Source organism: Carya illinoinensis, chromosome 5, assembly GCF_018687715.1.
Source record: "Carya illinoinensis cultivar Pawnee chromosome 5, C.illinoinensisPawnee_v1, whole genome shotgun sequence".
NCBI classification, from domain to species: domain Eukaryota; kingdom Viridiplantae; phylum Streptophyta; class Magnoliopsida; order Fagales; family Juglandaceae; genus Carya; species Carya illinoinensis.
This window is the reverse complement of record NC_056756.1, coordinates 4166197-4306655: the sequence shown is the minus strand read 5'-3', so window position 1 is coordinate 4306655 and position 140459 is coordinate 4166197. Positions and strand designations below refer to the sequence as shown.

Genomic DNA, 140459 nt, shown 5'->3' with positions numbered 1-140459 from the left:
TAATGCAATAGGATATTAAGCTTATGCTTACGAGTTTTTTTAAAGGAATTAAATTAAAGAGTTTATGAAAAAGATCAGTTAATATATATATATATATATACTAGGAAATACAACGTCTTTTGGACGTTTGCTTAGTGGAGATTATAAATTTGGGTGTTAATTAAAGAAAATAATGAAAATAAAGAATTATATAACCTTTGACATTATGTTGATAAAATAAATATTAATAAAAAGAAATCTAAGAATTTTTGTTAGACCAAAAAACCATAAGTGTTAAATGCTGTGGAGATATGCTATAGAAGTTTAAAGCATTCTGGTTAGACAACCTTCTATATCATTTTGTAGAGTATGACAAGTATTACTACAATATTGGTATATAAATTTTTATAGATATCCATTTGAGTTTTTTTTTTTTAACACGTAAAAAAAATTTTAAAAAACTCAACACTGGAAATATATATAATGGCACAAATTATAATATATTTTGACACTTTTAACTATATCCAATAATCAAAAATACACTTATGATACTATAGTAAATAATAACACTAACTATGTAGTTAGACTAAAACCTATATGATTAATGGATTCGTGAAAACTTGTGAAAACTAAGTTTTCACGAGATTTCTAAATCTAATAGAAATTTCACAATTGAATTTCTAGCGGGCTGTTACAATCTTCCCTCTTAAAAAAAAGATTTCGTCCTCGAAATCGAAGTAAGTAAGAAATAACAAGTTAATGAATAGGTGTTGCTTACCAATCTGTTGTCTATTCCGTATATATCTAATTTTGAGATTATGTCATTTTTTTAACTCTCTTACTTTAACCATCAATTATATTATACTTCTTTCCACAAGGTTGGTCAAGTTGTATCGACATACTCTCTAAACCTAAACTTCAAGTAAATAATCTTCCGAAACTCTTTCTTAGAAAAATATAGGCAGTATTCTTTAAGCGTTCTTGTAAATACCATAGTTAGTAGAGAATTCATCAAAATTAAGCTGTTAACCTCTCTCTCTCTCTCTCTCTCTCTCTCTCTCTCTCTCTCTCTCTCTCTCTCTCTCTCTCTTTTTAACAAAAGCGGTGGCCTCTGTTTTAGACCAGACAACTTTGATCCGTAGGATTTTTACAGGTCTTTTGTAGCTGTCAGACGCCGTATAGCTATAACACTACATTGCTCTTCTGTAGTTGTCAGGCGCCACAGCTATGATACTATATCGCTCTTGTCTCTTGTAGAGAAATGCTTCACGAGAGATGATTCATCATAATTTTCTTTATAAAAGAGTTATTCAGTTCATCTTCTTTCGCATCTCATTTTCTTCACTTTTCTGAAATCAGTTTGCATTCTTACTCTGCAATCTCTTTTTGCTTTCTCATTTTGCAATGGCTCAGCAATCTTCTCATTACCAATATATGAGGTATTCTGCACCTCGTTCACCAGTTGTTTCTGCTTCTTCCGTAGGTGCTATAATGCAATCTAATAATGATCTGACTAATAAGTCAGATAATGAAATTATCTACGAGCTTGTGAGTCGCGGCACCCGATACTCATCAACCATTGTAGCATTTTCTCAGCGACTACAATCCAGGACTGGTGGGGTTGACAAACTCCACGAAAATATTTCTATCCTTCAGCGGCTTCTTCTGGAGTCCAACATAAAGATAGAAGCACTAAAGCGAGATAATAGAGATTTAAAATTTTTGCTTAAATCTTTTTTTCGAGTGGCTACTCTTTTAGATAGGAAAGATATGCAGATTTTTGAAGAGCAAGAGCGTTTAAAGATTGAGGCAAAAAGTCTCAAATTTCTGTAATTTTGCTTTGAGATAATAAAATAATATTTAACAAATATTCATATTTGTGTTTTTATCTTCTGGTAGATGTTTTATGTGCTCCATTTTATTTCTTTCAGAGATTTTCATATATATGATATGATCCAATGACTCATATAAATATGTATTTAATCATACATATCCAAACTCTCGGTAATTTTTAAGTTAATAAAAACCTCAAGGAGTTTTACTGGTCTAGGACTAACTTACTTCTTTATAATCGCAACAATCAGTCATCTTCCTAGGTGGTAAGCAACATCTCTTCCTTAACTTGTTATTTCTTACTTACTTCGATTTCGATGGATTTTATAGTGGGCTTTCCAAAGACTTCAGCTGGAAATAATACTATCTGGGTAATAGTTGATTGTCTGACAAGAAGTGGTCACTTCATACCCATCAAGAATACAGATTTTCTAAAAAGATTGACGAGAATTTATATAGCAGAGATTTTCAAATTGCATGAAGTGCCTAAGACGATCATGTTAGATAGAGACTCTCGTTTTAAGAGTCATATCCACAATTTTTGAATCCAGGTGAACATGCGAACCAATGAACAATCTCCTAAAAAAGATTTAAACAAGGCAAAAGACAACGCAACAAATCACCATTTGAAAAGTTAAAATAAATCTCAAAATGGGAAAGAAAGAAATGTGACATATCAGAAAGAAATCTCAAAATAAATCTTAAATATTTGCAAAAACAAAGTTAGACCATTGGAAAAGTAAAATACAGGTTAGAAAATAACCACACAAAGTACATTGTGAGTAAACAATTCTAAACTTCTAAATATTTAGAACAATATAATACCAAAACCAGACGTAACTACCATATTGAAATTAATAACCCAACAATAAAATCCAACAATTTCATGGGTCATTACATGTCCAATTCCACAAATTTCTTTACATACAAGTTAGTATCCTATTTATGTATATAATTATAACAGAGTTCAAAAGTAAACAAGCAAACTTAAAGTTTATATACAAGATAATGTCTCATTTAAGTATATAATTATACATATATGAACTATACATACATGCCAATGTTCTATTTAAAGGTATAATAATAAAAGTGATAAGTTTAACAAAAAGATATTTAGAGTATATATAGCGTAGCTTAATTTATAGATTCGACAGAGAGAACATTGAGCTTGTTCTGTCGTAATTGTCCATATTGATTCATCTCTGCGCGCAAGTGTATAATCCATTCTTTTTCTAAAATTGCACTTGCAATGTTTGCTAAATATGTTAGGTGTTCCTGTAATAATGAAAAAATATAGAACATAATGTAATATGTTTTTTTTGAATAAATTTATAAAGAGATTTATTACCTCGCCTGTGTGCTCTAATAGATGAACTGCTGTAAAATTCAGAATTTCTTCTGCCACCAATCCAAAGGCAACAACTGCTATGCATCCTGTGTCATCTTCTATTTCCAAATATACTCGAGAACTATAATTAATGAGAATATCATTATTGCATAATTTTTATAATTATTATTTTATATTTATTATGTAAAAAATGATAATTTAAAGTATTGAAATAAATTTTTTACCGTGGCTGTCCGATGCTCATATTTTTGCAATTGTATTACGAGAACTTTTCATTATAATCATATCCAGTCGCTTTATTGCAGTTGACACAGGAGATATAGTAGAACGGCTGATGCAAGTCGAGTAATAAAAATTTTGCTTTAACTATAAATGTTGATTTCTGCATTAAAAATAAAAAAATAAATTTCTAATATGAATGTAGCAATAAAGTGAATTTAAATAGAAAGAAATAATTTAGTTTTAAAAAAAAAAGTTATACCGTCATTACTTCTGTAGAATCTAAAATTTCAGCAATTTCAGAAATTTTTGTTATTGTCTGCATGGCATTACTTGAACTCGATCCTATTGATGTATTGAAACCCTTGGCAATGATTTCTTCTAATAATGCATCATTTTGGGTTGTCCTAAAAAATTATATTAATAATTAAAGCAATGTATGTAGTAAAAAAAAGTTACATTAATAATTAAAACGATGGTTGTAATAAAAAAATAATAATATATGTTAAAATTATACGATATTATTTTATAATGAATGAAACAATAAATAATTTAGATTTTATAAAATTAATTATTGAAATAATTTTTTAAAAAAGATAATTTACCATGTACGTAACGAAACCGAAGCTGCTAAAAGATGATCGATGGTAAACACGCTTGTCACTTGTGATGATAAAGATAGACCTGTATTATAAATATGTGTTAGCAAATATATAAATACATGATAAATAATTAACAAAAGTATTATTTTGAATGAAAAGTACCATTATAAGAACCAACTTTAATTCGCATTTCAAGAATTATTGGTTTTGTTGCAATGATGTTTGAAATTTGTTGACATTCGTCATGAACAAATTGAACCCACATTGTTAAAGTTAAAGGCTTCAGGCTATACCAATTAGAAATAGAATTAAGTTTGTAATAATAAAAATATTATAATGCATTAAATAAAAAACGCTATAAATGTAATTAGAGATGTATTTAAACCTCTCATCAATAAGTTGTATATCTTGAACTGTTGTCTTTCCATTAACAGCGTTGACTTCTCTGGATGACATCATTTGGATTGCAATAGCTAGAATCTCTGTTTCACCAAAATATTTTTTATTAGTTCATTGTGAAACAAAAGTATATAAATATATCTAATAATTATTTATATAGTTATTACCTATTTCAGAATCTGTATCCTTATAAGCATCAAGCTCATTAAAATGGATGATATTGTACTCTGGAGCCTTTAGCACTGGTTCGTCATCTTCAACATTTTCAATAATTGTCCTCGAATTGATGATCCATTGATATTCATGCGATTCGATTTTGTGTCTTAGATCTATTGCTTTGACATATGCATTGCCTATATAATAAGATTGAAAAACCTGCAATGTATTATCGCGCAGATTGATATCTTTACCAAATATGACTGCTTGTAAACGATTTCCCTATAAAAAAAATTGAAGAATTAATCAATTGGATTTAAAGAAATAAATATTTATATATCAATAGTAAATACAATATAATAAATACAATAAGAAAATATGTTTATAGATTGAAATGTATAAAATATAATAAATACAAAATGATTCATACATGAGGATCTATCAATGTGATGTTCTGATATTTTGTTATTGAGTTTCGTGCAATCCTTTTTGGAGATTTTTCTGCAACGAGCATTTTTACTTTCCAGTTTTTGGTAACTGGAATAATGTCTTTGATTGATGCATAAACGGTTCGCATATTTGCTGTTTTTACAAATTAGAAGATAGAGAAGTATTACTATATATATATTATAAACAGTATAATATAATTAAAAAAACAATAGAATGTATAAATGATAACAATATTTGAAAAACATTAACTGAGCAGACTAAAGAATATATTAAATATGACTATTTATATAGCATTATAATGAGTTTGTTATTTTCAAAAAATCTTTATACACAATATTTTTTGTACAATTTTTTTCATAGTTATCAATTGTAGTTGGTCTTATAAGAATTTTTACTGAATTGGCAGTTTTGGCTCTTGATAATGCTATATATAATTGTACATGAGAAAATATTGGTTCGGGTAAAGAGATAGGACATTCTGAGATTGTCTTTGCCTTCGCATTTCATTATACCGAAAATTTTTCAACTCAGCATATCTCTCTCTTTTTTTTCGATAGATTTCTTCTATTTTTTTGGTTTGATTGGATACTATACAATTTTTTCTTCGTGGATTGTTTTCACTCTCTTCTGGATTTATTCATAAAAGAATTTAGATAAAATAAAAAAAAATGGTGTTAATAATGTTTAACTATATTTTTGCATTTAATAATATTGTCTTACCAATCGGCATAAAGTTATGAAAAATTGTAAATTCTGTGTCGATTTTGGTGCGTAACTAAAAAAAATTGAACATAAAAAAATGAAAAAAATAAATATTAACATAACAATGATATAATATCATCAATTTATCCTAATTATAAGCGCACTTATATAAACATAAAAAAATTGAATAATATTTTTTCAAATGAGATAGAAAAGAACGTATCAGGAAGTGGAGCACAAACAGAGGAATAAAGTGGACACAACAAATTGATACCAACCAGATTGATGAAGAGCCAAACAAAAGCAAAAGCAACAAATCTGACAAAAAAAACATACATAAAGAAAAATTATTCTCATGATAAACAAAAAAGATGATATAAATAATTTCACTATTTACTAAAAAAAAAAACTTACAAGCAAAGAATTAATGTATTGAATGGAATTTATTATCAAACATATTTTTAACAAAATATATAAAACAAAAAAAATAAAAACGAATAAAAGGCTATAAAAAAACCACAAATAAATGGAAATGCTATTTTGTTTTATTTTTTTATTATAATGTTTGTGTTAATAAGTTAATGTTTATCAAATTTTTAAAAGTTTTCAAACAAATTTTGAAAATAACAAGACTAAATACTATATTTATGTATAAAAACTGAATAACCATAACTTTGAAGTAATTAATAAGCAAAATGATGTTTTACTATTAATTCCTAACAAACAGTTAATTATAAGAATTCATCAACTTTCTTATCATTATTGTTAGTTGATATAAATCTCTTGTTAATCCGTCTGGATCATTACTTTGTTACTTGATTTAAAAAAATGTTTATCATTTTTTGTTTACAGATAATTTATAAAAAGTTTCTATTTTATTTATACAAAAAAATAATATTTATAGTCGTGAATGTATAAATACTTTGCTACTTCTTAAAAACCTTAAAATTTTGTAAGTTATATTTTTCACCACAATTTTAAAATTGCACTAAGTTTATCATTTTTTTAGTTTATTTTTCTCTTGTATCATTACCATTCAAAGTACATCAAATTAATAAAAAAATTTATTATACTTATTTGAAATTATTAAAAACTATTTTTATTATAAAAAATGAAAAAAGTAAATATTAACATAACAATGATATCATATCATCAATTTATCCTAATTATAAGCGCACTTATATAAACATAAAAAAATTGAATAATATTTTTTCAAATGAGATAGAAAAGAACGTATCAGGAAGTGGAGCACAAACAGAAGAATAAACTGGACACAGCAAATTGATACCAACCAGATTGATGAAGAGCCAAACAAAAGCAAAAGCAACAAATCTGACAAAAAAAACAAACATAAAAAAAAAAAAAAAATTATTCTCATGATAAACAAAAAAGATGATATAAATAATTTCACTATTTACTAAAAAAAAAAACTTACAAGCAAAGAATTAATGTATTGAATGGAATTTATTATCAAACATATTTTTAATAAAATATATAAAACAAAAAAAATAAAAACAAATAAAAGGCTATAAAAAAACTCAATAACCATAACTTTGAAGTGATTAGTAAGCAAAATGATGTTTTACTATTAATTCCTAACAAACAGTTAATTATAAGAATTCATCAACTTTCTTATCATGATTGTTAGTTGATATAAATCTCTTGTTAATCCGCCTAAATCATTACTTTGTTACTTGATTTAAAAAAATGTTTAGCATTTTTCGTTTACAGATAATTTATAAAAAGTTTCTATTTTATTTATTCAAAAAAAAAATATTTATAGTCGTGAATGTATAAATACTTTACTACTTCTTAAAAAAAAGTACAAGCTTTATATAAAAAATTAATTTCTTTAATAATAAATCTCATTTTCTTTTTAAAACGACTAATACTTATATATTTTATAACTATATTGTAACACTAATTTTTTTAATATATAATACTCAATCGATCTCAGTGTATGGATCGAAAATTCTGGGTCCATGAACCACGGCACCATCATATTAATTTGGTACCAATAATTAAATAAAATATCAAACCCCAAGGCATATTGCCATATTTTTTGCAACATAATTGATCTTCCAATATTACCTACTTTAAACCCAAATCCTTATTGTATTTAATAGCATATAAAAATACATTTATAAATTAATGTAATTTAATATTATATATTTTATAATTATTTTTATTATAAATTAGATTTAATCTATGGTATAAAATGATATTAATCTATAAATTTATTTTTATAAAATTTGTTTATGATTATACACTTCTCATTGTAAAAATGGAATTGACAAGTGAAGTAATCTTATAAATGTAGTCTCAAATTAGTTTACTATCATTAACAAATTATTTATTTATTTTTTTTATTATTATTAAATTTTTTTATTACTATTTATAAATTATTTGAAATTACATCAGCATTGAAACCTAACTTAAGCTGCTGAGAGATGCTGTGCACTTTAATTGTTATATTTTTAAAAGAACACAGGTAATTGGAAATGTGTTTACGATCAACAAAGAATCATGAGATCAAGAAGGGCATGTAATATGAGAGTTTTATCGATATTTTTTATTGTTTATTTTCACTTTTGGCTCATAACGTTATAATTGGTAGAACTGTACATGATTAGAGCAGAGTCGCGATCAAGTCGACATCTAACCTAACATCGGTGGAGCCCCATACAGAAATAATTCATCTGAACTTGGTACAAAAATCAATGTTTGTGTATTTCCGTAGGACAAGACCTTCATAAAATTATTAAAAGAATTTTAAGCGGTGGACTTCAGACGGCAAAATAGTATTTCTCTTATTAAAAATCATCAGCCCACAGAGAAAAAAAAACATTATTTAAAATTTTGAAATTTTTTATCCATTATTTAAATATAAAAATTAATATAAATTTATAAATAAAAATTATATTAAAAATATTTTAAATTTATTCTATTTTCTTACTATTCGAAAAATTCTAAAATACTCCAAAATATCCATCATAATTAAATTGCAATCACTAATAAAGAATGAAAAGAACTAATTTGGTAATCTAATATAATTAATGGCATATAATTAAACATATATATAAGCCCAATTATTTATTAAGTTCAACCTTACATTATATATATATGTCATCTCCAAACATACCGATTTATATATATGCTGTATATATTTTTAGAAACCTGCCAATCGTTAAGTAATTAACTTATAATATTTATATATCCCTTAAGATACAATACATGATCAATTATTAGTTGATATAATTCGAGATGAAAAATTAAAAAAAAAAAGCATTTGTCAATTTCTTAGTTTCGTTTGGAAAAGTGGTCATGGATGGATAACTTTTTGACCATTGATACATGGACATGACTCGCTTCCAATACAAGTTAGGTGGGTTTGATCATGACTACCTTGTGGAATTGGTTTTCATTGGTGTTGTGACGTTAATGCTGTGGGGTCTATGAGAAAAAAATACATTATCATGTGTTTATAGACTTACATTATCATGTTTTATCACATAATTTATTTAGGTATATGAATTACACATGAAATTATAATAATAATTTAAAATATTAAAAGAGTATTGTTACAAACTACCACCACTATCTGTTGTGGGGGGAGAAAAAGGGTGTGGGAAAACAAAAAGGGATGGGGCTTGGGGATTATATTAATATTTAAGCGTAACGATTTGAAAATGCATTATTAGTATAATGGTTTAGTTGTTTCACTTTGACGTAAGGGCGATTTAGGTGGTTTGAATTTTAGAGCCTTGGAATCAATGGCTTTTAATATTCAAATATTATTCCAGAAGGAGGCCAGGCCAGCAACCTTTGGTGGTACTGGCCTGTGGTGATGGACAATTGACAAAGATGTGTCAAAAAAGCCTACATATATAATATGCTGCTTGATGAAAATTATTCTAATGATAAACAAAAAAGATGATATAAATAATTTCACTATTTATAATTAAGAACCAATTTATATATATGGTGTATATATTTTTAGAAGCTTGTCAATCGTTAAGTAATTAACTTATAATATTTATATATCCCTTAAAATACAATACATGATCAATTATTAGTTTATATGATTCGAGATGAAAAATTAAAAAAAAAAAAGCATTTTTCAATTTCTTAGTTTCGTTTGGAAAAGTAGTCATGGATTGATAACTTTTTGACAATTGGTACATGGAGATGATTGGCTTCCAATACAACTTAGGTGGGTTTGATCATGACTACTTTGTGGAATTGCTTTTCATTGATGTTGTGACGTTAATGCACGCAAAATAACACTACAATTATATATAGTTTGTGACACACGTCAAGTCGTCTTCTTTATTCTATATTAATCAACCATTATGCGTGCCTAATATATATTTTAATTTACTTCAGCAAAAGGACTTTCGAGAATGATAAATATGAGTACTCCTTTATGAAAAGTTGGATGATTGTTTTAGCATGGGAAGCAAAGCAAACTTTCTTCGCTTTCTCAACTCAGACTCTCATCCCTCTCTTCCCATTGTCGCCCCATAGCACCTGCCACAACCCTTCTCAATTTTTCTTCTTCCCTTCTTCTCTTTTAGTCACCGTGGGTTCTTTCTCACCATGGCCACACCCACAACAGAATCACCGTCGGTTTAGTCACCATGGGTTGCATCGTGATTGAGCCACCTAGGGCTATTGACCCCCACATGCAGCGAGGACGCCGACGCTAAACAATGTAAGCGTCTAGTTGGGATGCATCGCAGTTGGGGTTTCTGTTGTTTGTTGGGTATGTGTTTGTTTTCTCTGTTGTTTACCCCTAGGTCCTGTTTCTTTTGTTGGGTTGTGACCCTATGGCCCCCTTGCCGCCACCATGTCAAGGTCACACGGCATCACCGTATGGTTGGTTGCATCGTGGTTAGACAGCACGACAATCAGTTTTGAATTCTTTCCCAGCAGGAGTGAGAATTGGTGGGTGAGAGTCGTTGGAGTTGGTAGATTCAGTATCTATTTATTTATTTATTTATTATAGACAGGAGTGGGTGAGATGATGATAGTATATATTATATAATATTTTATCTAAAATATTAACGTAGTGGGTGTGCACGGCAATTAATTTTGGATTCTTTCTCGACAGGAGTGAGAGTTGGTGGGTGAGAGTCGCTGGAGTTGTTGGATTCAGTATCTATTTATTTATTTATTTATTATAGACAGGAGTGGGTGAGATGATGATAATATATATTATATAACATTTTATCTAAAATAATAACGGAGTGGGTGAGATGATAAAATATATTATAGAATATTTTATCTAAAATAGTAACGGAGTGGGTGAGATGATGATAATATATATTATATAATATTTTATCTAAAATAGTAATGTAGTGGGTGTGCACGTGCATGACTGAAAGCTGCGTCGATGTCATATCTGAGGGACAAATGAGAGGAAAGAGATGTAAAGAGAGAGACCATCCGTGCGAGGGTAGAGAAAGGGACTACATGCCTCAGGCTTGGGGAGGAGGAAGCACTTGGTGGTGAAAGAGACCAGATAAGACCAGATGGGCGTAGGATTATTTTTGAAATTTTATTTTTGAAGGAGTTTTTTTCTTCTTTTTTTTGTTGAAAGTGAGTTTTTTTTTTTGACTTTCTCGGTTGCATTTGTTGTTTGGGTGGGTTTATTTCACTATCTCGTGTGTATTAAGGAACTCTGTTTGGGTGTTTTTTTTGTTCATGATGGCATATTATTGGGTTTCTCGGTTGGATCTGTTCTTTGGTGGAGGAACTTTTTTTTCTTATGGTTATTTTTCAGTTTTTCGGTTGGATCTGTTATTTATTGGCTCTCAAGGTGAGGAACAACTGTGCTTTCTGTTTTCACTCTTAATTGTGTTTTTTTTTTTTTTTGTGTTCTCAGAACATACAAAGAAATAAGAAGAAATCACGACATATGCATATGCAAATCATCTAATTACACATTGTAACAACATTCATACAATACAATTCATCCTTGCAATACTGAGAGAAACAACAAGAACATACCTACAATTGCTGAGATTCACGATTAACTTCGTCCAAGATATTTTTTTTAAAAGGTTAGAATACGGAGAATAGATAACTGAAGATACCGAATAAAAGAAATATTGACATTTAAATTTCAATCCAATTGCATTTTATCAGACAAAGTGATAAGCTTTAACTGTAAAAAGACATTAAAATCAAGTCGGCGAATCAAAACGACACCAAAGACAACAAACTGGACAATAAAATTAAGGGGCAAAACTGGAAATAAAACAGGAAAAGCTAAATCAGTTGGTGGGAATGGAAAAGGACCAAAAGAACTATCGGTAGAATAAAAGTAGAATGCAAATAACCGTAATTGTCAAATAAAACTAAGGACAAAATTAAAAATAAAAATGTTAGATGAAAATACTGTTCTTAAATGATTCGCACTTTATATATTAGTATAGATATATGTTACTTATCTTCTCTAGCTGTAGCAGTACTACTCTTGCGGCAATGACGTAAGTTGTAACACAGCTAATTGGTTGAGTTGCAATATCTTTCAGTTTTTAACTTAGAGATCAACCTTTTTGGTTTCTCAACGTCTGGACTATATATAGATGAATAAAGCTAGTCTGCCGCTTCCATATGCCCGCTTTGGATGACCGCTCGACGTGGCAAAGTACTGTAGTGCTGACTAGGCTTCTGAAACAGGAAAAAGAAAAACTCACTTCCCGCCTGCCAATTACGCACAGTGTCTTTCTCCTTCATCCTTCCCGTGGGTTGCCTTCTCCAAGGTCTTTCCTTTCTGGTGGATGTTTAGCAAATCTGAAACCCATTCACCGTCCGTCCCCCAACATCACAGCGCCGACCACCACCAAACTCGGCCCATCTCCGGCGAGTGAAGGCCCCACACAGAAGCTATTCAAACCGAGAACTACGAATCGGAAACAGGGGACATCCGAAACCCATCCACCTGCTGCGTGGGTCACGGTGCCGATCAGCATACAACGCCGGCGAGAGGTGGGTCGAGACAGAAACTCCGATCACCGACTCCTCCGATTCGTATTCCACCCCCTCCCATCTATTTCTGAATCGGCAGAAATCGGCCCCCCCTGACACGGCCATTCAGGCCACGGCAGCTGAAGGTAAAGGGTATATGTGCATTCCGGCACACTTGTTTTTGCAGAAAATTTCTTGTAAATGTGAATGAATACATGTAAGGGAATCCACATAAATATGGGCGTGATTTATTCTCTGTGAAGTTGTTTGTATATAAACTCTGTTTGTGGGCTATATATTCTGTAAGTAGCCGGTTTTGTTTAACGTGTGTATACACCTTACATTGCAAGATTCTTGTATTATGTAAATATTGTAGAAAAATAAGTATTCTGAAGCTCACAATGGAAATATGATACACCTATATTGATCTGTTTTGTAACCATTTATACAGAGCTTTACAAACCTATCTCAGGGATTTGTACATCTAAGGAGATATTGTGTACATCGGTTACAGATTTGAATCACTAAAAATAAAACAACTACATCAATTAGAGGCCATGATACTCGGCTTGATGAGTGCTACAAATCACTTCCAGATTTGTTTCTAAATTTGAAATTTATTCTTATCTTGTGTGACTCTCCTTAATAAACATGTGTTTTAATGCAAAATATAATTCGAGAGATTTCCATGAATACATTGGTGTATCAGTGAAAACTTAACGTAAGTAAAGGTGCCACCTTTTAATTGAAGTTATGTACAACTATATTGCTATATTTCAGCTTAGTTAAAAATATTTGCTGAAAGATGTTTTAACTGTTAAAATACATTAAAACCATGGAACTTATTTCTCATAAAGATGATTTACGTTATAGGAGAAAAAAAAATCCTGCTTGAGTTATACCTTTTAAAAAAATTGCTTTAAAAAAAATAAGAAGCTTGATTTATATTGCTTAGAGAGAAGAAATTTTTTGGGCATATATATTTAAAATAATTTTTCAGCATGGGCATCATCGGCATGCTATTTTGTAGGGATCTTTTCTTTGTTGTATGGTATTTATAATTTCACATGTCAATAAAATGAGGGCATATAAAATGATATGCTAATTCAATAGCCTTCGCGATACTAATTGTAGGTTCTCCAAGGCTGAGTTCATATGGCTTCCAATGTACACTTGACGGATGATGAGTATGATGAAGTTTTTGTTGATGATGGGCCTGATAATTATGATGGTACCGAAGAACCTAATGAAGATGATGGTGTCGAGGAACCAATAGTTGGAAGGACTTTTTCTAGTGAGGAAGAAGTCCGGTCTTATTATATGAGATATGCTAAACAGAAAGGGTTCGGGGTCCGTAGAAGGAATTCTAGACAGAGCGAAGATGGGCGGGTTAGATGGTTCACATTGGTATGTGCGCGGCAAGGCACAGCAAAGAGTCAGGCTTCCAATATACTCAAGCCAAGACAAACAGAGAGGGTAGGGTGTAAAGCAAGAATTAATGCAGTTTTGAATGAAGATGGCGGATATACCTTGTCTAGTGTAATATTGGATCACACACATTATGTCAGTCCAGGGAAAGCAAGACACTTTAGATGCTTCAAGAAGGTAGATGCTCGTGTGGCTAAGAGGCTGGAAATAAATGATGAAGCTGGAATACGTACGTCAAAAACTTTCCAGAGTGTAATTGTTGAAGCAGGGGGGTATGAGAATGTGCCATTTGGGCAAAAGGAATGTCAAAACTATATTGAGAAAGCACGACAACTTCGTCTCGGAGTTGGAGGCGTTGAAGCTCTAACTAACTACTTCCAGGAAATGCAGAAAATTAATGCTGAATTTTTTTATGCGATTGATGTCGGCCCTGACATGAGGTTAAAGAATGTGTTTTGGGCAGACGCCCGAAGTAGAGCTGCGTATCAATCATTCGGGGATGTAATCACTTTTGATACCACATACTTGACCAATGCTTATAAAATGCCATTTGCGCCATTTGTGGGCGTGAACCATCATGGTCAGTCAATCCTATTCGGGTGTGGATTGATTTCCAATGAGGATGCGAATACTTTTGAGTGGTTGTTTGAGTCATGGTTGAAGTGTATGAATGACCAACCACCAAATGCAATAATTACAGACCAAGATAAGGCAATGAAAGTTGTAATTGCCAGGGTGTTTCCAACAACTAGGCATCGCTTCTGTTTGTGGCATATCATGAAGAAGCTTCCAGAAAAATTTGGGTCACATTCTCGATATGACGAGATCAAAGATAGTCTACACAAATGTGTGTATGACTCATTAAGTGAGAATGAGTTTGAAGAACGATGGGGCGCTTTGCTTGAAACAAATGATTTTCGCGAGAATGCTTGGTTGGGATTGCTTTATGCTGATAGGCATTATTGGGTGCCGGCGTACGTAAAAAATACATTTTGGGCCGGAATGTCAACCACACAACGTAGTGAGGGCATGAATGCATTTTTTGATGACTACGTTCACTCCCGGACCACATTGAAACAATTTGTGGATCAGTACGATTCAGCCCTTAGAAGGAAGGCAGAGAATGAAGCAATTGCTGACTTTAATTCATTTAACACTGAGATTCCTTGCATATCTCACTATCCTATCGAGAAGCAATTTCAAAAAATATATACAATTGCCAAGTTCAAGGAAGTCCAAGAAGAATTTCGAGGGTTTTTGTATTTGACTACCTCGTATTTTGGTGGTGATGGGGCAAACTTTACGTACGTAGTCGGGGATGAGATTAAGGTGAGTGATGGATTCATTAAACGCGTAAACTATTTTGTTAGCGTATGTGAAGAATCTTCTCTTGATATTACATGCAGTTGCAAATTATTTGAGTTTAGGGGAATATTATGTCGACATGCTCTTCGAATCCTGGCACAGTTAGACAAGAGTGAAGTTCCACCAAAATACATTTTGGATCGGTGGAGGAAGGATATAAAGAGACAATATGTCAATGTAAGAAGTAGTTATGAGGCGACGAGCAATCCTGAGAAACAAAGGTTCAATCGGATCCAGAATTGCTTCTATCAACTATGTTCAAATGCCGCAAAGACCGAGAGAAGCTGTGTGAAATTGATCAGCCAACTAGAACAATTGAAATCGGAGTACCCCGATGACGATTCATATGGTGCTTGTTCCACAGCTGGTCTTGTTACTCCCATTGATGGCACAACCAGCAAAGTTCTTAGTCCATTAGTTGTTCGGAGTAAAGAGAGACCCACAACTAAGAGAAGAACACACCCCGTTGATAAGGCTCTCAAGAAACCGAGTACTAGAAGGAGATTGTCCACAACTGAGGTCCAAAATCCTTTGATTATTTTGATAAGTGTTCATTTATTTTGTTTATGTATAGAAAGCCCAAAATAATGTTTGCTGATTTTTTCCAGCAATCCTCGCTACATGATCAAGAAAGCCAAGTTTGGACACATGGGCCGGATTTTTTTTGTACTCCCTTGTCTGCTCGTCCACCTCCAGTGCAAGCGCAACCTGTGCAGATGAATGACTCGGATCAGGATGATTTACGACAGCCTAGATGGTGGCAGCCATGATGGTGTTGTATTTATAGTGGTGATGTCCAGGGTAGGGTGTCTTTTGATTATTATTTTTTGTTTTGGACAGAGGGCTGATGGTGCTTGTTGCTGTATTTATAGTAAAAAGGATGGGTGTCTTTTGTGCTTTTTGTATTTTGCACAGTGGGAAGATGGTGCTTGTTGTAAATGGTATGTGCTTTTTTGTAAAGGAGGGGCTTTTTTGTAAGTAGGAGGGGCTGTTGCTGTACTTACTAGTAGTTTTTGTTCCAGAAATATGTTTAGGAAATATGTATAAGTTCTCGAAAATACAATGGCCTCAACTGCCATTTTGTCTGAAAGAAAAAAGTTCAATATGAAAACTCATTTTTTCTTCACAAGCTGAGTACCTATGAGTTGTAGAATTCAAATCACTAATGGTGTATTTGTGGTTATTTCCAGCATATACTATTTTTTTCCATTGCTTGGTCCTGAGAAATAAAATGGGTGAGTTATATTGCTGCAAATTTGGGCATGGTGTTGTTTACATTTTGCTAACCGAGTACTACTTCCAGGATATTGTATTTATACGATCAGGAAATTCCATGACATTTATTTTGGGCATATCCAACAAGTACTCCAGGATTATGATGTTATTTATTTGATTTCCAAAGCAACCTTTTGCTTGGTTGAACTTGCAGTAGCTGTTTATAACAGGGTTTAATAACTAAAAATACAAACTTGAATTCACAGGTGAGTCTTGAATCAGGACTAATAACAAACCACTTAATAATACAAACTTCATTTTCATTAATATCAACAAATACATATCGTTTTCACAAAATACAAACACTTTCCACAATGATACAAAGATCCAGCACTCGGATCCAAAATTTCCAGCAACAAGCTGACAGCCCACCTTCCACAAAATACAAAGATCTTCTACATACTAATAGACTTTTGTAGTTGCTTACTTCTACAACTATATTAACATTTCCCTTTGAACCAACCACAACTAGATATAAGCAACCCAACAAAGAAAAACCACGACAATGAAATTAGTGTCACGTAGGTAGCCTTCTCCATTTGCCTCTTGCGCTTCTCGGACTCTATTTGTAGTCGATGATTCAAGCTTTGGATATCCATTGATGCTTGGATCTTTTCAACTTCAAGTTTTAATTTATCAATTGAGTGTTGTAATCGTTTGATAGTTTTTTGGCAATATGATGGTATTTCAGGGTCATACCAGCAGAAGTATCCACAAGACTTCCCAGACTGCAAAAAATCAATTACCACTTAAATTTAGACAAACAACACTATCAACAATAATGATATGTGAGGGCAAGAAGAGTAAATCTCACCATATAGTTTTGGCATCCAAAAAATCGCCGCCCCTCATTTTCATCCGTATGCGCAGTTCTTTGACAAGCTTTAATTCCACAGTAACAAATTGGGTACTCAACTATTGACTTTCCTGAGCTTGAGCAATTTTCACCACGTGACTCAGGCATTGCTGTCCATATACAAAGAGAACAATAAAAGTAGTTGTCGTAGCACATACACAGAAAAATTATTAACATTGTTCCCTTCCACAATATACTCCACTCATTCTTATAGTAAAACCAGGTATCTAACTATTCTTGTTATTTTTTTGAAGTTATGGGAACCTAAGGTGTGCAAATTGGACTTCCCTAAACTATGTTTCATAAAAACCACATGACACTTATCCATATAAATCTTACAAACATATCAGAATTTTTCTTACCAAACGTTTTAGAGTAAATAACTATAAAATGAAGGCCATTTGAACTCCAAAAAAAACTTATTGAACAATATACGCATGGTCCATGACATTTCCGAAACAGAATTGTATTCACAATATGTAGAGGCCATTTGACCTCCAAAACAGATTTGTATTCACAATATTTAAAGGCCATTTGAACTCCAAACCACAAAAGTCTACACAATATTTAGAGGCCATTTCAACTCCACACATATTTAAATATTAGAGTTAATTCAGTAAACTGATCATGCCATGCCAAAGATTAGAACTAAAAATGCCAAATCAAATCTGTTTTCAGCAAGCACAGAAACCGTAATCTTCCTTCAAGTTGTCTAGACTAACAAAAAATTAACCAGCCGAACCCCCTATTGAAGCACGTTGACAGCTTTGTTTTTTGGGGAAAAAAATTCTGCACCAAGTCCCTCTCGCCTTATTCATTCAAGCTAACAACATTTTCATAACCAAGTACATAGAAATCTCACACACACAAAATACTACAATTAGGAAAACTAACAGTCAATCAAACTCATTCTAGACTAAAAAAAAATTAACAAACCGAAACCCTAAGAAGCAACTCGATAGCTTGTGTTTTGGGGAAAAAATTTCTGCACTGAACATCTATCACACTACCTGTGATGAGAATACATTTATCATCAATGGGGAGTACTAGAAGGAGGTTACCAGAAATAGAAATGAAGAGGGAACCGGCAAGGTATTTATTCCAGGAGGAGGAAAGATGGTCTGCCGCAGTCGGGGACGATGATGGGTCGAACCGGATGCGACGGGATCTGATGCAAAATCGATGCAGTAATCTCGCAGAACCAGTGTTCGTCGACGGGATGGCACGGTGACGGCGCAGGGCCGGCGCAGGGACGGCTGGGAGGAAACGGCGACGGTAGGGCTGCAGCGGCTGCTGCTGGGTCTGGGTGGGTCTGGGTTTGAGTTCTGCTTTCAACTTTCACGATTCCCTTCTTTCTGACCGTTTTCTTTTCTTTTTTATTTTTATTTTTTTTATTTTTATTTTTTTTTATATTAAATGCCACGTGGCGTGCCACGTCAGGCGGTCAAAACCTGCGGTAACACCGGAGCGGCACAGTAGCGCGACCCTAGATAGAACGTAGTTATTAGAAAATTACTAAATTACAGGTTTGGGAGAGACTGCGATGGGCTAGGGTTAGGGATGGTTTCAGTCTTCAGATAGGGAGGACTTGGAAAACACGGGGAGGTGATGCATTAAAAAACGAAACGCACCATCAGTCCTGATCAAAACTTCTTCCCACTCCAGATGTCTCAAAAGTCTCTCTTCAATTAAATGTTCCGTTTTATTTTTCACCTCAGCATTCGGTTCGCAATCGGTCCGTAATTTCGCCTGACTCGAGTTTTTCTTTTAAAAAATTCTGTACATTAATGTACCTGCATGCATGAACGCATGATCTTGGTTCCAAGATCCAAACAATTAATTGTTGAAGTGCTACGTTTAAAATGTATGGCCAAAATTTATCAGCTAGGGGTTCTCCCTACATAAACGTCTACCTGCATTCCTTCTAGGGCCTGTTGAATAATTTTTATGGATTCTGTCATTTCATCAATTCGGACTAAATAACGAGCTAATGAATCCCTTTCTTTTTGCCATTGGACTTCCCAATCCAATTCGACGTAACACTCATAATGATCAAGATCCCATTATATTCCGGAAGCTTGCAACATTGGTCCCGATAAATCCTAATTTATTACTTTGTCTATCTTCCGTTGGATTGCATTACGAATTCCCTAAAATTACTTGAACAAGAATTCTGGAAAAATCTTGATGCATTTTCTCGCACACGATTTAGAAATAATCAATTGAGAAGCAACGGAAACAAAACTATTATTCTGATCATTGAAAAGATAATTACGAATTACCACAAACTGATCATCAAGACTCAATTTCCATAGCCAGCACAAATGCATGCATGCATGCCTTCGAGCTTCGAAACCAAACGGAAACAACAATCGTATTTTCTTTCTACCAATATAGAATTACGAGTACTGTATATTGATGAATAACATATATGGACTCGCTCTCATTGTGGCTTCTCTCTTATATATCTGCCGTCTTGTTTTCAAGTTTCTCGGCTTCCGAATCTGTAGCAGTTTTATCTGCTGTCTTCTCCTCCAATTTATTGGCTTCTTGAGCTTTTGCAGCATCTGAAACTTCAGCTTTCGATGCTTTCTCTGGTGCAGCATTTACCTGATCTTCAGTCTTTGGCTTTTCTGCTTCTTTTGTCTCTTCAGATATAATTTCGGGGGTCTTCTTATCCTCCTTTGCTTCTTTCTTTTCTTCAGCCTGCCGATTTGATAAATTTATTTAGATTATACATAGATGGATAAATTTTACCAACGTTTCATCACAAAAAGAAGAAGAAGGAATTACCTCATTGACCAGGGTGGTGGCACCCTGAGCGGCGTCGTCCACATTGGCAGGCTTCTCATCAACAGCATTATGCTTTTCGTCATTTCCATCGTTCCCCTTCTCTTCTTGTTGAACCTTGACCTCCTCTTGGGTCACCACCAAGTCCTCCTTGACAGGCTCAGGCACAAGATCAGCCTCGGCCTCGGTTTTCGGCGCACTACCACAATTACCCATGTTTAATGCTCGAGAACCAGCAAGAACCTTTCTTTCTTGCTACCTCTCTGTTAGTGAGAGAAAGGTCTCTTGAAGATCAGCAAGATAAGAAAAGAAGAAAACGATGTGAGAAACATGGGGGATGTAGGATGGGTTTTATAAAGGGTGTCTTTGATTTCAGGTGCCAGACTTTCCATGGCCAAGAAAGATTTGAGGAGGCCAACGTACGGTTGCCATTGGTTGAATTTTATGTATATTTAGCAGTTATCGATGAGTTGTATGAATCAAACATAGATTCTTAACAACTCCAGCTGGTTGTTTTATTTGCCAACCAGCTTTGTTTTCTCAAATGAAAACTACCCATATCGTGCATCCAAATATAGAAAAACCTATCTTTTTTTACCGTCTTTGTGGGCAATTAGAATATTCCCCTATAGTGCCTCTACGGATTTGCCTAAATGCTTCATCTGTTTTTTGGCTTGTGAACAAGATTAATTGTCACTTATATCAAGAATTCTTAAATTTCTCATCAAACTGCCCACGTACTAAATACAACTAAGAAATAAAGTCAAAAGAAGAAACACAGTCGGATTCATGCCCGAGTAACCTGCATGCAGAAGGTACTGAAAGATCAGATACTGCTCAACTTAGTAAGTTAGCACTGCCATCAGCTTTCCCTTTCCTTTGGTATTATATCCCCCACCTCCTTGACATATGTGTACCAGTTGCATCACAATATCACCTTCAAGACAAAGTTGTTAAAGGCCCCTCATGTTTGTCTCTAGCACTCCTCTCGCATCTTGATATATAGAATAATCTCAAAAAAAAAGTATGAGAAACAAAGAAAAGAAAAACAAGAGGACAAGGGAAGAAAGGGGATGGAGTATGAGCTCCTCATCAACTTTCAGTCGTGTAACCCCAAAAGTCAAGATTTGCACCTAGACAAACTATATATGTATAAACGGCAATGCTATATACAGTCGTAGAATTGCAAACGCCGCGCAATCACTTTGAAAAAGAGTGGGGTCCACGATTAAAAAGTTGGTCTTTTTTTATGTGGGTCCCATATTAATTCATTTTTTTCAAAGCGACTGCACGCCGCTTGCACAACCACGACTGCAAATATTATTTCTCATATATAAAATCAAAGCCTTGATGTTTATATAAGAGCATAGATCGGGGACATACTGAACTTGAAAACCGATCATAATACTCATCATATGGGGCATATTAACCAGTCATATCTTTCCCATGAAGATTATTCCAATGTAACCATTTCATTTCAAGCAATGTCGCCCAATGCTTGTGATCCTTGACTCATCCACCACTCAACTCCATAACCTTTTTAAACCTTCCATTAAATCGAGAAATGGACCCGGCCAGAATTCCATGTTCTAACCACATTTTCTTGCTAGCAGATAGACTAAGAAATCCCAATACATTATGAACCATTATTACATGGATGATTTATTCGTTTTAATTTTCCACGTAACATTAGCAAAAAAGCTCATCACCCAAAACCACACACAAGCATGCATAGCACGTGCGCACAAAGCTTGTTGAAATGACAAAGGAAAAACATTGCCAAATATAGCACAAATATGCAAAATGGGTTCCAAAACAAAATTGCATTGTTTCTAATGCCCATAGGACAATTTATTCACCATGTTCTTTTTTCCATATCATCATCAAGCATTGTTGTCATGTTAGCTTCTTCGGGGCACACTTTCTCATGACCAACCTGACTTTAGAAAGAATTTGAGAAATTAGATTGCAGGTAAACCAAAGTAATTAAACTGATACAAGGAAAAGAGCGACAACGACCTTTGACATTTATAGATAATAATACTAATAAAACTAAGAGCAAAGATACACCAAGATGATAATAGAACTCTTGCCATAATTTAATAGAACTTGAGGCAATATCATAAACCATAGGTACCAATGCACTTAGTGTAAACTCAGCTCTAATCATCTAAAATTTTCTTGTGCTTAAATTCTAATTCCATGTGCTCATTCTCAAGCTTCATACGTTCATTTTCCAACCGCAGCTTTTCCAGCTCTCTGCCATGTTTCCAGCTCATCCTCTGCCATTCAAAATGCTGCTTCTCCAACTCAAGCATCTGGGCCTTAATTTGTAACTTCTGTTCTTCCAACTGTAGTGAGCGAAATTTCAGCCACTGCTCTCTTAACTCATTTGCCTTGCCACTGCCAGTGCAAACATGGTTCAAATCGGTATAATCTTTTTGGCGATGAGAACCTAATCCTTGGTTATTTTCCAGAAACTTCACGGGATTACAAAAACCCATGTCTTCAGTTCTGTCCCTTCGTTTCAACCTCTTTGCAGAGACCTCTTCAAACCTAACAAATGTTCCCCCATTATCCCTGCATTCTTCATCCTGACCATCAGCTTCTGCATCCCAATCTTCATCATCTTCATCATCTGTTTTTTGCAGCATCAAATCATGAGGCTCACAACCGCCTTTTCTGCTAAGAGCTAACTGCAAAGACTGCTGCACACCCAGATCATGAGGAAGATATAATCGATTCCCATTGTGATAGGAACACATCTCCTCATAAAAAAGATGTCTCGAGCTTAATATCTTTTTCACATCCTCTTTTGCCTTCTCAGGTAAATCCATCACATCCAAAAGCTTTGGGTTCTCAACTACCTTGCAAGAAGTGCCTCTTCCCAGAATGTCATTAAGCCTCTTATACCTCTTATTCAGATCATTAAACTTGTCCTCACATTGTTGAGGAGATATATGATGACCCCTCTCAGCCATGACCTCTGATACACACTTCCATTTCCCTTTCTTCTGTAAAAGTGAAGACTTACTTCTCCCACTGGTGATACAATCAGAGGAAGAATCCTCCCCAATGTAGGATACAATGGTGATCAAAAGTTTCACAATTTCCTCTGTCCATTTCATACGGTGCCATGGGGACCGTTTTTTCTCTTTACCAATACTGTCATGCCAGTCAATGCCTTCTTCCATGCAATTCATCTCGTTGTTGTCATTTGCCAAGTTCTTCCCTCTCACGTCCTTGTTGTGACTGCAAGTACCCGGCCGGTCGTGTTCTTGCAAGTTAAGTAACCGAAGAGGGAAAACATCTTGAGTTTGTGGTCGAACTGAAGATCCTTGATTATATAAATGAGGGTTTTGTTCATGACGAAGCTGCAATGATCCTTGCAAGTTTTGAAAACCATACGGCCTACCCGGCATCATATGAGTGCCTGACAATGGCTTTCCTTCCATTTTTCGTCACACAAGAAGGTTTAAAACCAAACCTATGGAAAAGTTACCATTCAAAGCACAATACTAACAGCGTTTCAACCTTCATAGCACAACTTTGAAGTGCAATTCATAGAGGCCAAACGAATCAAAACCAGTTCTGAACTTTAACCGACACAACAAGGAGCCAACTGCTGCTATGACCAGAAACATACTTAAAGAACTTCATCTATGTGGATTTTATAAATTAAAGCAAACGACACTCTTAGATTGCCGATATAATTAGAGAACCTGGGAAGATTTAACCAGACAAACAACAAACAAAAGGCATGCAAGTAACGAATGCGACTCAGAACCCAATATTTCATCCAAATAAGTCGCACCCAGAAACCACTTTAAGAATTTACTGGGACTTCAAAAACTGAATGATAGACCAACAGAAACAGTTCAATAATAGAAAAAAGGGACTTATCTGGGACAAGAGGAAATACCCATTTCACCATTAGACAATCCCAGTCTCCAACGGAGCTGCAGTGAGTCGGGGGTGATCAATTTGATGCACTAACTAGTAGTTGGGGCAATTCGGAACTCAGAACCGAGGCAACCCGGCCACGGAAACTTCAAGCACCGGGAAAAAGAGGGCCTTTTCGTCCAATTGTCCTGTAGTGGAGCGTTGATGCCGCCTTTCATTCGGTGTGTAGACCTCTATGTGCTCACGTGCAACTGCTTTTTATGATCCGGTAAAGTTCGCGGGGTCCGACAAGTGAGAATGTTGTGTTGAGCCTTAATTTGGAACTCTGAGCTTAATTTGGGACCTCCGGTTTGTGACTCTACACTGTTCTTCTAGAATTATTATGCCATTCTTCGATTTAATTTTAATTATATAAAATCTTGAAATAGGGTGTGACAATTATTTCATTCGTGTTTCAAAATTATATTATATAGAAGCAACGAAAATTGGCAAAATCTCTATTCCCAACGAGATGAAGATAAATTCCAATTCAAAACATACTATATAACGTGTATCATGATATCATCCCATAAGATTATACTTATCTAATATTTTTATCTTGACAATTCAAATTTTTTAAATATATATTATAATGTAATATACTTAATAATTTAAATAATATTACATATAATCGTGAAGTATATAAACGTTGTATAATTATTTTGAAAAAAATAAAATTTAGTGTTAAAAAATTAATTTCCTTTCGTGTATGTTTCAAAATTTTTTTTAAATGATTATACGGCATTTACGCATTCAGCACTGTAACTATTATTTTTCATCAATATATGATTTATCCATCATGCTTGAGATAAATATTTAAATTCTTTATTCATAATTGATTTAAATAGATCTTCTTATTTCAATAAAGCCAAAGTCAGTTAATAAGGAGAATTATAATATATGAAAAATATAATGCATTAATTTTAATAATTTAAGCTATAAAAATACAAAACTCAGGAGAGGTAATTTTCACAAAAATAAACGAAGGGTGGAAAGAGGGGAGTCTAGACGGAACATCGCCTCGAGTCATCTGTGTCATGGAGCAGCGGCGGCGGCAGCAGCTGCAGGAGGAAGCCTCCCAAGAGCTATCATCAGTCAGTGAGAAACCCGCATCGGCAAGAGTAAGAACCGCACCAAAGCGTTTCGTTAAGAGCCAAATCCCGGATAACATACTCAACGACTCAACCCTGAACGCCGCCATCGCTCTTCTTCCTTCCAACTACAACTTCGAAGTCCACAAGTGCGTCTGGCGAGTGCTCTCCGCCAAAGCCAAGCGTGTCGCCCTCCAGCTTCCGGAGGGCCTCCTCATGTACTCCCTCGTCCTCTCCGATATTCTCACCTCATTCGCCTCCGTCTCCCAGTGCTTCGTCCTGGGTGACGTCACCTATGGCGCTTGTTGCGTTGACGACCTCTCGGCCTCGGCCCTCGGCGCCGAACTTCTCATTCACTACGGGCACAGCTGCTTGGTCCCCATCGACTCCACCTCCATCCCCTGCCTCTACGTCTTTGTGGACATCCAAATCGACATCCAGCGCCTTCTCCAAACCCTAACGCTTAATCTCCCCGCCACCGCTACCAAAAGTATTGTCCTTGCCGGAACCATCCAATTCGCTTCGGCGATCCGATCCGTCAAGCCTGAATTAGAAAAGCACGGTTACCAGGTCTCAATCCCGCAGTCGAAGCCGTTATCGGCGGGCGAGGTGCTCGGTTGCACTGCGCCAAAGATTTCGAAGGATGGTGGGGAGGTGGAGGAGGAGAGAGTCATAGTGTTTGTGGCGGATGGTAGGTTTCACTTGGAAGCAATGATGATAGCGAACCCGGGAATAAGGGCGTTTCGGTACGACCCTTATATGGGGAAGCTGTTTCTGGAGGAGTATGATCATAAGGGAATGAAGGAGTCGAGGAAAACTGCAATTTTGAAGGCGAGTACAGAGGCCAAGAGTTGGGGCATCGTGTTGGGGACGTTGGGGAGGCAAGGAAATCCCAGGATTCTTGAGAGGTTGGAGCGGAGAATGGAAGAGAATGGTTTCGATTATACGGTCGTCTTGATGTCAGAGATCAGTCCACAGAGGATGGCATTGTTCGGGGACACCATAGATGCTTGGATTCAGATTGCGTGTCCTAGGTTGTCCATTGATTGGGGTGAGGCGTTCGGGAAGCCGCTCTTGACTCCATTTGAGGCCGAGATTGCGCTCGGCTTTATACCTGGTTGGTGGGAGAAGAGTGTTGCAGTGGGTTCAGGTACGGGATGCTGCGCCAAGAATGAGTCTTGCAATGAATGTGGAAACGGGGACTATCCCATGGATTATTATGCTCAGGATGGTGGGGACTGGAACTCATCTTATGCGAAAAACAAGAAGCCGTCCCGGCCTGTGCGGAGAAATATTGTGTCTTCTACTCATGCTGCTGTTTCTTAACATCGGATCGTTTCAACGGAGGTTTTTTAATTTTTCTTACTCGTAGCTTTAGTCTTGTATTCTCAATCGTTTTCTTTATAACATCTATAGGGATCCCCATTTTGTAATGTTTTGATTCATATGTGTGTTTAAAATGGTTTTGATCGTGTATCTTTTAAGATGAAAAGGACCGTGCTTAAAACTGTGATTGTACTGTTACTTACAAAGCCAAATTGGTGAAGAACCGTTCTTCACTAATGGTTTTGATATTGGCACCGATGATATTCTTCTTCTGAGAGCTGTTTATAATACGTTGAAAACAGCATACAAGTAGTTGCTATTATATGGAATGTGCATATTTTTTTTTTCTCATTAGTATATAGATGCCAAACGTGTGAAAGTATTAATGAAGAGAAACCTGGAGAAGGAAACCTTCGGCCCTTATGCCAGTAGTGGAGTAACTTGTTACTTTCAGGAGAGGTTTTGACATTGAGTTGATATAAGATGAAAGTTGAATAAAATATTGTTAAAATTATATTTTTTTAATATTATTTTTATTTTGGAATTTGAAAATGTTGAATTGTTTATTATATTTTATATGAAAGTTATAATGATTAGATGAGATAAGATGAGTTTTGAATCAAAATTGAGCAAGGCAAGAAAGAACTAGCCCTTTGTTTCTACCCCTCGAATCCCCGACTGGTGCTGTTAGGTGAAATGATTTGCTGTGCCAGGGATAAGCTTCATGCTTAGAGCTTGATCTGTTATGGACTTCTTTGCATTGGGTTCTTTAAATTTTAGTTTGTTAGCTGGGAAAGCTGTTTTGATTAGCGTAATGCCTTCAGGGATATTGCCCCTGTGCAACTTTTATTTTGTTCAATGGCTGCTGTTTAAGTGGAGAGATTGATGTTTCAGTGTGGTTGTTGCCATGTACTTAAAGAGACTATTTTTGCAGACTGGGATCGCGAGAGAAATCTTGAGAAGTTAAATTTGGAAATCTGTGGCTATTATGTTATGATCAACGGCAAGAAAATGTTGCTCCATTGAGTTTGACACTGTTATGATGCAATCATTAAATTATAATCCCACGGTCAGGGATCTCCAAATGAGTGCTCTCCATCCTTACGGATTCAAAATGATCCTCATGCCTCATTGAAATGCCATCCCCAACTCTTAAATGGGTAATGCACCATAAGATGGAAGAGATGTTTGAAATCACACTTTGCTAACAAGGAGAACGAATTCACAGAGATGTTTATATGAGGAATAATTACGGCACTAGGGAGCAAAAAAGTGGTATGAGAAAAAGGTCGAACTTGTTACAAACTTATTGTTTTTCTTAAGTTAGAGATTTGTGTTCAAAACAGTAGCAAATCGTGCAGGCAAGGAACCCTTGTAAGCATCTGATACAGCGACAGCAGCTTCTGCCAGATTGGTCTTCATTTCTGATATATTTGACTCCACATGTTCTTTGTATCTTGAGACTGAGTCAACCAATGTAAAGAGGTCATAGGCACGGATTTGAATTTCTTCTTCACTTTGACTGATTGCTTCCTGCAACCTCAACTTGGACGTCTGCGAAGTAACATGAAGTTAATTAGGACACATCCAGCGTGCAATACTCCCCAAGGCCTAAATCAAACAACTGTCTATAGATACCAAAGGGAGAAAACCATTCACTTCTGAGGTAGCCAAAATAGTAGGTCACAAATTGTCTTTTCCCTCATATTTTTTATTCTGAAATAGTCAAGGCCTTATGGGATGAAATTCTCTCAAGACTTGGTATCGCATGGGTTATGCCAAAGAGGGTAATAGATTTATTGTACTCCTGGCAAGGGATTGGAGGAAATCGACAGATTGCCGCTGTTTGGAAAATGGTGCCGTTATGTCTAATGTGGTGCACTTGGAGCGAAAGAAACAGCCGCTGTTTTGAGGATAAGGAACGCTCCCCGGCTGGTTTTAGGGTTTTTTTCTTTCATAATTTGCTATTATGGGCCTCCTCTATTATACTAAATGGAAGGAGTTTTAGCGACTTGTATGCTACTATCCGTAGCACGTAGTTTGTAATTAGACTTTTTCTTGTATACTTCCTGTGTACTCGGGCTTTGTCTTTTTACGTGGATTAATAAAATATCTTTTATCTATCAAAAAAAATATATTTTTTATTCATCCTCCGCAACGTAAATTCTCTAGCTGTTTGACTAAGGAAGAAACAAGGCAATACCTTCAGAACCTCTGCTACGTCTCTTTCCACAACATCTAAGTCATCTGCCTCCCTTTGAACTTCCTCTATCATCGTCTTCACTTCTGCTGCACACCGGTATGTGTAGTCCTGTATTTCCTTCTTCAGCAAGTTCAGTTGAGCTTCCAACTGCAAGTCAAACTAATTTAACCAGCAAAAGATGAACATCCAACTATAAATCTTCATTATCTAATCGTCTTTCCAATCCCTCTATGAAACTTGAAGTTTTGCTTGGTAAGTGGGATAAAAATTTTGAGTCTAAGATAAAATATTAAAATATTATATTTTAATATTATTATTGTTTTGGGATTTGAAAAAGTTGAATTATTTATTATATTTTATATGGAGATTTGGAAAAGTTGTAATGATGAGATGAGAATTTTGAGTTTGAGATAAAATTTTTTTATTACCAAACCATAACTTACTGGTTTGGATTGAGAGATGATCTCGCCTCATTTCAACTCACCTCATCTCATCTTATTCCATTATTACAACTTTTCCAAATTTCCAAACAAAATATAATAAATAATTTAACAATTTCAAATTCCAAAACAATAATAACAATATTTTATTTAACTTTTATCTTTCATCTAAAACCATTTCATCTCATCTCATCTTCCAATCCAAATCTGGATACCATTGACATGTCAGGCAGTCAAGCCAATTATTTTTTGTTATAGTGCAAAGATCTATAACAATATGAGTAAGTATGGTATCCACACATCAATATCATAGTGCAAAACCTTGGTCTTGAAGCACTTACTTCGTCAATGCGGGATTGAAGTGCCACCACGTGATTTTTTTTCTCCTCAATCTTGGCAGCATTTTCCTTTGACAGTTGCTGAAGTGAAATCAAGTCATCTAATTTTTCCATGGAACTCTTCTGTATGTCATCAGCATAGGAATCAAGTGCAGGCTTAAGTTTTGATTTGTAATCAATACCCATTATTTCAGCAGGTGTAGACCCTTTGGCATTCAATACGTACTGAAAATGGTCACCAAGCTTTAACCTAAAACCACCACAAAAAGAGCAGTTATTTCAGACTTCATAAACACGCTACCATACCTGGTGGTAGTTTGCAAAGGTATCGATAAATATAAAAACAAGAAAGGAAAAAAGAAAAGAAAAGAAACGATCACTACACCATAACACTTTTCAGATGTTTACAGATCCCTACTAGTATGAAATGCACCAGTAAGAATTCACTAGTTTAGCATGATCTGCATCAGTATGAAATGCACAATTAATTCGAGTAATAGTCCATGATTCTACATAAAAGCTAGATCTCAAATAGCACCTCCTTGCCCAAGAACTTCTCATAAAGAAGTTTTTGGTTTTTATAATGTTTTAATAAGGCTACAATTGTATTATTGATTAGTCCTTTTGGAATATAGGTTATGCGGCTGGGCCTTTATTGGGAGCATTACAAATGGCATTAGAGCTTTTCCGACCAGAAATATGGGACTTGAGTCTTGACACCTGCGATGGACTAGCCCAATGAAAATGTCAAGAATATAAAGGGGGGCGATTGTGATACCCCATTCTAATAAGCGATAAAGGTAGGTGGTGTATGAAATACCACATTGTTTATGAATGAGAAGTTCTTGCTCTTTATAATGTTCCAATTAGATCTCAAATTGTATTATTGACTAGTCCTTTTGGAGTATAGGTCATGTGGTTTGGTCCTTCCATTGGAGAGTTACAGCTAGTGTGTTAGAACCTATTGAATATGTGTAAAGCATTGAAAAAAATCTTAAAAAACAATGTGAAACAAAATAAAGTTTTTTTTATTGGCACCAAGTGTCTAGAGACAACACCCCAACTAATTCCAGGGTGCACATGCTCTCAATAAGGAGTTTTCTCCGCAAATGCACGTTGGGTAATTCAAGAAGAAATTCCCTCAATTTGATGGCTTCTAGAAAGTGTTTGCACCCGAAGGTTTGAACCTAGACCTGGATGGAGCACTGACTGCTTGAGCGAACCTCTAGGCTCTTACAAAAGAATTCACCGCTCCCAATGTAAAGAACAATTGAAATATCTATAAAGCTTGGGGATGATTGATCAAGATTGGACAAAAAATAATCACCAACATCGATCTTGACGAACCATGTAAGAAAAATTGCAACATTCGGAAGGAATCCCACATCTCATTCAACTATAAAACCTGACTAAGAGGTCAAAACATCTGAAACGCTACACATGGTTGGATATCAACCATTACATGAACTACACATTGTGGATTGGATTCTGATTAATTTATGTAGGAGGGGGAAAAACAAAAACAAATAGATAGCGTTCTGTTGATTACTCATTACCGACGATGAACGGTAAATCATGTAAATCTCACATGGACGTGCATATGCACATCGAATTTATACCAATAAATGGACAATTAAGTGGGAATTGAATAACCTTCTCATAGCCTGGTTGCATTCCATGGCAAGCGCCTCTAGCTCCTTAAATTTGTGGCCAACCGTCACGTCAAGATCCCAGGACTTCTCGTCCCACGTGTTCCTGGCCAACTCTGCCTCCCCAATATCCCTCTCCATGGCCTGCAACTCCCTCCTCATCCTCTCTACGTCCCTTGAACTCATCGTCTGCGTCTCCGCCCTCCTCTTCAATTCCACATTTTCTGAGAAGGGACCGACCTCAACGCCTCAGCCTTCGCCTCCAGCTCCGCCACATTGACGCCCAAAACCCCAACATTCTCCCTCAAATCCTCCTTCTTCCGCTCCAGTTTCTCCACAAAAACACCGTCCAACGAGTCCACCGCATCGTCATCGCCGCGTATGTAATGCAAGTAACTCTCCAGGACGTACGCCTTCATCTCATCATTGTCGTTGTCGGGCGTCGAAGGCGACGACGACGAGAGATAATCATTGAAGAGAGCAATCTGGACGAGCCAGTGGATCAAGGCGAGAAAAGCGGGCCACTGGTGTGGAGTACCGGGAGATTTGAGGATAGACTTGTTGAATTTGAACGGGTAATTGAGGGACTTGAGCAAAAAGGGAAGATCTTCATCGAGTTTGGAGAAAGGGAAGTCAAGACGAGCGAGGAGGAAATGGAGGGCGGTGGTTATTTCCTTGGCGGACGGCAAGGGGGTTTTGAGGGGAGCGGAGGATTGGGAGGAGAGATAGGAGTTGATGGTGGATACGGCAGATTGTTGAATTGAGCGATCCTTGTAGAGCTCGAAGGTATTAGACGAGGCGGCGCGGCCGATTCCGACGGAGGAAGGGGGCCGGCTGCTGGCGAAGCTGGCATCGGAGTCTCGCCCGAATTGACGTAGGTGCTCCGATTGGGTCTGCGTCGGCGTCGGTTTAAAGGACTCCTTCGGAGGCCGCCGGCGACCGCCTGTACCTCTCATCATGTTTCGATTTGGGGGGTTGGGTTACGGTCTCTCTCGGACCTGCGCGTGTACTTCATTTTGAGTGAGTTTTCCCGCTTTGTGGGATTGGATTAGGGCTTAACCACCAACCAGGACTAAGCTCTGTTCAGAGTTGAGTTTCGGTTTGGGCTGCTATCTTCATTCTTTAGGTATATTGACGAGCCCAGCCCAGTCTTTCAAAAAGGGTTCAGACTCGGATGAGAAGTTTGTTTAATGAATAATGTCTCTTTGTATGAAACAAGTTCAAATCAAATCCCCCTACCTAGTTAACCTTGAAAATATCATCTTGAACAGTCAAGATCACACTTGTTTAATAACCGGTGGAACGGAAGACTACACCTGCCCAAAAGATGAAAATGTTTTCAAAAGAATAAACGATAAATAAATTTTTTTGTCCCAATATCCAGGAATTTTTAAATCATCTCCTGGGAAAAGAGTTTCAACCAGAAAATGATTAGCGAAGTATGTTTCTCAAAATGTTAAAGAAACATTTGTAGGTCAAAGGATTTGAGGAATTAAACTGATACACGAGGAAGAGTAATTGATGGATCATGGACTATGCAGGTTTAAGTAGTACTCTTTTCTTCAGCAGCAGCATAGAGCTCTTTAATGTCCTGGACATCATCATAGCTGCCAAGGAATACAGGGGACCTTTCGTGTATCTTGTTTGGAACCAAGTCAAGTGCCTGCAGTGACAACTTCTTCTGTGAGTTAACCAGCTTTAGCAACAACAGAAAAAGCAGAAGTTGAAATTGGTTACTTGGCATATCCAATGTTACAATTGAGTGAGTCAACTTTCTCCTTCAAAAGCAAAAAATGTATGAGAATGATTCTTCATTGCTTCAGGTTTTAGAAAGATTAGCTTCTGACATTTCAACAGAAAATATAAGAGAATTTTAAGAGGACTGGTTGTAATTCGCTTTTTAGTCTCCTGCTCTCTTAAGATTTACAGATTTTGTTGTTCTAAATGAGTTGTTGGAACTGCTTCAAAATTCATTTAGCGACCCCTTGGCTTTAGTTCAGGTGGTACAAGTACAAACAGGCTGTATTCAAGCTTTATAACTCATAGAAAGATTGTAGAGATATGGAATAACCAAAACAAAAAAATGTGCAGTTCAAAGGTGATCTGTTGGTACTCACCCGTTGCTTGCCAGTAAAAGCTTGACCTCCTGCCTGCTCCATCAAGTATGACATTGGAAAGACTTCATAAAGAACACTGTTTTATAGAACCAAAGCTTGTTATTGGCAAGCTAAGGCATTGACTTGAAGAATACATAAAAAACCAAAACAAAAGATGCAGACTACCACTTGTGGCAACTTGTTATAGTTAAGATAGCATATATCTGCAATGATTTTCTTGTGGGTACTGTAACCAGTAGGCAAAACATACCGTAGTTTTCCATTTGGGCTTTTCTTGTCGGCAGGGTACATAAATATGCCTCCGTAAAGCAATGTCCGGTGAACATCAGCAACCATGCTGCATTTACATAGTAGAACAGTCACTATTTTAGAACACACTAATGGCTCTGTAAAAGAGCAGAGGGAGAAGAAGCTAATTGATTAAGGAGATTTAATGCATATGCCAGTGAAGTAGATCAAAGAAAATTCATTCCTGGCTCCAAAATACCTTCCAATGTATCTAAGAGACTTGGGTGACAAACCATCTTTAGGAAACTTGCAGTTTTCTACATACCTGGGAAATAAGAATGTCAATCAATTTGACATTTAGAAATTATATGACAGGGAAAATGAAAAGCACGTACTTGGCAGTTGCCTCGTCCCAGTTTTTGGCATTTCCTTCATTTACCGAGTAAATCTTTCCTTTCTTGGGAATCTGATTAAAATAATTAACAGAAATTAAAGGCAAATCTCGTTCCTTGTGTTCAAACACCAAATCATGCATAATATATAACCAGAACTATGAAATGGGGTATCATACGGGCTCTGGGAATTGAGAATCGTTTTACTGTCATCTAACTTCTGTTTTCATCGAAGAGAAGAAAAGAAACCTAGTAATAGCTTCTCCTGCTTGGCTACCGAACCAAGTATAATGGAAAGAATGAAAAGAGATGAGAAGCTGAAAATGAAGGATACCTTGATGTCAGGGTGAGTTAATATGAACTCCCCAAGAGATGGATCGAGAGTGAACCCATTGACACCATTTCCGGTGCTAAGCACTAGCTACAGTTCCAAATGCTATGAAGTTATCATCGTGATCGAAGTGACAAGGTAGGAAAAATCTTGACTTTTAAAAACTAATCGCCGAGGGAATCGCTTCATTTGAAAAAATAAAAACAGAGAATAAAGCTACTCCAGCAGTTTTAGCCAAGAATTACAAAAAGGATTCATCTTGACACTAAACGTCTGTGCTATGATGCAGAGTAAGGATTGTTCCTACCGTGCAAGAGCTTCCGTACATGCAATAACCAGCTGCTACCATATGCTTTCCAGGTTGCAGAACATCATCAAGAGTGGGGTTATCCTTGTCTTTCACTAGGTAGATCCCAAAAATCTACAGGAAAGAGAAGGCATACAATTTACTACGCTCGTACCAAATCATCGCTGAAATGTAAAAATCTGTGCAAAAAGAAAAGCCAAAGTAACAAAATGCTAGAGGATAAGAAACCATACTGTTCCTATGGAAACACCACAGTCAATGTTTGAGGATCCATCCAATGGGTCAAAAGCAACAATATATCTGCACGTTCAACAAGAATTTTGAAATGGTTCCTACTATAGTTCTAGTAAAAGGTTGGTTTTTTTTTTTTTTCTGTTTTTTTTGAGGGGGGGGGGGGGGGGGGGGGGGGGGGATTGGAACCATTGAATAAAAGCATTGGACGGTGAACAGTGAAGAACTTTTGCAGAAACCTTCCACGAGTTGATGGCTCGACAAATGTAGCCTCTTCATCCTCTTCAGATACTAGGATGCACTGAAACAATATTGAATACACTATAAAATGGAACAATTCCCAAACAGTAAATTCCTTAAATATGCTTATAAATTGAACTTTGTGATTAAGATGTAGTAAATTTGTGAAAATAATTCATGTGTTTCTTAAATGGTACAGATTGAGCACTGCGTGTTGCATGAATGGTAAAAAATTCCATGCATTATTCAATGCTTTTATCCATGCAAATATCATTTCCCTTTCTGGATATATAATTGGAGCAGATTCTAGTACACTGACAGAAAACTTGGATAGACTTACTGTGCGCCCACTGCTAACTAAAGCCTTGACAAAAACTTCATTTGAAAGCACATCCAGTTTTTTCTGTTCTTCACCCTGAGAATGAAATAGGTAAACATGTTCATAGAAAGGATTTATGCAATCTTAGAGGATGAATGGGGGCACTAAAACCAATTTATATGGGAAAAGGCCACAAAGAACTCACCTGAACATTGGTCTCTCCAGCAAGTCCAATGAGTTTGGCAAGACCTGCCTGCAAAGGGAAAATTTTTCACTGCGCATAACACACCTAGCTAATACGCTATCTGACATTATCATTGTTCTTCCATGCCAAATTCTCAATAAAAATCGCGAACAACAAGTGACTGTCATAATCTCCAATTCATGTAAAAGAAACTCAAAAGGGGAATCAAAGCACCGCTGTCTCAGAAAAGTATTGGGGAAAAAGAGCAGAGGCAAGTCAATATACCAAACCATGCACGAAGATATATGTAAAAGATTGAGCAAAAGAAAAGAAAGAAAGAAACCTTGCTAACTGCGGAGCAGACGAATTTGCAGCCGAGAACAATGTGACTGAGCAAGATGGTGAAATCACCACGCGACTCTGGGTACTTGGACTGCTCGTTCAAAACATGACGCGTGATGGTCATCAAATCAGTTCTATAAGCTTCCGCCGCGTGATCCATTTTGCGCTAACGATCCCAAAAACCTGAACGTGCGACTCTCGTTCTATAAAGATCCGATAGATATACGAGACCGGTTCTAGCAAAATATCAGAAATAGGGAATGGAGATGAATGTGTGTTTGTGTGTGTATCGTATAAAAAACGAAAGGTGAAAGGAATATAATAAATTCCGCACCACTAGGTTGACACTCGCTCGTTAATTATCCCCAAAAAAAGGAAAAAAGAAAGAGAGACAACTCGGAGAGGAATATCAAATATGGTATAATATATAGTGGCAGAGGTGGTGATGGTGAGAGTCAGAGAAGAGGGAAGGAGAGAGGAGAGATGGGTATTATGGATGGGATTGGAAGGATGACACGTGGTGGCCAAGCCATGACGGACGCTTCTTGAGGCAGCGGATGATGAATCAAAGATTCAAGATAATGCCTTTGGGCTCCTTCTTCCCTTCTGTGTCTCTCTCCCGCTGTGTAGCCGTTAAATGTTCCTTGTCGTTTGATACGGAAGTTGGAAGGGACAACGGGTGGGGCAGTTTTCAGGGCATTTATCAAGGGGGACCTTGCTCTTCACATTTACGTACGCCACAATTTCTGTCTTATACTTGTAGTTGCAGTATATAAATTAAAATAGTAATCATTCTGCCAAATTTCTATAAATTATTCCCTACTTGGATAAGAATATTCTTTTCCTTTTTAGGAGAATAATTTCCAGATATAAGAAAATCAAGAGACAACATTGCTCAGCACTGCATCTCCAACAGACAACTTTGAAAATTTCAGGTAAAAAAAAAAAAAAAAGGTCAAAACCAGGACAACATGGCGCTCAAGGATTTTTATCTGCCGAGTTATTAGCTAACGAATCCCCAACGTCCAATTTTGAAAAAATTTCATGGGAAAAAAACAAAACCCTGGATAATATAGCTAGGAGGGTGCTTAAGGATTTTAAACAAGAGAAATGATTTCTACAAGCTCCAAATAAACAAGTCTTATATAAAGTCATTTGTAAAAAAATAAATTCCACTAATAAAGAATATTTTTTTTTTTTACACTTCTTTAGGTGGGACCCACTTTTTTACAAATGGCTTTGTACAAAATATGTCTATTGGACTGGTTTGGATTCAGAGATGAGATGAGATGGTTTTAAATTAAAAATAAAATTTGAATAAAATATTGTTATTATTGTTTTAAAATTTGAAAATTTTGAATTATTTATTATATTTTGTGTAGAAATTTAAAAAAGTTATAATGATAAAATAAAACGAGATGAAACGTTTTCTGAATCTAAACTAGGCCTAAATGTCTTTATCACTATGATCAACTGGAAATTATGTACGTTCTTCATGTCGTTAGTTGAGATTTTAATCTTCTAACTGGAATGATCGTATGGAAGATATGTCAATATCCACTTAAGCGTTAATATGATAATCAATTAATCGGGTGATCACGTATTCAGAATTTATCCTTGTATTCGAAGGAAAAAGGATAATTACAGTATTCATACCCAACTATCCTACTTTCTCCGATGTGTTCGATTATTAATGAAGTCATCTCCGTTCAAAATGTGAAGTAATCAGCAACCTTGGGCCTTAATTTTTCTTTCTTTAATAAGCAATTCTACTCTTCGCTGAGCTTCTTTGTCTAGAGCTAAGTGTGCAGCCCATTTTGATGACCCAACCCGATAAAAATTTTCTTATAATTTTTTGTTGAATTATCAATGAAGCGGTTTTGGGAGCAAGGCTCCTGAGAAAAATATTTGACCAATTTTAACCCTTTATCTGACCTGTCGAACCCGACCCGGTAATTAAAATTTAATATATATTATATTAAACTCTTGTACGACAACACCATATCTTAGATTTTTATAATAATAAAATTCTTTCCAGTTCTGTAAATGTAAGCACGGTGTCAAATTATGTAAATCTTATATTATGTATGATTAATTCTATATTTTATTTTAATTTTTCTCTTATCTTCCCTAACACAATGTATCGTAATCTTCCAGTCTTCTACCTAAATTTCCTCTATCGCCTCATACTGAATATTAAGCACTAGTACATGCCCATAACTTTCGAGCCAGAAGTGATACTGGAAACGTTTAGAGGCCACTAATGGCATCGATGGCGTTCCATGACCCATTCTAGATAGAGGACAACAATTTCCATAATTTTTTGAACGGCAAGCATATAAATTCATGAGAAAATGAGGTTCATCTAATAATACACTAAATTCCTCAGGTTATTACTCAGTTTGATTTTTAAAAATTTGGAGTTCCACAGGAGCTACACTCCCTAGAAATAGCATTGTTCGACTAACAGCTCCAATTCCACCTTGTCTTGCAAAATCCTTAATTGCTGCATACGGCTGCAGCATCAAGTCTATTCCTCATTACTAACATAATCCCATCCGAAACAAATATGCTAGGAAGAATTAATAGAACAAATGCCTCTTAACAAAGAAGCAACTCAACGAAAGAAAGACTACAATTGTTCTCGAGAAATGCCCACTACAAACTGACACAAAAATTTAGTCACTCATACAAAGGTATTAACAGATAAGAATCCCAGCATGGGAGAAAAAAGGCAAAGAAACTTTTTGATGAATAAAAGGCAAAGAAACTTACCCGTCTCTTAACTCAATGCACCTAAGTTCATGCCCAAAAGATGAGAAACGATGTCCCATAGGAAACAAGACAGCTACCAGCTAGGTTCCAGGCCTAGCTAAACTATTGCCAATGTATGTTGGCTTCTAAGACTCACCGAGACAGCATACAACATGTTTATAGCTTACAACCCCAAGCATCCAATACTCTAATCATATCTCTTCTCCATCAGTAAAACCAGAGCTTCAAAAATCAACTAAGCTTAACTCACATGTGATACAAGACTAAAGTGAAGAAGACTTTTGATTCACCACCAATCTCTTCCTCAATAACTCAGAAGCATTTCCGGTGGACAATAGCCGGACCAGATTCATCATATTCACCTTTGGATATCCACATCTGAAACATAGGAAAAGGACAAAAAAAAAAAAAAAATCAACAAAACAACCAAACAAGATCAACAAACACCCACATGCTAGTCCATCCACCAGAAATCGAATGAAATAATCAGGAATTCCCTAAAAGTTATTTTAAAGAGCAAAAATGTGATACATGGGAGTTACCTGTTGGAAGGTACTTAGAGATGCTAGGATTGATCCTCCAATCCAAACACTGTACTTTCTCTCAGGAGGAGCAACCACCTTGATCTTCATGCTGCTGGGAGCAAGAGCCGAAATTTCCTTGCTCATCCGATCAGCAATTCCAGGGAACATGGTCGATCCACCGCTAAGCACAATATTTCCATATAAATCCTTCCTGATATCCACATCACACTTCATAATGGAGTTGAACGTAGTTTCGTGGATTCCAGGAGCTTCCATACCAATGAGAGATGGCTGGAAGAGTACTTCTGGACAACGGAACCTCTCAGCTCCAATCGTGATAACCTGTCCATCAGGTAACTCATAGCTCTTCTCAACTGCAGAGCTGCTCTTTGCAGTCTCCAACTCTTGCTCATAATCCACGGCAACATAAGCAAGCTTCTCCTTTATGTCACGAACAATTTCCCGTTCTGCAGTGGTGGTGAAAGAGTACCCTCTCTCAGTAAGGATTTTCATCAAGGCATCAGTCAGATCACGACCGGCAAGGTCCAACCGAAGTATTGCATGGGGGAGGGCATATCCTTCGTAAATTGGCACCGTGTGGCTCACGCCATCACCAGAATCCAAGACAATACCTATCCAAGCCACAAAGTCAGTGAGTGTACAAGTATGAATAGATCTATTGGAAGAAGGAAAAAAGTCAAACTCTGTAAGAAAGAATTCGAGGCATCTCCCAAAACTGTAATTATAGTCAAATTCACCTCCTAGTTCTACGTGTCTATCTCACCAACAGTTTCTTAAAATTCCATTTCATGTCGCATCATATTTCACTTTCATGGACACAAATTCCACCGGATTGAGCGAACTAAAAAACTGTACAAGCCAATCCGTATGTTTGTCTTGAGAGTAAGTTAAACTGAGCTTTCCAAAGTTCATGATTCCAAAATAGATGTCAGAACCAGAAATCAATGACTACTGATGCTAACCTGTTGTACGCCCACTGGCATAAAGGGACAGAACAGCCTGGATGGCAACATACATAGCAGGCACATTGAAAGTCTCAAACATGATCTGGGTCATCTTCTCCCTGTTGGCCTTAGGGTTGAGTGGTGCCTCTGTAAGAAGTACCGGGTGCTCTTCAGGGGAAACACGAAGTTCATTGTAGAAAGTGTGATGCCAAATCTTCTCCATGTCATCCCAATTGCTGACTATGCCATGCTCTATAGGATACTTCAAGGTGAGGATACCCCTTTTAGACTGGGCTTCATCACCTACATAGGCATCTTTTTGACCCATTCCAACCATGACACCAGTATGGCGAGGTCGCCCAACAATACTTGGGAACACTGCCCTTGGAGCATCATCACCAGCAAACCCAGCCTGCACATATCAGGAGGCATAAGACAGATATTCATGTTGTTAAAGCAGACATATCCAAAATTGTTACACAGCACAATATTCGAGCAAAAGACCCCATTTGATTAAACATGGAGGAAATTATAAATAACCAATTAACTAAATAGGAATAATTCGCTAACCTTGACCATGCCAGTTCCATTGTCACAGACAAGAGGTTGAATATCCTCCTCGGCCATCTTTTATAACCCTGCACAAGGAAAACGGTATAAAGTAGAGCCCACGAAAGTTCTGACTAATACTAATAGCCATACGAATGATACGAGCCTTCGTTTTTTCTTTTTTTTCTTTTTTTTTTTGGGGGGGGGGGGGGGGGGGGGGGGGGTGGTTCTTGCGGCACCATAAAAGCTTCTTCCCTTCAATGAAGTTAATCTTGAAATTTGGAATTTGAAGAAGCTACTATTTAGGGAATAAACATTTCCATCCTCTACATCAGTTTCCTTAAACAATATTAGCAGGTGTAAAAAAAGGGAAAAAAAAAAAATCCGAACTCTCAAAGTCAAAACGTGGCATGTTCAACAGTGTTCCAGAGAGTAGTCCAATAAAAGACACGCTTCATTTCCTGTACCAACTCACAGATGGTACGAGTTCTCAAATATATAAACTTCTATAAATCACTGATTTAGATTTCTTCTAAGTACAGATGGAATTTAATTACAGAAATCTCCAGAAAATCAAATGACGACGTAGATGCTATAAATTTTTCAACTGCACCAGCATATACAAGGATGCCCCAACACCCAAATCCATACATACAGAGAAACCAATACAGACTTCAAGATATCAAAAACTAGAAAATATCCTGGTTGGGAAACAGCAAGAATGCTCTAGATCAGTTAGAAAAGTACTGTGATGAAAAGCAATTTTCGGAGAATCGGATTCCAAATACGCAAAGCTAAAGGTGTCATGGAAATCATATAAAACAAATTAATCAATAACGATGTAGATCCACACCAACCTCGTTTACAGAGAAGCTTTGGCTTTAGGGAAGAGATTCGGAGTGAGAGAGTTTGGAAAATGGCAGGGAAGCTGAGAACTGGAAGCGAAATGGGTGGCAGGTGAGTGAGCTTGGTTTTATAAACCCAAATTCACGACATCGGGTCAGTTTGGTTTCGAGGGGAAAGTTATTCGGGACGGAGAATAAATTGTGAATCTCAAATACTTTTCTGGTTGCCAAACGGAAAAATGTGGCGGTGACGTGTGAGCTTGACTTCTGTTTTTATTTTTTCTTCGCCTCGTCAGATTATGGGACAGGAAAAATAATCTTGTCTGAATTTTCGGTCGTTTATATCTATGAGAGTGTATTTTCCACGTCAGCAGGGCGGCTATTTTTTTTGTGGGTGGGTGGTCGGTTTGGGCATGCTGAGTGCCGACCATGACTTGGAAATTTTGGTAGATTTGAGTTGGCCAAGGGCCACTCCGTTTTAAAGGTTTTCTTTTTAAAATTAGAAGACAAACATATTATGAATTTCATTACATACAATTATTTTAATATATTTTTTATATATTTTATTTATATGATTAATCAAAATATTTATTTTATATTAAAAAATATGACATAATCAATCACATTAATAAAATATATAAAAATATGTAAAAGTAACTATATAAAAATTTTTGATATATTATTATGGTAAAGCTATAAATTGGTCTAGACCCAATAGAACTATTTTTATTTACAAGTTAAAGTTGCATGTTTATTGTAAAATTATATTAGTTATAATAAAGTTTAATATAAAGATTTGTATATAAATACACGGGAAACGTTTTAGCAAAGCTCATAAAAGTAAATTTAAAAATTAATGTGTCTTAATATAATATATTAAAGTGTAAAATTGTTTTTATTGTAAAATAAATTTAACGTATTATATAAATTTATGCGGAACCATAAATTTTTCTAAGTAGGACCAATTTTTCTAACTTATGGCACATGTATGTAAAATAAAACAAAAATGACAAATCTTAATCTTAGTTTCACGAAAAAAACATAAAAACGTAATTACATATAAAAAGTCAAATATCAATAATTTGTTATATACATGCAAAGGTAAAATTCTAAATATACAACTTAATATCTATTTTAGATTTATAAGGACAATGATATTCATCTATTATTACTTTTGTAATAAAATATTTAGAATTTTTTTTCTTAATCAAAATTATCAATTGATTTTTTAGAAGTCTATCTTCCATTATAATATATAAGGTAGTTTATCAATTTTAATATAAAATCTAGATATTAGTTTGGTGTTACATTAAGCATATAATACTATAATTAAGATCTTAAATAAATATTTTATTGTTCGATCAAGTCTACAAGATAAGAACTTCTCAATTATTTTTACTATAAATCATCAAATTTAAATAATTTCTTGAATTTATTTTACTTCGAGATTTATATTAAAAAATATAATATTATGATTACGATAAATTAATCTTAAACATATGATTACGATAAAATGGCATATCAAAAAGACTACGCAACAAGATGAAGCACGAGGCTGTGAATTTTAACCCAATAAATGCGTCATCTCTTCACGTGGACCAAAAAGATAGACGACGTCGTTAATATAATCTAATATGAATGATATTATGATGCGTAGTTGTTATAAAATAATATTATTGTATTAAATAAAAGAGGAATATATTACTATTAAATTATAAGTGCATTTTGAAAAATTCAGAGAGAGACTATGTAACAAAAATGGCACCAAAACTAAGCAAATGTTATAAAACTATCGAAAGGAGAGAGAGAAAGATAGAACTTAGAAAAGTTATGAAACTTATGAATTTCTTAAAGAATTCAACGATATATATAGGCGTACAAATGGAACTATGCAAGTTACTATGCAGTACTATGCTGGCACTGTGCATATTTACTATGCAGTACTATGCTGGCACTATGTGCACTGTGCGATGTCGGCCATTTACTATGCCGGTTACTATGCAGTACTATGCTGGCACTATGTGCACTGTGCGATGTCGGCCATTTACTATGCCGGTTACTATGCAGTACTATGCTGGCACTATGTGCACTGTGCGATGTCGGCCATTTACTATGCCAGTTACTATGCAGTACTATGCTGGCACTATGCACTGTGCATTTGACGGCTAGCTCAAGGTGGTCATACAATTTTACAATGTTATTTTACAACACTCCCCCTTTGGATGACCACATATAATGAATATGCCTCGTTAAAACCTTGCCAAGGAAAAACCCTGTGGGAAAAAACCAATGGCGAAGGAAAAAGAGTACAATATTCATGTGTACCGTAAAATGCTTTAAGATTGCCTCATTAAAACCTTGCGAAGGAAAACCCAGTGGGATAAAACCTTAGCGAAGGAAAAAGAGTACAATCAGCATAAGTCTTCAAGACGTTACTCCCCCTGAAAAGTGCATGATAAAAGGTCTTCAAGTCTCCGCATTCCAATGTTCTGCACAATCTTCTTAAATGTTGCAGTTGGTAATGCTTTTGTGAATAAATCTGTCAGATTATCGCTTGATCGTATCTGCTTGACTTTAATTTCACCTTTTTCTTGAAGTTCATGAGTATAAAAGAATTTAGGTGAAATATGTTTGGTTCTATCACCTTTGATATATCCTCCTCTAATTTGAGCAATACAAGCAGCATTATCTTCGTATAAAGTTGTTGGACTATCATTAATCACTGGAAGACCACACTTTTCTTGAATATGTTGGATCATTGATCTTAGCCAAATGCATTCTCGACTTGTTTCATGAATTGCAATGATCTCTGAGTGATTTGAAGATGTAGCAGATAGTGTTTGTTTGACAGATCTCCATGATATAGCAGAATTTCCATAAGTAAATACATATCCAGTCTGAGATCTACCTCTGTGTGGATCTGAAAGATAACCTGCATCTGCATATCCAACTAATTGTGGACTTGAACCATATTGATAAAATAATCCCATATCAACCGTACCTCGAAAGTATCGAAGGATATGTTTAATGCCATTCCAATGTCTTCGAGTTGGTGCGGAACTATATCTTGCAAGTAAATTAACTGAAAATGTAATATCAGGCCGAGTGCAATTTGCAAGATATATCAGGGCTCTAATTGCACTGAGATAAGGTATTTCAGAACCAAGAATTTCTTCATTGTCTTCACAAGGACGAAATGGATCCTTCTGCACATCAAGTGATCGAACAACCATTGGAGTACTCAGGGGATGAGCTTTGTCCATGTAAAAGTGTTTCAAGACTTTCTCTGTATAATTTGATTGATGAATGAGAATTCCATTTGGCAAATGCTCGAGCTGCAGGCCGAGACAAAATTTCGTTTTGCCAAGATCTTTCATTTCAAATTCATTCTTTAAATATGTAGCAGTTCTTCTGATCTCTTCAGGAGTTCCAACAAGATTTAGATCATCAACATAAACCGCAATAATAACAAATCCGGAGTCTGATTTCTTAATAAAAACACATGGGCATATTGGATTATTCTCAAATCCTTCTTTCAATAGATATTCGCTAAGGCGTTTATACCACATGCGTCCGGATTGTTTTAACCCATATAAAGATCTTTGAAGCTTAATAGAATACATACTTCTGGATGTACTCAGATTAGAAGCTTCAGGCATTTTATATCCTTCAGGGATTTTCGTATATATGTCATGATCTAATGATCCATATAAATATGCGGTGACCACATCCATCAACTGCATATCCAATCTTTTTATAACTGCCAAACTAATCAAATATCTGAATGTGATTGCATCCATAACAGGAGAGTATGTTTCCTCATAATCAATCCCCGGTTTCTGCAGGAAACCTTGTGCAACAAGTCGTGCTTTATATCGCACAATTTCATTACTTTCATTACGTTTACGTATAAATACCCATTTATATCCAACGGGTATTACACCCTTTGGTGTTTGTATAATTGGTCCAAAAACCTCTCGCTTTGCTAGCGAGTTTAATTCAACTTCAATAGCTGATTTCCATTTTGGCCAGTCATCTCTACGTCGACATTCTTCGACAGTTCTTGGCTCAATTTCTTCATTACTTCTGGTAATGTCAAGAGCCATTTTATATGAGAATATGTTGTCGACAACAGTTTTATTTCTATTCAAAATTTCTCCTGTATTCATGAAATGTATCGAGATCTCGTTATTTTCAGGTACCTGTCCCTCTTCAAGGGAAGACATTTCATGAAATACCTCTTCAGGAGGTTCTTTCTCAGGAGATTTACTCTCTTCATGAGCATCAATTACTCTTATGGCCTGTGTTGGTATGGACTCTTTAGGAGTACCAAATTCATTTTGTATTTTCCTCTTTCGAGGAATTTTGTCCTTAGCACCAATAGGCCGTCCACGCTTCAGGCGTATCTTAGACTCGCCTATTGCTATTTTGGCAACTTGTCCTTCAGGGACTGCAATCCTTGCTGGAACATTAACAGCAGAAATATATGATTTTACCACACCTTTAGTGTCAGTAAATGCATCCGGTAATTGGTTTGCAACACTTTGCAAATGAATAATCTTTTGAACCTCTAGATTACATTCTTTTGTACGAGGATCAAATTGGGAAAGAGCTTTATTTTCCCAAGTAATTTCTTGTCGTGCTTCAGGCACCGACTTCTCATTACACAATATTTGTCGTGCTTCAGGCACCGACTTCTCATTACCCATTGTTGGAAAAATGGATTCGTCAAAATGACAATCCTCAAAACGTGCCTTAAACATATCTCCTGTAAGAGGCTCAAGGTATCTGATAATAGATGGAGAATCAAACCCAACATATATCCCAAGTCTACGTTGAGGGCCCATCTTTGTACGTTGTGGAGGTGCAATTGGAACATATACAGTACATCCAAAAGTACGAAGATGAGAAATATTTGGTTGCTGACCAAATGCAAGCTGTAATGGTGAATATTTGTGATATGCTGATGGTCTACCTCGAATTAATGATGCTGCATGAATTATAGCATGTCCCCAAGCAGAAATAGGAAGATTTGATTTCATGAGTAAAGGTCTAGCGATTAGCTGAAGCATTTTAATCAATGATTCAGCTAAACCATTTTGAGTATGTGTGTGGGCAACTGGATGTTCAACATCTATTCCTATTGACATGCAATAATTATCAAAAGCTTGAGATGTAAATTCTCCTGCATTATCCAATCGAATAGTTTTAATTGGATAGTTAGGGAATTGTGCTCGTAGCTTAATTATTTGTGCAAGAAGTTTAGCAAATGCAGCATTTCTAGTGGAAAGTAAACAAACATGTGACCATCGACTTGATGCATCAATTAAAACCATAAAATATCTGAACGGTCCACTTGATGGTTGAATAGGCCCACATATATCTCCATGAATCCTTTGTAAAAACGATGGAGATTCAAAACCAACCTTTGAGATAGATGGTTTGATAATCAATTTACCATGAGAACATGCAGAGCATGGATATTCATTGGGTAAGATAATCTTCTGATTCTTTAAGGGATGCCCATACGAATTATCAATTATTCGTCTCATCATTATTGATCCCGGATGTCCAAGGCGATCATGCCAAGTCATAAATATTTTGGGATCAATGCACTTCTGGTGCATTACAACATGTGATTCAATTGTTCTCATTTTTGTATAATACAATCCAGATGAGAGGGCAGACAGTTTTTCTAATACGAGCTTCTGGCTCGAAATTATTTTAGTAATGAGAAGATGCTCTTTATCGTCTTCATTAATGGTTTCAATATGACAACCATTACGACGTATATCTTTAAAACTTAATAAATTTCTTCTGGATTGTGAAGAAAATAGAGCATCATCAATGCAAAATTTGGTGCCATTAGGCAACACAATATAAGCTCTTCCGGAGCCTTCAATTAGATTCGATGAACCGGAGATGGTATGAACATAGGCTTTACTCAATGTTAGATTTTGAAAATATTTTTTATCCTTAAGAATTGTGTGAGTTGTAGCACTGTCAGCCAGACATACATCTTTATTATTCATCTCGGAGATAGAAAGTTCATCAATAATACTCATGATTCTACAAAATATATAAAACTTTCATTACTAAAAAAAACATTACAGAATAAAAATATTTTACAATAATATAAAGGAAATACATTAATTAAAAAGGAACACTTCCATGATCAACTCTACCACTAGAATCCTCAAAGAAATCAGAAACATCAAGACTTGTAATATCTTCTCCATCTATAGAATTTAAAGCATATGGTAGTTCAGCAAAATTTGTTTCAAATTTCTTTGTTTTTTCTTTTATGGAAGATTGGTATAAGTCAACCAAGTGTTTAGCTGTACGACAGGTACGAGACCAATGTCCAGTCATACCACATCTATGGCATTCATCTTCATATTTCTTTACAAATTTATTTTGAGGACCTTTGCCCTTTTCTGAGTTGAACCACTTCTGGTGGTACGGTGTATATCTATTATTTTCCCTTTTAGTGTGGTCACTTCTAGGACCTCCACTTCTAAAGTTTTTCTTACCACGTCCACGCCCTCTTTTTCTTTGAAAAGATGCACCATTCGCTTCTGGGAATGATGTAAATCTAGTACCATTCACTTCAGCGAATGATATAGAACCAGTAGGACGTGACTGATGATTTCTTAATAAAAGCTCATTATTTTGCTCAGCTAATAGAAGACAAGATATAAGTTCAGAATATTTCTTGAACTTTCGCTCTCGATATTGCTGCTGCAGGAGCACATTTGAGGCATGAAAAGTAGTATATGTCTTCTCTAACAAGTCATCATCAGTGACTTTTTCACCACATAATTTCAATAGCGAGCTAATTTTAAAGAGTGCAGAGTTATACTCACTAACACTCTTGAAGTCTTGCAACCTCAGGTGCATCCAATCATGACGAGCTTTTGGGAGGATTACAGTTTTCTGGTGTTCATATCTCTCCCTTAAATCATTCCACAAAATAAGTGGATTTTTCACCGTTAGATACTCAGTTTTTAATTCTTCATGAAGATGGTGCCGAAGGAAAATCATTGCCTTAGCACGGTCCTGCAGGGACCCTTGATTTCCTTTTTTAATTGTATCTCCTAGGTTCATTGCATCCAGATGGATCTCAGCATCAAGGATCCAAGATAAATAATTTTTTCCAGAAATGTCAAGAGCAACGAATTCCAATTTTGTAAGATTTGACATTTTCTACATATATAAATCAAGAACATAAGTATGTTTAATATTTCATATTCATTTTGAAAACTATAAAAAAATATATTGAAAGACTTACTTGAAGTAGAGGACTATTAGCTTCAAGATCGTCAGAACTCTCGTGCTGATAACGTGTTATAAAATTATCAAAAGGAGAGAGAGAGAGAGAGAGAGAGAGAGAGAGAGAGAGAGAGAGAGAGATATATATATATATATAGAACTCAGAGAAGTTATGAAACTTATGAATTTCTTAAAGAATTCAACGATATATATAGGCGTACAAAGGGAACTATGCAAGTTACTATGCAGTATTATGATAGCACTGTGCATATTTACTATGCAGTACTATGCTGGCACTATGCACTGTGCATTTGACGGCTAGCTCAAGGTGGTCATACAATTTTACAATGTTATTTTACAACAGCAAGCAAATAAGCACAAACCAACCGTGAATACAATAAGAAACATTTATTGGTAGCATTGAAAGTCAGTGCAACGTTATCTATCAAGAACAGAACGACCTACTATATACTTTGAAAGGAGTGAATTAAATAACAAAACAAAACAAATAACATCATAAACAAGATCACCATAATTAGGTAGGCCATTTGAAAGACCATTGCCCTTCTATAAACGACAGTAATCTCAAAACACAAAAGATATCCTCCCACACATCATTGTATCATTTTTATGCGTAGTTTGTTTCTACAGATGATATGAGTTAAGATAAAAGTTAAAAATTGAATAAAATATAATTAAACTAAAATTTTTAAATATTATTTTTGTTTATTTTATTTTATATAAAAAATTAAAAAATTATAATGATTATATGAGATAAGTTGATAAGTGTTGCAAAAATAAATCAGACTGTATCCATACTAGTCCATAAGTGTGTTTAATATGAGTTTATTTTACTATTAATTAATATATAAGATAGACGTGATTGTTCTATCACACCAAAATATACAAAGAAAATTGTTATAATTATAAAGAGAATATAAAAAACAATTCTACAAACTAACATGGTTTTATATAATCTATTAAATTTACTTAATAATAAAAATAATTTTACAGTTTAATCCATTACATGAAACCTTGTTAATATGTGTGATTATTTTTATGCAATTTTTATGTGGCTAAAATATTTTCATATGGGTGCTGCTAGGGTGCCCGCCCAGCTGTGACGGTTAGGTGCACTCCCTAAGTAAAATTTATTTTTCTATTTTTTTTTCTTATTCATATTTTTTTAACATCTTTAAAATTTTTTAAAAAATATAAAAAAATATTTTGAAAAAAATATTAATATATTAATAATTAATTTCTTAATTAGTAAGTTTTTTTTTAAAATTAAATATATAAACGGGATAAAATGAAGTGGCAAAATAGTATTGTTCAAAAAATTATAGAAAGCAAGCCACATGGATGGGCTCTGGCACTCGATTTTAAGGCCGGAATTCAGCACAAAGGCGTAGGCAGTAGGCACGCATCGGGGGCACACAAGCTGGAAGGAAGCCTAAAAGGCTAAAAAAGAGAGAGTAGCCCAACTACGCAGTCTTTAATACTCCCGAGTCCTGACGCCTCCCTCGAACACATCCACAGCACAGACCGAGGTTAGACTTCTCTAGGTAAGGGCCATTGCGCCTTTCTCTATCTCTCTCTGTCTGATATACTTTTATTAGTTAGATCTGTTATTTTATTTTCCAATCTTAATTTTCTGGATTTTCGAGAATCTCCTGCACGTATTCGATCTGCAAACCTAGGTTTTAGTTTTCGTAAGTTCCTTATAAAATGGTTTTGAGAAGAAAAAAAGAAGAAGAATCAGAAAAGATCGCTGTTCAAGAAAGTTCAGAAGTGAATATTTAGAAATGTTTAAGAAAGAATAGAGGTTTGATCCAATCATCCAACGAATTTCCACCAACGATTGACTCTATTGTTTGATTCCTTTCTCATTTTATAAAATGCTTTGGTTTACACTGTTTTGGGAGTTTGTTCGTCATCTGTATTTCGAGGCCTTAGTCTATATGCTGAGAAATTATGTTTCGAAGTTGTTAATATGGACATCAGGTAGTTGAAAATTGTGGCTTGTGTTTTCAACTACTATTTCCTGTACTTGAATGAACTCTATTCAATAGTCTTGTTTTTATGCTTTAAGAAATGCTGACTGTTGCCTTTGTCATTTTTAGTGACCCCAAGTGACCCAGCCGGCTTCTCCTCGCTCTTAGTTGTTTGTATTGCCTTTATATTGCTATGTAAGTACTGTCTTAACACAATCCCTATTGCTATGTAAGTACTGTCTTAACATAATCCCTTCTTCCTCAGGGTTTTTGTTGCATCATATTTTGAACATTTTATCTTCACCCTGCCCATCTTTTGGTCTCATGATTTTTTACTTTCTACCACTCTGGAAGGTACCATTGGATATTTGTTCTATGAACATCACTCATCTACCTTCACCTAGAGCCCCTAAAGAAAATTTAGTTTTTCTTCCTCCATCCCTTTTGTCATATTTATTATTTATGAACGAATACACTCTCATATTGCTTCACACCTTTGAAAAAACATGTTTTCCCTAATGCAAGAAGATTGACTACTATCCTCTTATTTTTTGATAAATTGACTACTATCCTCTTATATATGTCGAACACTAATTTCCCTTGTGGTTCTATCCCTTCACAATCACTATTGATAACAAAATCCACCATAATTGAGACCATGCATTCATTTTATTTAAATTTCCTGTTCATTTGGTTATTACAAAATCTACCGTAGTTGAGACCATGCATTCATTTTATTTAAATTCCCTGTTCTTTTGGTATTAGGCCTCTCTAATTCTGTGATGTTTGGCTTATACTTTGCTTTGTGTACTTTTATGTGTTTTTGTATCCTTAGGGCGGATGATGAACCTGTTGATCCGAAGAAATATCTTGAAGAGTCTTGCAAGCCAAAGTGTGTGAAACCATTACTTGAATATCAGGTATATTGCATTATTGTTCCTTTCAATTTATTTTTGTTCCCACCCATCTCTTCTGGTCGAGAGTGTTTGGATGGATATTGTTTAGGGGAAGGCTGTAAGTGGAGAAGGGTGGTAACGAAAGGTTAGTAATATATTAGAGGTGTGTGGTAAAATTTCCAAAAAATATATTCTTTTGGATAAATAAGGCTTTGTCGGTAGAATATGGATGCACATTTTAAGTCCTCATGCTATTCTAGTAGATCCCTTACCTTATTACTCAAATTTGTTTTTCCTTTTCTGCAGTGCTTTCTATATTACTCATTAGTTCCGAATCCTTTTTCCCATTCCTTTTTCTTTTTGGGTTGGGGGAGGGGTGTACTCGAGGATAAGTTTTTGTACCCAATTTTCTAGTAGTAATTAGGTCTGTATCTTCCAATGAGCTATTGCTTTAACTTAGCTCGTGTGCTTCATATTAATGCAGAATGCAGAATATATGGATATGTTGGTTTTATGGTGAAATCACTTAACCAGACTAGCATGTGTGTCAAAAGACCTACCTCGCTCTCCAAAAAATGCTTTGTATCTTTTAAATGGTGTTTGACGGTTTATCAGTTATACTGCTGGCCCTTTGAAAGACGTATATTTTGGATACTATGGTTGCATGATTCTTAGGCTGATTTTCATGAAATTGCTGGAGCAGTTTTTATCTTTTAGTGACTGATAAAAAAAAAATTTATTTTTATTTTTAAGTGGGGTATTTAGTGGAGCATGTATACTAGGATAGGATATTTTTGTTGCACTGTGTGCCATCTACTTCCATCACTTTATCTATTTGATTTCCAAATTATCTCTCATATGGGGATAGACAAATAATTTCATGGAGATCCAAGCCTTTTCACCAAATATGAACTTTCTATGTTAGACTTGAATCCACCTAATGATTGTGGGAAAACTCTTGAAGGTCATTTTACTTTTATTTAATCTTCTAGGACTTCAATAAATAAAATGGAATGTTGATTGATGTTAAAATTAAAATTGGAATTAATCATAAGGTTTAGAGATGATGGAACCATTGTAGGGATTCTAAAATTTCATAATGACATTGACCCACACACCCGATGCGGTAATTAATAGAAGCTTTCCTAATCTAGGCTATCACATTTAATGTGTTAATTTGGATACAAAATTTGTAAGTTTTCAAAGCAACCTAGCTTAAAATCACAAAAAGCAAAGGGTACAATACAGAATATTCAAATCAAGCAACGGGCATGCTTACAAGATATTAAAAAATGTGTTCGTTGACTCTTCACAGTGGAAAAATATTTTGAGACCTTGAAAATTGTATATTAGACGAACACTTGGGGGTGAAGACAGTAGTATTTCTTTTTGTCATGAGTGGAACTTCTGCTAACAGGGTGCTCTGATGGTGAGTGGAAACTGGATAATATTGGTTTGAATGATGTGATAGGTGAAAGACAAACGGAAAGTATAAAGTAGAAAAGAACTATTTTTTTTTTTTAATCTCAGGAATGAGCAAGCTGGTGTTATTTTCTCCTATTTGGGGCTTGCCTGCTTCCTTTATGTTTTAGATTTACCAACAACTCCCTCATTTGTCAACATGCTTGTATGGTGGGTGTGTATTCACCTAGGTAATATTCATGTGAAAGCATTTATTCAAAAAATATCCGATAGGTTCTCTGAGTGAAAAGCTTCTAAATCACTAGTTGGGAAGGGAAGTGAGTCACAGTTGTAATCAATCTCTTGTTACAGGCATGCGTTAAGAGGATCCAAGGAGATGAAACTGGGCAGAAGCACTGTACTGGACAATATTTTGATTACTGGTCATGTGTTGACAAATGTGTAAGTAGCATTCTCCAATTACAAGGAGACTGAAGTCGTTTACATTGATCTGCATCTTCTAAAAAATTTCCCATTTGCAATGCAGGTGGCGCCAAAGCTTTTCCATAAAGTGAAGTAATCTCTAGATGATTTTGTTTTACTTTAAAAATGCAATAACTGCTGCTGAACATTTATTGTTGTTTGGTGAACCGGGAATGCCTGTTTGGCTTCCTTCCACAGCACTTTGCACATTCATATTTCGAACCATGGGACCTTGAGTTATGGTCAATAAAGATAGAATCCTGGGTGTTAGATCTGGCCAATCAATTTGATGTTTATCCAAAAGCAATGATGTTGTTTGATTTCTGAGTGGGCCGGAATGCTCGAAAATGTGCAATGCGGGAGACTAGATCGAATTACATTACATGGTGAAGTTGCTTGGACAGTGGTATTTTAGAAAGGAAAAAAAAAACCAATTAAGATGGTGATACTCGGTATGTAGTGTGAAGGGCACGTGCCCTCGGGCAGGTTATATATAGCGCCAAGGCTTTACTAATACTAATAGCAGCTCCACATATGTACATGCAGCATGCAACATATATGTGTATATATATTTGTACTAGTAAAGGAGCTAAATGCAATGCAAGTTTGCTTAGTTGGGTCAATTGGTTATTTTAGAAAAAAATTATTATTTTTCATGAAAGGTTGATCCTAATACAAAATTTAATGCACGGGAAAAAAATCCTAAATTTTTTTGGATAACAATAGTTCAAGTGGAGAATAGTATTTCCATGTCTGCACCGATCAGAAAAGGAAAACATGATTAGTAGTACACCCTGTAAGAATGATATGCTAAATACACTTTGTAAGAATGTTGGCAAAGATCATGTAGAGAATATAATTTTCCTTGAGCTTAAAGCCCTCACTGTGTAAGAATGATATGCTAAATAGTACACACATACCAAGTTCATTAATCCCAAAAGGGGGGGGGGGGGGGGGGGGGGGGGGGGGGGAGGGAATACAATGTTCTAATTGTAGTGAACAAACCACATAAACTTCTCAACAATTAAAATTATAAACTCAGTTTCCTTTCTCTTATAAGTAACTCTTTTTTTGCTTTAAAATTGCACAAAAGCAACGTCTTTTGTCTAGTTAACACTCAATTTCCTTTGCTGCTCTCACTTCTTTTCTAGTCTAATGAGAGTCCAAACTTCCACATCTCTTCATGGTCTTCTTCTTTTCTCTTCCATGGAAGCTGCAAGTGAAAGAAGTCACATAAAATCACACAAACAACAGGCAACAGAAATCCAAAATAGAACAAAAAATTGAAACAGACTGGCAAAAACTGTAACAGACAGCAACAAGTTCTTTTCTCTCGTGTTCTTTAAGTTTTCAACCATTTTCCCTTGATTTCTTAATGAATTATAGCTATAAAACATTCAGAAATGATTGCTAATGGATATAACAATATCAAATATTTGGAGTGCTAGAGTAGCTATCATTACTTCAAACCTATTAAACCAATTATACTCAAGCATGCCTTTAAGAGAGATGAACAAAATCAAATACTGGTAGAACCATTCACAAGTGCCAGTTATATCGATGATTGTCCAACTAAAGGCAGACATGCAAAATTTTATCCAGGACTAAAGGTAATAGCCTATGGCAACGGTTGGATATGTGAAAGTTAGGAAAATAATAGACATACGACATTTTTACAACCATTTATACAACTATGTTTTAGATTGAAAGCATTTTTGTAAAGTAACTTATATAATGATGGGTGTATATGCCAAACTTGTAGAATCTATTAAAGGATACTAACAGGCATATAGGAATCCCACTAAAGAGAAAAACTGGTCCTTTATAAAATAAGGAAAAAATTTAATTTCCCAAAACTCATCTTAAAGCCATATGTACAAAAAAAAAAAAAAAAAATACAATGTTTAAGAACAAACAAATTCTATAAAATTTCTAACAAAAAAATTATTTTCCAAAAAATGAAACGAACATCAAATAATATAGATCTGAAAGTGACACTCAGATTCACAACCCACAGATTGAAGAAAATGGATCTGAAAGTGGCACTCAGATTCACACCTGAAACTCTCACTCTCCCCATGCTCTAACCCAGATTCAACACCATATATATTCACGACCAAATTCACAACATTAGCTCCAATATGCAATAAAAATATATGAAATAAATCTCTAGGTTAGGGCATTATAAATTCTCTAGGTTATGCATATAAGCAATAAAATTGAACTCTGACATTTTTGTGCTAGGAGTAAAGAAAGGAGAACAATAAATAATTAACAATTGAGGTACATATGATAAACCAATAAAAATCTTCAATCACATCATAGCAATTTGTAACACACCCGAAATACATTACACAATTACCAGCAAAGCTACAAAAGGAAGTCTGATCAGAGCAAGGATGAGAAAACTTTATAAATTATTTCATTGTCATTTATTTTTATCCTGTATCCAAAAGTATATTAACTCATAATTCAACATTAATATAATTAGCGTTCTTGTCAAAACACCACTTTTTACAGCTCTATCAGTTGCCAGAGGTCCCCAGTCTAATAGAAATAAGTAAATAATTTCCATTATTAAGAGCGAGGAACATCATTAGACAGCCATCAAAATCCTGAAGGAATAAAGGTCAAAGGGATTTTTTGTTTTTGGGTAATGGCAAGGAATCTTGAAGACCATTCAAACAAAACATGTCTTTTACTCAGTCAAACCCCAAACTTGTATAGGGCATCCCCATCACAATGATCAGATAAATCATCGGATTTTCACCGATGAGGCATGGCCCCAAGAAATTGTTTGTATTCATTTGTTCAAACTATAGACTTGGAGGGAGCATACTACCAAGACCAAGACCCTTATCACTTGAGGTAATTCTTAGGGATTGAAGGTCAATGGCATGTTAAAAGGCATAGATTAAGGTGCATTACAACATCCATGATTATCCTTAAACATAAACAATTTAAAATTTTCAAAATCACAAGTAGTAACATCAGAGAGGTATTAATTACTTCTTAGTCACAAAACTTGAGTGGTATGTCACTGGTATCTTCATTGAAGAATTTTTTGGGAAAGGGTAGTTGATAGTAGAAAAAATCACATTTGTTAATTCTCTGTCTAGTTTTTGCAAAGCACCACCACAAGAACCATGTACAAGGCCCTGTGCTATCTTCGATCATTAAAATGGGATCTTTTTTTTTTTTTTCTTAATGAGCTTCAATTAACAAGTAGATGATTTTAGTGGATACAAACAAAAAAATAGTAACAAGTGTTACTGTCTAAGTTATGTGTACCAAGTAATAGAAGTTTCTGGATGTGCTTTTCAACTTTTGTTTCTTCCTCAATTCTCCTTTCAATTTCAGCATCCTGTAAGCCACACGTTGAAAAGAAAAATAAAGCTATATGCCACATAAAGTTGCTCTACGATTATTTTGTAAATGGGCATAACCAAGGATGTCTTTTACCAAACATAAAAAAATAAAAAATAAAAAAATAAAAAAAGAAGAGAGAGAGAGAACTGACGTGTGCATTCTCTTCAGCCTCTGCTCCATTGAAATGTCGGTTTCTGTTGTAGAGTAGGCCCATATTTTTAATTTCAATTGAACACATAGAATATGTACCAGTCAAGCTCCACCAGAAGTCAAAGGCGACTTCATTCCTTAACATAATTTCTCTAGGTTAGCCCATATATGCAACTAGTGATGGCGATCTATTGCAATGGAGATCGACTGAGGGTTTTCTTCGCGTCACATTTGTAGACATCCTGAAAATTAAAATGAAAAGAAACTAAGAAATGAGAGTCTTAGAGGGAAATATTTGTGTAAAAATAAACCCAACGCTGCAGAAAACCATGACATGCAAAGAAAAAAAAAATCTAAATCCATTTATTAAATTGCTCTCCTCATGCTCTAACCCAGATTCAACACCATAGAACTAATTGAAGTAAACACCCAAAACCTAAAGAAAAGGATACGTAAGCATGGTTTGCTCCAGATACCAACTCATCACCTGAGTTCAACACAGCTGCAATCGGAGCATGAACAGCTGCAACCCATCACTTGATCATGTCCACAAACAATTAATTACACCGCATGTACATGTTTCTAAGGAAATTATCACCAAAAACACAAAACCAAGTATTCCCAAGTACAATCACATCAAGCTAAGTTACAAGCACAGAAATGTGCTTGCCTGTGAGCAAAGAAAAAATGACGAAGTTTGTGTTAATCCTACCAAATGTTTGTTGCTAACCAAAGCCCAAGGTATATGTACCTGTTGTGTGCTTGATTCTATAGATGCCTGTTAACACTCTGATCGTCCAAAGGAAAATAGCAGTTTCTACTTGAACCAATCACAAAGGTCTTTGTGTTGATGGGAACATTTCGATTCTGCAGCATATAATGGAAACACTTAACACAAAGAAAAAGTTAAACCGAATTTTCAATTCATTTGAAACCTGAAATATGTAAGAGTGCGCTGCCTTATCCGATCATTGAGTCGAAAATATAAGATCGCGATACTCAAAAAACGCAGCTAACCAAAGAAATGCTTTAATTGAAGCTTTACTAACTAATTCAATTACACAATATAGTTAATAAGCACTTAAAAACAAGAAGAAGAAAGAAAAAGAAAAAGAAAAAGAAAACCTGAGCAGACTGTGATAGAAGCATTCACCACAGTATCGAGGTCGAAGGTCGTCGCCGGGTTGTTACGCTTCTGGTATACACTCCACGAAGAGAACAAACCCTTCTGCTTATCCACCATTACAGCTGACGTAGCCCCTTCAAAACCAAAAGCAAATCTCAAAATTCTAAATTTTTTAATATTTAATAAAAATCACAATTCAAAATACACAAATAGAGAAAAAATCTTCACAGAGAGAGAGAAATGTACACCCTGACCGATCGTTGCCGCAACAAGGGCCTCCTCGCTCTTCCCAGGGCTGACGATGTCACCGAAGGTCAAAGCATTTTCCAATGTCGCAAGCCTACAAGATTCCTTAGAATTCTCAACCACAGTTGTAGTCGTTTTCTCCAAGGCATTGTCATTATCAACCTGAAACCAAAGAAATTAATAGCTCAAAAAGCCCAAAGACTTCAAAATTCCCACAGATTGAACAAATCAAAATCTGGGGCTGGGTTTCACAGTTTCGGTAGTTTAGGTTTCAGCAACACAAAGAGAAGTTGAGGGTTACAAGGTAGAGTGAAAGAATAGAGAATGGGTCTGAGTTGAGAGAGATAACTCGGGACGCATATGAAGCCGAGAATAAAAGAAATTGCAGGCATTGGGGCTAGGTCTCACAGTTTTGGTGGTTTGGGTTTCAGCAAGACAGAGAAAAATTAAGGGACGCGAGGTAGAGATATAGAATAGAGAATGGGTATGAATTGAGAGAGAAAACTCGGGAGGTATACGAACCCAACTGCACTAAAGATCAAAATATCTTTATATAAACATAAAAGACACGAAGAAAGAAAACAAAAGTTAAAAGAGTAACTACGCAATCAGCACGAATCAAAAAACAGAGCGGGAAAAATTACTGTAGTTTTCTGTAGCTTGGCGATGGCGGCTTATACAATAACTATAGGTATGATATAAGAGAGATGATATTTGCAGTCGTAATTGTGTAAGTGACGTGTAGTTATTTTAAGAAAAATGAATTAATATAAGACTCATATGAAAAAAATTAACTTTTTAATCGTGGATCTTATTCTTTTTTAAAACGATTATGCGACATTTATAATTTCACGATTGTATGTAGTATTGTGTAGATATAGATATAGATATGTTTAATGGTTTCACGCAACAGAGTTTGAAAGGAATCGTGCATGCCCATGGTAAGTAAGGAAAAAGATAGTATATACTAATTTGGTCATTTATATATAGGGTCCGTCACGATCGAGTGAAACGTCTTATCTATTTAACCGACGGCGTTGTCATTTTATAGTAATATTTCTTCCTATAAATCGAAGTGCTTACTAAAGTTTAATACGAAAATTTCTGAACTAAGGATCTTGGCCATTTTGTTTACTTAAAAAAAGTATTATGTAATTTTTATATTTTTGTGTTGTTTTAGAAATGTTTTAGGCATAAAAATAAATATAAATTAATGTGATTTAATTGATTTGTTAAATTATAAAATTATTTTTATTATAAAATAGATATAATATAACAAATGTAATCATATTAATTTATAGAATTGTTTTTATAAGATCTTTTTATAATTATAACACTTCTATGCTTTTATTTTCCTCCAAACATTAGTGTTACCAGCATTTCGTTAATCTATAGACATAGAATCAACTTCACAATCCCCTTTCCTCCAAAAAAATAAAAAAGAGAGTTATCTATGATGAGTTATAAGGTACACTTTTGGAGTATGAGTATCTTGTATATTATATTTAAAAAATTATGGGATCTATTAATAATAAAATAATTTTTTATATAGGTCTTATATTTATTTATTTTATTAATAAATAATGTGTGATATTTACAGTCCAAAAGTGTATAAGTTATATGTATTTTTTTTTAAATAAAAGGATAAATTTAAAATCTCCAATATATAAAATTTATCAATTTTATAACTGTATCTAATATTATTTATTTTAATATTCATAAATTGAGATGAAAGGACATTAATTATTGTGAAATTACTTTAATTATAAGAGAAATTTATAAAGCCCATATCTGTACATATATACTTGTAAATACATTTTTATAAATAGAAAAATTTTATTCATCATTTTTACAATATATAATTTTTTAATTTTTAATTTTTTTTTATAAAATATGTATTATACAGAGGATGAGCACAAGAATTCAACTAATTTAAAATAATAAAACAAACAAATTTTAAAAAATAAAAATGAGTGAGATGTGTAGGCTGTAGCTTTGATTTTGAAGTGTGAACACGTTAGATTCGAGACACGGCTCCACTTCCTATACCAAGTGGCCTCCACCACATCCCACCTGTACGATTACGTTTACGACAATTCCTTCCTGTATATAGTTATCCCTGGGGCGTGTGCTCTCCACACTCCCCCATAGCCATTAATCCATCCTCTGAACTCCCCCCTAGGCCATAGCCAACAGATCCATTTCCTGAGTAGTCCGAGTCCTTGTTTATGGTAGTTTTCTTAATTTGCTTCATTTCGTCCATGGCAATCAGACAAGACCCCGATCACGAACCATCCGTTAAGGAAGCCATGCCTTTCGACGTCGAGCTGGGACAAACCCAAGAACATGCAGAAGAACAGGAAATCAAGGTTTTCGATTATGCGAAAAGAGCACAGTGGCTCAGAGCTGCCGTCTTGGGCGCTAATGATGGGTTGCTCTCCACAGCATCTCTAATGATGGGAATTGGAGCCGTCAAAAGGGATGCTAAGACCATGGTCCTCACTGGGATAGCAGGCTTGGTTGCTGGAGCTTGTAGTATGGCCATCGGAGAACTAGTCTCCGTTTACTCACAATATGATATCGAAATGGCTCAAATGACGAGAGAGAGTCGGACTCAGAACATGGGAGCCGAGGAGCTGGATGCCGAGAAGGAGAAATTACCAAACCCGTGGCAGGCAGCCGGGGCGTCTGCACTTGCATTTGCGGTGGGGGCGTTGGTTCCTCTACTCGGGGCTGCCTTTATTAAGGATTATAAAGTTAGGGTGGGAGTGGTGATGGGGGTTGTGAGTTTTGCCTTGGTAGGGTTTGGAGGGTTAGGTGCAGTGCTAGGAAAAGCACCCGTAATGAAGTCGTCTTTAAGGGTGTTGGCTGGGGGATGGATTGCCATGGGAGTTACTTTTGGCTTAACCAAGCTCGTTGGTTCTATGGGACTGTAACCAGTTTAACACTTTTTCTGATATATGCGGTTAATTTTCCCATTTACGTTGCCAGCTTTTTACCTTTTTTTTGGCTGTATTTCTTTCCTATCAGCTAGCTCTTTCGGATCTTGATGAACTATCTCATGTATTTGCTGGTCCAACGAGATATTGTACAAATGGCCAATAAATCTTTCTGCCAGATGCTGATCGATCATATCTATCTAATCGTAAATTTCCAAACAAAAGAGTTGTTTTTGTGAACAAATTAAAGAATACTTGTTAATTCAACAGAACTATTTTCTTGTGGAACATCAAATTAACTGTTGAGACTCATCGATCCTAAGATTCTTCCCCAGATTATCTTGAACATATTTTCTATGTATATAGCCTGAAGTTTATTAATTACCGTCAACTTGGACCAAAGTACTGTTATATATACTTAATAAACTAATAATCGGTTGGCTTTGATCGAGCTTAGCTAGTAATTCCTCCCTTCAAAAGCAAGCATTTTTTTTCCGTCGTTCCAGTGATCATCCTATACATTGCGATGATCTTCAAGCTATATATATATATATAATATATGTATATCTGTTGGCTTGCGCCAATTGCCCTAGCTAGTGGCTAGCTAGCTGCATGGGACTCTTGAAAACTAATTAAGATATATATACGACCCAAGTTTCGGACTATAACTTGTGCATACATGGTACTTCAAAGCTGTGTGCGAATTATTCATGATTTCGCATAGAATAAGCTAGCGCTGTCTTTGTACGAATTATCAGATCATATGTTGCCTGCACCGGTGTTTTTAATTTGGTTCTAGCTAGGATATAATATATATACTAGTAATACTACGTATACGTACATATATACTAGCTAGAAACTTTCTTTCTGAATAGATGCCAGACATTTAGTACGTATATATATCAAGTATATATCGATCCCATGAAACACATATAATGCAGAGTATATATATATATATACACATAGACGTTCTAAAGAAAAAGTTGCCAGAATAATGAAGAGAACCTAAAAAAGAAAAACAGAAAATAAAAAAATGGGTGGGATCAGATGCAACTTTCTTTTAACGTTTGAATAGAGTGTTTTCGGAGGCAAGGATCATCTGATCAGGTACTACTAGGACCCATATATATACATATAGGGAGTCATCAGCGACTACGAGAGATCAGAAACTTGTAGCGTAAAGGCAAAATGCCAAAGTGAGTATATATGTAGCTTAATTATCAAGAAATTCATGCGTCTAACTTATTTTATAAAATTAATTCAATAAAAAAAGTTACTCATTACTTATAAATATACTCAAAACTTTATCCACAATTATTAATATAGAATTTATTCCTCAACACCACATCTCTCATATACATACTAATATTTTTTCTAAGAAGTTTTTGTTACGAGATAGGTAGTGTGTACCTGACCTATTCGTCTCATGGTAAGTTATGATATTATGAAAAAATTTATAAATCTCATTCATCTCATAAAACCGCCTTAACAAGAGATGATTACTCATTAATTATAAATACGTATAAAATATTATCCACAGACAACATGATATATATTCCTCAACAAATTACACAATATTTCTCTACCTTTTTTGATTGGATATATGACTTTAAAGCCGACGACAGTAACCTACTCATGCACCGAAAAATTAAATATTTCTTTAGCTGCAATATGCATCATGACCAGTACTTTTTTAATATTAATTATATTAATCTTGATGATCAGCTAGTTGGATCAATACCCCAGCTAGCCAGGTATACGATCATCGATCGAGTTTCTTTATTATTATTGATCGACCAAGTCCACATATAGTTATGGATCGAGCTAGCACAGCTTAATTTGTTTGCGAACCCTAGAAAAAAGTAACAAATCCCACGGCCTGCTTTATATATTAATATTGGATGGTTACGTACCTTTCGTTATTCAACAAATCAAACAAAACATATAATTAATTTATAAAGATAAAGAAAGGAAGACGTGTGGCCTCCACACAAAACCCCGGCGGCCACAGAATATATATATATATATTTACCAGTCTTAATAATTGGTTCCAAAAGGGATATTGATGTGATGATGATGCATGCAAAGGCTTGCATGCGATCGATGAATATTAATATCTTGCGCCTTCTTAATTTGCTAAATCTGTACGTGCATACGTCATGGGAAGCTTGTGGAAATATCTATTGCACACACAGTCACACTTGATATATATTTTATCTATCCATATCCACTAAGATAAGATAAAATCATGGTAAGATCGATGTACCACCCCGAAATTTGACTTCCATTTTATAAAAATAATAATAAGCAGTATATAGTAAATGTATATTAGTACTCGATCCCCATTCCCCGGGCCCGCGGTTTAATTAGTCTCATCTTAAATTATAAGCTTTATGAGAGAAATGGTGGGACAATGACCTAGTTAAAGCCCCCTACTTACCCTCATAATTACTGATTATCTAATGGAGAATTGCTATAAACATAAATATATATATTATATAAAAATAAATTCATAAATTGACATGATTTTAATAAGATTAATTAGATGATCTACTTTATAATAAAATTAATTTTACAATCTGACGTATCATATCAAACCACGTCAATTGGCGGATTTATTTTTATATAATACTTTTGTTGTTAAAGTATTTCTCTGTAATTACTTAACAGGTAGCTAGCTAGGCACTACAAGTACTCAATTAGAGATCATTTACTAGCTAGCAATATAAATAAGTACTTCAAAATTGCCACTAGCATTGGTTTCTCTATATACATATTTAAAATCACATTTTTTTAATATTGATTTTGCATATATCACATTGAATTATACATCTTTGAACTAAATAATAATAAAATATTATTATTTTTTTTTCTTAAAATTATTATTTTTATATATTTTACAATTAGCACAATGTGTTAAAAAATACCAACTCTATATATCTAAATATTACCAATTTCATATATCAAAATGACCAATTTTATCAATAAATATTAATATATACTAAAAAACACTTTGTATCATCAACTTAATACAAATTTTATATATGATCAAAATCATTTTAATACAAATTTTATAAAGTTGATTTTAATAGGTAAGAGAGAAAAAACTTGAAGAAAATGTTTGGAGAGTGAATAATGCTTCTTCAAACTTAAAGAAATACTATTTATAACTATGCAAAATTTTAAAGATGCATAATCCAATGTAGACCAATTTAGAGAGATATTATGTAAATATGACAGTGAATATGAAGATGCATTGCCAATGCTTAGGCCATGTACTAATAGTACTGGTAGTTCTCCGCCAAATTATGATGGTTTACCCATTAATTCAGTCATCTTCATTTTACTTGAAACAAATCATCCTTATTTAATATAATACCTAGGGTACGTATTTTGATAATTCCACAATATGTTGATAAATACAGTGACCAAAATAGTACTCTATGTTTTATATTAAACAAATACTCTTCATTTACTTAAAATGTTCTTAACTTCTAGCACACACTTGGGGCAGGCTCTCACGTTGGAACTAATTATCTCGACAGTCAAGTTTTGGACACATATCTCCTTAGGGAATAACTTCAAACCGGACAATCCTACAACTCGTATTTAACGGAGGCTAATAGGTGATAGACACGTCAGTGAGACAAAAGCAAGTTATGATTGCCGCGATGCAGGGAAACAAATCCCCTTTCTCAACCTCTCTCTTCGAACCCATCAAGCAAAACACCTCTCTCTCTCTCTCTCTGCTTCACCTCTCTCTGTTTCGAACCCATCCAAGCAAAACCAAACCCATCCGTTGGTCTCTCTGTCTCTCCTTCGATTCTCTACGTGCGGTCTCTCTCCCTCCCTCCCTCCCTCCCCCCATAAAACCGAAACCAGATTTTTCTGCAAATGAACAAAGGCAAACCAAATATTTCCCCCTTTTCATTTCGTTTGTTTTTCGTCCCCCACTTGTGAACGCAAGAAATCTCTAGTTTTTGCAGTTTTTCTTGAATTTGATGATCTGTGTTTGCTTTGAAGTCTGACAAATTTTTATACATTTGGAAGTTGTTTCTTGAAGATTTTGAGGCCGCCTAAGTTTAGTCTTAGTGCTGTTTGGTTGCTGAGAAAACCTAGGAAATGAACAAAAAAAAAATCGTGATTTTTTCTTCCAAATGTTTTTGGTTAACATTCAAGATATGGATATGAAAAAAAATTATTGGGAATAAAATTTCGACTTTGTAACAAAACCAAATTACCGTGACTGTGAGTTCGTGGTTGCAGTAGATAGTTAGAGTGCTACGGTTAGGGTTATGGCTTAAATTCTCTATTCTTTGGAGTAACATCTATGGCATCATATACTGATTACCGACACCCTGCAACGTCAGTGGGTGCTTGCGTATGAGTCAACACCCATAGTTGTTCCTGTCTCAACAACTTGTGAACATGAAGGAGAATGAGAAGTTTTCGGTTCGACAGAGAGAGGTTTTCGATGGGTGAGAGAGAGAGAGAGAGAGAGAGAGAGAGAGAGGGTTGGGGTGACTCGGGTGAGGGGCTCAACAGAAACAGAGAAACATTCATCTGCAAAGCGGTGCGCGGGTTGGGGTGACTCGGGTGAGGGGCTCAACAGAAACAGAGAAACATTCATCTGCAAAGCGGCGCACCAGGCTAGTTGAGGGGCACTTATGTGTCACAAGTTCATTCGTCTCCGCTATTCTCCACTTTTAGGATTGTCCGGTCTGAAGCGTTTCCCATCTCCTTATTATTGAATTTTACTATACAAATTTCAACCAACACAACCACCGTGAAACTCGATTGATAGCAATAGATGAATGCTTTAGCCACAAGATAATTTTATAAAAATAAAATTCTAAACTAACATGGCTTAACGTGATATATCAGATTATAAAATTAGTTTTATTGTAAATTAAATATAACATATCACATGAAAGTCACATGATCGATTTACGAGCTTACTTTTATGATCAACGAATTGCTTTATAGCCATAGCAGTTATCATAACAATATATTTTATTACCTTTTGTGGAGTCCATAGAGATTACATTTCAGTATCCTTTGCCAATTTTCTCCCTCATCTTTATTTTGAAAATAAACAGTCCGGCACATTCCCTAGTACTATGAAAGAGATTTCATTCCCTTAGCCTGATGCTCTGTTTAACAGTCTGCTAGAAATTTAATTGTGAAATTTCTATTAACTTTAGGAATCTCGTGAAGACCGCATAAGTTTTCACGAATCCATTAATCGTATAGGTTTTTGTCTAACTACATAGTTAGTGTTATTATTTACTATGGTATCAGAAGTGTGTTTTTGATTATTGGAGATAGTTAGAAGTGTCAAAATGTATTATGGTTTGTGCCATTAGACTCGGAGGGTTATTTAAAGTCTTATGGCGCAATAACATTTTTTCATATTTTCGGATAAAACGTCTGTTCAAAACTGTAGATATTATTGGATAAAAAGAAATATCTTGAGGTAATTTTCATGAATATTATTGGGTAAAAATATTTTGAGTTGATTTTTATAGATATTATTAGATAAAAAAATCTTAAGTTGAATTTTTGTAGATACTATTGGATAGAATATTATGAGATAATCTTTTATAGATATTTTGTGTAACAGCTCACTAGAAATTCAATTGTGAAATTTCTATTAACTTTAGGAACCTCGTAAAAACTCCATAAGTTTTCACGAATCCATTAATCGTATAGGTTTTTATCTAACTACATAGTTAGTGTTATTATTTACTATGGTATCAGAAGTGTGTTTTTGATTATTGGAGATAGTTAGAAGTGTCAAAATGTATTATGGTTTGTGCCATTAGACTCGGAGGGTTATTTAAAGTCTTATGGCGCAATAACATTTTTTCATATTTTCGGACAAAATGTCTGTTCAAAACTGTAGATATTATTGGATAAAAAGAAATATCTTGAGGTAATTTTCATGAATATTATTGGGTAAAAATATTTTGAGTTGATTTTTATAGATATTATTAGATAAAAATATCTTAAGTTGCTTTTTTGTAGATACTATTGGATAGAATATTATGAGATAATCTTTTATAGATATTTTGGGTAGGAGAAAACTACACTCAACTCTCAACTCCAGCCTCATCTCTTCCATATCTCATCCATAAGCATCTCAAGCCACCTCTCCCCACGAAATTATCTTCATTTACACTTTCCATTGAAAGAATATCAAACACTCTCTCTCGGATAGCTTTTAGGAGGTCTTTTGCACACCCATTTCGAAGGTTTTGTAAGTGTTTTATCATAAAGTCTCCTTCATATAAGTTGTTCATTTTTAGTCTAGTTTACATGGATATCTTATTTGCCCCATTTGAAGATCATTTGGTCAGTAAAATATTGTGTAAACTATAGAAAGGTCATTCTAGGAGATAAACTGGAGAATATGTTATAGTTTGGAGTTTTTGACCAAGCTAATGGATAGATATTGGTCCGAAATTTTTATGGAGTATTGTTAACATGTATATGTGACTATTGGTTGAGGATTTTTTCATGATTAAAGGTTTTGATGAAAGATTTTCTTAGATTTAGAAACTTAGAAATTGGAAGAAGAAAAACAGTTTCTATTTTGAGAAAGTTTAACTCTTTGGTGGTCTAAACCTATTCTAATGACTTTAATAATTTTATTGGAGGATCCTAAGTATCTTATATACATGTTATATTATTATTTTGAAGATATTTCATATTAGTTTCAAAGATATGAAATTTTATGCAAAGAGATATTCAAATAAGCCAAAGTGTGGATATTCTTGGCTAAAATTTATATTTTGGTTAATTTCTAACCATTTGATCTTGAATTAGAAGCTTATATATGTTTTAGGACATATTTTTAAACCATGTGATCGTTTGGTTTGAAGATCATATATTTATAAGTCATAGATCAAGAGATTTATCAAAACTAGTTGAGGAAAAAGTTTCTGTTTTTGGACTAAGTGTAAAACCAAAAACTCCAAATGTTATTTTGTGATTTGGGTGACTTTAGTTTGATGATTTAAAGCATAGTTGATGTTAGGATGATATTATGAATATATTAGAAGTAAGATTTGATTTTTGAAATTCTTGGAGATGTTTTGATTTAAGGTCAAAACTTGTGATTCAAGTGCTTAGATCTTTTTACAAAAAAGTTTGGGGTTAATTATTAGCTTTTTCTAAATGGATGTTTTAAGTATGGTTTTGAACTTAGGATTGGAAGATGTTTATTGCAAAATTTTGGTTTAAGCATGAGTTTTGAAATTGGAAGGAATTGCAACAAAAATCAAGGGAAATGGCCTATGGATGTTTTGGCCATAGTGTGTTCTTCATAGTTGTGTTTTGTTTTAAATTTTTCTGAATTGATATTTAAGTTTAGGATAAAATTTACATGAGGAATGTAAATTTTGGAAACTTTTGGAGTTAGTATGCAAAATGCTTAAGTTATGGGTAAAACGGTCATTTTTCCACATGTAGAGAGTAAAATAAAAATTTTACTCTTTAAGTTAGTATTTTTCATATTTCAAATTATTAGTGATTTAGTTCTAACTTTTAGAATCACTAATTACAGTTCCTCGTAGTCGCACTTGAAGTTTTATAAGAAACGCGGAGATCGAGATAAGTTAGTTTTTAACTTATTAGGAGTCTACTGTGTATGTGTGCTAAGTAAAGGAACTACAGTGTATGTATGTGTGTTATCATATATGTCATGTCATGCCAAGTTATCACGTAATTGTCTATTATACAGAATTTATTCTGTCATCAATTTTTATCTGTTACATAATATATTCTGTCATGTATTACTGTACCTTACAAGTACGTCATGCTAAGTATGCCATCTATTACATGTATGTCAAGTCATGTAATATTCACTGTTGTAAGTATGTTATGTTAAATATGTTGTTTATTAAATGTTATGCAATGTTACGAAATATTTCTATTTCAAGTTGGTCATGTATTTCAAGTTATATTCAAGTCACGTTATGTTACGTCAGGCCTTCAGTCATTTCGTATTCTAGTCACGTTTCATCTTGATTACTTATGTATGGGGTCACAGCAATTGTGACGCATACACTACATGAGACACAACAATTGTGACACGTAGAATACATGGGGCCACAACAACTGTGGAGTATGTATTTAAGCAGTTAAAGAATAAATTTTTGTAGAATACATGGGACCACAACAACTGTGGAGTATGTATTTTTCATGTTAAGTCAAGTTTGTGTAGAATACATGGGCCACAACAACTGTGGAGTATGTATTTACACGTAGAATACATGGGGCCACAACAACTGTGGAGTATGTATTTTTCATGTTAAGTCAAATTTCAGATCAAGTTCATGTCAAGTCAAGTTCAGTTCATGTTTCAATTTAAGTTATGTCAATTATGCTATGTTGTACGCCAAATTATGCTTTAATTACTTATGAATTTGATTATGCATTTATGCATTTACTGTCATCCATGCATCATTAGCTTGTGTGGAAGTTTTTTGTTAACTTACTGAGATTTGTAATCAAATATCACTTTGGTAGTCCCAACTACCATTCCCCCCGAATGGTAGATCTTGTTACAGGACCTGAAGGAGAATCAGGAGCTGATCAACTAGACACAGTTGACTAAGCGACGGTGCGACGTCAATGTTAATATAGTAGTTAACATAAATTACTACTTGTACAATGGAGTTGCATCTTTAGTACTTTTTGGATCATAACCATTTTGGAGTAGTGTTGTGATCTATTCAATGAGTCTTTATGTATGAAGTATGTTTTAAGCATTTGAGATATTTTCAATTTGGTGCATAGTATTGCTAAAGAAAAAAAAATTATCCGCTGCGAATATTGCATAATGTTATATGCATGTTATGAACATTGCATCTTATATGTCATGAACGGGGGCAGGTAACCTTGTGTTGCATGTCTCGACGCTTCAAATGTCCGTCCGATCCCAAACGGAATTTGGGGGCGTCACATTTTGGGTAGGAGAAAACTACACTCAACTCTCAACTCCAGCCTCATATCTTCCATATTTCATCCATAAGTATCTCCAGCCACCTCTCCCCACAAAATTATCTTCATTTACACTTTCCATTGAAAGAATATCAAACACTCTCTCTCAGACAGCTTTTAGGAGGTCTTTTGTACACCCATTTTGAAGCTTTTGTAAGTATTTTATCATAAAGTCTCCTTCATATAAGTTGTTCCTTTCTGAGTCTAGTTTACGTGGATATCTTATTTGTCCCATTTGAAGATCATTTGGTCAGTCAAATATTGTATAAACTATAGAAAGATTATTCTGGGAGATAAACTGGAGAATATGTTATAGTTTGGAGTTTTTGACCAAGCTAATGGATAGATATTGGTCCGAAATTTTTATGGAGTATTGTTAACATGTGTATATGATTATTGGTTGAGGATTTTTGCATTATTAAAGGTTTTGATGAAAGATTTTCTTAGATTTAGAAACTTAGAAACTGGAAGAGGAAAAACAGTTTCTGTTTTGAGGAAGTTTAACTCTTTGGTGGTCTAAACCTATTCCAATGACTTTGATAATTTTATTGGAGGATCCTAAGGATCTTATATATATGTTATATTATTATTTTGAAGATATTTGATATTAGTTTCAAATATATGAAATTTTATGCAAAGAGATATTCAAATAAGCCAAAGTGTGGATATTCTTGGCTAAAATTTATATTTTGGTTAATTTCTAACCATGTGATCTTAAATTAGAAGCTTATATATATTTTAGGACATCTTTTTAAACCATGTGATGGTTTGGTTTGAAGATCATATATTTATAAGTCATAGATCAAGAGATTTATCAAAACTAGTTGAGGAAAAAGTTTCTGTTTTTGGACTAAGTGTAAAACCAAAAACTCCAAATGTTATTTTGTGATTTTGGTGACTTTAGTTTGATGATTTAAAGCATGGTTGATGTTAGGATGATATTATGAATATGTTAGAAGTAAGATTTGATTTTTGAAATTCTTGGAGATGTTTTGATTTAAGGTCAAAACTTGTGATTCAAGTGCTTGGATCTTTTTACAAAAAAAGTTTGGTGTTAATTATTAGCTTTTTCTAAATGGATGTTTTAAGTATGGTTTTGAATTTAGGATTGGAAGATGTTTGTTGCAAAATTTTGGTTTAAACATGAGTTTTAAAGTTGGAAGGAATTGCAACAAAAATCAAGGGAAATGGCCTATGGATGTTTCGGCCATAGTGTGTTATTCATAGTTGCGTTTTGTTTTAAATTTTTCTGAGTTGATATTTAAGTTTAGGACAAAATTTACATGAGGAATGTAAATTTTAGAAACTTTTGGAGTTAGTATGCAAAATCCTTAAGTTATGGGTAAAACGGTCATTTTCCCACATGTAAAGAGTAAAATGAAAATTTTACTCTTTACGTTAGTATTTTTCATATTTCAAATTATTAGTGATTTAATTCTAACTTTTAGAATCACTAATTACAGTTCATCGTGGTCGCACTTGAAGTTTTATAAGAAACGCAGAGATCGAGGTAAGTTAGCTTTTAACTTACTAGCAGTCTACTGTGTATGTGTGCTAAGTAAAGGAACTACAGTGTATGGATGTGTGTTATCATCTATGTCATGCCATGCCAAGTTATCACGTAATTGTCTATTATACAGAATTTATTCTGTCATCAATTTTTTTATCTGTTACATAATATATTCTGTCATGTATTACTGTACCTTACAAGTACGTCATGCTAAGTATGCAATCTATTACATGTATGTCAAGTCATGTAATATTCACTGTTGCAAGTATGTCATATTAAATATGTTGTCTATTATATGTTATGCCATGTTACGAAATGTTTCTATCTCAAGTTGGTCATGTATTTCAAGTTATGTTCAAGTCACGTTATGTTACGTCAGGGTTTCAGTCATTTCGCATTCCAGTCACATTTCATCTTGATTATTTATGTATGGGGTCACAGCAATTGTGGCGCATACACTACGTGAGACACAGCAATTGTGACACGTAAAATACATGGGGCCACAACAACTGTGGAGTATGTATTTAAGCAGTTAAAGAATAAGTTTCCGTAGAATACATAGGGCCACAACAACTGTGGAGTATGTATTTACACGTAGAATACATGGGGTCACAACAACTGTGGAGTATGTATTTTTCATGTTAAGTCAAGTTTGTGTAGAATACATGAGCCACAACAACTGTGGAGTATGTATTTACACGTAGAATACATGGGGCCACAACAACTGTGGAGTATGTATTTACACGTAGAATACATGGGGCCACGACAACTGTGGAGTATGTATTTTTCATGTTAATTTAAGTTTCAAAGCAAGTTCATGCTAAGTCAAGTTTCAGATCAAGTTCATGTCAAGTCAAATTCAGTTGATGTTTCAATTTAAGTTATGTCAATTATGCTATGTTGTACGTCAAGTTATGCTTTAATTACTTATGAATTTGATTATGCATTTATGCTTTTACTGTCATGCATGCATCATTAGCTTGTGTGGAAGTTTTTTGTTAACTTACTGAGATTTGTAATCAAATCTCACTTTGGTAGTCCCAACTACCATTCCCCCTGAATGGTAGATCTTGTTACAGGACCTGAAGGAAAATCAGGAGCTGATCAACTAGACACAGTTGACTAAGCGACGGTGCGACTTCAATGTTAATATAGTAGTTAACGTAAATTACTACTTATACAATGGAGTTGCATCTTTAGTACTTTTTGGATCATAACCATTTTGGAGTAGTGTTGTGATCTATTCAATGAGTCTTTATGTATGAAGTATGTTTTAAGCATTTCGGATATTTTCAATTTGGTGCATAGTATTGCTAAAGAAAAAAATTATCCGCTGCGAATATTGCATAATGTTAGATGCATGTTAGGAACATTGCATCTTATATGTCATGAACGGGGGCATGTAACCTTGTGTTGCATGTCTCGACGTTTCGAATGTCCGTCCGATCCCAAACGGAATTTGGGGGCGTCACACTCTTCTACAACAAACAACAGATGGCATAGTTCTAATGCTCTAATATGGGAATTGATCACTTCTACAATGCACAAATACAATTTTCTTCACCTACATTTGATCCAATACAAGTAGGTTGAAGCTTTCCCTCTTGAAACCATGTAGCACATTTCTGAACGAGCTCATCCAGGAAATGGTCAATCTTCTCTACAATGACGTTGGGTATTAACACAACATGAGCAATGTTGCCCTGGCAAGCAAGCTGCCACATTCGAATGAATTCCTCATCTTATGGATGCTCAAATATAGCAGTGCTACTAAGCTCGTTCAGCATTGCACCTATGCCTGCAGCTTTTAAACGATCTTTTAGGTAGTGAGCATTTCCAAGGCATTTATGAACTTCTTTCTGGAATCCCCTGTATCCTTTTCGGTTTAAGGTGTACCAGAGGAAGATAGGAGCATGGCCATTTCAACTGCCCATAATTGTTGCATCCCTAGAAGCAAGGTACTCCACATCTCTTGAGAGAGCATTAATGTGCTCCAATCTTGTGATTTGCACGCCACATGGCATTGGGCAACCCACAAACTGTTGACCCGAAACACTCACGCTTCTAATAGGCTTCTTGAAATAAACTTTTTGCGCCTGACTATTAACAATATAAGTGAGCATAGCAGATCAAAATGTAGAATGGGTTTGAAATTTCATTCTTGAAAACAAAGATTGCGAATGATAAAAGAAAAAATGATAAAAAGATAGCATCATGTGCATGCATGCATTACTTGACCACCAAATAAATACTAAGTCGCACATATAATTCCAACTTGTGCAGTATAAGCATCGTACTTTTTATTTATATGAGTACCGTGTTTGAGAGAATATTCATTTTCCATATTCTAACCTGGAAGCTCACAGTTGTCAGAAAGGCATGGAATGCTACTTACATGTTTGACAAAAGGCATCATGAGTCCAAATAAAGCCCCATCACAATGGATGTAGAACCGATCATGTGTGAATCCTGCTTCTTCAAGTTTCTGTATTACCAGATCAAGATCATCAACAGCTCCTTTAACAATTGTTCCTGTGAAATTTCATAAAGTGATCCTTAAAACAATAAGCAAGCCATAGGAAAAAAAATTTGTAGAGAGAGATGAGAGAGAGAGAGAGCATTACCTATGTTAACATTTATGATGGTGGTTTGTCCTTGTGACCAATAAGTTTGTCTTTGAAATCTTCACAATCAATCTCACATGAGACAAGAGTGTCCACCTTTACGCATTCCATCCTGTACATTCTTGCTGCTTTAAAAATTGAATAATGTGACTCACATGAGGCATACAAAATCCGGTCAGGAAACACCTCTCTCATGCAACATATATCAATATGCTTAGATTCTTTCAGGGCATCAACTTAGATTTTACAATCTCAAAATAAAAGCTCAAAATGCTAAAATTTGTCGTGCTAACCCAACTAGGATACCATGAAGATTCCCTTCTGTGCCACAATTAGTGATGCAACCCCAATAGTCATCCTTCTCTAGTTCCCATATATGGGCAAACCAGTCCAAAACACCCACTTCAAATTGTCTGGAGTGGATACCATAGTTGCTCTCTATAAATGGATCCCCAAGGTTGTTAATGGAAAAGTGTTGCATCTGTTCGAGAGCACAATAATTGAAGTCCAAGTTATAAGGGTAACCTATTAGAGATTTTCATTCAGTTAAGAGCGTTACAATTTTTTCCCCTACAAATGAAAGATATTTCCGACTACCATTCACAATATACTATAATTGCAATTCTTGTGATGAGAGATATTGATTGTATTAACAATTTCATTGCAAAATCACAACAATATGAGAGAGAGAGAGAGAGAGAGAGAGAGAGAGAGAGAGAGAGAGAGAGAGAGAGAGAGAGAGAGAGAGAGAGAGAGAGAGAGAGAGAGAGAGAGAGAGAGAGAGAGAGAGAGAGAGAGAGAGAGAGAGAGAGAGAGAGAGAGAGAGTTGGAATGCATTATTACCATATCAATGCCATTTTCATATATTAACATCCTTAATATAAATATCGATGATAACAAAAGTAATGTACTCAATAGAGCTTGTTGAAAACATAAAGACCAAATTCACACTCTTTATATCTTTTAAATTCACAACCCATGTCATCCCTGAATAATTCACCTGCTCATGCAATAGAAGTGTAGAGTTCTCAAGAGTTGTGCAGTAACCAAATTACAAGAAAAAGTAAGATAATGAGATCAACATTTTTTTTTGATAAGTAGATAATGAGATCAACATAAAGAGTCTTCATATATGCCATCATGAACTTTTTTTTTTTTTATTGCCACCGGGTGTCCAATAACAGAGTCCTGACTAATCCCAATGGTGCATAGGCTTTTAGTAAGAAGTTTTTCGCAAGTGCATCTCAAGTAATTCAATGGAAAGATCCCCATGACTCCTAGATTTTATTTGCATACAAGAGAATTTGAATCTTAGACTTAGAGCGCACATACTGTCAAAACCAAGGCATTTAGCACTTGAGCCATCATGAACTTCTAGTAACAAGAACTCCCAAATATCAACATACTTGGGCTACGTTTGAATGATAAGATGATAAGTTGAGTTAAGTTTTGAATAATAATGTCTTATGGTTCAATTGAAATGATTTTAACTTCTTCTTTTTCTTCTTCTTCTTCTTCTTTTTTTTTTTTTTTTTTTTTTTTTTTTTTTTTTTTTTTAAATTGAGATGAATTTAATCTTTTAAATTGAAATGTATGAAATAAATTGAGATGAATTTAATTTTTTTTATATGAAGTTAAAAAGTAATACATGCCATGAATAATTTGTAACCTTGTTTCAGGTGCAGGCACATTATATAGAAATTAATTTCCTTTCCAGAGAAAGGGTGCAAGTAGCTAGAAAGACCACTATTCACAATTGGTGGTCAGACATACACATATAATACAATATAGAAATATATAGATTTGTGGCATATTAGAGTCGGTGAAGTCGAAATGGGCTAGTTTGTGAAATACCCAAATGGTGCTTGGTTCTGTCGATGAGTGACTTCCTATAATGAGCTAAGACGCTAGCCATCTATGCCTCCCTCTCTCCAATAACCTCATTGTTGGCATCAGGCTCTGTGATGGCCAGACACATGGTGTGCACATTCCTCCCAAGCACAATCTTTGTTTTCTTCATGTTCTTGTCTTCACTCTTAGCTTCCACAACTGGAGGCACATGTTCCTCGATCAAAGCCTTCGGATCTAATTCCTTAGGCGGAGGCTCGAAATTCTCATTGTTAAGATCACCGAAATAAGCCTCAACACCCAGCTCCCAAAAAACAAAGAAATGGAAAAGCTTATAATTATCATAGATTTAATAGAATAAAGAAAAAGGGGAGAGATGGCTATGCAAAAGGGTCAGTGTGAGCAATATCGAGAACTGAGTAAAGGAGCTGTTTAGTGGAAATGCGAGAAACAAGGAACGAGTATGTTGGGAGAGACGTCGGGGAGGCGGCGATGCAAGAAATTGGTTCTAATTTGTATTTATAGGAGTAGGACCTAGTTGCCACTGGTGGGGCCCTATCAATTCTATCTTTAGCTAACTACTGTAGCAAAAGTCTAAATTATTTTAGATTTGCCTAATCTAATGTGAAAGATTTTTGAGTCAAATTATATAAAATTTGGCTAAGCAACTCATTTGGCCAAACCAATGAGGATGCCCTAAGAGCATTCTCATTTGATTATGCAAATGCAAATCCAATGAAAAATTTAATTAATAGGATTTGAAAATACTCTACATTGGATTATCTAATTTCAAAATTTTTGACTTTTAGCTGCAGTAAAATTAAGGTTTACAACCAAATTTGATTATTACTATTTCACATCTAAATAAATAAAAAAATAATATCTTTATACACTCTATCTCTTCCCTCCTTATTCTCATTATTTCTCCATATTATTTAATAAAAAATAATAATGTATTTTCATATAAGCCCTTAATTTAGAAAAAAAATTAATAGAAGAGAATTAAAAAAAATTATTAAATTTATAATATTTTATTATTATTTTGACTAATAATAGATAATCTAATGTAAAAATAAATTTTAAATGAAATAGTTAAATATAAAATCATATTATATTATACAAATTATACATTTATATTTAAATAATTCAATAAAAATGCTCTAAATCATCCCATTTTAATTTGGCTGCTCGCGTACTCTCGCTCGCGTGCTTCAAATGAGAATTTTTTTTGTCTATTAAAATCAGATGGTCTATTTGATAAAAAGAAAAAAAAAATTCAGATGGTCTAATTCAAATTTTTTTTAATAAGTAAATTTGATATATATATATATATATTATATTTTTGTTATTGATATATTAGACATTAGGTTATAATAAGACACATGAAGGCCCAAAAATCTCAACCTGTCCCAATTCTAATTTCTCCTATGTAGAACCCTAAAATTCCCCACTTGTTCGTCAACTCAAAGTCCTCGGGTTTCACAACGCAATGAAGATCCAGAAACAGCATCAAGGAACCTCCGACAATATTAACAAACCTTCCTCCTCTTCTACCTCCTCCTCTTCCTCTTCTTCTTTTGCTCTGTCTCCCAGCAAGCGCCTCCTCTCTGGCTCCCCCAAGCCAAATAACGCCCCGGCCCCTTGCCGAAGCCGAAGCAGAAGCCGAAGCCCCACGATCTCCGATCATCCTCACCCGGCCCTAAAGAAAACCAGGGACCTACCCAATCTGTCCCAATGCCACGCCTGTGGCTTCAGAACCGACACGGGTAATGGTAAGCAAAGACTCCAAACCCTATACAGCGAATGGCGCATCGTTCTTCTTTGCAAGAAATGTGCGGTCCGCGTGGAATCCTCCGAAATGTGTTCCTATTGTTTCCAAGAAACCTTGGCTGCCGAGTGTTTCTGTTGCGGCGAATGCAACCGACGCGTTCATAGAGATTGTTTTAAAAAATATCGAACCGTGGCGCCGTGGTCATATTCGTGTTCCGGCGAGGAGTTTTCGGTTTGTGTGGACTGTTGGGTGCCCAGGCCGATAGCTTTGTCCAGAGCGCTTTTTGGGGGTAGGAAGATTAGGAGGAGGGACAGGAGTGGTGGGAAAGCGAGAGATTCTAGGATTCTGGATGGTGCGAAGTCGTTGAAAGATGTGGCGGAGAATGCAAATTGCGTGGCTAAGAAGAAGATTGAAGAGGCTGCTAAGGCTAGAGTGGAGGCCGTGAGGAAAGCAGTAGTGGCGAGGAGGGCGGTAGAGTTGGCGACTAATGCTCTGGATTTTGTCGCCAGTAGAGATGAGAATGGGGAGAAGGTGCAGACTGTTGATGATGCGGAACTGGCGTTTCAGTTGCACCGGGCGATGAATAGCTCGCCTAGGATTTCAAGGAACTTATGGGAGAACAAGGGTGATTCGTTGGTTGGAGGGTCATGCTTGGGGTATCCTAATGTTTGTGGGAAGCTTGAACCTGATAGAAGTGTTTTGGAACCTGTGGTATGTGCCGGGTCTTTGGACGGTGGTTCTTCCATGAATGTCAATTGTCTAAAGTCAGTTGGAAAGATTGAGACGAGTGGTGTCAAGGACGGTGAATGCCAAATGAGGTGTGACTCTGAGTTTGGAATTCTGGGTGTGCGATTGGAGGGAGAGGGGAGCTGTTCCATTAAGTTGTCAAACTCAAATGGAGATGATAATAGTATGGACTCTGCAAACCGATCTTCTCATCAACAACACAAACCGACTATGCCCAAGGATAAACGATACAATGGAGAGCCTGATAGATATCCGTTAAAGTATTGTAGGAGAAACCGGAAATAAAAAGCAATCTCTTGTGATGGTTCTTCAGGCCTGGGCTGCTGGACTGCTTATAAGTTGCTCCTAGTCAAGGACAATCTCCGCTACATTTCAGTGCTGTGCTGTTCTTCAAGCTTCTGGTTGTGGGAGTAGATCATTTCGAGGCCAGTCCGGAAGTCAATAGGTAGGAGAAAACACCATACCCACCCTCTAATAGCACTGTTTGGTTTTTAGTTTAAAATCCTAAATGTGCTTCCATTGTAATTATCCACATGTTTCCCTGGCTTGTTAATGGACTTATAGGACACGGAGGTAGCATTGTTTACTCTAGGGATCAATTTCTTTGTTGCATATTGTTCAGACAATGTCTGTATGATGTATTTTCTGTTGCTTGTGACTAATCAAAATAAGAAAACAAAAATTTTGTTGCTTGTGATGTTCCAGAGACCGAGTTCTTCACTTTTTATTGTAAATTTTGGACATTTAGAATGAGTGGTTAACGATATTGTAAGTACACTCTTATAGTCAGTATGTTGGTCTTGTTCGGAATATAATGATTTACCATGATTGTTCGAAGGCCCTCTTTGTATCAGTCTTCCAACGGGGAGTTGAAGTATGAATATCTCGTGTCAATATGCTGGAAGTACTTTATTGTAGTATTTCGTGCTTATAAAAAAAAGGTCATTGTCTTATTTCAATTCTAAAATTTTTTGGCAGTGCAATTTAGTGGAGTGGAGAGTTTCAATTCATGAGAGAATACAGCAAATCTCTACTTCCTTAACGAATACCTGATTTAAGTCCATGATTTCCATTCATGCTTTTGCGAGTATAGCTGCTTTTCTAGTGGATGACTCTTCGTTGTTTCTTGGGTAACTATTGTTGTGACTTGATATTGACTGTTGCTTTTTTTTTTTTATTTTTTTCCGGTAGACAATAACATTTTTTATAGGTCAGTAAACAATAATTTTATCGATTATATAATAGGGAGATATTGACTGCTGGAATCGTTTGCCAAACATTTTGTGATTATAAAAAGGTTGAACAACAAATAAAGGAATCATGTACTAAATATTTGTAAATATTAAGCATGATGTATTCATAAGACAAACATATTTTCCTATAGAAATGGATATACAATTTTACTATAGGTTTTACGGCTTGGTTTTCTCATGTTGCTTGTACAGCCGAATTCTTTCTGCCCTATTGGATTTTTGCTCTTGCAGTACGTGTCAACCTCTGAACTTTTGATTGCATGAAGAGAGAGAGAGAGAGAGAGTTGTGGAATAGGAGAGCTGATATTTGAGAACTCACATCGTGGAGTGGCATGATTTCTCTTGGTTGTCACGCCGTATGAAATTGGAATTTGAAGAGACCTGTACAAGGAACCGAAAGTTTGGTCATCCTAAAACACTTTCATACAGGAGATGGTTAGTTCTTTACTTGTATTTTCTCTAGCATAAGTGAACAGGGTTTTTTTTTTTTTTTCTTGAGTATGCAACTACAAAAGCTGTAATATTTAAGTAATGTTTTCTTATGTGTTAGTCACATTGAGCATCCATATTGAAGTTATTTGTATCATATAAATTGAATTCCAATTAAGAATTGAGTACTTTATTTGCCTGTAAGATATTGCGGAGGTTTGAAGATTTTTTATTTTTATTTTGTAATGACTGGGGAATCAACCCGTGGCCAAGCCCTTAGGACTCACCCATGGAACCTAAACCACCAGAGAGACTAGTATAGCAACCCACCGCCATAGCCTTCCACTTAAATCGCAGTTTAATCCCAGGGAGAATTGAACCTGTGACATGGGGCTCATGCACACAAGTTGGCCCTAACCACTTGGGCCACCCGGGTTTGAAGATTTTGCTACCACTTGTTTTCAGGCATATGTTTTAGTGGCGGAAAAATGGAAGCTCCTAGGTCAGTCTGCTGAGAAGACAGGAGAACCGGAAGCTCAGTTTTCTCTTGTTTACTTTGGGTTTCTGAATCTTTCATTTTTCTTTAGCCATTTAATCTCTCTTCCATACGGTAAACGACACTTTCTCATTGACCCTGTGTATATACATAGTGAAGTATACTTCTTTGATTCTTTCATCTATAGTCCTCCTCTCTGTTTTTTCTTTAACTTTTCTTTTTTCTGTTGTAGTCATCAGTGAGACTGGCTTCCCCGAATCACTTTTTTCTTCTCTCTTATAATTTTGGCATTTTGAAGAATATAGTTGCCAACTTATGAAGCTACTAGATCATTAACTAGTCTTCAACAGGTTTATATCAAAACAAATTTTGAAGTCCGCTGATATGGATCCAATGCTAATGGATGCACTGGATTTTGCATTCCTCTGATTTATCTGGAGTTTCGCATCAAGCAATTCAAAACCATAATGTTTCGTTTTTGTGTAATTTTAATCTGTAGTTACAAAAGGTAAAAGGGTGTGATACTTTTCTGATCTGGAGCATGGTTATGCAAAGCTTCTTCGGGCTTGGACTGGCAAATAATTTATTGTTTAGATTGCAGCAGATTATAACACTGACCAGATCGAGTTTAGGGTATATATATTACCACTGCCTTAGTCACTCTTGAGGCAGCCAATTCTGTCCAAATTGACATTTGCAGGTTAATCGAAATTTTTTGAATAGTGGGTGGGCCTTACAGGGGCTAAGAGGCATGTTATTGTTACACGATAATGGGTTTGTGGTCATGTTCCTGGATTACGAAACTCCAGGCTACTCAAATTTAAGGTGCACGCCCAGACTAAAACTAGACTTAAATCAGTAAGCTGGTATGGTTAGCTAATATCTTTTCTTTGCTTTCTTTTCATCATTATAGTGACTAGCCAATTGCTTCCGTGTATACACACCAATTTTTGTATATTTTAGATGGGAAAAAATTTATATATCATCCTTCTTTACAAACAGGAAACTAATACGAAGAGCAAAACGGCAAGTGCAGATGGTTGATGAAGAACGCTGTCAAATGTTGGAGGCATGGGGTCTTGCTCGTGAATCTGCACTACTTTCATTTCATCAGGATTCTCCCGAAACAGCATCAGTGAAGCATGAGGTTTTACACAAGAGTCGAAGACTTGTAGTGCATTTTGTTAGGTAAAAAAACGATGCTATATATCATTGAATAAAACGATTCCTTCCAGAATATACCCTTTTTTTTTTTTGGTATCTTTAAAGATTAATCCTTTAGGAAGAATCCAAACGAAAGGATCTCGAGACAGGATCTTTTAACTAAGAAACCCCCACTGAAGAAAATAAAATTGACTTGGTAGCATCATCATGGAAACGTTTGAAGCGGGAGATTACCTAAGAGCACTCTCAATGGCTATTGTAAAATGTATATTTCTTTAAAATATAAAGAAATGTACTTAAAATGCTACTCCATTGAATTTTGTATTTTAAAAACAGTATACATTTTGCTACAGTAAACTTCTGTTGGATCCTGTTCATCAAATATAAATATTTTTAATTACTTTCTCTTTCCTCATGTGATTTTTTATTTATTCCTCATGTGTAAACTAAATAAAAAAGAATAAAAAGTATAATATTTAAATGATATGAAGAAAAAATAGATAAGTTGATGTATGATATATTATAAAAGTTAATATATAAAATAGAAAAAAAATGTATTTAAGTGATGTATTTTGAAGAAGAACAATGCTATATACAATCGTGAAATTGCAAATGCCGCACAATCGCTTTGAAAAAGAGTGGGGTCCATGATTAAAAAGTTAATTTTTTTTTATGTGAGTTCTATATTAATTTATTTTTTTCAAAGTAACTGCACACCATTTACACAATCACGATTACACATATCATTTCTCTTTGAAGAAGAGCAGTGCTTGTATAGATGCCGAAAGTACACGCTTTGTTCCTTATCATAGCGAGGAACCAATGGCCGGCTTTCGTGTGGAATGCACATTCACTCTATTTGATTAGTAGCATATTTGATTGGAAAAGCACCATATGATCTGTGCCACTACTATCTAATAATTTACATTTCCAGTCGCGTGGTTTGCACATTCTCAGCATCCTCACTTATATGTTGTCGATCGTAATCTTTCCTCTCTTTTTTCGGTTCCCCAAATGTTGTCCTATTCAGCAATCCATCTTCGAAGAATATTGCGGAGTTGTTTTAATTAAGAAAAAACACTAAAACAGTTTGCTGTCCCCCTCGTCAAAAAATGAGAAATGCAGACACGTCTCTGTGTTCTTAAAGTTTTAAACCCGAATCAATGGAATATTCAAACACCATGTCAACTTTCAACCATGAGGAAAATTAATTGGAGATATACTTATTGGCTACAAACCCAAATGATGGGGGCGCAGGAACAACATAATAGAATCTCAAGAGAAGTGCTGATGCTATGATAAGTAGAGTGATTAAAACAGAGGAAATATTAGAGCCAGAATAACTACCCCTAGTATAAACTCAAAACGGTAAACCTTAAACCACGTTGTTGTTTGTAAACCTAATTTTTGTATCTAAATTCCACTTCAAATTGTTACCGACATCAGTCAAATGCCCACCGGTTCTCCTGACGAACCTCCTCTTCTTCCTCTGGGGAAAAGTCATTCTTGATGTAAAAGGTCTTGCGGATATCCTCTGGGGTCTTTCCCTTGATCATGTCTGCCACTGTTTGGCATGTCAGCTCCATAAGGCTCTTGATGTTCAAGTAGTCTGCAGCCAGGATGAGACCGAATAGGGTGGCCTGGTCAACCTCGACGAACTCGGCGTCCCAGCCCTTGAGATCACCGTCGGAGATGGCTGGCTCGACGTGCTTCTTGCAGTACTCGAGGACCTTGGCCAAGATCTTGCTCGTCACGTTGGGGACCGGGATGCCGTCGTCGGTGCAAGTGTCCTCGATCACTTGCTTAATGGTCTGGGATGCGTGAGCCACGGCCTCGTTGACCTCAAAGGCCACGCCATCGGAGCTTATCAGGGTGATCATCTTTGACGACGACGACGACATTGTTTCAGTATCGAAACCACGGCTTTTTGCTGTCCTGCAAGCGAACAGGCAAAAAATAAAAGCGCAAATGGAAAACCCTCGACTTCTGCTGCTAAAAATCAAGAAGTTAGATTCTGCCTTTACTGCAATGATATTTATAATGTAAAGATCGACGTGCAGTAGCCGAGAATTAAGCAAGTTGGGTAAAGCAGATGTCAGTTGGAATTTTGGAGTTGAACCATAACTCATTATTGTCGTTATCTTTCAATAGTTCAACGGTCGTAGAGGTCTTATTATGCTTAGTTTTCGGTGGTTTATTGGCAGAAGGAGTTCCTTTATTGTACTTTGATTTAAACAACCTGTAATTTTTTCAAAAAATGAAGGCTTATAAAGGCATGATCTGAGTATATATGGTTTAAAACAAATAAATTTATTGACTTACGCGGAGGGCTATGGCAGCAGTGGCCACCTTTGATATTTCACTGTTCGTTTTTCAAGTATAGTAAATATGGATAACTCGACTTGATAAAGGATTATAATGAGATAAATATTTGGTCTAAATTTTACATAATAATGTTTACATTATAACGTAACTTAGTGTATCGAATTATAAATTAAGTTATTTTATTTTATTTTATTGTGAAATAGATCATATTAAATTGGGTGGTGCTAGTACAAAATTTTCTTTTTATTTTTATATATTTTTTTAACATATTAAATATTTTTAAAAAATAAAAAAATATATCAATATACTAAAAATTACTTTCTTAATCATTAAGTAGAGTAAAAAATTAAAAAAATATATAAAAACGATCGAAATGAGAGTCAAACTCGAGACATATATACTAGCATTTTCCACGGACTTTTCATCATGTGTAAATTTTCCGTATAGACGTAACCCTTTTCTTCTAATTAACTCCAGTCGAATGACATGATCATGATCGATCTGCCTGATCAGTACAAAAGTAGCTAGTTTCAAGCTGATACCTTGAGTGATAGATAGAGGTGCGCAAATGCATGCCTGGCTAAAGTAGTATTAAAGGACAAAGCTTGAAATAAAATATATACCACTTTCTTCCATTAATTAGTAGTTAGTACAAGATGGGTCGGTCGAGACTCGAGCCCGTACGTGGCTTTCGCATGGACTCCACACTCCTTCCAATTAAGTAGTACTAGTGATATATCATATTATCTTCCCGTACGTGTAGTGGAAAATATATACGTCTTTAATATTAATGTGGAGTACTGCACACTCGCTTCAATTTAATTCCTGCTTTATGAAAATGTTTTCCCATTGTCTTTCTTTCTGATGATCTTCAAGTGCCGGCCTATTCAGCATCCATCTTCGCGAGTGTTTCATTGTCCAATTGTATGCGAAACCTGCATATATCAGTTTTGCTTTTAAGAAGAATACGATGAATATAATAACCTTTTGGAGCATGTCTTCCACACTCCCTTATCGTTTCTTCTGCCACTAAAATCCGTCAGCGTCAGCTTTAGTTGGAGATCCTCTCTCTATAAATACACTACAAAGAGGCTTGTGCTCTCCACAAGTACTATAATCGACTGATCATAAATAATATTCTCCCTTTCTGATATATAATTGCCAATTTTCTTCCTTTTCCTCATGGCTGCTCCTGGAACTCAGAACCAGCTCACGATTCACGTGGATGATGATGCGGTGCAGAAACAATTGCGCCGGGGCGTTGACGATAACGATGTTGACTATTTTCAAAGGGCGCAGTGGCTTCGAGCTGCTGTATTGGGAGCCAATGATGGGCTGGTTACTGTAGCATCATTAATGATGGGTGTTGGGTCTGTTAAAGAAGAGATCAAACCCATGATCCTTGCTGGTTTTGCAGGGTTATTTGCAGGGGCGTGCAGCATGGCAATAGGGGAGTACGTGTCTGTGTACACTCAGAGAGACATACAGATGGCACAGATAAAGAGAGAGAAGACAAGGAATCAGCAAGAGGCCGGTAAGATAGAGCAGCTCCCAAATCCGATGCAGGCTGCTTTTGCATCAGCACTTGCATTTTCAGTAGGGGCAGTGCTACCATTACTGGCGGCTGCATTCATAAGGGTGCATAAAGTGAGGTTGGCTGTGGTGGTAATAGTGGCTAGCTTGGCTCTGGTTGTTTTTGGAGGGGTGGGAGCAGCGCTTGGGAGGACTCCCATGGTGAAGTCTTGTGCCAGGGTGCTGTTTGGAGGCTGGATGGCAATGGCAATCACGTTTGGGCTTACCAGATTGATTGGCTCCAGTGGACTGCAAATGTGATCATTTCTTGGCTTAGCTTTGCCAGCTTTCTCCTTCGATTTTCCTTAATTTCCTCGTGCTTTGGATTCAGCTTTTAACGTGCGTAGTAAATGTCGAAGTCGCGTGTGTTCTAAGTAAATGTACTCATGAAGGTGTCAGTTGAGACAATTTGGTAAATAAAATGTCTTAACATCTAAACATATAGACACCATGACTTGTACTTGTTAATGTAGCCAAACTCCATCTCCCATTGAGGTCGAATTCCACCAAATCACCTCAGTTGTTGAGTTTATATGTATGGGAAGAGCTACCCTGTATTGTGTTGATCGGTTTTTCTACGTGTAATTCGAATGAATAATAATGGGTTGCTTGAATTGAAGAATAAAATTATTGTTTAAATCAATAACTACAAAATTAGTTTTACTAAGTGTTAAGATATAAATTAAATTTTATAAAGTACTAGTAGAGCAGAAGTTCTGAATTCAAATCTTAACTCTACATTCTACTCTAATTAATTAAGTATTCTACCTATTTAGTTTACTAATTGAGAGAGAATCTGACCCACACGTGAGAGAAGTGTTAAGATATAAATTAATAATAAAACTTATATTTTATCATTAGTTTAAACTTTTAAGATTAGTAGTGATTTTAAACTACACACTAATTATATGCGTGTGGTCAAATGGCGTGTTGGCCCATCATAGAATTAAACTGGTTAAGTTCAATTCTGATCTAATACTAAAATTAAAACCGATTCAAATTTGAACAAGTTTTAGACAGTACTATTGTTGGATAACAATATTAGTAGTCATTTAAGTATGACAAAAATTCTAAAGGATCCAGCCAAATCTCCAAAGTGAATTATTCAGTTTTACATTTCTAAATACAAAATGAAGAAATAGTTCCATATTTTGCGAAATTTATGAAACTGAAAAATGTGAAATTCATTTTCAAATTGAATATATTTCTTGACATAATTCTCTTCCAATATTATAAAAAAAAGCCTGCGGTTGTTCGATCCCAATATTACTGTTATATATACATATATGAAAAATGATATACTACCAACTACTCTACAATTTGTTTACAATAATAGATTAAAATAATATATTTTTTAAAATTTTAATTTAAATTTTATTTGATTTGATGGATTTAAATATTAAAAAAATATTATATTATTAAGAATTGTAAATGAATTGTAGCTTGGTTGTAAGGGTATCAGTTCTCTACATATATATATATATATATATATATATATATCATCACCATGCAAATGGCTTTTCAAGCTGTACATGACTGGTTGCACCTCTTTGATCTTCTTAGATCTACTTCGTACGGCATGCACAGATCGATCATTCTCCTTGCCCCTTGAATGAATACAGAGTAGAGAGATAATCCAAGTAATTTGCTACTAAGCAGCTTGTTGTGTGCAGTCGCAAATTGCACTGTTCATGTGCATAAAATAAATATATTTGCTTTCACATATATAATTTAAATATATATATATATATATGATATGATATGAAAATACGTACAAGATTAACATGGATCAAGTAGGCATATATAGTCTCTCTAGTTTTCCATATAAAATAAAAAAAGTCGGACCAATCAATGTTGATTAAGAAAATCAATTTAATTAAAGTCCTTCGATCGATCATCAGTACCCAGTACCCTCTCAGAAAGTATGTATCTTAGGTTGTCATACGGTGAAAGATACCATCAATTTATTTATATGTAATTAGTGATCACTACTTCCTCATCATGTACTGACAATCTTTCTCTCTCTCTATATATATATCTTCACTGTATCGATATATTCATCCACTTATTTAATAAACAGAATTCATGAGCCACACGCCAAACTCAACTCTTTTCTTTTTTCCTTCAATTTGCTTCGTTATTTCTTCCTTTGTTTATGTTTTATGTGCCAGATGCCAAAGACAGCATTGGAATCTCATAATAACTAGATTAATCAAATATTATTAAGGCCATTCCTGATCATCCCTAGAATCGCACGATATTTCCTCTTCCTTATCACCACTGGTTGACTATTTGAAGTCTTCTGCTACCTCGCTCTCTTTAGATTTCTATAATAAACATTTTCGCCACCCTCTGTGATCACTAATGGCTGCCGCTGGAGTAGATAATGACCAAGTACTGTCGCTTGACCATGTAAGAATTGCAGTTCACGATGCGAAAGATCATATGGAGAAAAAACAATGCCAAGGGGCTGAAGATGAGAGTTTTGACTACTATCAAAGAGCACAGTGGCTTCATGCTGCTGTTTTGGAAGCCACAGATGGGCTAGTTTCTATTGCATCGTTAATGATGGGCGTGGGAGCTGTTAAAAAAGAATTCAGAGCCATGCTGCTTCCTGGATTCGCAGGGTTAGTTGCTGGGGCATGCAGTATGGCAATAGGAGAATTTGTCTCCGTTTACACTCAATACGACATAGAGATGGCTCAGTTGAAAAGAGAGAAGAAAAGCAGAAAGACCGGAGATGATGATGTGCAGGATATTAAAGAAGATATGGACAAGGAGAAGCTCCCGAATCCGGTGCAAGCTGCGTTTGCGTCGGCACTTTCATTTTCAGTGGGAGGATTGGTGCCACTGCTGGCTGCTGCGGTTGTAAAGGGTCATAAAGTGAGGCTTGAGTTGGTGGTTGGAGTGGCTAGCTTCACATTAATTGTGTTCGGAGTGATAGGAGCAAAGCTTGGGAGGACTCCTGTGGGAAGGTCCTGTGCCAGGCTGCTTGTTGGAGGATGGATGGCTATGGCTATTACTTTTGGGATGACCAAGTTTATTGGATCCGGTGGATTGGAATTGTGATTCCCAGCTGGTCTTTCCTTTTTCTTCTGATCTTTTCCTATCCTTCTCTCTCCCATTTTCCTTTTGCTATCATATATGTTACTCTTATCTGGGTTATTGTTATAAACTTATAAAGTGGTTTTGGTGAAGTCAATTGCATAAGGTTGTCGGTCTGAAGATCATCGCATGGTCTTCTTCATCATCTTCTTCTCTTTTGTTTTTAGATGTCCAGTACTTAAGCTTTTCGTTTTCCAAACCTGGATTGCTCACATGAGTCATATCATGCTACTAAGGCATATGATCAGGACTATCTGCATGTGTTTTCTTCCATTGAACAATGATTTGGAAAGTGTTTTAATTGATCTGCAGATCATGATGAAATTAAGCTGCATGCAGATGAAAAAAGGAACATTCTACGATTTGTTTCAATGAGCAGGGACATGATCAGTTGCATATATATACATCTATGTGCTCTAATTTATCTATTCCTTGTTAACGTGCGGACATCGATTAAGAAGCGATCGAAAAGTGAGGGAGAGAGGGAAGGTGGCCGCCGTTGGTACGAAGCATTTTCGGTTTTTTTTTTTTTGGAGCTTGTGATTGAGCTTTTGTTAGAGAATGAGTTTCAGAACTGGTGCGATTAATCTGCAATAGTAATACGTTCTTTGCGGGGAACTGCAAGGTTGGCCATTTGTACTTAGCTGTCCTTTCGCTTTTCTCTTTAATTTAAGGGTTAAAAACTTCAAATTTCCACGTTTTTAATTGTTATTCCCTTCCATAATAGTGTCCACTTAAGAGAGACAGTAATGGAGGCTGCTAACCCAAAGAATCATGGAACAATCACCATTTTTCCTCTTAAAAATCATTTTTCATGAATTTAAAAAAATATTCCTTTGAGCAAGAAAATTTTGCCACATTGTTCCTAAAAATTATCCACACCTTTCTCATTAGCATCCACCTCTTTTCCAATAAGAAATAACTAGAGAGAAATCCGAATCAATCCAAATAAAATTGATATTCATCTTTTCTTTGTCTCCCAACGTCACTAAACAAATCCACATGCTCTAGTCTTGGATTGGATTGAATTGTTGGTTTTGGCTTGGGCCTTTATTGTTAGGCCCATTCGGCTCAGTTATCCACTATAAAGTTGGTTTCATTATAAAGTTGGTTTCATTTGAATAGTAAAAATATTTCATCTTATTTCATCATTATAAATTTTTAAAATTTTCACACAAAATATAATAAACAACTCAATTTTTTCAAATTTTAAAATAATAATAATATTAAAAAATAATATTTTAATAATATTTTATTCAACTTTTAACTCTAATCTAAAACTATTTCATCTCATCTCATTATCCAAACAAAAATTTTCCCCTTGCTCCACTATTCAGCGATAATTTAGTAAGTGATCCGTAAAATTGCTCATTCCACCCAAACATCTAAAGGCTCGCACTGACATTTCAATCGTTTTTTCAAATAGATTCCACATTAAAAACAATATTAAAAAAATCAAGAGTCCAACATCCCAAATTTAGTTTGGGAAATATTTTTTTGGTGTTGAGTGACACTGGGAGATGCAGGTAAAAAAAAAAAAAAACTGCGAAGTACATTCATATCAAACACATACTGTGCATTAAGTCAACCTTACAGTGAATGTAAAAGCAATTCTGGTAGCTCTCTCACACACACACACACTCGATGTATATCATAATCAATGCCAAACTGTACGATCCCCAATTATCAGCTCATCCATCTTTTTGACTGCCAAAGCACGATTTTTTGCCGAAATTAATATCCATCACACGGGCAAGGGAATGAATAACAACAATTCTAAATGCCTTTGATGAGACATTCTTGATAAAAGAACGATACAGGTTGCATATGAATAAAAACACAAAACAATACAGCATAAAACAGAACCATAAAGATATTCACACATCAATTACACATGCAAAATTTAATAAGAGCTTCTCATAAATCAAAATTTGCAAAATCTTCCCCCATACAAAAGGGCCAACATTTCATGAGCAACATGGCAAAACAAAAAATCTACTGGAATCGAAAAAATAATGTTCCCTTTTAAACTCTAAAGGTTTAACAAACACTAGGGGCAAAGGCTGCAAATCCTCGATGGGGAATCTGACCAGAAACACACCCTCAGGCTCAAGGGTCAAATAGAATCAATATGTGACCCCATTACTGACTCAGGAAGCACTATCTGACGTGAAAGAAACCTTAACCATTTATCTGGATCTCAGGAAGCAAGACCAAAAGATCATTCACGGGTATCGGAAAAAGGAGAGAGCAAAAATCTTCCATCCAACAAGAGCATTGCAGAACATGGGTCCATAAGAAGGAAGAAGGAATAAAAAAACAACGGGCAGCAGTTATTGCATTCATCAAGAACCTCAACACAGCCTGCCATATGTTTCCACAAAATGGATCTCTCCAACAGGGCGCCATGCAGAAGATGAGGGTGGCTTATGTTGAATTTAAGTGCAGATGGCTTGTTGCAGTCCAAAACACTTTTTCACAATTTTAAAACTAAAACCACACATGTCCAATTAGCAACAAAGAAACCCAATCACGTATCCATAAAGACCATAAATAGCAAAGCATCCTGCCAAAAGGTTAATAACATTAATATTGCGCAAGGAATGAATTCAGAACTACCATCATGTACCATGCACGTATAAAAAAAAGATATATTACCCGCTTGACTCCTGTTTTTAGTAGAATACTGAAACAGGGTAGCCAAAATGGGCATTCTACTTCTACAACCACTTCTACTTCCCAAGTGAAAAAGAAGAGATCTTCCCAAGGACATACCCATGAATTGGTCCTCCAAATACCCATCCAACCAACAAGCTTCTGATTTTGCAATTGCCTATGAGAAATACTCAATGAAGATCGGGCAGCAATAATGATATGTGGAATTCTATGCATGAAAGTCACAAGATATCCAGCAGCAATAATGGCATTCACAGACTACAAGACCAATTTCGAAAGTCCATGTCAAGCAAGCATAATATCCTGGACCAAAACATCGAAATGAGCATTTTTGGAACACAAAGCAGATGAGTATCGTGCCAGTTTTTGCACTTCAAACTACTGATAGACTAGAATGATCCACCCTGACAATTTTCATAAGAATGTATCCATCAAAGAAACTTGGAACGCTTTTGGAAACAGCAACTGCAGCACATCCAATTACGAATCTGCAATGGCACGACATAATTTAGTCACAGCCAAAGTAACCACAAAGGACATGCAGAGTTTAGTATATGTTGCATACCAAGATAAGAGCAACTGTTCTATCCAGAGCGAAAGCCACCAGCACTACGACGTTCATAAGGTCCACTGCGATCACGATTGTACCGATCAGATCCAGAACCTCCACGACTACCAGAATCCCTGTTGCGCCCACCAAATCGATCTCCATTTCGATCAGGACCATAACGGCCACCCCCACCACCGCCCCCGCCACCAGATCTGTCATCCCTTCCACCATACTTGCCCCCTCTTGCCCCTTCACTTGGACACTCCCTCGCAAAATGTCCAGGCTTCCCACACTTGAAGCACTCTCCACCATTAGATCCACGTCCACCTCCACCTCCATAGTCACGGTTACGGTCACGATCACGACCACGGTCACGGCTACGGTCACTGTCATGATCTCTACTTGAACCTTGGTGAGGCTGAGCTTTATCAACAGTAATAGTCCGCCCATCTAAATCCATTCCATTCATCGCCTCAATAGCATCATCCATTGCATCCTTCTCATCAAAAGTGACAAACCCAAATCCACGAGAGCGCCCAGAGAACTTGTCAACAACTACCTATATAAAGAAACCATCTTATCCATCAGAATCTCATTGATGGCCATTACAAAACTTGAGTTCAATTCACGTGAAAATTTTTGAACAGTTAAATGAGTTTCAATTACACCACAAAATACATTTTATTATTTCCAACCATCAAAACATGTTTTTGATGGACATTACATTCTCCTTCAAATCAACAAAACCTCACAGAAATGATGTCACCCAAAATAACTCATAGTTGAGCTCAGGAAGTCTCTCCACCACTACTGCAGCAGAAACCAACTCCAAGGCAAAATGCCAAACGCAAAGGGAAACTAGTTTCAAATTGAAACATATTCATAAACATTAAGAGGAAAAAGGGAAAATTTCACACAAGCAAAAATGATCCCAAAAGGAAACATGCAAATGTGATAAAGGATCATTACCTTTGCCTCAAGAAGCTTTCCAAACTTTTCAAATGCATCTTTCAGAGCTCTGTCAGATGTTGACCATGAAAGGCCACCGATAAAGCAGCGATATTCCACCTCCTCAGACATAATTAAAACTGCACTTCTTCCAATTACAAAATAGGCTCATGATTGCAATTACTTATATAAATAGACAGAAATTGTCTCAAACCAATCATAACCATACAACAAAACCAACCATTTCTAGTAAGAAGAATATGGAAAATAATTAAAATTCATAACTACAAGACACTTATTTTATTTTTGATTTTTACAAATAAACAGCTGCACATTGGTTAGAAAATGCGAGTGATATACAAATAATATCCACAGAGACAATCCACGATAATGAAAATCAGTATATCAATTGATATTTGTGTTGATTGTAAGGTACCCTATTCGCAAATGGTGTTTACTTAGCAAGAAAATAATATCAGCAAATATAATCATACTCCGGTTTTATATAGTAATTCCATATCATGAGCGAAGCATAGATCGACAGGATAAAATACCAGTCAATCTCTTCCAACTTCCAATGGCCAAATTCATCTCTAACAGATCATTACCAGATCTGGTAAATTGCCCACATCTTGAAACACTTCAATTTTTACATGGTTCAAGATATGAAATGAAACAATAAATATAATAGAAATCAGCGGGGAAAAAGAAGATAGCCAAGGATACTTAATCACAGCACACGAACTCAACCAATTCTGTTTCCATTAGGAAACCTATCAACTTCCGTAGCTTAAAGATGTAAAAACTAAATCATTATAAATCAAAGGAAGCGGGACGCATATTCCTTATATACCATAATAATCATGGTAAAATGGAAAAATGCCCCAAAGAAACGCAACCCCTAATTGTCCACAAAACCCCCAAGGGGAAAGAAAGCTGCACTGGATTTACCACTACACCCGACTATGGATCGTAAAAATTACTTTAAAATTAACCCAAAACCCTTTTTCTCGGATAATTATAGCCTTTGACAAATAAATCTTAATTATCCAAAAGCAGCCAAAAGGATAACCTTTCCTTCTCGGAAACTTGATATAGGATGAAAGAAGAAAACATTAATCTCAGAAACGCAAAAGAAGATGGCATGAATAGGTAATTCAAGGGAAATTTTATATTATGATCACAATAATTATGATTCTGAAAGGGGCTTGTTACCAGAAAATAAGTAAATAGCCACTTCGAGGGGGCTAAGTCCTCCTAGTACGCCATGACAGATTCAAGAAATCCAATTAGTAAAACCTAAACAGAGATGAACGGGCGTACCGATAGACGTGAGAATCAGATCTGAAAGAGAGAATACGAGGGTTCACTTGCGATATTCCGAAAGAGGGCGTGTGCGGCGGAAGATGAATAACAAAATAGGGTGTGGAATTTGCAGTAGCAATATCGCACTTAGCAGAATAGTGTGGAGACGCACGGGCCAGGGGCAGTGGGTTTATTCCTTTTATTCCATCGTGGTGGGAATTGGAGAATTCACTTTTCATTACAACCCTTAAACTATGACATTTTTCATTTTTCACCCCATATTATTAACAATCAATTTATAACATCCCAAATTATAAAATGTTTTACGGTAAGTTATATAATCATGTGAACAATTATATATTTTATTAAGAATGTAGAGATTAAAAGACTTTGTATTTTAAAATTTAAAATGAAATATATTCAATAGTTTGAACAATTTATTTAAAGAGTCTTTTTATTAATTTGAAATACATTTAAAATGCTCTATTTTTATATTGATGATTTGATAGAATTTAGTTTATAAGATAAGTTTAATTTTTTTTTATAAATAAAGTTTTAATTATATCGATATTAATGTAGAAGATATATTTTTTTACACCAATGTTTTATAAGTAGAGATCTTTTTTTTTTTTTTAAATCATGAAAAAATATACAGAAATATTTTATAAAATAAAAGATGAAATAAAATGATCATGATCGATTTGTGTAAGTTCTCTTATGAAAAAATTGACATATTTAAAAAAATTATTATTATTATTATTTTATGATTGATGAGTACTCTCATTTTTTTTATGAAAAGACTTCTACATAATTAGAAAGAAGTGAGTCAAAAATGAAAATGTATAGATTACTCTAAATTAAAAGGTGTAGTTATGCATGCGCAAGGTGACAGCGCATGCATGCAGTTTGGTCGACACATTGCATGCGTCAACATATCCACATTCTGTCAGCTTATTAAGAGAGCCACTGAGATTCCGTCTCTAACCTAACTTTCCCCCTCATTCGCTTTCACTGTCTCCGCCTTCGATCGTATCCTTCTGAAGCCCATCCGTTTAATTTATAACCAGGGGCAGTTGGACGATATACGGCAATCATGTCAATTCATTTGGTTCTCGTACTTGCACTTTTTATTGGGATTTCTAAGGGTCAACTCAGAATCGATTTCTACGCTGAAACATGCCCGGAGGCCGAGTCCATAGTCCGTGCTGTTGTCCAGGATGCCATTCTCTCTAAAGCTAACACAGCCGCCGCCTTGCTCAGGCTCCACTTCCATGACTGCTTTGTTGAGGTCTCTCTCTCTCTCTCTCCCTCTCTTAAACACAATTGCGCTCGCGCACATTCATATGCAAGTATTGATCGGTGGGATTTTTTTATGGCATCGTTAGGGCTGTGATGGTTCAATCTTGATCGAAAATGGTCCAAACGCGGAGAGACATGCATTTGGACATCAAGGCGTTGTAGGGTTTGAAGTGATAGAGAAGGCCAAAGCAGAGTTGGAAACAGTATGTCGAGGCGTGGTTTCTTGCGCGGACATCGTGGCGTTAGCAGCTCGAGATGCCATAGCCTTGGTACTTGTTTTCCCGGCCATTTTTTTAGGCTTTAATTTATATTAAATATTGCATGTTGCTGTTGTAAGTGGTATCACGTGCATGTTGTACAACTACAGGCAAATGGACCAGCTTACCAAGTTCCAACGGGCCGCAGAGATGGCCGGGTTTCCAACGTCTCATTGGCAGCTGAAATGCCGGACGTTAGTGATACAATTCAGCAACTTAAGGCCAAATTTTTGCAGAAGGGACTCACGGAGAAAGACCTAGTGCTTCTCAGTGGTATTATGCCTCTCTCTCTCTCTCTCTCTCTCTCTCTCTCATGCATGCCGCTTGGATGAACTTATGGTTGGTGAAACTTGGAAGTGATATGAATAAAAGCTTTTTGGGATTCCATATGATCAATGAAGTAATCTTTAAAAGACACGAGTACCCTGTCTATCTAGAAAAACATGAAATAACCATTTTGATCAGTCTTTAGTTTGTAACTTCAAACCAAGATCAATGATATTTATAAATGATTAAAAACACACACACACACGTATATGTATTATATTTTCATTCATTTTAGGGGGAAATATGGCAAAAAAAAAAAACCCAAGCCTGCATATGGAAATTAAAAATTTTGTCCTGTCACCTCAGAATGCACTTCGATAAATGTAAATATTAATGCCTTCCGATCTTTATCGGTTTCTGCCTGCAGCTGGTTCCCGGCCACGTGGTCCATAGCTAGCGCATGCAAAGCATCTAGCCATCTGGGTTGATTTTAATTTTCTTCTAGGTTACTCTTTTTGGATACATTTGATAGAACTAAAATGTTAGTGCGTAGTTTACGGATATACTCTTTTTGGATATGTTCGATTGATATATAATAGAAGTACCCATCACATGAGTACTTTAATTGACTGGTTTCCTAAATTCTACCTGATATATATCGATGATTATCACATTAATAACTCGATCCATGCATTATATTAACTCATAGTACTGAAATATTTTAACTTTCAGCCGCACATACGGTGGGAACAACAGCATGCTTCTTCATGACAAGGCGGCTTTACAACTTTTTCCCAGCAGGTGGAGGAGCGGATCCAGCTATCAACCCTGTTTTTCTTCCAGAGTTAAGGGCCAGGTGCCCCCAAAATGGAGACGTTAATTCGCGATTGCCAATCGATCGTGGGAGTGAGCAGACATTTGATAAGCATATTTTGCAGAACATAAGGGACGGGTTTGCTGTGCTAGAATCTGATGCTAGACTTAATGACGATGAGACAACCAAGAGTATAATAGACTCCTACTTTGGTTTCCTCAATCCATTATTTGGACCATCTTTTGAGGCAGATTTTGTGGAATCCATCGTAAAGATGGGCCAGATTGGCGTCAAGACTGGTTCCCGTGGGGGGATTAGGCATGTATGTGCATCTTTTAATTGAATATATACGAGCTTAATTTAAAGGCCCACATACAATTATATATACAATTCTCCAGGGCCGGGACCGGAGATCATTAGCTACGCATATATATATATATATGCATATGCCTTTAATTATATATTTTGTTTGTTGATCAAACAGGTTAGTTTGCATATATGTGATAATTGTTAAAGCTAGTGGGAAAATTTCATAAACAAACATGCTCGTGTATATTGTAAAATCATTACTTATCTTAAAAGTTAAGCTGCTTTAATACCATATTATGTGAAATTATCACTTATCTCAAAAGTTTAAATTGATTAAAAAAATATAGATTTATATGTAATTCTCTTCTAATTAATATGGCTTATATTTGAAAAATAGGTTCTTAGAAGACTAGAATAACAATGACGACCTTGAATTAGCAAATGAAATACTTACACGCCACATGGATGATTACCTCCCCCAGAGTCCCCGAATTTTTATGCTCCAATCACGGCTAATACATGATGGTAAATGAAAGGCTAGCTGGAGACAGACACAAATTAAAGAGGAGAAGATGGCTACAGATTTACTTTTCTTCTCTGTTCTCTTTCTTCTAAACATCCATTGAACAATCTTTTGACTGCAGCGCGCGCGCAGTACCCGCTGGGTAAGAAATTTATAAATCTCTCGGCCTTTAGGTAGAAAGCATATATATTTATTTTGATGGAATATTGTAAAGTACCAATAGTTTTCATTCTCATGTGCATTTTAAACAGTACTTCAATCATTTAAGGAAATCAATTCTCTTTGTATAGCTCATCACATGCATTAGCGATTTCCCTGGACTGGATAAGCCGCAGACTATATTATATGATACGCGTAAACAATCATCCTAAAAAATAATCAATTCTGTACAAATAGTACGTTGCCTCTTTATCCCTATCTAGCGACTGATTATGCATGCATATGATACCCAACAATCATTGTAAAATAATATGAATTAATATTGAGTGTAAACCGGCCAGTAAAAGATATATGTATGTAAAAATATATATGTGTAGGATATTTTCTGATCAACTTGTTTAATTAGTATATGTATATGTATATATGTAATTGGATGGCTTTCTCGTTAGGGTGAAAAACCTCATGAGGAGAATCACACGGCCTACAAGAGAAGCAGATAATTGAATAAAAAATGGTTGTTTAATTGTTGTGATGATCATCCTAGCTATTTCCTACATTCGTGGCTTTTGACAAATTTCGAGTCACTTGATGAGTGTATTTATTTGTTTTTTCCCCCCTTTCTGGGTCAGATCATCTTCACCGAGTCAAAACAAACAATTGTGAAATAAATCCATGGGCGCAAGCAAGATCAGAAGAGCTTTAGGAGCAGTGAAGGACACGACCAGCATAGGCCTTGCAAAAGTAGGAAGCAGCACTTCCCTGGCCGACCTTGACATTGCCATTGTGAAGGCAACCAAACACGATGAATACCCGGCCGAGGAGAGGCATATTCGTGAGATACTCAACTTGACATGCTACTCGGGTGCCTACATCAGTGCTTGCGTTGACACCCTCTCCAGGCGCCTCAACAAGACCAGGAATTGGATCGTCGCACTTAAGACGCTCATGGTGATTCAGCGCCTACTATCAGAGGGGGATACTGCATATGAGCAAGAAGTATTTTTTGCAACCAGACGGGGGACTCGTCTTCTCAACATGTCAGATTTTCGTGACTCTTCCCAATCCAATTCATGGGACTATTCCTCGTTTGTTCGCACATATGCACTTTACCTCGATGAACGACTTGAGTTTAGGATGCAAAGCCGGAGGGGGAAACGCGATTGGCACAGTTCTGATCATGATCATGATCAGGAGGCCAACCATGCTGGTCCAAGAACCACACCGGTGCGTGAGATGAAGACTGAGCTTATATTTTCTAGGGTACAACATTTGCAACAGCTCCTCGAACGCTTCTTAGCATGTCGCCCAACAGGTCTGTATTATTTACCACATATATATTTGCGTCTTTACTGTCATGATATTATACGGCTAATCGATCAACAAACCATATCATTGTCGAAGCTTTTCATTCAAGAATCGAATTCTTTTAAAGCATTCAGATTAACTAATAATATCAATTTTGGATTGAAGCAGGTGTCGCAAAGACCAATCGGGTTGTGATAGTGGCTCTCTACCCAATTGTGAAAGAGAGTTTCCACATATATTACGACATAACAGAAATATTGGGTATCTTAGTCGACCGTTTCATGGAGCTAGAGGTCATCTATTGCGTGAGGGTCTACGAGGTCTTTTGCCGTGTTGGCAAGCAGTTTGACGAGCTTGAAATGTTCTACGCCTGGTGCATCAATACAGGAATTGGGCGTTCTTCTGAATTCCCTGAACTTGAGAAAATTACTGCAAAGAAACTTGAGCTCATGGATGAGTTCATCCGAGAGAAGTCGACTTTGGCGCAAAGCATAAAAGCAAAGTCTCAAGAAGAGAAAAAGGAAGAGACTGATCAAGAGGCTGCAGAAAAAAATGAAGAAGATATGAACGCGATAAAGGCCCTACCACCACCAGAGGGTTTCACTGAAGCCTTAGTAGTTGAGGAAGAGAAAAAGGAAGAAAAAAAAGAAGAGTGTGAGGAAGCCAAAGTTACACAACGAGAGGGTGATCTGTTGAACCTAGGAGATGACGCCATAACAAGCGAAGAACATGCAAACAAACTAGCCTTAGCCTTATTTGATGGCGTTGCGCCACCGGCAACAAACGAAGCGCCAGCTCTTACCTGGGAGCCCTTCAATGACGAGAAATCAGACTGGGAGACAGCGTTGGTTCAATCAACAAGCAATCTCTCAGGTCAGAAGGCGACACTTGGCGGCGGTTTTGACATGTTGTTGCTCGACGGTATGTATAAACAGTCGGCCACAACTGCAGCCATGGCCGATTCAGGTTATGGGACGAGTGGGAGTGCGAGTAGCGTGGCACTTGGATCAGCCGGAAAACCAGCAATGCTGGCATTGCCGGCACCACCAACACCAGAGGGTGGTTCAACTTCTACAACAAGTGCAGATCCATTTGCGGCGTCACTAGCAGTGCCAGCCCCGGCGTATGTGCAAATGTCGGAGATGGAGAAAAAGCAGAAGATGTTGGTGGAAGAACAGTTGATGTGGCAACAGTACGCAAGGGATGGGATGCAAGGGCAGATTGGAATGACAAAGATACAACCCCACAATCCTTACAACATGGGAGGCTACACACACAGCTAGTAGTACTGAAGTTAACCTCTGTGTTTGATCCTTCATCTTTTCTCCAGCCACTTGTCTTTCCTCTTCTTTTTTTGTTTCGTGTGTATAGATAGACATTCGATAAGATAAGAGGTAAATATATGCTCGTAATTAATAGTGTTATTGCCATTACTCTAAGAAAACATAAATATAGTTCTATCTTAATACACCCTCCTCAGATAAGAAAAAATAGATGCATCAAGTGGGCCTTGTAATATTTATTTCTATCCGTGTATAAATATTCAAGTAGTATTAAATGAACAATATATATTGTAAACTCCATTTTATACGTCTATCTTCTTACCACTTGAGGCTCTCAAGTTCAAGCAAATACTCGAGAAGATGTTTTATGGATTTACATACCAACTTATAAGTGGCATAACCCTTGATATGTATATACGCGTACATATATATATATTGTGGGTACATTAGTTTCCTCATTAAAGTTCAAAATCTGTATGCCAACATGTAACCAATTCCATATTATTAAGATTTTATAATTATACAAGTAATTATAATAATGACATCGTGTAATAAGATGAGAGTAATAAATTTAAAGTTTGATGAATGATGTCACATGAACACAATAAAATGTAGATAAAATAAATGTGTAATATATAAGAATTTTCTTATTGTGAATTTTTTATTTTTTATTTTTGTAGAAGACAACTATTCTATTTCAATTAATTATTACGTCAAGGAAAAAACAGAGAAATAATAACGCAAGTACCGTATCCTTAAAAAGTAACACGCGTGCGATTAATTGCAAAGAAGATTCTAGCTTGAATCCGGTCTGAATAAAAATATGCAAATTTAAATTTACTCAGGTATCCCATAGAGAATGAATGATCTCACTCTCCTAAATTACAGCTTTGCAAATTCGGCAACACACTTTCTGAGAGCCTCTTTTTAGAGACGCCCAACTTCATTCCAACAGAAACCAATGTCTCCAGTGCTCTGGCACTATTTGATAGGAGGTCCTCGTCTATCTCAATTGCATCCTACAGAAAGCCGCACAGATTTAAGCTACATACTTTACAAGATGGCTAAATTCAGAAATACTTCCGTATATGCAGCTCAATTCAATGCGCGAAAAACCCCAAATTCTCTCGTGAAGCTTTTTTCTTTTCTATATTGGAGAAATGCAAAATTTGTAACACAACCCAAGTGTTTGGCAAAAATACACAAAGAAAAGCTAACTTTGAGGGGAGCACCTCCAGAACAAAGAGGTAGAAGAAAATGAGGAAAGAGAATAACTTTGATTCAGTTTTTGCATGCCATTACAAGAGGGACGTTCCACTACATATACTGACAGAACCCTTAACAAACTCACGGGCCAAGGGCCGACACACTAAAACAAAAGAAAAGGACATACGCATAACGAGGGTAACAAGTAGAAAAGTGGGCCACAGCCCAACCCCCACTCATCAAGCTAATTACACACTAAAGGCCACAAACCGACTCCAGCAACCTACCTAAGCCGGCTTCAGTCCACAACTGTCACTGTAAATTGAAATGTGATAAACCCTCCCCTTCAAAGCACCTTGTGGGTATGGTTCTTTGTTAGTGTGGGTAAACTGAACTTTCTCTTAAATATGAACAAGGCATATGATCATGTGAATTGGGAGTTCTTACTCCATGTGCTTGGGAGGTGCGATTTTGGGGAGAAATGGTGCTCGTGGATTAGATAGTGTATTTCAACGGTGAAGTTTTCCGTATTGGTGAACGGCTGCTCACTTGGTTTCTTTAATAGCTCTCGAAATCTAAGACAAAAAGATCCTTTGTCTCCACTCCTATTTGTTCTTGTCATGGAGGCACTTAGTAAAATGATCCTAGCCTTGGTGAACAGTGGCTTTATCGAGGGATTCTTGGTGGGCAATCCTAATAGGGGCACCATTAACTTATCTCACTTATTGTTTGCAGATGATACACTGACTTTTTGTGAGGCAGAACAAAACCAAATTCGAACATTGAGGGCATTATTACTTTGTTTTGAAGCAGTTTCCCGATTAAAAGTGAACTTTAATAAATCAGAATTGGTGCCAGTGGGTAATATTCCAAACCCCCGACAACTGGCTAGTATCCTTGGATGTAAGGTTTCCTCTCTTCCCATGAATTACCTTGGTATTCCTTTGGGGGCTGCTGCAAGGTCTATATCAATTTGGGATACAGTGGTGGAGAAGATTGGATGCAAATTGGCAGGTTGGAAAAAATCATATCTCTCGAAAGGTGGTAGGATCACTCTTACCAAAAGTACTCTTTCTAATCTACCAACATGTTTTCTATATGTATTCCTTATTCCAGCAAGTGTGACAAACTATATTGAGAAGTTATATCGTGATTTTCTTTGCAGTGGAATAGGAGAAGAATTCAAGTATCTAGTCAAGCGGGATAAGGTATGTTCTCCAGTCTCTTCGGGCGGGTTAGGTATTAGAAACTTGAGGATTTTCAATCAAGTCTTGCTTGAAAAATGGTTGTGGAGATACAATATGGAACTGGAAGCCCTATGGAAGTCAGTGATTGATTGCAAATATGGAAGCATGTGGGGGAGGTGGTGCACTAGGGAGGTCCATGGGTCCTATGGAATGGTAATTTGGAAACACATTCAAAGAGGGTGGGGGATCTTGAATTGGCATACTAGACTAGTATTGGGTGATGAATCTAGAATAAAAATATGGACTGACCAATGGTGTGGAGATTAAGCCCTAAAGGATTTATTCCCATCAGTTTTTAGGATTGCAAGTGAGAAAGATGCCTAAGTGGATAATTGCATGGAGTCATTTAGGGAACTAAGCTAGTAAAACGTGAATTTCACTAGAGCCGCCCAAGATTGGGAAATGGGCAGCTTTGAGGAGTTTTTTGCTCTTCTATAACACCATGAGGCAGAGAACCCAAGAAGCATATAAGATATGGTGGATACCCATAGGTAAAGGTAAATTCTCGGTTGGTTCTTTCTATAAGACGCTTACACAACCGCAAAATATGCAATTCCCTTGGAGAAAGAAACAAGGCGCCTCCCAAAGCAGCATTTTTTGTATGGATAGCAGCATTAGGTAAGATCTTGACAACAGATAATCTACGAAGACATAAGGTGATCATAGTAGATTGGTGTTATATGTGTAGGAAAAATGGTGAAAATGTGGATCATTTATTGTTGCATTGTGAGATAGCTGGAATGTTATGGAATGAAGTGTTTAATAGAATGGAGTTAGACAAGGAACGCTCCCTAGAAGAACTTAATTTATTTTTTGTTAGCACTCTTTTTCTTTGGGCCACTGCTATAGATTGTTGTGGCCTCAATTTCCATGACTTTCTTGTTTCTGTTACTTCTCTCTAACTAGGTGTGACCTTTTGTATACCATCTTGTGTACTTGGACTATGCCTATTCATATCAATATAATCGTTTACTTAAAAAAAATAAAAAATAAAAATAAAAAACTGAACTTTCTATTACTTTTTGGATTCAGCCTTTCTTGCTATGGTCATATCTCCCTTGATTGCACTAGAGTTGAGTACAAGAAAAAATTGAGAGGCATAATAGTGAAACCCACTACTTCAACACCCTGTTGTCTTGTTTTGGAGCTCAGTTTTGGAAATAAAATACCAACAAGAAGTTCTATGCCGCTGGACTTTGCTTTGCCAAACATCCAAGCAATTGAGACTGCCATTGTCACAATGAGAACAGCAAGGACAGCTATTACCAGAACAGGCCATCTTAGGTTCCCAGGTACAGATACATAAAATCCAACATTCTCAATTAAATGATTCTTAGATAGATATGCAGCCTGCCCCATATATGCAAGAATCAAAGCTGGATAAACCACAGACATAAAAGCAATCTTGATTGATATCCGTGAAAAGTGTCCAAGATCAGCAAACATGGCTTCCGAACCTGCGATGCACAAAAGAATTCCACCCAAGGACATCCAACCTTTGCTTTGAGTGTTCCTTAAAATACATGTAACATGGAAAAAATGCTCGACAGACATGAGGGTTCCAACGACATATGTTATATGAGTTTTGCTACATACAAGCACAATCACGCACTAATCTGTGTACCAATACTGATTTATTCATACTTAAAATTTAAATTAACATTGTTTTCAATAAAATCTACTTTTTGACCAATCACATCACATTAGTGCACAGATTAGTGCACAATTGTGCTTGCAACTATATTTTTCCATGTTATATATCCCCATGCCACTAATGCACAAAAGCCATGTCAAAACTAGAGGAGCAAACAAGAACCCAATCCTGAGGGTGTCATAATGTTGAAGGGCAAACAAGCCTATCAATATGATGCATGCAACTGGAACTTCAACATTTGCATCAGAACCACTTAAGTTTTAATAGCTGCTTCCCATCAAAATTAAAAACCGCAGGCACAGCAAGTTGATTCATACTTTAACCAATAATATTTCTCAGCATGGCCTTAGTGATGAGCTCACCTTCTTCTTCTTATTCCTTTTTTGCGTGACATCCTTGTACACACTAAGTACATCCTCACCATATCACGCTCTACCATAGGCCCGTAAAAGAGATGCATATGTTGCCCAACTCGGGAAAAAGCCATTGCTGATCATTTCCTTGTAAATTGCTTTCGCCTGCTGAGGCATTTTAGCTCTTTCCATAGCATCCGACAAAGTATTCTATATAACCAAGTTAGGCTTGGCATCAAGAGCCTTCATCTCTTCAAAAACATTCAAGCACCCGTCAAAATTTCCTAACACCCCCATACAATTTAATCAATGTCAAGAATGTGACATTATCAGATTTTAACCCTCCTCAAGCATTTCATCGAACAACTTCTCCGCTCTCATCAAATTCTTATACTTTCTAAGCTTCTTATCAAGAAGCACTTCCCTATTTGGTTTCACAATCACAGCATCTTGTTCTAAAATTCTATCTCCTAAAGCCCCGTGAACTTCAGCATTTATGTTTAAAAGCAAGACATAATACCCATAATTAATTGGGTCTAATTCAAACAATTTTCTAGCAGAAACCTCACCCAACTCAACGTTTTTGTGAATTCTACAAGCTCCAAGAAGGGAACTCCAGACCAAGCCTCACCTTCATTTCCTTAATCAAGTCATAAACCATGTTGAAATGGCCAGCATGCCCAAGAAGATCAACCATACATGCGTAGTGCTCTACCCTAGGTTCTATGCCAAATTCATGGTTCATGGAATTAAACCCACCAACCTTCTCCCAAAAAGACCAGCATGGCTGCAAGCAGCTAGAACTGAGGTAAAAGTGACACAATTTGGTTTGACCTCAGCGGTAATCATCTTATAGAAGACTTCCAGAGCTTCTATGGCTCGGCCATGCATTCCATAACCAGCAATCATGGCAGTCCATGACTTTACATTCTTCTCCTTCATGCAATCAAATCCATTTCTCCCCACTCCTACTCTCCCACATTTGCTATACATGTCAACAACAGAGGTACCCACAAATACATTCCAAACCCATTTTTATAACCTGGTCATGTATGCATGTCCCAATTCGCAAAGCCCCTAAATTCACACAGGCCAACAACACAGTTGATAAAGTCACCGCATATATGTTACCAAACTACATCCTCTCTGTCAGAGACCAAAGAGTCCTATCAAGTCCTTGACGTACCCAGGGAAATTCTCCATGGTTTTGGCTGTTGTGAGCCACGATTATAGAAGAGCAAAAGCAGAGCATGATAAGTGGTAGGCGAGGAGGGAATCTCAGGGCCATTTCCATTTTCTCTCTCTCTATGGCAATACATTGAGCAACTGAAGGGCAAAACTCTTATCTACCAAAACTTGCAAATCTATGAAGCTTTTCTATTGTTCTCCACCAGCGATTACATCAACCCTTCAAAGAGTGGCTTCAACAGCAAACTGAGTTGCCATGGAAGCTTTCTTCTCATCATTGATTTTCTTTATTTCCATATCCTTGCTTTCAAAAAGAGATTCTCTTAACTTCAGCTTCTCCTCAACATTTGACAGCTCTTCAATAAGCGCTTCAACGGCCTTTTCTCTGAGTTGTTTGTAGAACCTCTGCCTTGGCCTCATCGTTGAGGCTACGGTTGAGGCTAGGCCTCAATAATGCTCTCCCTCACGACTAGCTGTTCCCTTCTTTAAACGTCCCGACACCATCAGTGGCCACGGCAACACGTGAATATACATTGGCTCAACACTGCTATTGCTGGCATATGTCGTCGTCACCGCTGCCTAAGGAGCCAACACTCCTACTTTGAACTCCTCCACTATAATAGCTGATCTGACGGACTCCACAATTCCAGCGGTTTCAACCATAGAGATTTCAACCGTAGATGCACGTTCTCCTTCTTCCTATATTGCTCACATCTGGTCCTGCAACTTGCTGGAGTTTTCAGTGAAGTTGTTCGCAAATTCCTTTAAATGTTGCTGGAATTCTTCGTGGCCTTGTTGTGTGTTGGGATGGTGTCTTGAGTTCCTGTAGAAAAACGCCATAAAAAAAGTTTGCTCGATTGTCACTCGACTGGGCACTCGAGCGAGTATGAGACAAAGAGTTCGCTCGATGTGAGAGGGACAGTGGGCTTGAGCAAAGGTCAAACAGAATGTTCACTTGATGCACGCTCAACACTCCGCTCAAGCGAACTTACATAAATCAAGTCTTCCCATGCCGGCCACTATATATATGTAACGTTTTTACATTTGAGAAAATGAGAGAAGTGATAGATGTGGCCAAAACTGAGAGGAAAGAGAGAACTCCTTTTGTGAGATTTGAGAGCTCATTGGGTGTATTGGGGCTTTTGGGATCGAGGAGTGATTTGTGATTTTTCTCTTGTACTCCATTTTTGTGTGAGCAAATTTCTTGAGATCAACTCCGCCAATGGACGTAGGCTATTGTTCAAGCCGAACCACTTAAATCTTAAAGTTCTTTGTGTGATTGTCGAATGTTGTTTGTTTCTGCAACTGTACTTCTTTCTGGAGTGATGCAAGAATTTCTTGCATGTTTTTGTAAATTCTTGATAGCATAGAGACCGGTGTCTCTCTGATACCAATTTGTAACACTACCCCCAAGTGTTTGGCAAAAATACACACAGGACAGCCCACTTTGAGGGGAGCACCTCCAGAAGAAAGAGGAAGAAGAAAATAAGGAACGAGAAAATAACTGAGATACATATCAAGTTCATGTATACAAACGAGTAATACCCAATACCTGATCAGCATGCATATTTGTTTTCTTTCTTTTTTTTCTTTCCCATTTACGTACTAACCTGAGTATGGTTCTAATAATGAAAAACTCAGTATCAATGACTAACATGTCAAATGCCTCAAAAAAATGTGTTGGTTCTTCTTATGATATAAAAATGAAAGTTAATAGAAGAATTCATACCACTTATAAACTTTAAAATTAAAACTCAAGCATTCTTTTACCAACCTTCTCAAAAACGCAAATAACTGTGCTTCCACCAAATGAGAAATATCCGAACTGTACAAGACAATAAAATACCAATCAAAAAACCAAGATGATAAACTTCAATGCAAAAATAATAAATAAACAGGATCAAATTATGAATCATAAACCTCGTCTCCCTTCTTGACATGGTCACCCTCCTTCTTTGAAAATGTGATGCTGCCAACCATAGTTGCTCCTATTGCAACGAATGCCACCTGTAGCCAAAATTCGATACTGATATTCTAATATATCTCTCCAGGATTTGAAAGGAATAAACTGATCATTTCTCCTATATAAACAACAACTATATTTCTTTGTAAGAAATAGAAAATATAGAAAGCACGAGCCAATCCTGCCACCCGTTCGCTTTCTTTAACTCTACATGGAGTTTGAACTGCCACTTCTGCAGTTGCCTTCAATTTCAAAATTAATTCTGAAGTGCTGCCTTCTGAAGTAGAGGTGACAACTTATTTCTCTAAGCAAACGCAGCTTAAAAAAATGGTGAACATGAAAGGGGAGAAGACCCAGGAACCATATAATTGACAGAAGAATGTGACCAAACATGGATATCAGGGAAATGCCTTGGCAGCCACCCAATTCATCGCGTTCAATTCAAACGACTTGAGCAGAACAGATTCCAAGGGAAATGAAACCAACATTACAAGGGCATGGTCAAACTTGAAGCCAGATTGAGCAGAAAAAATGCCAGAAACTGGTCATAAGAAAGTGATGTGCAAGGCAATGTTACAGTTGAAATAACTTAAAGAACATAGAACATGACCAGTAATGGTATCTGATGAGTCACTTGGTTTTATCATTACTTTATTGATGAAGTCAATAGGCATAGCCCATGCACATAAGACGTATACAAGAGAGACACTTAAGTAGGTTTTATTATCATAAATGAGAGAATATTTTAAAAAATTCAAAGACAGATGATTGCATTGACAAACCTTTCCAAAATCCGTGGTTGAAATAACTGATACCACTCGCTTGTTCTCAGTGAAGACATTACAATACTTGCTATTCACAGCAATGGGGTTAACCTGGGTAAAAAGAAATGTAAGCCAGGATTTCTGACAACAAACAAGAAAACAAATACAATTAGAATGTGGCTTTTATAGCATAGATTTGTCTATGTACCGTATATAAGCATCCAGGTATGTTTACAAATTGCTCAACAGTTCCAGAGACTGGAAAATGAAAGCGGTGATAATCCTGAAACAATTGATAGGTGTTGAAGTTTAAAAGTTGATTAGGATTGAGTTTAAGAAACATTCACAGTACAATGTAAATAAGGAAAGATTTGAGAAATACCTGGGGTGCCAAACGAAATATCACTAAGGCTCCATCAATAAAAGAACCAGAAGATGCAACTTGTCCCAAAAGGCCTTGAATTGAGAACTTACGACCCTAATATTAACCAATGACATGAGAACAAAATTACCCCACACATCCAATTAAACAAGAAATATATTAAGAATAAGTGCATGGAGTATTGCAATTTGAAGAACATAAACAAGTTACAGTTACAGTTTCTTGGTGATGCATATAACAAGTTTTCCCGCTCCCTCAATGCAAGTTACACATTAGTGGAGCAACATCCAGACTTTCCTTGGAGATTTATATCACAAGTAGCTGGGAAAGATGAAGTGTGGCTAGATGTCTGGATTATATGCTGGAACCTAATGAGTTATGAAAATTGCAAGCACCATGATACAGCCTCATTGAAATGTGAGAGTTCCAATCCTCAGAGGGCAGAAATCACTCTCTCTCTCTCTCTCTCTGCATGTTTTCATTTTTGCCAAAAAAGTTTTTCGGACAAAACATGTTGAGTTTAAGTGCATGTTTGGGATTGCAGTGGGTAATTTAGCTTTTAGCTTAGGGCTTATAGTTACAGAACTTAAGTAATAAACGCTACTATTAAAAAGTTATTTACTTTTTGGGAACCATATGTCTAAAGTACTTTCAAACATGTTACATTTTTTTGGAAACAAACTTAAAAATTTTTTTTTGAGGTAGAAATGACATAAAAGGTCATTTGATTTTCTAAAGACCACGACCATATTCTTGACAGAAATCAAATGTAAAAGTTATAATTATGTAAAAGTTGTAGTAATGGAAAAGTTATATGGGCATTTTTGCCTATTGACAGTTTTTTTTTTTTTTTGAAGTGTAACTACGTTCCACAATATCCAGAAAAGTGCATTTGATTTTTCCTTAACATAGTTATATTTGGGTGGCTCCTCATGTGACCCTTTGTTAACTGTTCATTTTTAGATATAATATTGAGTGTTGCATTGTATCAGGAAGCTCAAATGCTTCAACCCAGAATGCTAAGCTCCAACACAATAATCAAATTACCATTTGCCGAAAAAGTTCAAATTGAAGCAAAGACAAGGTTCAAGCTCAAGACCATCAACTCTATAAATATGATATATCTATCTTTTTATAAGTTCTACTTTAACAACATGATAAATTAGCACCTATTCCAAAAATTTAAGCAATTATGAAGTGGGTAAAAACTTATATATCTAATAAAACTGGTCTTTGTCGCCAATATTAGAAATTGTCAACCTTTTAAAAATGGACTATAATTTCTGTTACCAAATGTGAGAACCAAGAAGCACTCAATAACCTTCATGAATCCCTTTTTTTTTTTTTTTTATACGTGATAACCTTCATAATCCTCTAGATGCAAAAATCTTCAATGCCAAGTGGTAGTAAGTACCTTAATCCAAAATCTTAGACTGTCATCAGCAGATTTAAATGCCATTAAACGACTATCAGCTGCACATATCGCAACATCATCGCGTCCGACACAGGCAATTGGTCTTGCACCAGGCTTTAACTCTCTTATGAAAAATTCATTAAAAGTCTACAAGAAATGTTCAAAAATTTATGTTGGTCAACAGACTGAAATTTCAAAGCTGCTAAAAAAGATTGATTATGACATCACTGTTCAATTGCTAGATAAAAAAGAAACAGGCTTATTCTCTTTCAATGGCAGCTGAGGCAAAATCAAGACTTATTCTCCTACACCAGTTTATTCCGTTTCCAGTTTTAAAAAATGAGTAATACAGTTAAAAAGGGATGATGCAGAACAAGTCGTGGATTGACAAAAACTGGCAAGAAAATACGGATCCAAATCTAATTGAATTTAGTTGCAGACAATCAAGGTTGACATAGATCTCACCAGAGAGGAGGAGCTCCGTTTTTTAGTTTAGGAATGGGGTATTTACAATAGCGTTCTTTTTTTTTTATATGACAAACAAAAAACAGAGGCCAACTTGCTTGATCCTCTATAATTGAAACTTGACAAATAAGGTAAACACAATGGAAACTTCATCTGCAAAGACAGTAGAAGCAATCTTCAAAAGACTCCAAATGGATTATGTAGAATGTCATCAACAGAATGCCAATGGACTAAACACATGAAAAAATTCTGCACCGTGGTCACGTACTTTAAAATATCCAAGATTCAAATGTCAAAACCCTTTTACAGAAGCTTAACATAATAGTACTACTAGCAGCCTTATGTTACTGTTGAAAACTCAGATCATATAAATAGCTCTTATTTTGCATCTAAAAACTTGGTAACAGGTTCCAACACAGATATTAGTGGTGAAGAGACAAAATTTAAGAGACAAAACTTGGTATCAATGTTAATCGACAAAAAGCTAAGAGACAAAAGTTACAACACATTCGTAACCATCATCCATTAACACATCTCACCAAATAAATCAGCACAAAATCCAAGTGTGAAAATAACGTTAAAATAATGCAATTAGTGGTGAAGAAAGAAGCAGAGGCTTTATTTCAATGTGAAAATAAAATGAAGTCCATTTGTTTTGAAGTCCAAACCTACCTTGAAATACTCCACAGGGTGCTTGATTTCAGCCCGATTTATTTGATCCTGCAACATAATGGTTAAATCCTATCGTTTATAAGAAGTGTGTAGTTAACTTCAACCACTTCTAAGCAAGGCATAGCTCAATGAATTTATCTAGGCACGTGACAAGTTTGATATAAGAATGTATCTAAGAAAATGTTTAAGGATATACATGCTAAGGCAAAACACTTAAAGCCTTCAGTCCACATCGAGACATTTCCTTTTTCATGCTTCTTTCCTTGAATAAGAAATTTAATAACTAAGAGCGAAAGGCGCCCTTTTTCATATATGGTTCATACAAACCATTTCATTAAAACCACAAAGGAAGCAGAAACCAAACAGTCCAAAGGTAATTTCTGATTTTTAAAAGCTTAAGCACCCATAAGGGATCCCCATCGAGCACAACCTCCATTAAAGATGCTCATGTTATTGAATCAAGTGTGGCTGCATCAATTATAAACTTAATGCAGTCAAAACCAAATTGCCACAATATGAAAGTGTTCCCAAAGAGGAAAGAATCATAACATTTCATTGAGTGATAGATATTATCATGCCTTAAAAAACTCAAGAAACTTCGGTATATCTTTAGCAGATTCGGCAGTATTCATTTCCCTCCCCTGCTTTTCAGAGATCTTCTGTAAGAGCTCCTTTGCCCCTGTGAACATATGATGCTTCAAGAAAATTTGCAAACAACAAATATTTTTATGCAAGAAAGGGTGGAAAAGTCAAGAAAAACCAGAAAGAACAAGAAGATTGTAAAACAAGGGCTGAACTAGCCTTACTTCTGATTGAGGCCAATCCCACTCAAACACAAAGTACAAGGCCAACAGATTAACTATTGCGTATATACTGTGGTTTTCTGTTGGCTCTTGAAATACCAAAAGACATTTACAAAGATGGATTTATGTCATAGTCTGAGCAGATATAGTTTTGTTATGCACATATAATTGAAGAAGTACCCACTCTTGAATCAGCCAAGAATCAAACAAGAATGCAAAAGATAGTAGTAAGATGCTAGAGTGATTTAACCACATAGCAAGCCATGCATTTGACTGGCAAGACTAGAAAGAACAAGAAGAAAAGTATTTTTGAGAAATTAAAGGTAGCAAAATGGAAGGATTAGAAACATCAACTAGATCAGACCATCTGAAAGGAAGAAGTCATGTTTGTGCATGGGATAAAAATCTGGAAGACAAAAAAACTATCACCTCCAAGCAGTTAAGATGAAAGCTTAGTTGAGTTAATTAGATTATTAATGGCAGCGATTTCATAGAATTTAGGGAGCAACTAAAGCAAACTAGCAGGTAGATAATAGCATAGGGATCCTCAACAATCCAGGTATGGTTTCATTGGGTTCAGGAGGCGGCAGGTGCAGATAATCCTAGCACATATTCCACAACTTGATTTTCGTTATGACATTTTCAGGCTTCACACAATACCTGTGTTAATTAGGCCAAGACCAAGTTTTGACTGGTAGATAGCTCTCATCGACAAAACAATCTTTCCATCAATTAACTCTTCCACGAGCCTCTTTGTCTTCCGATCAAATACCTAAAGGCAAAAGTATTAATTGATAAAAAAAGAAAATGTAAACTACGAGTCCTGAATTATGGAGATGTGATGAAATGATATCAATGGTGTAGATGCTGAAAGAATTATGATACACAACAAAATATTACAAATTACCCACTATTTAGGAATTCTAGCCTTTCGTTATTAATCCACTGTACCATTGGATGTCAGCCACTCTATGCCACTCTAGTTTAAGTTTCCAGGACTTTCTAGCTCTTTTCTATTTCTCTAACTAGGAGCTTTGATGTATACACCCATTTACTTCCTTGTTATGGTTGTCAATAAGACTTATCTTACTTATAAAAAAAGTTGTTCTATTTGTTCTGTGTTTTTTACAAGTAAAAATAAAATATTATGGTTCTATTTGGGTTTCTTACCATACTTTAAAATTAAGAATTCATTTGTAAGGCTATTTTATCATGGATCAGTTGAAATAGTTACAACATTATTTTTATTAATTCAAAACTTCATTTTTATGCCTCTTGCTTTGTTTCCTATGCATGCAGTACATATCTATATATATATATATTGATAAATAAACAATTTTATTGATCCATATATATATACATACATACATGCATGCATACATACACATCCTAGAATGGAATCCTGTGATACACAAAATTAGGAAACTGATTCACCAGACAATAAACTAGATGATAACTATGATAAAAGCCGTGACTACGGACAGAAAAGGCTGTAAAAATCTGATTAACCATCTAGCCAGAACCCATATTGCCTTCTTTTTAGCTGTATACCCCCTCCTTTTCTGCTTCTGATTAATCTCTTCTACACCTCTACTCTCTTCTAAAACAACTTTAAGAAATTCTCTTTCTTACTAGTGAACTTCTAGGATGTGCGATAACCAAGCTGTGACAGCAAAGAAAAGGTGAGAACTATGGTTAAAAGTGTAGAAGCGTGAAAATGATAAGAAAAGGCCATATTATGTGATTAACCAGAGCCAGAACCCATTGCCTTCTATTTAGCTGTATACCCTTGTTTTCTTTCTCCAATAGATCTCTTCTAAACATACACTCTCTTCTAAATCAATCTTTTTCTTTCCTGTGAATTTCTAGAATATGCAATAACCAAGCTAACCGATAAGACAAGCAAAGTTAATTAGTAGAAAATATCTGTTTCATTATCTTTCTTCCTAGTGGAGATTGGGGTTCATAAAATAAGGGGGAAGATAAGACAATGTTGCCATGAGAAATTTCATCTCGCGACACTGGTATGAAAACCAACTTAACTCTATGAAATAAGCACACCCTAAACATTATTAGACTGCACAGAGAAAAACCAAGACTATAAAAGAAAGCATACCAGAATATGGGAAGCGCTTGATCCAGAGTTTAAGCCGATGTCATATGACGAAAAATGAGCCCATTCACTTAGTTTAAACATCCACCTACAGAAGAATAAATTGATTTTTCGAATTCAACCTTGCCAATCATAATCATGGCATCATACCAAAATAAAGCATGATTAGACATTTCATATTCAAAAGGTCAACATTGACAAAGTTTCCCCTCTCTCCTTCCCCCTGATTCTCAGGTATTGAAAATCAACTTTGCAGGGTCAACATTGACAAAGCCCTGCTAGATAAAGCAGTATATTACAAGGTTCTCACCCATATGAAGCCTGCTTTTCAGTCAAAAAACCACCAGTCATGACCTGTTTCCCAGTTCCTTCATCGAAACAGAGAGCCAAATGAACCATAGTGTTCAGCTTATCGGAAACTTTAAAAATCTCACCACAAACAGGACAACAATTCATTAGTGGTTCCCTGAAATGCAAGAAAATGGAATACAAAATTCAGAATCAATGACTAATAACTGGAAATTATGAACTTAAGAAGGCTGCATGCTTCATACATATGCAAAGGCTGAAAAATAGGCCTCTGCAGTTGTATCAAAACTTTAGAAGATCCAATACTCTACATAACTAAGAAATTGGGCTTGACGAGGACAATGTAAAAATGTTAATAATACAAGGGGTATTTTGAAACAATAAACAAGATGCATGAGCTGTAATGGTAACAACAGCTGAACAGAAAGTGACAAAAACCAAAAGAGAGATAGCAATGCTAACCCTACCACTGGTTAAGATGGAATCCTAGTCTGTGTTATAAAAGAAGAATAACAAATAAGAATAAAAAGAGAGGGAGAGAGAAGATAGTCGTGGTATTGTATTTCTGAGAAATGATCATTTTTGTAGAGAAAATCATTAACAATAACCAAATTACCTCACATATCCCCCATGAGAAATGACATATATACAAAGAGATGAAAGTTATAGGTATCAAAGGGGAAAAAGTAAAAAGGTTATGTTTTAATCTTATTGCCTATAAATGAGTCATTACTTTTCTTGTTGAATTGCAAGAAGGGCAGCCAACTCATCCATGCTGACAACACCGTCACCATTCTTGTCAGCCACTTTAAAGAGCTCCTCTTTCTAGTGAGCCAAAAAATATATTAGTAAGATGGATAAGATTTTAAGAAACAAAGTTTTTTTAGAAGTACGATTTTAAGAAACAAAGATTATAAGGTAGCAATTTGACTTTGAGGATTTGGAGGGGAAAAAACAACCCAAGTCTGTTAATTTCCAAAAAAGTATCAATTCAGAACTTCTGAATGAAAATTAGTATTATCAGAAGCCAAAAGTTCCTTTTCTGGCCTCATACAAGAACAATACAAGGTCAGGGTGTCACTACAGAAAACCATTAAAAATATATTGCTCTAAAATCAGCATTCTGTAATCCCAATTTATAGAGATAATATAAACATAGGATTAAAATCCAAAAATAAATAATCAAGTCCAAACCTTGTCAGCAGCTAGTTGATTGCCAAAAGCTTTAATTAATTCAGAAAATTCAGAGATGGAAAGTTTCCCATCTTCATTGTAGTCCTGCATAGATTACAAGGGATCAGAAGAATTTGCAATGTTACCTAATAGAGTGCTGCATCCAGCTGCTTCAATAATTCCAGGACAGATTAATATGTCTATGTGGCGTAGTAAGTTGGAGTTATTATGTCCAAGCCTGGGACTTTAAGTTAAATTTATCTTAATCAACCAGGTTTACTAGACACTCGATTAGATGCCTAGGAGCTTATGTAAAAACTAGTAGAACGAAAGGAGTTTAGAACAAAATAAGGCAAATAGACTGTTGAATGAGATGTAAAAGTGTGTCTATAACCCATCGAGGGAATACAAAGACATTGAGTGAGTGCCAAGCCTGTTGTTTCCATACAATTTGAATGAAAGTCTAAAGATTGGACTCTGATGATAGTTAGTTGTCTTGCATTTTTTTTCCTGAGTTATGCCTTTTTCAACTCACAAGACATTATCAGGTGTTTTCTAGCAAGTAAATCAACATTGTAGCCTGCTACATAAAGAATGCTTGAAAAAGTCTGAAAATATTGGATATATAGAAACTGTAACTAAATGAAATATATTGCACTTCTTCTGGGTGATACAAATGCTGAAATGTTTGAGATACTGCAGAGGATCAGATATAAGGGCTGTGAATAAACAAGATTATACGACAAGCAGCTCAAGATTTGCTTGGCCAAACTCAAGTTTCAATTACTGGTTGGAAGAGGAACAATATCCCATTAATGGGATTAAGTCCCTATGGTATAGGCTCTTGAAAATGAGAAATTCTAGCTACCTCTCATCTGTAGAATTTGTCCATGTGTCATTAAGTTCCTAAAGTATATTTTACTTGTTAGGGTGCAGCCTGGTGGTTAAATAGCAGGCTTAGGATGAGCTCTAGACTTAAACATTTTGAGTTCAATTCCACACTAGGAGTTAGCTTGGATTACATGATACACGGTTTTGGTGGTGAGATTATGTATCCAAGATTTACTCTTCATGGGTATGTCAGAGGGGTCGCTTGGCAAGGCTCCATGTCATCAAAGAACTTCCCAAAGTATAGGCTCTTGTGAATGACAAATATTAGCTACCTTTAAGTAACTTAAGGCTTCTGGTAAGCATGGCTAGCTAATAGGAATAAAGTTTTATTGAATAGTGTAACTAGGCATATTCTAAGTACACAGGGAAGTATGCATAATAATGCCTAATTACAAGTTGTAAACTAGAAATGGATACAAGAAAGCCATGAAAACTACCCCTGTTGAGAACAAAAGCGGAAGTCCATAGAAATAAGACATGTAAAAATAAAAATTTAAGTTCTTCCGGAGAGTGTTCCCAGACTTCAAAACTCCGGCCATTCCTTTCAACTAAATGCACCACATAAGGCATAGATGAATCATATTCCACACGGCAGCAATATGGGGTTTACTCTGAAGCCCTCTTCAACTAGGGCTGTAAGTGAACAAGGCTACACGACAAGCAAATCGAACTCGACTCGATTAAGCTTGAATTTGATTCAAGTCGATTATTGAATGGGCCATTTGCGAACTCAATTAAGCTTGAATTTGATTCAAGTCGATTATTAAATGGGCCATTTGCGAACTATGAATTAGACTCTTTCTTCTTCTTTTTATCGGTAATCAAGAACTTTTATTCAAAATAATAGGCAAAGCCCAAATACACAGGGAGTATACTTGAGAAATACCTATCTAGAGTTTACAACTGAAAGAAGAAAGTCATGGACATTTAGTCCATTATAGAAAATAGCCCCCACCCAAGATAACAATGTTTTAAAGAAGAAAATTTTCAGCTCCTCTATCGTTCTCTCAATTCTTGAATCATACAAACTCATATAAATCTTGCCCGACTCCTTTAATGTTCATAAACAAACTCATAAAAAGCTCGACTCGTATATATTTATACATACAATTATAGATACATTATATTATACATGTATCATGTATATAGTCCACCACACATACTATATATGTCATATAGAACTTTTTTTTATGAATATATATGTCATATAGAACTTATGATGAATACACATGTTATGTACATATGATAATGTATATATATACAATATTAACTATAACTTATCAAATGTCATACAAAAATTTATGCTTACATATAGACAGTTTTAGTACAATAGTATTTATTCTTACCGATAGTTGTCACTTATCACGTACTATTACTAGAATCTTATTATTTTATACAAGTAGTATGCATATTTAGTATTCATATGCATTGTTAATAATTATTAGTAAACCCCATATTTAGTATTCAAAAACATTAATTTCAAAGTGAGGACCGGGTCTAATAATTTTTTCTGGCATGATGTTTGGTGTGGTGATTTAGCTCTTAATTAGCATTTCCTAGCCTTTACAGGATTGCTAAAAACAAAGGGGCTGCCGTGGCGGATTCATATATGCTTTCTAACAATATGTTGAATTGGAATGTGGAATTTACTAGAGATTTACAGGACTGGGAAGTGAGTGAAGCTGATCATTTTTTCGTAAAACTCTATGATTTGAAGATTGATCAGATCAGGGAGGATAAGATGCAGTGGGTTCATGATAATAATTTCAGATTCTCTGTGAAATCCTATTACAAGGTGTTAAATAGTCACAGTAATTTAACATACCCCTGGAAATGTATTTGGAAAGCTAGAGTGCCCAGTAAAGTTGCATTTTTTTGCTGGTTGGTGTCGCTTGAAAAAGTCTTAACTACTGATAACTTGAGAAAAAGGGGTTTATATGTGATGGACTGGTGCTTCATGTGTAAAAAAGATGGTGAATCTGTTAACCACCTGTTTCTTCACTGCAAAATGGTGACGGCCTTGTGGAATGAGTTATTTGCATGGGTTGGTATTGCTTGGGTGATGCCTTATCATGTGGTGGAATTTTGTGCTCGTTGGCAAGGTGCAGCGGGAAGAGGAGGCAATACAGCTGAGTGGAGGATGATTCCCTCATGTTTGTTTTGGTGTCTATGGCTTGAGAGAAATGGGAGGTGTTTTGATGATCATGAACGCACCATGAGGGAATTTAGGGACTTTTTCTTTAGCACTTTAAATTTTTGGGTGAATAATCTTGTGAGGGATATCAACATTTGTAATGCTTTACCTTAGTACCATTTTGCTTTAGTTTGTACTTAGGTGTATTCTCTTGTATACTTCCTGTGTACATGCCTATTTACTTGGAATAAAACCTCCTATTACCTATCAAAAAATAATTATTAAGTTCATAATAGTAGTCTAGTATTAATTCTTACATATACATTATATAAATAGGGTGGCTCTCTAGCCACCACTGGGGGCTCCCGCTAGTTGCTTACATTTTTTTTTACATGTATTTTTTTAACACTTTTAAATATTTTTAAAAAAATCACAACATTATTAAAAAACACTTACTTAATCATTAAGTAAAAAATAATAATAATAAAATAAAAAGTCCCAACAAGAGCCACCAGCGGGAAGAGTAGCATTTTCCTTATAAATATAAGCATAAATAATAATATTATGTTGTTCAAATTTAAGATTGCAGGGTATTAATATTAATGTACTAAGTTTGTAGTTAATATACAGTATATAACTAAAATATTATATTATGAGTAACAATGTTAGATAAAATATAATGTTACACATGAACATGTTACATGTTAGCCACCGCACCCGTTACTTTTTCTTCCGAGTTTTTTTCCTACACTAAGTTGCTACTTGCTAACCCATAACTTTTATTTGTAAAATGCTAGCCCTTGGATCTCACCGTTGAGGAAGCTTAGCCATATGTTGACAACTACAAGTTACAATCTTACAAGACAGCCCTAGAACTTATAACCCCTCGAACCCGAGGGATTGAGAAAGTTAGAAACCCTAGTTGGTTCCTTGCATTGTCAAGCCTCTTAGAGATGGTAGATGGGTTCAGATGGTAGATTAAATGATAGCATTATAAGTCTCAACCAACTCAATCACTGGTTCCGTCGTTCTTCCGTCTCTTAGCCATTCTTCCTCTTTCATCTAATGAGGTGGAAGATTTTGACGGCGATGTCGGCCTCAATCGCCCTTTTGTTTTCATGTTTCTTGGCATTTGGTAGGGAGATTTTGAACCAGTAATCGCCTTTGGTTCTCTCGTAACTCTTCGTACCTGAGTAGATAGAGGTGGTGCAGTCCATTTCAGAAATTTGGCTGCCCCTGTACAGTCCTACCTCAAGTCATGAATCACCATGCTTCTGTCTATCACTTTGATCGATATGAAAATATTTCTTTTATTTTGTAATGCCAAAAACTGGTCTTTTCCTTTCTTCGTCTTGCTATTCTTTGCATTATATTTTGTACGCATGATTTACTTATTATTCATACTGAAAATATTGAAGAAGAACCATTTGAAGAAAGAAAAGTCCCAAATTTGTGCTTCATCCAAAATTTTCAGTCCACAACACTCAGTTCTTTATCCTCCTCAGTTTTCCATTTATATTTTTGTATTATAGATTTTAATTTTTTTCAATCAACTATCTACTTCTCTCGGTTTTTTATTTATATTGTTGATAGGGGCAATTTGTAGTTGTAATTGTCTTTTTCTGCTGCAAGCTTGCAATTTTGTTGAGCATTTAATACTTAGTTGTTAGCGTGAATCTGTGATGCTTGTATTATACATGAATACATGCATTTTGGCCAAAGTTAGGCACTCACTTTATTTTCATTATCTGTGGTTGTTGATAAATACTAATACATAAAGATGCTTTGTTTTGATTCAATCAAGTCAATTATATTTGTGGTCTTGTGTTAAGTTTACATGTTTTAGTTGAGAATTTTGTTATATGTTTCTATGTTTATGTTCATGCTTATAGTTTATGGAACTTTAATTTTTGCTTTGAGAAATAGCTTTTTGCTATGATTAATAGCATTCTTTATTAACATCTATTTGTTTATGCTACATTATTAACTATAAACTGATTTCTATTCACAGTATTTTATTGGTAGATTAGTTTTTTTTTATGTTAGCTTTTCCTTTTGTTATCTGTTATTTAGTTTAGAAATGATTTATGTTGGCAAATGGATGATGGTTTGAACGAACATGATCTGGTGGAAGAGTATGAAAATGAAGACTCTAGTGGGATTAGCTTAGTAGAGCTCATGTCTGATGATGATGGAGACATTGCAGATACTAAGCTTCTTGATATCGTCACTAATGAGGGCCCAACTGAAGTGCAAACGGTTGCCTATAAAATAAATAAGAGAAATTAGACTTCTATTGTATGGAAGGATTTTGTTGAAAATAAACGAGATGGTACTAAACAACCTCATTTCAAATGGTGCAAAACCTTGTTCAAAGCATCTCGATCGAGTTCTACCACTACACTACATAAGCACCTACTTTTTTTATCCGTAGGCGCTTACTAACTTGTTTGTCATACATAGACTCTAAGGCCTCATATGTTTTCGCATATGAGATGAGATAAGATGGGATGAAAGTTGAAAATTGAATAAAATATATTAGAATATATTTTTTAATTTATTTTTGTTTTGAGATTTGAAAAGGTTGAATTGTTTATTTTATTTTGTGTAGGAATTTGAAAATTTTGTAATAATTAGATGAGATGAGATGAGTTGTGAAATGTTGTGCAAACAAAGTAGAAGGTTTTAGCAATTGAGTCTAAGGACCAAATGGTGGGTTCACTATGTCAAATTTTACCTATGATCGGAATAAGGTGAGAGAGCTTGCATCTCATATGATACTTTACCATGAATATACATTCTCTTTTATGGAGTATCTCGTGTTTAATAAGTTTACGAGTGCAAACACTCCATACTGGGAAAAAATGTCTCGGGCTACTGCAAAGAAAGAAGGCAAGAGAACTTATGTGAAAGAAAAGATGAAGTTAAAAGGTTTGCTTAAAGCTGTTAACAACATTCATATCACAACTGACATGTGGACTTCTTGTCAAAAGCTTTCATATATGGTAGTGACATGTCATTTTATAGATATTAATTAGCATATTTAAAAGCGTGTGCTGAACTTTTGTAACGTGTCACTGCCACATACTAGGCTACTAATGCTTTACAAAAATGTTTTCAAGATTGGGAAATTGAGAATAAAATTAATTCAATTACGGTAGACAATGCAAGTTCTAATGATGTTATCATTAGGATCTTGAAAGATGATTTTAAATTGAAAAAAACAGTCTGTTGGAGGAAAATTGTTTCATGTACGTTGTTGTGCGAATATAACTAAATTGCTTGTGCAGTATGAACTTGGGGAGATTGTTGATTATGTGATGGATGGTATAAAATATTTCGTAGCATCTGAGTGTAGGTTAAAACAATTAAGTGAAATTGAGTAACAATTGCAATTACCTCAAAGAAACTGATTTTAGTTGTGCCTACGAGATGGAACAACACATATTTAATGTTGGATGTTGCACTTCAATTCAAAGAGGTGTTTCCCATATATGGTGATAAGGATCAAAGTTTTGAATGGGTTCCAAGTACTGAAGAATGGCAAAAAGTTGAAAATGTTTGTCAACTACTTGTGATTTTCAATGTTCAAGGATCAGACTGTCAACTTCTTTCCCTTTGGCCTTGTACAAGGAAAGAAAGATAACTAGAATATAAGGCATCATAAATAGCCAAAGTTACAGGCGGACAAGGATCTTTTTTTTTTTTTTTTTTTTTTTGGGGGCAGACAAGAATCATAGATTGGAAAGAATTTATCAAAATCTGAAATTGTTCCTGTGGGTGTTGTTCAGAATTTATCAGATTTGGCAAATTTATTGGGGTGTAGGATCTCTTCTTTGCCTTTGAGATATCTTGGGCTTCCTTTGGGGGCTTCTTTTAAAGCTGTGGACATTTGGGATGGGGTGATTGAAAAAATTGAAAGGAGGTTAGCAGGTTGGAAGAGGATTTATTTGTCTAAGGGGGGTAGATTATCTCTTATTAAAAGTACTTTGTCTAACCTGCCTACGTATTTCCTTTCTCTTTTTCCTCTTCCTGCAAGGGTTGAAAAGAGAATTGGGAGTTTATTTCGGAATTTTTTATGGGGTGGTGTTGGTGAGGAAAAGAAGTTTCATTTGGTTAGTTGGAAGAAAGTTTGTCAACCTTTGGATGGTGGTGGCTTGGGGATTAAAGATTTGAAAGTCTTCAATAAAGCTTTACTAGGCAAATGGCTTTGGAGATATCATTTGGAAAGTGAAGCCCTATGGAAAAATGTGATAGATGCAAAGTATGGAAGTTTGAGGGGAGGTTGGTGTTCAAAAGCCTCTAGTGAAGCATATGGGGTGAGTTTGTGGAAATTTATTAGAAAAGGATGGGATTTTTTCTCCAGTAATATTAGGTTGAAGGTTGGAAATGGTAAAAGAGTCCTCTTTTGGCATGATTTGTGGTGTGGGGATGCTGCTCTCAAGCTGGAATTTCCTGCCCTGTTCAGATTTGCAAGGGATCAAAATGCTGCTGTTTTTTATTCCTACTGTGTCAGCAATAATAAGGTTGTTTGGAATGTTTTTTTCAAAAGGGATATTAATGATTGGGAAGCGGATGAAGTTCAGGCTTTGTTGGTTAAACTTTACAGTTTTAAGCTGGTAACTGAAAGGGAGGATAGCATGGCATGGTCTTCTGCTGGAAATGCTAAGTTTTCAGTTTCTTCTTATTATAGAGTTATGTCAAGTCATGGTAGTTGCGTTTTCCCATGGAAAAGTATATGGAAAGTGAAAGTTCCTCCCAAGGTTGCTTTTTTCTGTTGGGTGGCTTCTTTGGGCAAAGTTTTGACAACTGATAATCTTAGAAGGAGAGGACTGTTTATTTCTGATTGGTGTGTTATGTGTAAAAAGGATGGAGAATCTGTAAATCATCTTTTCCTTCACTGTGAAGTGTCTAGATTCTTGTGGGATGAGGTTCTGAGTTGGACAGGTTTGCATTGGGTGATGCCCAAAGATGTGGTGGATTTATTGGTAGGATGGAAGGGTTTGAAGGGCTGTAAGAAGGCAGCATCTGTTTGGAAGATGATTCCTCCTTGTCTCATGTGGTGCTTGTGGATAGAAAGAAATAGGAGATGTTTTGATGATAATGAACGCACTTTGGAAGATCTTAGGGTTTTTTCCATGGGTACTTTGGGTTTTTGGGCGAAAGTTTATGTAATGGTGGATAATTTCCTGAATCTGTTTTAGTTTTTTTGGGTTTTTTTCTTTTTGTTTTCAGGAAGTTGTAGGTTTATCCTTTGTATACTTCCTGTGTACTTGGGCTTATGCCTATTTCTTCAATAAAATTATTACTTATCAAGAAAGAAAAATAATATGGGGTGTAGCAATATTGCTAATTAGTAGCCTTTGTGTACTTACGATATCCCTTTACGGTTACTTTCATAGAAACTTTATGAAATGCACAGACACACATGGCGTGTGTGCCAACAAAGACACAACACATATATAAACATGCATGTACGTATGTATGCATGAATCGATCCTTAGGTCTAAGAAATTTGAACTCATTTATCCAATTTCTAAGCTATCCTCAGCAGTCATGAATTTATTAATTGAAGTGGACAGAAAAGAGTTTGAAGTCTATAATTGATGCAGATCAGCAGCTAATACCTAAGAACCTAGGTAGAGCTACAAAAGGTATGGTGCTTATGCCATATTTGGGCCAGAGAAACTAGTGCTTTGTAGTTGGAGAAATTATGAATAAAAGCTCAAATACAGGAGGAGACATCAAATAAAAATAATTGAAAGAAGAAAAGAAAGATAAATTTTTTATCAGTGAAAGAAGAAAAGAAAGATAAATAAAACTAGGAATATCGAAAGATGATCTCTAATTTTCTTCCTCAATGCAGACGGTATAGAACCTACATATTACAAGTATTTACAGCCTAAGCAAGCTTGAAAAACAAATCCACGTGAATTTGGACCCCTGACAGTCCAAAAAATAAATTCCTGACAGACCCAAACTAGAACACTAAGGTCAGCGAAGCAACAGGTAGCCCAAAACCAAGAACACCAAAATACCCTGGTAAGAGTTGCAAAAAGGTCCATGCATCTAAAACCTTTTCTAGCATTGTTTCATGCATACCCATACTCATTGTTGTAAAACCTTAGCTGGAGAATTCCCAAGATTCACTATCCTTGAAACCTCACCATTTTTCCACAAGTTTCACTTCAATTTAGCTCTTTCAATGGCCTTTTAACATTCACAATCGGCCAAAAAAGGGTTACATCAAAGTAACGAGAAGGGTCCAGATTGACTCCAGAAACAAAAAATGAGTTGATATGAAGGTCATACATACAGAAAACAGAAAATCATATAGAACATACCACTATAGATAAGATGCGTCTTGCAAATCTGTTCTCTGTTTCAATTGGATCCTGTCAGTTTATTCAATGAAATGTCACAAACCTTTATCACGGAATCAACAAACCAATAAAATTCTTGTAACATGCTGCACACCTCGACTGAACATGAAAGATAAATTTTGCCAACCACTGTATCAGATGATGATGGATCTAATAAGTCATATTCCTCAACTTCTGAATCTGCACCCTGCAACACCATTCATGTGAAAAGAAATTTTTGACAAGTGCCATTCATGTGAAAATAAAAGCATCCAAATGAATAGACCAATAAATTTTCCGCCACGCCTATGATAGAAATCATGTAAATCTGAAAAAAAAAAAAAGCATCAAGCAATTAACTTAAACCGTATTTGAATGACCATCCAAATTTACTCATACGAGTGATATATAAATAAAGGATAAAGAAGAAAGAAATAGAAGAATAACATGATAGTAAATTTATATGCTTGATTTTATGCACATGTCTATGCATAACCGTCATATTATGAGATGATAACAATACTAATGGTTGTAATTACATATAATCATGAACTAAAGACCATTGTAGGCCCGCTTAGACCTCTTCTTTAGCGTCATTAAAGTATAATCCTTTTTCTGATGAGTAAGAATTTTATTACACATTCAAATTTGATTAAAGAGTTTATTCTACACAAATGTCACTAGATAATATAACTTCAAAGCTCGTCAAGTTATGGGACCTTAGGGAATGCAGGAAGATGCAAAATGAAGAGGCTGACTGTGGTGTTGCAATTAGAAAACTTGGAACCTCTACTCGGGTCAATTATGTGGAAAGAATCCCAGAAGATATTTACAACTGCCCACAACAGCCACGTTTCTTCTCTGAAAATTAAGAGAGCTGTTCATTGAGAGGAAAGAGTAACTCCTTGAGAGAGAATTAGGGAGACGCTTGATCTTTTCAAGTACTTTGTGATTGTCAACCAGAAAGATAAGGGAGATCATTTATTTCCACAATAATCTCACTAGAAAAACCTTAGTGGTTTTCCCACAAAATAGACACATAGCTTTCCTAATTTTTCTACACAAGCAGTGAAAAGTCTGAGTTGCATGAAGTCTGAAAGCACTGCCTTGAGAGGGTGGAGCAACTAGTTGTCATATTTCAAATAGGTTTTCTAAAAACTTTTCCCTTTATATGCTTTCAGTTCCATTGATCCTGGCAGAACTCGATCAGATGCACGGTGTAAAATGAGAAAAAAAAAGGTATTTCATGATACAGTAAAATATTGATTCAAAGTTTGTTACAAATAAATTGTTGCATACTAGTTAAAAGGAATATGATGAAGGTTACTCACCCGAGTAATAAATTCAAGTAGATCAATCTCACAATATCCGATTATATTGTTGCGGGACAATCTATTGGTCTGCATAATATAGAAAAATTGATTAAATACATTGCAATATACAGACATAATACCAAAACTTAAATCAGTTCTAAACTTTTAATATAAAAATCAAATAGGAATGAATGAAAGAAAACTTAAATCTCTGTGAGAAAGCATACAAAAAATGAGAGATTATTTTCAAAAGCCAAAAGAAAAGGTCAACAGCTTTTTAGAAAAAAGGGCATCTCCACCCATGCGGGCTAGAGGGAAAGGTTACAAATTCCAATGCTTGAGGGTGCATGAGTTATATTTACCTATAAAAAATGTGAAGAAAACGAAAAATGAAAAGAGCAACTACTTTTAGTGGGATTTCAAAAAATTGAATATAAGCAAATTGGAAAACACAATTCCAACACACAAACTCCTTTGCATAACTGTCCACATAACTTATATGGCAAGCTAAGTGTTTAAATCACAAACCCAGCCTTAAGACCCACAAAATGAAAAACCATAAAAATTTAAATAAAACTAAGGGGTTGTTTGGGAATATGTTTCATCTCATCCCATCTCATCTCATCTCATTTCCTTCCCAAACATCACTCAAACATAAAACACTTTTCAATTTCAAATCTTCAACTTTTCAATAAAATCTAGAGTGTGTTCAAGTGTTTTCTTTTGTACACTTCCTGCATACATGGGCTTCGCCTATACATTCGTTTTCAATAAAATTTCTTATTACTTATAAAACAAAACCAAAAAAAAAAAAAAAACTTTTTCATCTAATCATTACAACTTTCCCAGACTTCCCAACAAAACAAACAAACAAAAAAAAAACAATTCAACTTTTTTAAATCCCAAAACAAAAACAATATTAAAAAATTATATTCTAACAATATTTTTACTTTATAATATTTTATTCAACTTTTTCTCTCTCCTTTCCCAAAACCCAATAAAACATCATAACTCAAATCCACTACCATTCACAAACCATTTCACTACTATTCACATATTTCTCATCTCATCCCATTCCCCAAGCATCCCCAATTTAGATTAAATAGGAAAAACAAGCTAATCCTAATGTGAGAATTGTGTGGCCTTGGTATTTGCCTTTTTCTCCCATGACATTGAGTAACACTCGTTTTATGTGAAACTAATTGGTATTTTCATTTTCTTCCATGACATAGGGTAAAGCCCATTTTTATGTGAAACAGCATTCGTCCTTGTTAAGGACACCTATGTCCTCATCCTTGTTTCAGAAAGCACCAAGCTTCTTCCTCTTCAGTAATTACTACACATAACTGCATAAATGGTACTTTTTCTTGTTTACAAACTAAGTTTATGAAATGAAGACACTCAATTGCCTAAGTTCTTGCTCATTGCAATGCAATGCATAACACTGCAATATCAAGCCAAATTGTAAGATCAAAGCAAATTTATTATGCACCTCAAACACAGACATCCTTGCAACATGTGGCCCAGATTTTTCCAAAAGAAGTTTTTTTTCCTGTGGCAAGAAGGTAAAAGTTATACAGCAATGATAAGTTCCAAAATACAGTTTGACAATACCATAAATGATAGAAACTGTAGGGAACTTCCTGAAATTTCAAAGCATGCAGAATATTGCAACACATTTTCACAATATGAATCTATTAAGACAGCAAAAGTATGCCCGAATATGTGTGAACAGAAGGGCACATTCATTATACGTACGTTTATGTGAGCATGCATGTATGATGGAGAGAGAACAAAAGAGTGATGAAAGCATGGAAGAAAGGGCAAGCTATATTGTGCATTACACTGTAGATGTACAGTTGACACCATTGTGGACTTTAGCTACTTAATATTTAGGGGTCCTTGTGTCTTTTTCACTCCTTTATCTAAATTATTCTGGATGGCTTCAACTTTCTAACTCATAAGGTTAGGATTTTGATTTAATTAAAGTTTCTATTGCATGGAAGACATAGGAAACATCACAGGCTTCCCCTTGAAAGATATATAAGGGGTAAGGAAAAGCTAATTATAATGTCCAAATGATGGAGGAGTCTCTTGCAATTTTACTTAGCTAGTCTTACTTAAAGTAGGTATTATTTTGTTTTTTACCAGGTAAAGTTTTTGCTGCTTCCACTTTAAATAAATCTTACTAAACCAAGAGATAGTTTGGTAAAAGCAAGATTGTCTGGAATGGGCAGTAAAAGAGGCCCATGAGTTTTAGTTTGTATTTATTAGTCCTTCCCTGTTTTCTTTTATCTACTTGATTTACAGTTTTATTTTCATAATAATCAAGAATCCTAGTCTTTTTTGGAAAACAACTAGAAATAGTGATACATAGGTTTTGACGTAATATGATTTTTTGCTTTTTCATAGGTCAAAATTCAAAAGAGGGATTCGATAAAATATTCCGCTTCTTTCATAAGTTTTTAAGATATGATTTTCTTTTTCTTACTAGGTGTAGTTGCTTAGAAAACCTCAATGCGATTGCTTGGAAATCAAGGGTGATTATCTAGGATTTCTTTCTCTTTTGTTCTCCTTCAATTCAGTACTTTAATATGAACATTCCTTGGAGATTCAGTCATTTTTCATACCCTAACCATGTTCTTAAATATTATATCGCATACAAGAAACCTTCAAGAATTTATCGAGAAACCTAATCTGGTGCTGAATTTCTAAAATTCCTGCATCTCAAGGGTTGTACTCATATTGATCTTGATATTTGATTACTTTCCTGCAAAGAAAGTTATTTTATTCTTTTTCCCTGGTTCTCTCGTCTCTCGGCTCTTTGGTTTGTGAGTTTGATCTCTATTACTTTCTCTTTGATCTAGAAATATCTCTAGTACTTAGTGGGTTTTGCATACATCAATCCAGTATGAGAACAAAAGATCCTCTGTTGGCATGATAGCACCTCAGACTGGTGTTCCCAAAAAGAGATGATGAAGAAACAGCAAAAAGAATTTAAAGCTAGTAAGTTATGGATATCAAGATTACTGCACCTAAAGATGCTCAGTAAGTTGCTAAAGAAAATAATAGTTTTTTTTTTTTATCGGTAAACAAATTATATTGATCAAAAGAAGGCAAAAGCCCAAGTATACGGAACATATACAAGAGCAGCGCCTATGCATGTTAACGTAGAGCTTAAGAAAATAATAGTAGAAGCAACATGGTGCCATACAGAGTAAACTTCCATTTAGATATGCTTGGCAATGGAATAATTAACTAAAGCACAATAAGTGGAAAGCTTTGTTTATTGTTCTAAAATGATATAATTTGGGGTATAAACTCACAGAGTTCCAAACGGGGCTGTCTGTGCTGCGCCACCAATAAGACAAAATCAGCACATATAAAAGTCAAAGACAAAGTAAATGTTTCTCAGAATGCAAAAAGATAATATCATCTTTTGTCAAATGATTATTCAAAAAGTACAGCAAGTTGATAAATATGGTGTTTAGAGACCATTTTCTATAACAAAATTCCAATCCAAAGGGTACTACCAAGTGAAAGGAGTATTCCAATGCCAAATCAGTTAGGGTAAAAGTGCAAATTGAATTGCAATAAACGAGTCCTTGTTTGAGTCACCCCGTCTAGTTTACAGTCCAGCCAACAACTCTATTATATTCTCTCCTTTTAAGCTGTATTTGGTTTTGGTTGATCTACTCGCTTCAGTATTCCAAACCATTATGGTAAGCTGAGAACTATTTAACTTTGGGATCACCAATTTTTCTCGGACCAAGAATATAGAGGTTTACAATCTGCAATCCAAAGTTTGGCAGCAAATCATCTCAATCCAGGGTTATGTACACAATCATATCTCAGCAAACAAGCATTTCTTCAAAGGCATCCAGATTCCAAACTTGACCACAAAAGGCCAAAGTATGTAGGGGGAAAAACTGAGAACATCCAATGCGCTAATCAGAATCTCAATAAAGCCAAAAAGAGTGTGGAAAATGAAGGATGGTCAATTAGGCAGTCGCTCTCTAATAAAAATATTTCATTATGATTTTGAGAAATTGAAATGGATATCTCTAGATCATCCCCGAGTTTTAATCATCATAAGTCTATGCTGGTTATATCAACCTGTGGATCATAGTGTTAATAATCGCTGTCCATAACACACTCCTCTAAAGCTCCACATGTTTAGCCATTTATCCAGAAGAGTGAACAGAAGCATGAAGTAGGTGCAGACTGGAAAGCATGCTCTTCAGCAACAAGAAGTGAGCACCCTTCCCAAGTTCAGTTTTTCCATTTTTTCCAAATCAAGATGATCTCATCCACTAAGTCTACATTCATGATCTGAGGTCAGTAGGAAAAAAAAAATTGACCAAGAATTCCAGCAAAGAGGGCCAAAAGCAAACGAAGTATGGAAACCCGGGCTCTGAATTCGGGGATCGAACGCTGGAAAATTTTCCGATCGTTGGTTTTAATCTTAATAACGTATTTAGTTGTGCATTATGACAGCGGTACGAAATTTCTTTTCATGTTAAAAAGTTATAATGTAATACGCAGTTCTTATGGCATTTTTGTAACACTTTTAAATGAGTCATAAACATAATATGAATCAATTATTCAAGAAATATGAAACTCAAACCCTATGGCATCAATCGATAATGACGAGAGCGTATTTGCAAGAAAGAAAAAACATGTAAGCGAAGTTTGGCGGGGCTTAACTGGTCGGAGATCTCACTACGAAAGGTTTGCTCTCCAAGAGTAACACAGGCGAACCACTTGTCCTTGAACTTCATCTCCGCCTACAACCCCCGAGAAACTCAAATAAAGGAAAACAAAAAGAAAACACTAATTCATATGGAAGGGGGGAAAAAAAAAAAAAAAAAAAAAGAAGAAGCAGAAGAAACTCACACGCATGAGGGTGAGAAGAGCAACTCCGGCGAAACCATCAGCAGATAGTAGTTTGGGATTAGGAGAGGAGGCGCTGGAGACATTGCCATGTCGACTATGATGGCCATGGTGGTGAATCCTATGTTTCAGACGAGATAAACGCGATGATCCTTCCTCTTTAGAATCAGACGTTGCTTCCTCTTTCGAGCCTCCATGCCCCATCCTCACCTTCTCCGTCCGTCGCTCTCTGTGACCAGTTTTAATTGGCCGCCATGTGCTTTATTTAATTTTAAGCGGAAGGAATGGAAAATTCTATTTTGGATTCCCGGGAGTCTCTTTGCCAAAAAGTAGAGAGTAAAGTTGATTATCACAAAAAAAAAAAAAAAAAAAAAAAGTAGAGAGTAAAGTCAACAAAATTTTTATGGCTTCTTCTTGAATTATTAAAGGGCATATGTCCAGTTGTCCACTCACCTCACCCGTGTGACCGTTGAAAAACCCGTTTGCTTTCTGAATTTTACAACCTCCTAATCTTTTTTTTTTTTTTTTTTCCTTTTCTTTAAAAAAAATTTATTCATCATTTTTTTATTACATATTATATATAAATTTTTATTTATTTTTTTATTAAATATTTATTGTATAAATGATAAATAGAAGAATTTATTTTATTTATAAAAAATTAAAAATAAGTATAATATATAATATATAAAGATAATAAGTAGTAAATCTCAAAACTCAAAAAAAAAAAAAAATCCAAATTACTTTTTCAATTCTAACGACTTACTTTTATACACTCTAATATAAAATATATCTAAAAAAATATTTAAATTTATTAACAGGAACTTTATGAAATCTGAAGTGTGCAATGGGAGGTCATGGGACCACTACAAGTCACGTCTATCATGTTGGAAATAGGAAAAGTTGACACATTAACGAGTCCCTTCATATCATAGGGCAAAATATATATATATCCCTCTTCATTTTTCAAAAAGGCTGTGAGTGAAGGATTGAATAATGGATAATGATACGCGCTATCTCTTACTATTTATATATTATTTTTTTTTATTATTTTTTGTTTAATAATTAAGAAAGTAACTAATAATAAAGTTATATTTTTTTAAATTTTTCTTAATAATTAAGAATTTTAAAAAAATACTTAAAATAAAATAATAAAAAATAAAATTTAAAATATATTATAAAATAGTAAATAGGTGATAATAAATAATAACTTATAATTATGTGAAATAAAATCTCAAAAAGAATTTCTGCGCATTTCTCTTTCCTCCACTTTTTTTATGGAGTACTCTACGACGGTACGACGAGATAAGGCTTGTCTCTGTCAATTGTGGATTGTTCTCCTTGTCTTCACGCTTTTAATTTTGTGGCTTTACATTTTTATTTCAAACTATCCAAAAATATTCTAAGCTAATAATAAGAAAAATATTCTATCTATAAAAAAAATTATACAGAAATAATTATATAAAATAATATGAGTTGATATAATTTATCAAATTATAAAATTATTTTTATTATCAAATATATTTAACATATTAAATAAAATTACGTCAATTTATAAAATTATTTTATGTAATTATTTTGTAAATATAATAATATTATATAAGTTATACTATTTATAAGTCTAATGTATAACAATCAAAAATAATTTATTAGTACCGGGTTTTTGAGTACACCATCCCGATTAATTTTAAGAGTACACAGACTCTCAATATATAAGAAAATTTTTTCAAATACACGTCAAATAATTTTAAAAGAAAAATCTTTCAACTCGATGATTTATATAAATTGTTTGCGTCTAAAAAATTTTGAATCTCTTAAAACTTAATACTTTTTTATGTGAACTTACAAATATATTTATTAGCAAACTTTAAACCTTCTTCAGATTCATTATACAACCATAGTTACAAATGTAGGCTTCCTTTTTGTCCTCTAGTGAGAGAAAGAAAACCTTTTACTTCCTTTTCCACATAGAAATATTTCTTTTACTCTTTTATTTTATTCTTTTATTTCTCAACCTTTAAATCCTCCACGAACTTTAGAGTGTAAGCAATAGACTTTTTACATTACTGGCCGCATGATCATTCTTCTTGGTTTCTGTTATGCAAATTTAAAATCATCATCATGCACAGATACAAAAGCAAGCAAAGGCCATAAAAAGTTTGGGATGGGTACATGTCACCTTTTTACTTTCTATGGCGTGTTTGTATTTTATCAATAACAAAACTTTGACATGAACCAAGCGAGAAAAATAGGCCCATTGGCTGTTGGGTGCATGACTTGCCTATCATAATTACTACCTCGAATATATTGCTATGAGTTTAGTTATTTATCATCTTCATAAGTATATATTATTTTAATTTTTTTATTAATAAATTAATTAAATTTTTCTACTTATCATTCAACACTATATATTTAATAAGAAAAAAAATTAAAAATTAAAAAATCATACACAGTTTGTAGTGTGACGTTAATGAGTATAATGTTTTTCATATAGTATTCCACCACCTCAACTTCCAAGCAAGGTATTGGGGATTGCCTTTGCTTCCAATTGAGTTGCCATTTGCCAATAACACTTAGCACCTCTCAGATCGATCTCTTTAATTCAGGCCATGCAACACCTATATATATATATATATATATTTATAAATATATATTGTTTTTAATTCCGAGTATATGTATGGCATCCTCTACCACCACCCCACCCATTTTTTTTATTTTTTATTTTTTTGAAGGAAAATAAATTAAGTATGGGTAGGATGATCGGGCCCCGTGCTTGATTCCGAGATTATTCATGAGCAATGAAAGACTCTTATTCTAAAATGTTGGGAGAATTTCTTTGTGATCAAGAGCAAAACTACCATTCAAAATTCAAATAAAATGTAAATTAAGCATTTTTTTTTAAACTGAACTACCTTACTGCATATAAACATTTCAATGGTACTCCAATTACGGTACTAACTAATACTTTAATTATTTAATTTAATTAGACTCTATATCAAGTTCGACCTCGTGTCAACAAAAATCGAGATTGAGGATGGTCATGCTTGAAGATGATGGAAGCCCCAACCCTTGGATTTATTTGCCTGCCCCCCATAAATGTAGAAATTTAGAAAAGGCAATTGTAATTAATTGTAATTGTATTATTTCATTCAAAAATATTTAAATAGAGTAATAAAATATTTCATATATATATTATATGTATTGATGCGAAAATGAAATAATAAAAAAGAAAGAGATAAGTACTCGTGTGAACATATTCATAGAACTCGTGTGGATGCTTGCTTGCATCATATGCGAGTCATTGCTTCCCTAAGCAGGCACCCATAAAGAAATCGTTCCTTAGCTTGGTGACACAAGACAACTACCAAAAATCCATCATAGGCAGGAAAAGCTAAAAAGTCTATAAGGGATATATGCTCAATGCGGATGGATATCATGCAAATGCAAACTTACATTACAGTGCTCTTTGGGCTCCACATTCCCTCCTAGTCACGTTTATCCTTTCTCTCTCAATAATCCCTGCACGTGACAAACCCAATATAATGGGTGCAAGATTGCGATCGGCCGAGGCTGCATTTTAACTTAAATACGTACAGGATCATCATAATTAAGCACGCATGCAGTACATGAGTTGTGTGTGAGCGAGCGAACGCAATAATATTGCTAGCTAGCGCCTAATGGATATATATAAATCTCACACGATGTGATCGATGATATTCATAACCACAGTACGCGTTAATGTCGGTGTAAAGCGATCAGTCTTGAATCAAAAACAATTTAATTATTTGAGTTTTTTAAGAATTAATCCCGATTCATGAAATTGAATGCTATTTAAATAATATTGTATATATGTTGCGGTTGGATAACTGGATTTGAAAATGAATTTTTAAATTGAGATATTCAAAATCTGAATCTTTTGTTTATATAAGACATTATTTATTAAAGTTTCGATTTGAATTCTGCATCGAATTTTAAATCTCAATTAAAATCGTAGGTTTCAACTTATATTAAAAATAAATAAATTTGAAACGGTCAAATCTAAATTCTTTTTATCCAAACACAATCTTAATTAGTCAATTTCAAATTGAGCATTAACAAAAAATGCTTAAATCACAAAAAGATGTAATAAATATAAATTCATAAACTGACATGACTCGATATAGCTAGTACGTTATGATTGTAAAGTTAATTTTATTATAAAGTAAATTTAATATATCCTAAAAAATTATATCAGTTTATAAATTTATTTTTATAAAATATATTTATAATTATATTACTTGTCATATATATATATATATATATACACACGAAGTGGTTTAGTCTCACTGATATTAGGATCTACGAAAACTTCTATTTCAAGAAAGAGAAGTATGGGGAGATCAGAAATTCATCCAATTATACCACCGAAGGTTATTCTATTTAATGTAGTCAACCCCGGCCCATTGTCTTAAAAAAAAAAAAATGGTATTAATGGCTGTGATTCAGAAACATGCATGATGCCGTTTTCTCTTTTCCTTTTTTTATTTTTTATTTTTAACTCTTTTCTTTATGGGTTCCATATATAATATATATAACAAAATACCACAGTGGCTCTGGAAGTGCAAATAGAATTTTTAGCTATATATCAATTTACTAAATTGCAACAATGAGGTTCTACATGATATGGATAAAAGCCTTGAAACGGACTACTTTGGATCACATTTATTGGATCTTAATTTGGCAAACTAATCTCATCAAGATCATCCAATGACAAGAAAACTTCGTCCAAGCACGAGAGCTCTGTCCCGTCGTCATGATCTTGATCATCACGCTCATACACTCGGCATATTACCCAGTTACTATAATCCTGCAAAATTTAGAATAACAAATCGATAAGCATGCATCGCATCCCTGTTTTCTTTTCCTCTTTAGATTAATCATTATTTTCTTGTAAGAAATTAAGCCGATCATGATCATGAGTATCACTTGTACTAGTAAATTAAATTAAGTTAAAGCTAGCAAGAGTACTAGAAGTAGTAGTACTACTTACTATTTTTGAATGCCCTCTTCTTTTGGATGATCTAGTACTACTGGTAGAGGCAGCCGAATCTGAGAGACGATATTCTTGCATTGTCCAGTTGGTTTTGATGCCGGATGGAGCTTCTCCGACGTAAAACACCAAATATTTCTTCATTCCCACCTTCTTGCCGGCGCTGTTGTTGACCGGATCCTCCATGCCCACAGCTTTCCAATAACCGTTACTTGTAGCTCTGTTTTGCGTCTTCCGGCTATAGAAGTACCACTTGTTACCCTCTGCCAAAGCTTTGCCTGAAAAGTCCAAACAACTTGGTATGTTTCGATTTTAAGTTTTCCATGCAAATTGCAATAACCTAGAAAAATCCAAAGCAAAAAAAATAAATAAACGAAGAACATGTATTATACGAAGAACAATTATAACAAGAATACCATCGAGTTCCCAAGGATCATATGGATAAAGATCAAGATCGGGAATGACATCCGGGTGGCAAGGTAAGAGAGTGGCCTTACGATGAAGGAAATGGACCACGAGCTCTTCATCTGTAGGGTAAAATCGGAAACCAGGGGGTAGGTTAACATTGTTATCTCCCATCACAAGAGAAGAAGAAATCAGGCAGACGTATTACTTATTGTAATGGTGGGTTTTGGCTATGGACAATACTTATAGCTGAAGACAGGAGGAGAGAGAAAGACTGACGTGAGATAGGTGGTGTTTGTCATCACAAACCACATAGGGGGAAGGGAGTTTGGCACTTCAGAGTTTAATGTTTTTTTTTTTCCTCCTTTTTAAAAAAAAAAAAAAATTAGTGCTCCTCTTCAAGGCGGCGGCGTAACGGAATAACGGAAAACGTGTTACAAACTACAATGAATATGGATTACTTCCAAATAACGGGATTCATTGTTTGTAGGAGGGATCGGAGCTGGAGATCAGGAGAGGAGAGGGTGTCAGAGTCGTCCAGTTTTTGCTGATTATATATATAGATTTTCATTTTTTTTTTTAATTTTTTGTCTTTGAATTATTAGGAGAATGTGGGTCATCATCATACTTCATGCTTATATCATCCACCTGCTGTCATCTACGTGGCACACATATGGGGTTTGGTCCTGGACCATTTTGAAGTACCGGATGGCCCACCTCCCGGAGTGTGCCTATGTGCCACATAATTATAATCATAATTATTTTAATTTTAAATAACTCGGGCGCTTCCTCCCCGCACAATATGCATCTCCCCGGAAGTTGCAATGAGTGTCGCATTTGACATCCAATCATACATCCAGTACTACTTGGCGGATGGAGATCGATCACGACGATCCCTAGCTAGCTACTTGGTTTTTGAAAGTTCCTCAATCGCCGGCCACGTATTAATATATATCTATCGGTTGACAATATTGGCCGGCTTATTTTGGCATTATTAGTGAAAATCTTGCGCGTATTTATCATGTTAATGCATGTATATATGGTTTTCTCTTATCCTTTAAAGTTAAATTGACTTGCCTCGAACAGTAGTGGATCTCAAAACAAAGGAGGTCCACATCATTAAAATAATCATGAACAAGCTTTTAAATATTAAGGAAACAATACAAACAGAGAGTAGGAAGAAAAATGGGACATATCATGAAGAGGTACTTTGCTTGAGAGTTTTCTAAGGTCAACTGAGTCATGCACAATAATTAGCTAGCTAGATTGAATTGATCAGTTGAGCGGTCAGCTTCTATTTCATTCAAAATTGAACAGCTAGCATATATAAAAGCAAACATATAATTTCTCTTGCTTTTTCAAAAAGAAATATAAAGTTACCTATCGTATTTACTTGGTGTTATAGTTAGAACCTTTTTATTTATTATTATTATTATTTTCAAAAGGAAGGGGCCGGAGTGGGAGAGGTAAAATTTCTATCTCCATGTACGTATTACAAAATTAACTATTTTATGTATTTAGCGTACGTGTAACTTGCTTTCATAGTCAACAATAGTTTAATTATAGCCTAATGGAATATGATTCAGTTTTTTAAATGAAAATTTTGAGTTTGAAACCCCACACTCTGTATCAAAAGAAAAAACTTGATTTTGTAGTCTACATTTTCACCTGGTCTTATAAGGTTTAATTGGAAATTTCCGATTCATTTTATATAATTTTATGGCTAAAAATTAAAATGAAATTAGTATATATGCAGATCATATATATATATATATACACATATGTATGTATGCATGCATACATATAAATCGATCAGCCCGCCATGGCGCCATCTCAGAGAGTACTACTGGCTAGTGGCCGGGGTGATAATGAGAAAAAGACTACAAAGTTGAAACAATGGGGAAAGACCCCATAGCATCATGATATGGTCTTAATCCCTAGAGGTCTTTTTTTTTTTTTTTTTTCCCAGAAAGCTATAGGTTGGTTGCAGCACACAAAGAGAGAAACGTAAGAAGATGCTCCTCCTCCGTATAACTCATGGCCTCTCTCGCTCCGATGTCGTACCTTCTTGACCTACCAAATGACTCCATTTATTCATGATGCTCATTGGATGTATTCGATATCCCAAAAGTTTTGACCAATAGGAAGGTTTGGATATATAGTGAGTAAAGATGAAATTGTTTTAAAAATTAAAAATTGAATAAGATATTATTATAATATTATTTTTATTTTGAGATTTAAAAATATTTGAATTGTTTATTATATTTTGTGTGAAAATTTAAAAAAATTAAAATGATTATATAAGATGATATGAGTTTAGATATTCTCTCAATCCAAACAACTAGTGTTTAAGTAAGATAATTATATTAATTTGACATAAGTAATAGAGTAATTAGGCAGCTCCGATCCTTAATCTATCATTAATTAATATTGTAAAGAAAAATTATATATATATACTATCATATCATCTCACTATATAATATGTGACATATTTATTACGATTAAATGATTATTTATGAGATTTTTTTTATTATTTAATAATGATAAACATACTATATATTATATAGTGAAATGAAAGTGAGATAAGAATATA

At 35.3% G+C, this 140459-nt stretch overlaps 17 protein-coding genes, 1 long non-coding RNA gene and 2 pseudogenes across 34 annotated transcripts; 9 read left to right on the top strand and 11 right to left on the bottom strand.

The window, feature by feature from the left end:
• The first annotated feature begins 13818 nt into the window (after positions 1-13818).
• LOC122309483 (protein FAR1-RELATED SEQUENCE 5-like) lies at positions 13819-16226 on the top strand. The gene is made up of 2 exons (XM_043122987.1): positions 13819-15975; positions 16065-16226. Exons 1-2 carry the CDS (start codon positions 13819-13821, stop codon positions 16224-16226), a joined length of 2319 nt encoding a protein of 772 aa, XP_042978921.1.
• Positions 16227-16970: 744 nt separating this feature from the next.
• LOC122311228 lies at positions 16971-18473 on the bottom strand. The gene is made up of 2 exons (XM_043125680.1): positions 17546-18473; positions 16971-17459 (listed from the first exon to the last, which is right to left on the bottom strand). Exons 1-2 carry the CDS (start codon positions 17762-17764, stop codon positions 17172-17174), a joined length of 507 nt encoding a protein of 168 aa, XP_042981614.1. The 5' UTR covers positions 17765-18473; the 3' UTR covers positions 16971-17171.
• Positions 18474-19809: 1336 nt separating this feature from the next.
• LOC122310709 lies at positions 19810-24661 on the bottom strand. Of its 4 annotated transcripts, none has more exons than XM_043124825.1 (3): positions 24300-24661; positions 20381-23864; positions 19810-20293 (listed from the first exon to the last, which is right to left on the bottom strand). In XM_043124825.1, the coding sequence occupies exon 2, from the start codon at positions 23830-23832 to the stop codon at positions 22540-22542; it is 1293 nt and encodes a 430-aa protein (XP_042980759.1). In that variant the 5' UTR covers positions 23833-23864; positions 24300-24661; the 3' UTR covers positions 19810-20293; positions 20381-22539. The 4 variants fall into 4 exon arrangements, with proteins under 4 accessions (XP_042980759.1, XP_042980760.1, XP_042980761.1 ...); XM_043124826.1 differs by having other exon boundaries at positions 20381-22317; positions 24300-24642; XM_043124827.1 differs by having other exon boundaries at positions 20381-22313; positions 24300-24642.
• A 619-nt stretch (positions 24662-25280) lies between these two features.
• LOC122311262 (2-(3-amino-3-carboxypropyl)histidine synthase subunit 1) lies at positions 25281-30570 on the top strand. 2 transcript variants are annotated; one of them, XM_043125743.1, is made up of 2 exons: positions 25281-26757; positions 30353-30570. In XM_043125743.1, exon 1 carries the CDS (start codon positions 25357-25359, stop codon positions 26734-26736), a length of 1380 nt encoding a protein of 459 aa, XP_042981677.1. In that variant the 5' UTR covers positions 25281-25356; the 3' UTR covers positions 26737-26757; positions 30353-30570. The 2 variants fall into 2 exon arrangements, with proteins under 2 accessions (XP_042981677.1, XP_042981676.1); XM_043125742.1 differs by lacking the exon at positions 30353-30570 and adding an exon at positions 27671-28145.
• Positions 27922-32555, bottom strand: LOC122311261 (annotated as a pseudogene).
• Positions 32556-32700: 145 nt separating this feature from the next.
• LOC122311264 (fructose-1,6-bisphosphatase, cytosolic) lies at positions 32701-36641 on the bottom strand. Of its 2 annotated transcripts, XM_043125745.1 has the most exons (13): positions 36392-36635; positions 36059-36240; positions 35737-35784; positions 35553-35627; positions 35212-35273; positions 34975-35041; positions 34742-34855; positions 34438-34524; positions 34107-34177; positions 33971-34036; positions 33734-33820; positions 33484-33559; positions 32701-33029 (listed from the first exon to the last, which is right to left on the bottom strand). In XM_043125745.1, the coding sequence occupies exons 2-13, from the start codon at positions 36215-36217 to the stop codon at positions 32910-32912; spliced, it is 1032 nt and encodes a 343-aa protein (XP_042981679.1). In that variant the 5' UTR covers positions 36218-36240; positions 36392-36635; the 3' UTR covers positions 32701-32909. The 2 variants fall into 2 exon arrangements, with proteins under 2 accessions (XP_042981679.1, XP_042981680.1); XM_043125746.1 differs by lacking the exon at positions 34438-34524 and having other exon boundaries at positions 36059-36641.
• A 1998-nt stretch (positions 36642-38639) lies between these two features.
• LOC122311263 (actin-7-like) lies at positions 38640-41882 on the bottom strand. The gene is made up of 5 exons (XM_043125744.1): positions 41728-41882; positions 40892-40959; positions 40340-40733; positions 39375-39988; positions 38640-39210 (listed from the first exon to the last, which is right to left on the bottom strand). Exons 2-5 carry the CDS (start codon positions 40946-40948, stop codon positions 39145-39147), a joined length of 1131 nt encoding a protein of 376 aa, XP_042981678.1. The 5' UTR covers positions 40949-40959; positions 41728-41882; the 3' UTR covers positions 38640-39144.
• Positions 41883-50396: 8514 nt separating this feature from the next.
• LOC122310802 (cytochrome b-c1 complex subunit 6-1, mitochondrial) lies at positions 50397-54042 on the top strand. Of its 2 annotated transcripts, none has more exons than XM_043124948.1 (5): positions 50397-50552; positions 51111-51210; positions 51817-51901; positions 53651-53740; positions 53826-54042. In XM_043124948.1, coding segments are annotated over exons 2-5 (210 nt in total). In that variant the 5' UTR covers positions 50397-50552; positions 51111-51208; the 3' UTR covers positions 53859-54042. The 2 variants fall into 2 exon arrangements, with proteins under 2 accessions (XP_042980882.1, XP_042980881.1); XM_043124947.1 differs by having other exon boundaries at positions 50404-50552; positions 51111-51176.
• Positions 54043-54716: 674 nt separating this feature from the next.
• LOC122310803 lies at positions 54717-59163 on the bottom strand. Of its 3 annotated transcripts, none has more exons than XR_006242686.1 (6): positions 58653-59163; positions 58406-58540; positions 58032-58147; positions 57282-57522; positions 57053-57125; positions 54717-54974 (listed from the first exon to the last, which is right to left on the bottom strand). It is a non-coding gene; the product is annotated as an uncharacterized LOC122310803 (long non-coding RNA). The 3 variants fall into 3 exon arrangements; XR_006242685.1 differs by having other exon boundaries at positions 58661-59163; XR_006242684.1 differs by having other exon boundaries at positions 58406-59163.
• A 1634-nt stretch (positions 59164-60797) lies between these two features.
• On the top strand, positions 60798-61784 carry LOC122311418 (vacuolar iron transporter homolog 4-like). Its single transcript, XM_043125972.1, has one exon. The coding sequence runs from the start codon at positions 60881-60883 to the stop codon at positions 61586-61588; it is 708 nt and encodes a 235-aa protein (XP_042981906.1). The 5' UTR covers positions 60798-60880; the 3' UTR covers positions 61589-61784.
• Positions 61785-73586: 11802 nt separating this feature from the next.
• Positions 73587-77047, bottom strand: LOC122311791 (annotated as a pseudogene).
• Positions 77048-77951: 904 nt separating this feature from the next.
• LOC122310947 lies at positions 77952-82514 on the top strand. Of its 5 annotated transcripts, none has more exons than XM_043125229.1 (3): positions 77952-79542; positions 80543-80785; positions 82278-82514. In XM_043125229.1, exon 1 carries the CDS (start codon positions 78069-78071, stop codon positions 79380-79382), a length of 1314 nt encoding a protein of 437 aa, XP_042981163.1. In that variant the 5' UTR covers positions 77952-78068; the 3' UTR covers positions 79383-79542; positions 80543-80785; positions 82278-82514. The 5 variants fall into 5 exon arrangements, with proteins under 5 accessions (XP_042981163.1, XP_042981162.1, XP_042981161.1 ...); XM_043125228.1 differs by having other exon boundaries at positions 81976-82514; XM_043125227.1 differs by lacking the exon at positions 82278-82514 and having other exon boundaries at positions 80582-80983.
• A 1109-nt stretch (positions 82515-83623) lies between these two features.
• LOC122311590 (SKP1-like protein 1A) lies at positions 83624-84430 on the bottom strand. Its single transcript, XM_043126193.1, has one exon. It carries the CDS (start codon positions 84338-84340, stop codon positions 83882-83884), a length of 459 nt encoding a protein of 152 aa, XP_042982127.1. The 5' UTR covers positions 84341-84430; the 3' UTR covers positions 83624-83881.
• A 1459-nt stretch (positions 84431-85889) lies between these two features.
• Positions 85890-87040, top strand: LOC122311645 (vacuolar iron transporter homolog 2-like). The gene has a single exon (XM_043126268.1). The coding sequence runs from the start codon at positions 85947-85949 to the stop codon at positions 86595-86597; it is 651 nt and encodes a 216-aa protein (XP_042982202.1). The 5' UTR covers positions 85890-85946; the 3' UTR covers positions 86598-87040.
• A 1660-nt stretch (positions 87041-88700) lies between these two features.
• Positions 88701-89405, top strand: LOC122309480 (vacuolar iron transporter homolog 4-like). The gene has a single exon (XM_043122980.1). The coding sequence runs from the start codon at positions 88701-88703 to the stop codon at positions 89403-89405; it is 705 nt and encodes a 234-aa protein (XP_042978914.1).
• Positions 89406-92346: 2941 nt separating this feature from the next.
• On the bottom strand, positions 92347-95169 carry LOC122310752 (glycine-rich RNA-binding protein RZ1A-like). 2 transcript variants are annotated; one of them, XM_043124888.1, is made up of 4 exons: positions 94939-95169; positions 93637-93763; positions 92683-93226; positions 92347-92605 (listed from the first exon to the last, which is right to left on the bottom strand). In XM_043124888.1, exons 1-3 carry the CDS (start codon positions 95157-95159, stop codon positions 92702-92704), a joined length of 873 nt encoding a protein of 290 aa, XP_042980822.1. In that variant the 5' UTR covers positions 95160-95169; the 3' UTR covers positions 92347-92605; positions 92683-92701. The 2 variants fall into 2 exon arrangements, with proteins under 2 accessions (XP_042980822.1, XP_042980823.1); XM_043124889.1 differs by having other exon boundaries at positions 93637-93755; positions 94939-95081.
• A 729-nt stretch (positions 95170-95898) lies between these two features.
• On the top strand, positions 95899-98158 carry LOC122311152 (peroxidase 43). Its single transcript, XM_043125582.1, has 4 exons — positions 95899-96208; positions 96306-96488; positions 96587-96749; positions 97476-98158. Exons 1-4 carry the CDS (start codon positions 96014-96016, stop codon positions 97898-97900), a joined length of 966 nt encoding a protein of 321 aa, XP_042981516.1. The 5' UTR covers positions 95899-96013; the 3' UTR covers positions 97901-98158.
• A 95-nt stretch (positions 98159-98253) lies between these two features.
• Positions 98254-101436, top strand: LOC122311150 (putative clathrin assembly protein At4g02650). Its single transcript, XM_043125581.1, has 3 exons — positions 98254-98531; positions 99178-99860; positions 100022-101436. The coding sequence occupies exons 2-3, from the start codon at positions 99221-99223 to the stop codon at positions 101134-101136; spliced, it is 1755 nt and encodes a 584-aa protein (XP_042981515.1). The 5' UTR covers positions 98254-98531; positions 99178-99220; the 3' UTR covers positions 101137-101436.
• A 450-nt stretch (positions 101437-101886) lies between these two features.
• On the bottom strand, positions 101887-132795 carry LOC122311149 (phosphatidylserine decarboxylase proenzyme 2-like). Of its 3 annotated transcripts, none has more exons than XM_043125578.1 (21): positions 132439-132794; positions 132250-132329; positions 130869-130893; positions 129035-129094; positions 127561-127629; positions 126345-126437; positions 126212-126262; positions 116864-116947; positions 116403-116494; positions 115671-115826; positions 115364-115448; positions 113908-114019; positions 113023-113123; positions 112445-112492; positions 111308-111454; positions 109894-109989; positions 109720-109794; positions 109530-109622; positions 108705-108791; positions 108559-108609; positions 101887-102155 (listed from the first exon to the last, which is right to left on the bottom strand). In XM_043125578.1, exons 1-21 carry the CDS (start codon positions 132637-132639, stop codon positions 102006-102008), a joined length of 1956 nt encoding a protein of 651 aa, XP_042981512.1. In that variant the 5' UTR covers positions 132640-132794; the 3' UTR covers positions 101887-102005. The 3 variants fall into 3 exon arrangements, with proteins under 3 accessions (XP_042981512.1, XP_042981514.1, XP_042981513.1); XM_043125579.1 differs by having other exon boundaries at positions 102068-105046; positions 132439-132795; XM_043125580.1 differs by lacking the exons at positions 130869-130893; positions 132439-132794 and having other exon boundaries at positions 132250-132312.
• A 4236-nt stretch (positions 132796-137031) lies between these two features.
• On the bottom strand, positions 137032-138375 carry LOC122311004 (NAC domain-containing protein 104). 2 transcript variants are annotated; one of them, XM_043125337.1, is made up of 3 exons: positions 137959-138375; positions 137462-137739; positions 137032-137278 (listed from the first exon to the last, which is right to left on the bottom strand). In XM_043125337.1, exons 1-3 carry the CDS (start codon positions 138038-138040, stop codon positions 137144-137146), a joined length of 495 nt encoding a protein of 164 aa, XP_042981271.1. In that variant the 5' UTR covers positions 138041-138375; the 3' UTR covers positions 137032-137143. The 2 variants fall into 2 exon arrangements, with proteins under 2 accessions (XP_042981271.1, XP_042981270.1); XM_043125336.1 differs by having other exon boundaries at positions 137878-138367.
• Between the last annotated feature and the right edge of the window lie 2084 nt (positions 138376-140459).

What these genes read in the sequence shown, in the direction of transcription:
- LOC122311228 (XM_043125680.1), bottom strand. Translation starts at nt 17,764, where the DNA reads ATGTTAATAATTTTTCTGTGTATGTGCTACGACAACTACTTTTATTGT. An exon ending in TTGGATGCCAAAACTATATG is followed by an intron (nt 17,460 to 17,545) that starts GTGAGATTTACT and finishes GATTTTTTGCAG; the next exon opens with TCTGGGAAGTCTTGTGGATA.
- LOC122311150 (XM_043125581.1), top strand. Translation starts at nt 99,221, where the DNA reads ATGGGCGCAAGCAAGATCAGAAGAGCTTTAGGAGCAGTGAAGGACACG. An exon ending in CTTAGCATGTCGCCCAACAG is followed by an intron (nt 99,861 to 100,021) that starts GTCTGTATTATT and finishes GGATTGAAGCAG; the next exon opens with GTGTCGCAAAGACCAATCGG.
- LOC122311590 (XM_043126193.1), bottom strand. Translation starts at nt 84,340, where the DNA reads ATGTCGTCGTCGTCGTCAAAGATGATCACCCTGATAAGCTCCGATGGC.
- LOC122309480 (XM_043122980.1), top strand. Translation starts at nt 88,701, where the DNA reads ATGGCTGCCGCTGGAGTAGATAATGACCAAGTACTGTCGCTTGACCAT.
- LOC122310709 (XM_043124824.1), bottom strand. Translation starts at nt 23,832, where the DNA reads ATGGAAGGAAAGCCATTGTCAGGCACTCATATGATGCCGGGTAGGCCG.
- LOC122311262 (XM_043125743.1), top strand. Translation starts at nt 25,357, where the DNA reads ATGGAGCAGCGGCGGCGGCAGCAGCTGCAGGAGGAAGCCTCCCAAGAG.
- LOC122309483 (XM_043122987.1), top strand. Translation starts at nt 13,819, where the DNA reads ATGGCTTCCAATGTACACTTGACGGATGATGAGTATGATGAAGTTTTT. An exon ending in GGAGATTGTCCACAACTGAG is followed by an intron (nt 15,976 to 16,064) that starts GTCCAAAATCCT and finishes GATTTTTTCCAG; the next exon opens with CAATCCTCGCTACATGATCA.
- LOC122311264 (XM_043125745.1), bottom strand. Translation starts at nt 36,217, where the DNA reads ATGGATCACGCGGCGGAAGCTTATAGAACTGATTTGATGACCATCACG. An exon ending in TGGGACGAGGCAACTGCCAA is followed by an intron (nt 34,037 to 34,106) that starts GTACGTGCTTTT and finishes CTTATTTCCCAG; the next exon opens with GTATGTAGAAAACTGCAAGT. An exon ending in AGCCCAAATGGAAAACTACG is followed by an intron (nt 33,560 to 33,733) that starts GTATGTTTTGCC and finishes TCTATAAAACAG; the next exon opens with TGTTCTTTATGAAGTCTTTC.
- LOC122311149 (XM_043125578.1), bottom strand. Translation starts at nt 132,639, where the DNA reads ATGGGGCATGGAGGCTCGAAAGAGGAAGCAACGTCTGATTCTAAAGAG. An exon ending in TACTTGAATTTATTACTCGG is followed by an intron (nt 126,438 to 127,560) that starts GTGAGTAACCTT and finishes ATGGTGTTGCAG; the next exon opens with GGTGCAGATTCAGAAGTTGA. An exon ending in TACCTGGATGCTTATATACG is followed by an intron (nt 109,623 to 109,719) that starts GTACATAGACAA and finishes CTTTTTACCCAG; the next exon opens with GTTAACCCCATTGCTGTGAA.
- LOC122310947 (XM_043125229.1), top strand. Translation starts at nt 78,069, where the DNA reads ATGAAGATCCAGAAACAGCATCAAGGAACCTCCGACAATATTAACAAA.
- LOC122311645 (XM_043126268.1), top strand. Translation starts at nt 85,947, where the DNA reads ATGGCTGCTCCTGGAACTCAGAACCAGCTCACGATTCACGTGGATGAT.
- LOC122311418 (XM_043125972.1), top strand. Translation starts at nt 60,881, where the DNA reads ATGGTAGTTTTCTTAATTTGCTTCATTTCGTCCATGGCAATCAGACAA.
- LOC122310802 (XM_043124948.1), top strand. An exon ending in AACCATTACTTGAATATCAG is followed by an intron (nt 51,902 to 53,650) that starts GTATATTGCATT and finishes CTCTTGTTACAG; the next exon opens with GCATGCGTTAAGAGGATCCA. An exon ending in GGTCATGTGTTGACAAATGT is followed by an intron (nt 53,741 to 53,825) that starts GTAAGTAGCATT and finishes TTTGCAATGCAG; the next exon opens with GTGGCGCCAAAGCTTTTCCA.
- LOC122311152 (XM_043125582.1), top strand. Translation starts at nt 96,014, where the DNA reads ATGTCAATTCATTTGGTTCTCGTACTTGCACTTTTTATTGGGATTTCT. An exon ending in TCCATGACTGCTTTGTTGAG is followed by an intron (nt 96,209 to 96,305) that starts GTCTCTCTCTCT and finishes TGGCATCGTTAG; the next exon opens with GGCTGTGATGGTTCAATCTT. An exon ending in CTCGAGATGCCATAGCCTTG is followed by an intron (nt 96,489 to 96,586) that starts GTACTTGTTTTC and finishes GTACAACTACAG; the next exon opens with GCAAATGGACCAGCTTACCA.
- LOC122310752 (XM_043124888.1), bottom strand. Translation starts at nt 95,159, where the DNA reads ATGAAAAGTGAATTCTCCAATTCCCACCACGATGGAATAAAAGGAATA. An exon ending in TCTGATTCTCACGTCTATCG is followed by an intron (nt 93,764 to 94,938) that starts GTACGCCCGTTC and finishes TGTAATTGGAAG; the next exon opens with AAGTGCAGTTTTAATTATGT. An exon ending in GAAAGCTTCTTGAGGCAAAG is followed by an intron (nt 93,227 to 93,636) that starts GTAATGATCCTT and finishes TTCTTTATATAG; the next exon opens with GTAGTTGTTGACAAGTTCTC.
- LOC122311004 (XM_043125336.1), bottom strand. Translation starts at nt 138,040, where the DNA reads ATGGGAGATAACAATGTTAACCTACCCCCTGGTTTCCGATTTTACCCT. An exon ending in TGATCCTTGGGAACTCGATG is followed by an intron (nt 137,740 to 137,877) that starts GTATTCTTGTTA and finishes TGGACTTTTCAG; the next exon opens with GCAAAGCTTTGGCAGAGGGT. An exon ending in GAAGAGGGCATTCAAAAATA is followed by an intron (nt 137,279 to 137,461) that starts GTAAGTAGTACT and finishes TAAATTTTGCAG; the next exon opens with GATTATAGTAACTGGGTAAT.
- LOC122311263 (XM_043125744.1), bottom strand. Translation starts at nt 40,948, where the DNA reads ATGGCCGAGGAGGATATTCAACCTCTTGTCTGTGACAATGGAACTGGC. An exon ending in ATGGAACTGGCATGGTCAAG is followed by an intron (nt 40,734 to 40,891) that starts GTTAGCGAATTA and finishes TGATATGTGCAG; the next exon opens with GCTGGGTTTGCTGGTGATGA. An exon ending in CTCTAAGTACCTTCCAACAG is followed by an intron (nt 39,211 to 39,374) that starts GTAACTCCCATG and finishes CCTATGTTTCAG; the next exon opens with ATGTGGATATCCAAAGGTGA.